The 106,070-nt window shown below is 37.3% G+C and overlaps 1 protein-coding gene across 4 annotated transcripts; it reads left to right on the top strand.

Moving 5' to 3' along the window:
• The first annotated feature begins 10,221 nt into the window (after positions 1 to 10,221).
• On the top strand, positions 10,222 to 86,371 carry Cul3 (cullin 3). 4 transcript variants are annotated; one of them, XM_021197337.2, is made up of 17 exons: positions 10,222 to 10,711; positions 28,497 to 28,694; positions 29,625 to 29,752; positions 47,139 to 47,252; positions 60,671 to 60,831; positions 61,892 to 62,006; positions 63,581 to 63,809; positions 66,923 to 67,068; positions 67,916 to 68,092; positions 68,884 to 69,054; positions 69,511 to 69,618; positions 72,468 to 72,592; positions 73,100 to 73,196; positions 74,031 to 74,165; positions 78,893 to 79,079; positions 81,608 to 81,753; positions 84,027 to 86,371. In XM_021197337.2, exons 3-17 carry the CDS (start codon positions 29,642 to 29,644, stop codon positions 84,156 to 84,158), a joined length of 2,154 nt encoding a protein of 717 aa, XP_021052996.1. In that variant the 5' UTR covers positions 10,222 to 10,711; positions 28,497 to 28,694; positions 29,625 to 29,641; the 3' UTR covers positions 84,159 to 86,371. The 4 variants fall into 4 exon arrangements, with proteins under 4 accessions (XP_021052996.1, XP_021052995.1, XP_029394211.1 ...); XM_021197336.2 differs by lacking the exon at positions 29,625 to 29,752; XM_029538351.1 differs by lacking the exon at positions 29,625 to 29,752 and having other exon boundaries at positions 10,627 to 10,711; positions 28,497 to 28,566; positions 84,027 to 84,496.
• Positions 86,372 to 106,070: the final 19,699 nt, after the last annotated feature.

Below are 106,070 nucleotides of genomic sequence, written 5' to 3'. Positions count from 1 at the left end.
GAGCTGAAGGGGGCTGCAACCCTGTAGGTGGAACAACAATATGAACTAACCAGTACCCCCTGAGCTCGTGTCTCTAGCTGCACATGTAGCAGAAGATGGCCTAATTGGCCATCATTGGGAAGAGAGGCCCCATGGTCTTGCAAACTTTATATGACCCAGCACAAGGGAAGGCCTGGGCCAAGTTGTGGGAGTGGGTGGGTAGGGGAGCAGGGGCGGGGGGAGGGGTATAGGGAACTTTCAGGATAGCATTTGAAATGTAAATAAAGAAAATAATAATAAAAAAAATATAAAATAAAAGAAAAAGAAAATAAGAAAAAAAAAAAAAAAGAAATACGTTCAGGCTTTTATCACAAAGTAAAGCCCCCATACTGTGCATGAAGGAAATGGCAAAACAAATTGCGAAATTCTAAGAATGTTTCCTGTTCTCAGATTTTATAGTTTTAATTTAAAAACAAACACATTTTTTTTCTTTAATGCTCACAATAAACCTGCTACTGACTGCGATAAAGGTTAGGCGTTTATAATTGAGGGGAATATCTTGGAAATTTGCCATTCATTTTTTAAATGTTCAATTTCCCCCTTCCTGTCTTTTTAGGGTGGTTTATATGATGTAAACCAGCCACTGTTGAAGCTAAAATCAAAGAGACGCTGTGGGCTTAGAATTCAGCTTCAAGAAAATCTCTGAGAATTACCAGAGCTATAGTGTTTTCATCCACATGACATAATATATATTTGTTTCAGAATTTTGTGTATTTGCTAGTAGAGAAATATGTATAATTTGAACACATTTCAAAGCTTGAGCTAATGTTCCACTTTCAGACACACCGTGTTTAGCATCAGGGTGGCTCTGTTTATGGTCTGGTTGATACTTGAGAAATGATATACACCAAGTTCTACCATATCAAATTATAGTGGAACTACATTGTTAATTTGTTTTGTTAAGAAATGCAAATCAATTTGGGGAGAAACAAGAATACAATTGTGTTAAATAAATGCCCTGCTGAGTGGGTGAAGTCTTAGTCGGAGACTTTTGAGGGACTCTGGGATCCTAGTCATAATGGAGAATGTGTGTGTGTGTGATTTGTAATAAGAGGTGGAGAAACTGAACTAGAGACTCTAAAGCTCTCCATTCAAATGTCCCCCTTCTACAACACAGGACCTAACAATATTAGAAGTTAAGGTTTTATTCTTGGCATGTGTTTGTTAAAAATATTTTATAACTTATTTGTGATTCTTTATTCTTCCTTTAAAGATAAATATAACAGGCAAAATTATGTATTTATTTTTGTATTTTGGAGTTAGTAATTCAAAAATATATTGGCTACAACATTTATTCGAATGACTTTAAAATACAGTGTTGGGCTGGGCAGATGGTTCAGTGGGCATCATGCTTACCACAAAACCATGAGGACCTGAATTCAGATCCCCGAAACCCACGTAAAGTCAGTCAAGGTAATATGCATCTGTAACCCTAAGGATCCTATTGGAATATAGGGAATGGAGACAGGGAACCCCAGAAGACGGCAGACCATTAAGTCTGGCATATCCAGCAGCCAACAAGACCATGACTCACACAAGGTGAAACATGAGGGCTGGTAGCCAAGGTTGTACTCAGACAAACATATGTGCACACACAACCCCTCACCGTGTGTGTGTGTGTGTGTGTGTGTGTGTGTGTGTGTGTGTGTGTGCGAGAGAGAGAGAGAGAGAGAGAGAGAGAGAGAGAGAAGGGGGACAGAGACAGAGAGGGAGAGGGAAATGAAGAGAATTCTGATGTTGAAGGGCACTCTCACAGGCCAGCTGAAGCACATCAAGATTCTTGTGTAATTTTTCCATCTGGCCACATGCAATTTGTCCAAATCCATAAAATGTGTGGTCTTGCAGTTTTCAGTAAAAAGAAGTACCATGATAGTGAAAAAAATTAGGCATATACAGCCTCCTCAGATATATCTACTTTTTCTGGCAAATTCATTTTGCTCCAAAACTTGAAAACTTACTTCCTTTCTCTAACATGCTGAGCAGAATATACTCAACAAAAGCACATCTTCTCACCTTAATTTGTACTTTTCAGTATATGGAGCATGTCATCCTGAATATTCTAAGAATGTAAGTGGGAAGTCATGCCCCCTCATTAGGTTAACTGAGCTTGTTTCTGAGCTTCTGACCATTTAAGACTTAGCCATACAGTGTACTAATGCCAACTTCAGGCTGGATCACGGATTATTTTTGCAGAGCACTGGGATGACCCATTAGAGGGGTCAGGATCTTGATGAAGGTCTTGTACACTTCCTGCTGGGCTTCCAAGCTTGCTGTGGTGGCATGAGCTTGGACAAACTGCTTTACTTTTGAGCTATGTCTATTGCTACATTTTGAACCCATCACTCAAAAGCACAACAGAGGACTCCATTAGTATCTTAGATACAGCTGCTACAGCTGTTGTCTCTACCCTGCTGCCTCTTCTTCTTCCTCCTCCTTCTCCACTTCCTTCTCTTCCTCCTCCCCTCCTTCTCCTCCTCTTCCTCCAAAGCAATATCTGTGGTATGACTTGTAGGTATAAAATGTTTGAGATAAACCCTCAGTTTTTTGATCCCCAACATTTATGCATTGTATCTCATCATCTTAGGCACTGGATCATAAACCTAAACAGACAACCTAATAAAAAACAAAAACAAAACAAAACAACAGAAAAAAACATAGTGGGAAACTTAGTCTCTAGAATCGAACATGCCTGAAATTAGCTAAAAGGGATTGAATCATTCTGTCTTGACTTACTTAAATGGAGCCCCATGTAAGACACTTAATTTCCCTCAGATAGGATAAGTTACTGAGCCTATCTGTCTGAGATGACTTTCTTACCTGTAAAATGAGGCTCACTATCAACCAGGAGGCAGACTTGGCTAAGTGCTTATTATCTGCAGGGTACTGAATAAGAGCACATCACCTTTCTTGCACCAATTTCATAACTACTATGGGAAGGACTGCTATTACCCTCCTTGATTCCTGAGCTCTCTGGGGTCTCTCAGCTAACTGAACCTGCACTCTTCTACCATGAGAATACTCAGTTGCAGCAGTGGTGAGGAAGAGACAGGCAAAGCAGTCATGGAAGAGGCATGGAGCACATGTTCAACCAGTGACAGGCCTCCCTTCCCTCAGAAAGGCCTACTAAAATAAGAGCACCAGAAACTGTGTTGTCTTCCTTATAGGAAGTGAGTTAATGTCCTCTTAAAAGATGCAACAAGTTAAGATTAGAACTGACCTAGAATACTAACACATTTCCAAAGGACAGTTTCCTGATTATAGCCACCTCTTCATATCTTTGGAAAACATAACAGTAGGGTGGCCTCAAGAATTTGAGTGGTTTGGGAGTAACTGGCACACATATGTGAATCAGTCAAGTTGAAATATTTCAGAATAGCTATTGTAACTATAAATAAGTTCATTGAGATGTATAGACTTTGGGTCTGGGCTTCTTGGTGTGGCTTTATTAACCTTGCTGCAAGGCTGTTTACTTGCTTGCTTTAGTTTATTAGTTGTTTAAAATAAATTGATTTTTAAACTGAAGAAGTAGGCAAAGAGGCCTCCTCATCTTTCAAATTACACTGTGGGCCAACCACTGTGCTTCCATTTGGCTCTGGCTATCCTAGCCCATAAGCCATATGACAAAAGGAAACAGGGAATAAGATTTTGCTATATGCCTCTGAAAGAGAAGCCCAGAGGATTTTTTACAGTTGTCTGTAAAAGCATGCGCCTCTGTCATCTCCATGTTGTTTCACCTCTGGGAAAGTCTTTGGTTGTAATGTGCTTTTCTCTATGGTTTTAGCATTTGTATGAGAGCTCTTCTTACAGTATAGTTGGGCCTGAGATCATGAATTTTCATTAGCTATTTACTCAATTTAATACACACAGACACACACAAACACACCTTCTTAGTAAATCTTCAATGCATTGATTGCCATTTATAATCTCTTCAAAGGAGATAAGTATAAATAAATCTGTGCTAACACCTGATAGTGGTCTACTTGTAGGACTTATTCTTCCCCACTGACTAGAATTAGGCAGGCATTTATTTCCCCTGCCATTTAGTGAGAGAGACTAGGCATGTAACCTAGTCTTGGCCAATGAGTTATGGCAGATTATCTCAAGATCTGTCTCTAGGAACCATTCTCTGCTCACAGCACCTGTAAGAGTAAGTCTCCCTCTTGTCCAGTGGTTCTCAATTTTCCTAAAGCTACAACACTTTAATAGGATTCCTTGTGTTTTGTTGACCCACAACCATAAAATTATTTCATTGCTAATTTATAACTGTAATTTTGCTATTGTTATGAATCCTCATGTAAATATCTGATATGCAACCTCAAAGAGTCATGATCCACAGGTTTGAGAATCACTGCTATGGCTTCAAGTAATTGAGACAATGATACATATTGTGACTATAGATGCCTTGCCACTAGCCAGTGGAGGAGGCTAGGGCTCCCAAAACTGTCACAAACTTGTGCTAGAACCTAAACATACTGTATGTGGGTTGCAAGCTGACTCTAGGCTTCTTGTAATGTAAGATAATGATCTGATTGTTCTTATAGAGTTGGGGTTTCTGTCTTGTTATATAAAGCAATTTAGCTGATTCAGATATACCATGGACAATATTCATAGTTAACAATCATCTCATTTAATGTATTTTCTATGGTTACTCATCTATTCTTGCTGTCAGATAATCAAAAAATATTTGCTAATTTTCTCTGTGTTCACAGAAACATCCGTTATTGATATACAGGACAGTTGGCTGGTTGTTTAATTTTTGAACCTTCTCTATACTACTACTCTATGTCACTACTATGGCAACATACATGAAGTGGCAGCTGTGTACATTCGTCCAAAACTTGAATAAGTTGCTCAAAAAGAAGGAAGGAAGGAAGGAAGGAAGGAAGGAAGGAAGGAAGGAAGGAAGGAAGGAAAAAAGGAAGGAAAAAGGAAGGAAGGAAGGAAGGAAGGAAGGNAAAAAGGAAGGAAAAAGGAAGGAAGGAAGGAAGGAAGGAAGGAAGGAAGGAAGGAAGGAAGGAAGGAAGGGGGGAGGGAACGAAGGAAAGAAGATAAGTTGGTTTGGGCACAATTATAAGATGAGCTATCTTCTTCATACTAGAGATGAACAATGCTTTAGGGTGCTGGAGAGGTGGCTCATTAGGTAAGAGCACTTGCTGTACAATCATGAGAACCCAGAAGCTGAGGAGCAAGTGACAGGCAAGCCAACCACCACTCAGAGCCTAGGTTATTTACTGCCACTGTCCCTGAATGTTCAAATACCCTGTGTCCTTCAGTCATACACTCAAAGGCTTTAGAGCGGATCTGCTTATCTGTATCATCTGTGCACATTCTCACACTGAAGGATCAGTCAAGCCACTTTGGCTAACATGGTTGAAAGTGACAACTGCTATCCACTAAGACCACCTTCTGTCAGAAATTCCCCTTAAAACAAAAGATTAGGAAGCTAATACGAAGCATGCTTTCTCCCCAAGAACAAACACCACTGTCTTCACTGTCATAATTTAGCCAAATGTGTAGCAACCTTAACAATTCAAGGATTTGTAGTAGCTGTTCTAAGAAACCTGAAGGTTTATGTAGGGATAGGCACTTCTCATGAGAATTCCAACCACAGAGAGGCAGCACTCCTAATACACTTACACATAAACATTCTTGTTTGGGTTTGCTCTTTTGTTTGTTTGTTTGTTTTTAGCTCAGTTAAATGTAAAGTTGTCAAATTCATTTTAACAAGCTGTCTATGTTACCACCATCTCATCCTGCCCACTTGGTGGGTGGATCCTTAAAGAATGACCGGATCCAGAATGTGGTGGCATAGAGTCAACTTCTCTCTAGGAATTATTTCATTATACCAACTGGGGGCCAGGCATGGCTCTGTTGGTTTTGATACTTTTTAGTTAGTGTTAATTCTTTCCTAGAGTGCTGCTTTAATTCACTTGCATTATGAGTTCTACCAGCTCTAGATAGAAGAATTAAGCATACAGTTTCACTCTGAACAATGAAGACAAGAGCTTACTGAAGACCTTTAAGAACAATGCTATTTTATTACCCTTGTTGGGGGCCAGCTTATACAATTACTAAATGTAGAATAAAATGTACACTATTTGCTTTTATGGCTCTCTGGCACCATGCTATATCTCAACTACAAAATTGTGTTACACAGAATGAGCTGATGAGTTATAAATCTCAACATATACTTTAGCTGTCATGAATGCAAGCAGTGAACATTCATAATTGTCCCCTGGAGGCTTCTTGCAATTTTACTGTTACAATGTTATCGGTAAGAGGAAATTATTTTCCTTAGAAATAAAATCATGAGGATGCTAGCATGATGGCCCAACAGGGTAAAAGAGCATGCGCTACAAGCCTGGTAACGTGAATTCGAACCCCAGAATCCACATGAAGGTGAGGAAAAGAACTGTCTCACCCAGTCCCACTTTGATCTTCACACACACACACACACACACACACACACACACACACACACACACACATTTCAGCTAATAAGTAAGTTTTTTTTTTAAACACATGGGTGCAATGCCAATAACTGAGAATTTATATTCTACCAAGATAATATATACATATTTTTATTCACAAAAGATTCACTTAGTGGAACAAACAGAACATTGTCTAAGTCAATGACGAAGTTTCTAGAATTGTCCACCAGGTGATATTTAGCATGAAATTTAGCATGGAGAATGGGGATGTGGAAAATGGGGATGTGTTTTTATGAAGTAATTAGGTATGTGGATTTTTCTTCAGTTCAAACTGTAACTTTGTCTGCTCATAGGCGTCATACACTTCTTATCTCAGGACATAAGAAAAGGTAGACAGTAAAGGTGTATAGTCAACTTTTAGTGGTTAGTTTGCTAATGGTCAGTCCATTCTGATTTCCCTTTGATTACATGGCATCTTACAATTTGATGTAAACATGCAGTTACCGGGCATCTGAACAACTTTTGACCTGAAATAGTTATAAGGAGACAAAGAAGTAAGAAGACCTAGCTCCATCATGCAAGGAGTTGAGGCTCTCTATTTGTCTTCTAATCTGAAAAGCATAGAACTTCCCTTCTCATGGTCTTGGTCTGTTCAAAACCATAAAGTTCTAATTGAATTGGTAGGCTATAAGCTGATTTAATAACCAGTATCTTTACAATCAAACACATGAGTCTGCAGATCACAATGGCTTGGTTTCCTGGATACCTAGAAACTCATGGTCAAGAAGAGGCTGCTATTCCCTTTCATAGGCTCTTCATACCTTATGGTGCTTTTTATAGTCTGGGACTTAGATGAGGGGCTGGCCTACGCAGCTGCCTGGCCTGGCCTGACTTGCCTGACTGCATGTCCTCCTCTGGATAATGGACCTGAGGCCACTGTTTCCCTGTGTCAGGACACTGTCAGCAAGAGTAGGGATAATAACTGTCAGGCATGCAAGATCTAGTGTGTTTCCATTGCACTGTGCTTGCTCTGCAAGGAAGGTGGCTGCTTGCACGAAAGATAATATCTGAAAGGTCATCTTCTATTGGAAGTCAGGGACCACCATGGGGTATAGAAGAATAGTCTACTGATATAAAAAAGTCTTTTCATATATATTTTTGAGGATGCTGCTTCCCTAGAAAGAAAACAAATTTCTGATTTCTGAGCTCAAGCACACAGTAAATTAACAAATTTCTGATTTCTGAGCTCAAGCACACAGTAAATTATTGCTCAGTTCAACTTGGGACTGTGGTTCCTAATTTTGAGATATAGAAAAGGACTTTTATGTTCTATGATGTTGGGTCTTAACTCATTCATTTACTCTAGTACTTCTAGTATCTATACTAGCAATTTAGTAAATATTTGAATAAACAAATGGACAAATCAGCAAATTTCTCAATGAGATTAATTTTGAAATATTTTTTTACAGTTTTTGGTGGTTAAAATCTAAAGAGTTGATAGTGATTCTTTTAAATGCATTTAATTTTGCTTAAGTAACACAAACATGGAAATCTGTGTTTGTAAAACAAATGAAAGTAGTTATATAGTTTTACAAGTGAATAGCAATAGGTCATAAGGTAGTTAATTCCTCTATTCCGGCTCTGGGTGTTTCCCCATGTTCATGTAAAAAACGAGAAGGATCCTTTTTTTTTTTTTTGGTTTTTCGAGACAGGGTTTCTCTGTGTAGCCCTGGCTGTCCTGGAACTCACTTTGTAGACCAGGCTGGCCTCAAACTCAGAAATCCGCCTGTCTCTGCCACCAAGTGCTGGGATTAAAGGCGTGCACCACCACGCCCAGCTGCACTGTTTTTCATACCTTTCAATGTAGAATAGTTTTTGTTATTTTTTTTTAAAACTTGCAAATAAAAGCATCACCTTCATAAGACTCCATGAACTTCTGAAACAGGTGGAACATGGCATTTGGAAAGGAAGCTGTGAAGCTTCACATTAAAATTTTACACTTTTACTATTAAATATATTTCATGCACTTATTCACCACCAAAAGCAACAAAACAAAATCCCCAACAGAATTATAACTAAAAATAAGATTTTTTTTCCTCCTTCATAACTTGTGTGCATTACCTGCAGTCAGTCCTTTCTGATATTCATATCCAGGGTTGCTTCTTTCTCCATACCCACATGCATATTTGACTGCATATTACAAATACTATTGGCTTTTTCTCATGAGAGAGAACATGCAGTTCTTTCTTTTGGGAAAGCTGATAAAGTGGCAAGAGCTTAGATAAATCAAATGGCCCAAGAATGTATATTTTCATAAGAAATAGAGCCATAGGACAGGACAGCCAATAGAAAAAGGTTTTATATTCTGATAATTATGGAAATGGCAATTAGCATACTAGTTATAAACAACTATGCATCCCTTACTATATATATCAGAGATCTTCCTTGTTTTACTTAACCCATTCTTGATGTTTTATTTTTAGTTTAACTCTCTAAGCTTAGTCATTACAAATAATTTAGGGTCAATTCAACCATAAATAAACAAGCTTTATCAAGTTTTCCCTTTTTTGCGGGGGGGGGGGCAGGGGGAATATTCAAGACAGGGTTTCTCTGTGTAGCCCTGGCTGTCCTGGAACTCACTCTGTAGACCAGACTGGCCTCGAACTCAGAAATCCACCTGCCTCTGCTTCCCAAGTGCTGGGATTAAAGGAGTGCGCCACCACTTTCAATTGTAGGTGCTAATCCCAACAACAGTTCATTCAAAATGGGAAGATCAGAAACTTTGGGAGAATCTGATTTCCCAGGGGCATTGGAAACAGCAATTGAGCGAGTATATAAGGTAGAAGGAGTCATAAAGAATTAGAAGCCAAAAGCAGTCGAATTGGACATTTCCACTATAGGATGATAAAAGAGTTCCCGAACAAATAGAAAAATGAGTCTCCAAACCTACAGCGAACTTAATTTCACAGTGATTTTGGTTTTAATGACCTATACTGCTCTTGGAAATGGTCCTATGTTTAACACAAATATTGTAGTCTATTAGGCATTTGTTTGATTTCAACACGAACAAAAACCGGGTTTTAACATTAGAGGGCTCTGGATCCTTCAGAAGGTATCAACTAATGAACAAACCCAGGAGCTTGCGCAGTGTAAGAAAGCCGGGTTGACTCAGTTCTGAGGTGCGGCAACACCTAGCTGTTTCGTAGTCTGCAGGTAACTCAGGCACAAACAACTGCTTTCAAGTTTCTGGCTGGGCTCAAGGACCCATCCCTAGGCCACACAGGGGCAGTTCTAGGACCTAGAACCTTCCTCCTCGCACCCCACGCCCTTTCCCAGGACTACCTGCTACGGCCAAGCTCAGCCCGGCCGGCCCACAACACAACACTCCCCTCTCTCCCCTTCCGGAACTTCCCCCGCCCACTGCCCACGTGACCCATCACCTTCGTGCTCCACCAATCAGAAGCCTCCTCGGCCTACCGGAGTCTCCGACGCTCCTCTTTTGAAAACGCGGCCTACATCTCCAGCACCGGGCTCCGCCCCTATCCCGCCCCCAGGGCGCTGGCTACGCCTATTCCTCAATCCACACCCCCTCCAGCCCTCAACTGCTCCCCGCGCCCTCCCTTCCCGGGCTTCGCCCCGCCCCGCCCCCGGCCGCGCGCCCGCCCCGATCTCGCGAGATCTGACGTGCCCGCCGCGGTCTCCCGCCTCCCCTCCCGTCCTCCCGCCCCCTCCCCCATCTCTCCACTCTCCTCCCTCCCTCCTCCCCCCTCCCCCCTCTGGGCCGGATCTCGTCTCGCTGAGGCGGAGGAGGAGAAGGAGGAGGAGGAGGACGTTCGGCCTGCGCAGTGAGATGTTTGTCCGTCGCCGCCGCCGCCGCCATCGCGGAGGAGCGCGATAAAGGGAGCCGAGCCCGGCGCGAGGGGAAGCCCGCGGAGCCGCCGCGCCAGCGCAGCCCCCGGCCGAGCCCGAGCCGCCCGAGCCCGAGCCGCCGCCCCCGCCGCCGCGGCCGCCCAGGGGCCGGCCCGCCGCCCAGCCCAGCCCGGGGGCCGCGCCGCCGCCCCCCGCCGAGCCCCGCGGCTGCCCTCCCGCCTTCAATGTGACACCGGCGCCTCGGAGTGCGAGCCGCAGCCGCCGCCGCCGCCGCCAGCGCCGCCGCCGGGGAGGGGCCGAGCACCATGTCGAATCTGAGCAAAGGCACGGGCAGCCGGAAGGACACCAAGATGCGGATCCGGGCCTTTCCGGTGAGTCGGTCCTCGGCGCCCGGGACCCGGAGCCGCGGCCGGGAGCCGCACGCGAGGCCGGGGCTGAACTCCGCCAACAGGCCGCAGCCGGCCTCCCCTCCCCCCGCGGCCGCCGGTGGCGGAGCGCGAGGCTTCCCGGCAACGGGGCGGCGCGGGGCCGGGGCGGCCACCTCCCGGGCCGTTCCCGGCGCCCCGGCCGCCCCGGGGCCTCCTGCGCGCGGGCCTCGGGGCTGCGGCCCAGAGGGGATGCGCGCCGCGGCCGCCGCACCCGTCGCGTGGGGCGTGTGTGTAACTTTTAGCGTGCGGTTTCCAGAAGGAGCCGGCTCGGCTTTTACGGTGGTGGGGAGGACTGTCCACCCCTGCCCGACTCCGTAGTCGGGGGCGGTCTTACCATCCCACTGCCCCACTCACTGACAGAGATGCTACGAAATGCCCCCTGGCAAAACACTGCGAGCACCGAGCATAGTATTTATAGCATCCTTGATCCTGCAAGCCTCCTAAGCGCTTGACCCACTCCGGTTCAGAATCGTCCCTCCACTTCTTGGAGGGCCAGGCGCAGAACGAGCGGGACTCTTGCTTTTCCATGCCTTAGCCAAAGAGGGTCCCCAAGAATAGTTGCCACTCAGACTTGTTTTACATTGTACGTTTTTAGCGACAGCAAACGTTTTCGCTTCAGAAACTTTTCCTCTTGGCGTTACGTTGAGTCATAGGCTTGCGGTGTTTAGTAGATGGAGTAGTATGTAACTTTGGATGTCATGCCTCGATCAGATAGCCAGTGGCAGGCAATTAAAATGTCCTGTTGTAACAAACTGGACGTACTTGCTCATGTCGCTACAGTGACAGGTAAATGTCAAATAGACAAACCATCAGTGGAGCAGAATTGTAAAAGTAAAACGGGGGTAAGTTGTTTTTCCCTTGTAAGGCTCATAAGCATTCTGTCGTGTGTGAGGGAAAGGGGGCCTTTGTCATCACTTTTTGAACAGGCTTTTCCTGAAGTATCCTTTGATGTGAGGAATGAAAGACCACGATAGTAAGAAACTTTGCCTTGGAGAACTTGAGGGCCTCTGAATTCCTCATACCAAAGAAGTGTACAAGCGATGCAGAATTGTGACTTTGCAAGGGACATACTGTCAGCATGTAGAAACTTGCACCTTTATGTAAATAAATGGGCTCTATGTAAACATGTAGGGTATAATCAGGAGGACGAGGTATTTTGATATTAATTGCATTATGAACGATTTTTCTAAGTAAATAAGAGATTGCATCAGAAAGTGTGAGAAATGCTAGAAACAGCGCCAATAAAGGTAACTAATATGTTTTCCTTTGTAATTGGACAGTGAGCCAGGTTTATGAGCTTGAATAATTTCCCTACTGAATCAACCACCCAAGTGGTTGTCAAATCCTCATCCTCCCTCTTTTTTTTTTTTTTTTACGCAGAGTTCAGACATAGTTGTTTTTTATGTTTTAATTTTTTAAAAATCAACTATGACACCTATTTTTCTAGGAAATGTTTACTCTTGGTTCTGTTGTTTCTCAGAGTCTTTGTTGTTTGATAAAACGTGAAAGAGCTTATATTTGACCAGTTAATATTTTTTAAAGTAGCCTGTTCTACCTTTATCTGTGTTTGCATCTCGTTGACCTCTAGATTTCTCTACTTGAACCTGTTTTCCTCTCCCCACCCTTGGTCAAGATATACTGAGTACTGTATGCAGGCACTGTTTATTCCTAGAGCTTTAGGACTTAGCAGTAGATGTGAAAAAGGAAAAGATCAGTGGTTTCTGGAGCTAGCATTAGGGATTAGAAGCAGGAAGAGAATTTTGTACCATTAGCTGAATGAAGATGGGAATGGTGTGTGATAGGCTAGTACTGAAACTGAGATTTTGTTTTGTTTTTTTGTTTTCTAGTTCATAAATAAATAACCATAGGTTGTTCCCATTGAAATAGTCGGCTATTGTTGAGGCTAAATAATGCTCCAGTGAGATTTCATTGAGTTCTGGGAAGTGAGTCCATTAGGGCTGTCAGAATTGCTTTCATTCAGATTAGATGTCTTGTATGTAAGTACAACCCACTTGGATTCTTAGAAATTAAAATACATAGTATTTCATACACAAAAAGTACCATTTATGCTTATTACATATTTGTATCCCTACAACTGGTATGTGTTACACCATGTGGATATGTAGTTAGCTATAAGGTTTTTTATAAAATGGATGTATAAAAGGAATGAAGTAAGTTTAGACTTGTTTGATTTTTTTTTTTTTCACAGTACAATAGTGGTAAGTTAACTTACAGAATATATTTCATATATAGATGACAAAAAAGTACTTTATTAAAGTTTTACCAAATAAGGTTCTCTTACATTTTTAGTGCATATTTTAAGTTTGCTTTCACATTATTAAGCAGAATAAAAGTTACACTACATTAGTTTAACACACAGTTTAAGTTTTTTCTGCCCCTCCCTCAGTTTAGGTAAACCTACAAAATTTATTTACAAGATGAAAAATTTCTGTATTTTTAACTGTTGTCAGAAAAAGTCTCTACATTTTTAGACTTCATTATGTAGAGTATAGCTTATTATACATCTTTCTGTTGGTCATTTTTTTAAAAAAGATTTTTAAATTACGCTTGTGTTCAATTGTACATATGAATGCTAAAGGTACCTGCGGAGGGTGGAGGAGTCAGCTACCCTGGAGCTGGAATATAGGCCCTTGTGAGCTACCCGTTCCAGTGCTGGGAACCAAAGTTCTGGTCTGCTGCTGGACCAAGGGACACTTTTAACCACTGCACTCTCCAGCCCCTATTGATAATATTTTGAAATAGTTCACAAACTATAAATTGGAGCTACAGAAGATTATTAAGAAGGGAGGTTGTGTATGGATTTGGGCTAAGTAATTTCCTTGGAAAAGATATTTTCCTCACTTTTTCCACATGTCTTAATTCATACATTCTCAGCTCTGTATAGTCAGTTGAGTTAATCTTTCTCTGAAAAGCCATTCCTCACTGTATTATCCAGAATTTTTGTTCCCATGGGCTTTAACAGACTTGATTGGATTTGAAGATGTGATTCTTGAATGAAAATGCTATCCTTAGATTTAGGAGACACTGAAAATCACTTCTACTTTCTGACTGTTCTCTATAAGTGTTACCATGGAGTTCTGGAAGTAATGTCAGTTCATCGTTTATACAGCTTGCTAAATCATGACAGGGACAACTCTTGATGTAATTTCCATGATTGTAGATGAATTTCACCTGTGCAACATGGTCAGCGAATGGTGCCTACAAAGTGACAGACAAAAATGTTAAGATCATTCATGACAGACATTAGAGCATGAAGAGATAAGGACTTGGGTAGAGTTGATATCTTTTTCTTTTATTTCTAACTACAAAAGTATTTGCCAGATTTAAGGGACATCTTTGATCTTCATGATAGGTTTATTTCCTGGAGAAGGTACTTGGTACAGAAAAGTATCTGGACTGTTATATATAGGAGAATAACAGTTTATTCAACCAAAGCCAGGAATTAACTGCAAACCTATTTTCATTCTCTGTTACTTTCTTACAGAGAAATTATGTAGGAAGGTGTATGAAAATGTTGCTTACACTGAGACTTATGCTTTCTGCTTTATAGTTTTGTAACAGTGTTTGTAGTTAGCAGTTAATGTTTCCTTGCTTTAGAGATTAGAAAGCAAAAGAGAAAAAGAAAATAAAAAGCATATTAATTTTCATCTTAAAAAATTTTTTTATGTATGTGAGTGTTGTTGCCTCCTTGTATGTCTCTGCATCATGTATGTGCCTGTTGCCCTTGGAGGTCAGGGGAGGGCATCAGATCCACTGGAACTGGAGTTGCAGATGGTTGCTAGCCATCATATGGGTTCTGGGAACTTCGTTCTGAGCCATCTGCAGGTGTAGGTGCTTTTCACTATTGAGCCATTTCTCCAGTATCTATCTTTGTTTCTTAGTTATGTGTGTGCTTATGCCCATAAGTATAGGTGCCTATGGAGACCAGAAGAGGGTAATGGATCGATCCCCTGAAGTTGGAGTTATGGGGAGTTGAGAACTGAGGACATGGGTGTTGGGAACCAAACTGGGATCTTCTGCAAGATCACATTGCTTAGTCAGCTCTTCTGCTCTAGTCTACTCAACAATCTCTTTTTAGATATAACAGCAGTTCAGAAGACTCTAGAAAATTAGTGCCCATGCTGAATTCTAGTATATGTGTATGTACAGATAGATGAATGTGGCAAAGAAGATGTCTGTTACTTACTTGTGTTAAGTGTGGAATATGTGTGTGATGTGGGCATGTGTGTCTGTGGGTATGTTTGAGGAGGTCAGAGCTAACTTTGGATGTCCTTGTCTGTCACTACCTTATTCCCTTGTGATATGTTCTCTCACTGAACCTGAAGATGGGCTGGCAGCCAGCAAGTCCCAGGAATCCTTCGGCCTTCCATAGAGCTGAGGTTACAGGTATCCATTCACACATCTATGCTTAGCTTTTTAAATGAGTGTTGGGATCTGAAATCAGATCTTTATGTAGCAAGCACTCATCTTCACTGAGCCACTCTCCAGCCCCATGAATTTTAAAGCCTATTTGCACAATATAGGCTATAATGTGAAAATCTGGCCTTTCACATATAGCACATTCATTACGAAGTTGAATCATTCACATAAAATAGTCATTTGTTTGAAGATCATTCATTCATTAAATGCAGCTTAGTCGAAGTAGTAAAAGCATTTGTTCAGGTCAGGAAGGGTATTGAATTATGACTGGAAAATTACCACTTTTCTTTGTATTGTAAATATGGAGAACTTAGAATGTATTTTTTTCTTTCAGGATTCTCAGAAAGGTCTTTAGCAATTAGACTTGTATGTTATTGGGTAATTTTTATTTTAAAATAAGTTAAAGTGATGGTCTTTTTTGTCTTTTTTGTAAAATGAACCCAAAAGTATTAGTACTAAGAATCATTAAGGTTAAAATATGATTTGTAATTAATAGATGTATGTTTTGACAATTGTAGAATTTTTTTTTAAATGTTTCCTATCACTATATTTATAGAGTTCAATTGGGTTTTATTTTGTATGTTGTCTTTTTGTTGTTTGATTTCTTTTTGTGGTATTGGGAGTTTGAGCCCATGGCTACACATATGCCTGGCAAGTACCAAACATTGACCTATTATATCTCCATCTCTTTATTCCTTTTTTAAAACATTAGTTTTATTTTTATTATTTTCCGTGTGTGTATTTTGCTTGCACCACATGTGTGTTTGGTGCTGGAGGAAGTGGGTAATGGGAGTTGAACCCAGATCTTTCACAACAAATGTCCTTAACCACTAAGTCTTCCTTTTTAATAGTGCCTTCTCATAGTACATATAACTATATTTTGAAAACATTTTAGTCACTGGTACTAATTCACAATTCCCACATTTGCCTAATCATTTCCCTACTGTCAGGTATTTTGATTGCCTCTAGGAAGTCCCTATTTTTCTCTGTTGTACAGAATGCAGCTTGGACTCTGCATAATCTATGATTCTAGAATTACTGAGGTCAATAGAGTTTAAATGTATTATTCCATAAAGGTTGTACAGCAAGGTAGAAATACAGCTAAACTTTGTTGAATGTTTTTCATGTGCTGAGCAGTCTAAACTTAATTCTTGAAGCTCTATATCACTTCTCATTTAGATTGTGAGTTCTGTCCAGTGCTTGTACCAGCCAGCCTTTCAAAACATGGAGTACTTAACACTTAGTGTGTATGGGTAGTGAGTGATTAAACTAGTTCTTTAAGCCAAACAATAGTAATTGATTAATTTAGTACAAATGGTGGGTTGAAGTGTTTGAGTCTGTAAGTAAAATTAATGGTCTTTGTATCATTTTTCTTAGAAGGTAATCTCCTTAGTGTCTGAAACAGAAATTACTTGAAAGTAGTGTTACCAGGGCCACCAGCATTAGATGAGATTCAACAGTAAAAGTCTTAATCTCTGGTTTCAGTGTTTTCTGTATTTTACCTGAACTTGACACCACCATACCAGGGCAACTCTGTCAGGATACATTTGCATGTCCTCTCCCTCAGCCCACTTCACTGTACATTCTGATCCACTCCTTTCACTGTAGATGAACTGTGTGCTCAGGATTGTCTTGTTTTCTTTGCTTTGCTCTGATGAGATAGGCTTACCTTAAATTAAGGGTCCTATTTTTCTTATACTCATTAAGGACCTAGAATGCTGTTTACTGCCACAGCCATCATCTTTTTTGGCTCATGCTTTTTGTTTTTGTTTTTGTTTTTGTTTGTTTGTTTTTTTTTTGTTTTTTTTTAAGACCGGTTTTCTCTGTGTAGCTCTGGCTGTCCTGGAACTCACTTTGTAGACCAGGCTGGCCTCAAACTCAGAAATCCTGCCTGCCTCTGCCTCCCAAGTGCTGGGATTAAAGGCATGCACCACCCTGCCCGGCGGCTCACTCTCTTAAGAACTACTATTTTCTTTTCTGATCATCTTGTTACTCATGCTCACTCAGACTTTGAGGAAATTAGTGTCTACTTCACATAAATTATCTGTAGTTCAAGTGTTTGTTTTTTATCCATTGCATGTTAGAATATTTATTTGTTTAATTTAAAATGCTTATGTATTCCTGGTGTGAGTGAAGGACAGAGTATTAGTGGAAAACCATCTTGGATGGTACTACCTCCTTGTGTTTTCATTGCCCGTGTTTTCTATTCTAGACTGATATACTGAAGAAATTGAAAAACAGTGGTCATTAATTTAGCCAGACATTCAGTGACTTTGTTGCCTAGTTAGTAAGATTCACTGTTCCAGCTCAACAGTTCAGAAAGTTTCTGATTTATTATTTTATTTTTGTGCATTTATGTTATGGCTGCATGTATGCATATATGAGGGTGTCAAATTCCTTGGAGCTGGAGTTAACAGACAATTGTGGTACTGGGAATTGAACCTGGATCCTCTGGAACAGCAGCCAGTGTTTATGACCATCTCTCTAGCCCCTGCTATTCTAAATTTTAATCACTGTACTTAAAACCGTTAAGAATTCTTTTACCTCTCCTCAAGAAATCTAACAATTGTTCTTACACACACACTAGGAAGAAAAATTTGTGTCAGGAGCCGAAAGCTTCAGCAATCTTTCTTTCTATTCAATTATATTCTGGAATATGTATCATTACTCAGCTCTTTTCCTCTGGTGTGAAAAGAAACTTTGTCTTCTTCATTACCAATTTCATTTTGTTTTCATAGCCAAGATTCCTGATAGAATGATCTGTCTGTCTGTTTGTGTCTATTTAGGAGTATAATTTCTATTTTAGAGGAAACATCAAGTCTTTTTGTATTGATTTTTATTAGCCTTGTTGTAATAGTACACAACACAGAGTAGACAGTATTCAGTAAACGAAGTAACAACAGTCAATATTCTTTAGTTCATTTCTTAATACTTAAAATGGCACAGCTAAGGACAGTTTTGCACAGAATAAATATAAGTAGTAAATGAGATAGTATAAAATTACTTTCTAATAAATAGTAGTGTAACTGGGAGATTTAAAGAAAGAGTTGTTGATTGTAAAGCAGAAGTGTCATTTAAAATGTTTTTGGTTTTCCTATGGGGTAGTCACACTCAGACACAGATTGCAGAAGACTGGAAGGGTTTGTAGTAGAAGGGATGTTTTCAGAATTGTCCTCAATGGCCATTTAGAGCTGCTTCCATATTGCCATTGATACAGCAATCTATAAGAGTTCACTGAGAAAGGCTAGCCATTGCCTTAATATCACTAATCACCAGCTTATTTAACAAGGCTCTATTGCCTGAGTGTTAGGAAATTGAGAACTAGCCATGTTATTCTCTTAACTAAGACATAACTTTTGCTGTTAGATAGCATTCCTTTTAGTATTTCTAAAGCTAACTGAAGGTCTGATGTAATTAAATAACACTTCTTGATAAGACTTAGAATAATAGAGAAAAGAAATGGACCTATTTTATTTTGTTCTTTTTTTTTTTTTTTTTTTTTTTTAAGACAAGGTTTCTCTGTGTAGCCCTGGCTGTCCTGGAACTCACTTTGTAGACCAGGCTGGCCTCAAACTCAGAAATCCTCCTGCCTCTGCCTCCCAAGTGCTGGGATTAAAGGCGTGCGCCACCACTCCCGGCTTTATTTTGTTCTTTAACTGGGAAATGTTACTGCTGAGCAAGAAACTAAAATGTCAAAGAATCTCCTTTCCTTGGAAAATACAAGATTTCTTGTGATCGTCTTCTAAAACTTTAACACAGTGCAAGTTATTCTCTAAAGTAGCTGTTAGTAAACCTTTAGTCTATGATACTGATGTATTCTCTCCAAGTAATAATAAATGTGGTTTTTCTCTATATGCCCAGTTACTCTCCATCTCAAAGAGAAGTTACTTCATAAGATTAATAAACTGCTAAGTGTTGAACACCTACTTTATTCTGGATTTTGTTTTCAATTTTTTGGCTGTTCTCAAATCCTAAACAATTTTAAGTTGACATTTTTTCCTCCTGTTTAAATCTAGTTGGCATTCTGATAGACCTAGAAAAGGATAGAGCCGGGATTCATATCTAAGTGTCTGACTCAAAAAGACAGTGTTTTCCATTAAACTACTAGGTCTGTCTTTTGGACCTCACTACATAGCATTGTCATCTGTAGAAGTGTTGGGTCATATTCATATCTAGCCTAGCATGCAAACATGCATGCATGCAGTACATGGGACACAGGTTGATCCTGCTTGCTATATTACATACTTACATTAAATGTTTTCTAGATTCTGGAATAGTATGCTTTTTTACTAGAAATATGTTGGGAAAGTAATTCTAAGGTTGTTTAAAATATTGGCTGGTGACAAATTCAGGAGCCCTGGAGCTTACATGCATCACAGTATAGTGTACCTTAAATATATACTTAGAAAAACTGAATTCCTTAAAGCTAAAATGTTTAAATTCTTCTAAAAACAGTTTAGAGTATACTAAAGTGGTAAACAATGAAGTGCATGCAAAGCATGAAGATTAGAGAGTTTGGTTCCTTTGGTATATATAAATGAAACATTAAATTAAATATTTTTTTATTATTAAATATATTTATTTATTTACATTGTAGCTGTCTTCAGATGTACCACAAGAGGGTGTCAGATCTCATTACGGGTGGTTTTGAGCCACCATGTGGTTGCTGGGATTTGAATTCAGGACCTTGAGAAGAGCAGACAGTACTCTTACCCATTGAACCATCTTGCCAGCCCAGAAGTGTTATTTTTAAATGAAATAAATTAGCCAAATTCAACTCTCTCCTAGTGTCTGATTGGTGTGTGTGTGTGTTTGTGTGTGTGTGCGTGCTTTCTTGTGGAATGCCCAAGTCTAAGTTGGGTCTCTTCAGTCTTCTTCTCCACTTTATTTGCTTGCTTGTTTATTACTTATTTATGAATGAGACAGTCTGTCCTGGTTAGGGTTACTATTGTGATAAAACACAATGACCAGAGTAGTTTGGGGAGGGAAGAGTTTATTTGTTTTATACTTTCATATCACTTGTCATGAAAGGAACTCAAACAGCAGAGCAGGAACCTTGAAGCTGAGGCAGAAGCCACGAAGGGGTTGCTCCTTACAGCTTACTCAACCAAAACCACTAGCCCAGGGATAGCACCATTCACAGTGGGCTGAGCATCCCTCATTAGTCACTAACCAATAAAATCCCCTACAAACCAGTCTTACAGAGGCATTTTTCTCAACTGAGCCCCCTCCTCCCTGATGACTAGCTTATGTCAAGTTGACATAAAACTAGGCAGTACACAGTCACCCTCACTCAACCTCATTGACTCAGATATATATTGACTGGCCACTGAGGTACAGGTATGCACCACCATGCACAGCCTTTTACTTGGGTGCTGGGGATCCAAACTTGTGTCCTCATGCATTTTATGTACTACGCCATCTTCCTAGTTCCTAATTTTAAAAAGCTATGTATACCATAAACTGGACAACTTAGAAAGAACAAATACATATTTTCTCATATTCCTGGGGGCTGGAAAGTCCATGATCATGGTTTTCATACCTTTCATGGTTTCATATGTTGTTGCAGGCTGTTCATTGTTCCCAAGGTGATACTTTGATGCCACATACTTCAGAAGAGAGGAATGTTCTTTCCTCCTTGGCAGAAAGCAAAAGGCCAAGGGGGTTAACTCCCTTTATCAAGTCCTTTTATAAGGTTACTTAATTCTACCCATGAGGGATCCACCCATATAACCTATATCCTCAGTTCTTATTATCAGTATATTCATAGTTAAAAATCTTTGGAGCAGACCATATCAAGGACTTTAAAGAAAATTGGTTATGAATTTAACAAATGAGGAAATTGAGGACTAGATAAGATGGTTTCACCTAGGAATTTGCATCTTATTTGAATTATGGAAGAACAACTAACATCTGGTTTTTGATTAAAAGCTTGTTTCTGTGGACTAGACTGAAGTTGAGTGTGTAGCCATACTAACTCATTGTTAATACTGACCTTTTTAAATTACAAATTTCTCAGTTTGGCGACATGAGTTGACATGATACAGTTGAAGGACACTTATAATAGTAATACAACATAAATGTTACATGAATAGTTGCTGCACTGTTTATGGACTACAAGTCAAGTTAGTCGAGGTTTAAGAAAGATGCCTTTGGTAAATAGTCTACCTATTGAAACACAAAGCGGTGCTGTTTTCTTTGCTGATGCAGAAAAGACTGAATCTCAAATAGTTGTTAGAGAAAAACACATGAAGGCATAACTTAGATCCCTATTTCCATAATCTAAAATTAGGTGTTTTAGTAACAATGACATTATCATTAAATTTCCCATTAGCTGAAATAACTAGGTTTTTTTTTTTTTTAATAAAACAGCTTTTCCAAATAAAACCTCTATAAAGTGTAAGTCATAACCAAATTGTAGCTACAATGGAGAATCAATTACACATAAACCAGAGAGAGAAAGGAAAAATAAATGCAGCAGTGTAATTTGACACTACTAGCTTGGTCTTTGAATGGACTAACTGCAATCCATTACGACAGCTCACAACCCATATACATTTATGCTACAGAATCTGTTTAGCCTTATCTAAAATGGTCAGTTCATCAACGAAGCATTCCAGAACTCAGCTAATGTCTCTACTGCTTCATTTGAGAACTCCTCCACTGTCAGTGGAATATAGTATTCCATTTTTAAGAAAAATTTAATTCTGAAAGGCTAGTCTGCTATTTGAGATAAAATGTTTCACAAATTCCAAGAGCACACAAGCATTACTTCCTAGATTTACATATAAAGAAACTACCTTTCAGTGTAATTTATTTAAGAGCTAGAATGTACCTTAGGTAAAACTCAAAGTAAAGTCTCTTCATTTTACAAAGTAGGAAACAGACTAAGTGGCTTATCAAAGACCGAAAAACTTTTTAGAGCAATGAAGGAAAGTTAAAAAATTTAACGACAATCTTACAATCAGATTGTTTACTCAATCTGAAGCTTGGATCTTTGGCTGTGTTTTTACTGGTTAACATTTATGGGATTAGTACTAAAAAAATGAGGTTATTGCTAATATCATATGTCATCTAATCCTGTCAACAAGTAAGATCCTTTATCAATATTAGCTAATGTCACCTATGTTTTGGGGCATACAGTAACAAGGGAAAAGAGACCACTTTACTAGTCCCAGGTGTTTAGAATCAGTGAGAGATGCATTAGTAATTAATGCATTAGTAATTAATGTTCCCATTGTAGCTGGTAAAAATACAGTGATTACTCAGAAAAGTATACCAAGGAAGCTTTATTGAGGCTTACATTTTTCTGAGTGTGTGTGTGTGTGTGTGTGTGTGTGTGTGTGTTAGCAGTGTAATTCTGAATTGCTTGGAGTTTCAAATTTTCACCCTTTTCTACCCACTCTGTTCCAAATTTCTGGTAGAAGATTATCTAGAAATTTGATGTGCTTTGGACATAGTGTATACAAAAGAATACAGTTTTATCTTAACTTGTTTCAGGATGTAATTCTTCTACCTAAACTTTCACTAGTTGCAGCGCAGTCAAGATGTGTATGTAATAGCCATGTTTTCAAACTCAAGCCTTTAAAGGTTATGCCATTTGAAAGTGTAGAAGAACAATTACAGTTTTTTAAAGTCAGTATTTATTTTTATTGCTATTGCCTAATGAGGGAATTGTAAATTCTAAGAATAATTATGTATCTTTCCTATAAAAACAAGCTTTTTCTGTTGAAGGAATTTACTTTCTGTATTGTGAACTTGGGGCAGGACACTGAGGGTATTTATAAGTATATAGTAGACATTAATTTGTGTGTGTGTACATATATATGTACTTTGCACCTCAAAAGCTATGGTTGTCAAAACTCCTGAGTTTATCTGTATTTATAACAAATTTAAGCAAATAAGTGTTATCAGTGGAACTGCTAAAATTCTGGTAGAATAATTTAGATTGCTACTTTAAAGGATTATTTTTTAATGTACAAAGGATAGAACCTTAAGATTTATCTTGTATAAAGTGTAGCCTAATATTCCTATGGCTAAAGTTAATGAAATGTATATTGAGTGAGAGATCAAAACTTATTGGTAAAAATTATTTTGCCAGTGTTGTGCTTAATGCCAGGACCAAATCATGGAGGAATATATACTGTGACAGCCTGTTTTGTTTGTTGTCTTGTTCTTAGACTTGTTTACTTAGGGAAAGAAAAATTATAGCTTGTTGATCCTTTCCTGAATGGCTTATTTAGTCCACTAGTTTTTCTCAGCTAACATTTAATAATGAAAATAATGATTAAGCAGATTTCTGGGGTGTTTGATAATGGGTAAGATAAATGACTAAGTATGAAAATAGATTTTGGAGCCTGTTGTGTGTCCCTTACTATTCTTTATTTATATTTGAAAAAGACAATTGCTATTTGAAAAATTAGATGCTGCAGATAAGCACGTTAAATGTTCTTCCATTATCCTTGTGCCTATTACTGGCTCGCATTTTCAAAATATATTAGTGTAATATTAGCTAAAACAGTCTTCATTTGTCAATTACTGCTTTATTACCACTGAAGTGACATTGAAGAAAAACACAAGTCCCTTAGGATTCTCATGGTTGAGTGGAAGAAGTGGAACAGAATAGTACTTACAGAGCAATATTAGATTGTTGTGTTAGACTACCTAAGTGTTAGGGAGGAGCTTTTATGTTGAATTTTGGTGTGGCCAGGGGGAAAATTTCAAGAGTATGGTACCTGAACTGGATTCAAAATCTTGTAGAGTCAGTTTAAGAAAAGGTGTGTGTGTGTGTGTGTGTGTGTGTGTGTGTGTGTAAAACAAACAAAACCAACACTGGCAAAGAGGTGGTTGGAGGAGGTTCTGTGACTGGAAATATACAGAGAATCTTAACAGAATCTTTAAGGATGTGTCCCCTTTATGGTACTCCTACTCACTTTACCCTATAGGAGGGTTGGTAGGAAGGAATGTAAGTTTATGCTTCTGATTTGTGACCTAAGGCCATGATTAAATAAAATAATAATATAGAGAACACTTTGAGCATGTGTATAGTGGTGAGTTTACTTGGATGTGCAAATGGTAGCTAGATCTGTTGCTGGAGCTGGTTGGAGATGTGCAGCAGGTAGTTGAGAATAGCAGTTTTAGACTTTGGGACAAAATCTGAGCTGACGCTCTGAATTTGGGAACCGCATAAGGCAATCATGGATCTTTATGACTTTACTAGGGTAAAAAATATTAACAATCAAGTGAGACAAAAATAAACCCAGATTGAGCATTCTGTTAAATTAGGTGCTTGCCCTCTAGAAAAGAAGTAGATACAACTTATATTTGCAAAATATTGTATACAGTTCGGGAATAGTATTGTGGATAGTAGTTGTAGCCTTAATAATGAATAAAGGTGCATAAGGGACCATTATAGAGAGTGAAAAGAGTCAGAGAGGAGTGGGGGTGAAAATTACTGAAATGATTGCTAAGACTGACAGAAGGAAGTATCGAGAAATAATGCTTTTGAAATAAAGCTACCTAACACTGATAGCCATTTTACATAGATATGCTCTTAAGGAGTTTTGTTTCAGATTTTACCTGTTTATATACAGAGAGTTTCAAAACTACTTTCTAAATTTTGTTTGAACACATAAGAAAATTCAGGAGATTCTATCAGCTAAGTCTCCTCTGTTGTTCTGAGTGTGAGGAATTATACTGTACCCAAGAATGAATCATGCTAAACTTACTGACATTCTTATTTACTCTTTATGACAGTCTCTGAGATAGATAATATTATTAAGCCTATTTTTAAAATGAGGAAATCAAGATCTAAAGGAGTTAAATGATTTAGCTAAGGTCCTGTGGCTTGATAGTGAGAAAGCCTCGATACACATTAAGACCACTTAGACCACTCTAACAACAAAACATTTTATATATATTTGTTTGTTTGAGACAGTTTCTGTGTATACCTGTGGCTGTCCTGGAACTCTCTCTGTAGACCAGGCTGGCCTCGAACTCAGAAATCCGCCTGCCTCTGCCTCCCAAGTGCTGGGATTAAAGGCAAGCGAAAACTTATATTCTTTACTATTGTAGCTTATTGTGTTTGTTGAGATAATTAGTGACTTACAATCTGTTTTACTCTACTATGTGAAATGTAAGGTGAATCCAGTGCTTTGGATTTTGTAATGTTTGGTGATTTGAGGTAAACTATGTAATTTCTTAGTGTTTATTTTTGTCTTTTTTTTTTTTTTAAACCTTAGTAATCACTAGCAGTGATGTTTGTCCTCTGGCCCTTAGATTGTAAAATGACTCTTAAATTTATAAATTTTAAAAGTAGTTTGACATAATTGTATGAGAATAATTTGGTGATATTAGAAGTCTCTTTAGTAATTTATTTGTGTAGAAATGTCTGTATTTTGTCTAGCTTATGTTGTATAGTAAGGAGCCTGAAAAGATTCCCTTACAGACATTTGTGGTATAGGTATTTCTGGAGTTAATACGTTTCTTTTTTTCTTTCATTAAAATTGTTCTTTATATGTTTATTATTTAATGTCATGAGATGTCTTTGTTACAGTATTGATAGGCATCAGGAGAGTAAAACCTCATTGTATCCAAGCTACCATTTTCTTATGAGAAAGATTTGGTGAATGGAAGGAAGTACTGTATCAACATCGCATTTTGTATGCCGGTTACCCTAAAATGGTAGAATTCTTAGACTGAGCTTGAGTCATTTGAGTAAGGATCCTTTTGATTCAGTTGAGCTGCTATTTTATAGCTAGGGTAAGTGACATGATTTTTTTCTATACTTCCTTCACACTTTTATGCGTAAACATAACTTGAAAAAAGTTCTAGACTAAGTAATTCTTACCCAGTTAGGCCAGAATTGCATTGATTGACTAGTGTTTCCCAGGTTGTAAATACTGAACTGAGTAGATTTTTGTAATACAGAAAGGGGTTTCCTGGTCAAGTATTAGCAGAAAGATCACTCAGTCAAAATCTACAGATACCTGTTATGTATCAAGTATTACTATTTTAAAAGTTCTACCTTTATGAAGCTAACTAACATTTGACTTAGAGAAGAAACATCAGAAAAAGAAAAATAATAATAGGGGCAGATAGGGGTTAGTAGTGGGTAGATGTATTTATTGTAAATAAGATGTCCCATTTAGTAGTTTATTGTCAGTCGGTAGGTTTGAGACATTCAGATATGTCTGAGAGTGAAAATGTTCCAGAGGGAGGGAAGCACGAAAACTAATGTGAGTTTATTTCCGTATTCCAAAGAATAGTTGGGATGTAGGTGTGCACAGAGTAGAGTGAACAAGTGGGAAAGATGAAGTTGAGGTGAATCAGATAAGGCTCTGTGGGAAAACCTTGTAATCATTTGACTGTAACTCTAGGGGAAATGAAAAGTCATTTGAGGCCTGTGAACAGGTAAATGACATGACTGATTTTTGTTTTCAGGAGATCACTTTCTGGAGGCAGGCCAAGAATTGTGGAGTAGCTGATTGAACTATCTGAGAGATAGTTTTACCATGAGTGTGTTAATGGAACTAGTGTGAAAGGGTTGTGTTCTGCTTGTGTTTTGAAGGTAGAGAAAAAGATTTGTATTTGGCGTTGGAATTAATGTGAAGGAATAGCCAAAGATGATTATAGGATGTTTGTCCTTAGTACCTGAAAGGAAAAAGTAAACATCTCTTCAGTTGGAAGAGATGGCATGCCAAGTAGAATGTGGGGAAAAGATTAGAACTTGTCTTAACCTTGAAGTTTGAGATGATTAATAGGTATTCAGGTAGAGTAGGCAGCTGGAACTATCATTAGTATGCAAGAGACAGGGCCAGGTAGGATATAGGAAGTTTGGGAATGACTTCAAGCTATAGAAATAAATGAAATCTCTCTCTAGAATGTGAGTTTAAGATTGAAGATAGTAGTAAGCAAACCAAGTAGGAACCAGTGAAGTGGGGGGTGGGGGTGGGGGAGAAGTGGCTATAGTGCTTGGAAGAAAGGCAAGTTCAATTTTTGTTTTAAGCAATAGAATTGGTGAGTGCTTTCAAAATACTGCTGTGTGGGTCTAGTAAAATGACATGTGGAACTTTGACCATGAGATTTATGAATGTAAAAGTTACTGGTGACTTTGTTCCAGTGACTTAAAGAGATGTGAATGTTATATTGAGGTGGATTAAAGATTGATTGGGAAATGGAACTTGGAGACAATGAATATGAAGGACTGTTTCAATCTCTTGCTATTTAATTATTTTGTTGTAATAGAAAGAAGTTAAGTTGTAATAAAAGGATTGTGAAAATACGTTTTTAAGATGCAAACCTAATAATTTGGGATGTAAGTAGGAATGATTTAGTAGAAAGGGAAAAGCAGTGATGATGAGAAAGGTGATAGTGAACAAAGTGATCCTTCAGTAGGTGACCTCACATTCTTGCTTTTCACCTAGAGTTACTGTTAAAATGCAGATTGAGGGCCGGGCATGGTGGTGTATGCCTTTAATCCCAGCACCCGGGAGGCAGAGGCAGGCGGATCTCTGAGTTCGAGCCAGCCTGGTCTACAGAGTGAGTTCCAGGACAGCCAGGGCTACACAGAGAAACCCAGTCTCGAAAAACCAAAAAGAAAAAAGAAAAAGAAATAAAAGAAAAAAATGCAGATTGATTGTGTAGGCCTGGGGTGGGGCCTGATATCCCGTGTTTCTTTGTGCTCTTTACTTCTGGCTCCTGTTCTGTACTTAGAGTAAGAACAGATTATATTGGCATATAACCAAAAATGTTGGTCGATAGGGTCAGTTTGTACAGTGTCTCCTAGTTGTTTGTATTTTTCAGTACCTTGAAAAAAAAGGGCTCTAAGTGACTAGTGGATACATAAAACAATGTTTCTTTTTTTTTAATCAAGATTTTATTTACTTATTATGTGTAATGACACTGTAGCTGTCTTCAGATACTCCAGAAGAGGGAGTCAGATCTCATTCAGGATGGTTTGAGCCACCATGTGGTTGCTGGGATTTGAACTCTGCACCTTTGGAAGAGCACTCGGGTGCTCTTACCCGCTGAGCCATCTCACCAGCCCAACAATGGGGTTTTAAAGTAGAGTGTTTTGGTATATTTAGGGATGTAGGTGATTATAAGTGATTAAGTAAGAATGTTTCTGTTAGCTCAAGCAACTTCAGATGTAGTTTACCTTATTTTATTAAGATAAAACAGTTGTTAATGTTCCTGTAAATCATTGTCATAGTCAAGATATGTATGATATGAACAAATACAAAATTAATTTCAACTTTTTCTCCCCTTTCTCTCTTGGATATTACAGATGACCATGGATGAAAAATATGTAAACAGCATTTGGGACCTTCTGAAAAATGCAATTCAAGAAATCCAGCGTAAGAATAACAGTGGTCTTAGTTTTGAGGAGCTCTATAGAAATGCATATACAATGGTTTTGCATAAACATGGAGAAAAGCTCTACACTGGACTAAGAGAAGTTGTTACTGAACATCTCATAAATAAGGTACCCAATTTATAGGACTGTTGCTAATACAATTTTGACCGTAGAGACTCCTTTTACTGTTGTATTTTGACCAGGACATTCTTTTCAAGGCTACATGAAGCCTATATTTAGCATGTGACTATATTGTAAAACCTTACTGAGAACCTATAATAGACTAAATCACAATTTAAAATAGTTGAGAAGAGATGAAGTTTGTGGTCTGTTTTGAATATATAATCATAGTTAATGAAGCAAACATTTTACAAACTCTTGAAATAGACTACTCACTTGAGCTAAGTTTGAGCTAAGTTTTGTGGTAAATAGAAAATCTTTAAAGATCAATTTAGTGGTTAACAGTGGCAAAAAAACTAATTTCAGTTATGAAATTGCTTTAAGATTGCCAGATACAGTGTGACATATCACAAATTCATTGATACTTTTCGTGATACTCATTTCTTGAATATTTGGTGGGGGAGGTAGAAATGTTTTATGAATAGTAAAATGAACTCATATTTTTAACCTATACATTTTGCTACATTATTTGCAAATCAGTCTATTGCTGTGTTTTATTTATTGTAATTGTTATTGAACAATTAGAGAATAAGGTTTACATTTCATTTACCCTAAATTATTAGCTTACATGTTTCCTATGAATAAGGAAGTTGTCTTACATAACCAAAGAGGTATGAAGAAAACTAGATAGCTTAGTATTAGTATAGTACCATGTTAGATTTCACTGGTTGTTCTATGTAGCAGTGATGCCCTCTACAGTAATTTTTTCTGATCCATGATCCAATCTAGGATCACACATGCTAAGTTCCTCAGACTTGGTCTATCTGTACATTGGCATTTTTGAAGGTTGTAGGTCAGTTGATTTATAGATTGTCCCTCAGATTTTGGCTTGTCTGATTGTTTCCTCATGACTAGTTTCAGGTTGTGCATTTTTGGCAGGAATAATACGTTAAGTGATGTTGTGTCCTCAGTGCATCACATCAGGAGGCACATGCTGTCAGTTTATCCCATTATTGGTGATGTTAACTTTGATCACTTGGTGTCCGCCAGATTTCTTCACTGTAAAGGTACCATTTTTCCCTTTGTAATTCCTAAGTAATCTGTTCAGTGATACTTTGATTGTATGAATGTCCTGTCCTGAAGAAACTTCCACACAGTGGTTTCAGTGTTCATTGATGGTTTTTTGAGTCATCACTGTAGGGTTGCAAGCAGCTTTTTCGTTCCTATCTGTCTTCTAGAATTTCTTTCTCTGGAAGGTGGAGTGGAGAGATTAAGTGAGCTAGGTAGTTTAGTATTTCATGACTTTTAGGAGGATTATATTCATCGTACAATCAAGTTTTTGTTAGATACCTGTGCTTCATTTTTAGTTAAAAAAAAATACAGTAGGTGCACAGAGGTAGTGTATACAATTCCTTCCTGGGGTTGTTTTTACTTTGATGTGAGAGATGACACACTTTGAGTAATAGTGTGAAACCCTATGCAAATATAGCGTAGGGATTATGTGAAGGTAAAATTAACCTGAGCTCTGTAAGATTTCATGAGAAAGGAAATTTAACTAAGTCTTTATATAAAGGATTAAGGGTTGCATCCAAGCACTGGGAGGCATTCTAGTATAGCAGATCATACATGGTTTTTAAAAGAACTGGTTACTTTTAGGGGGAAAAGAGGATGCTGACTGAGGAGTATAATAATTACAGAATTATATGGCAGAGAACATAGGAAAAGTTTAATAAATTTGAATGCATCACTGAGGAATTTGAATTAAAAAGTGGAAGGACTTAAGAGGTGCATGTGTGTGACAATATAAAAACATTTAGAGATTACTGATATGAGGTGAGATTTGAAATATAGAATCAAGATGGTGTTTATTAGACTCAGAAGGAACCTTGAAAAATCTGAATAAAAGGAAAGATGAGAAAAGAGTGAGTAGAAATGAGACAGGCAAAATTAGTTTGCTTGGAAAATTGTGGTATATCTAGTAGGAGTACTATGACATCAGTCTATAAAGTGACTTGGAGCAGGGTAAGTTTTGTTTTAGGTTATATTGACAATTTTTATCATTGGAAAATACCTTAGTCATTTTACATGTGAGCCCTAAGATCTTCAAATACATGTTTGTAGATAGACTTTAAAACTCAGAACTATACATGGAGACTTGGTACTTGGTCGTATGTACTGAGGAGTAAGCATTATGTTTCAGAGGATGAAATGACTAGAGTCAAGGGATGAATGTTGAGGAAACTTACAGGTAGTTGTTAGAAATAAGGAAAACTAACTTAAGAGGATAGACTTTTACAAAAAGAGGAAAGATAAAAAGAGTAGAATATTTTGCTTAAAGCTACCAAAGGGTGGTGGATTGGAATACTTAGTTCTTAGATGTGGGATTAAGAATGATGGAGAATTAAATTAAGAAAATAATGTTCATATTTGTTAGGGAATCATGATAATACTGATTATAACTTTTTTTCTTTTTGCATTTATAATGTGTTAGGCCCAGCCCTAGTTGGTAGGGCTTTCAGGTTAGTTGAATGTCAGAGTTAAATAATGCCTTTTGAAAATGAGAGAAGATACTTGACAGGATCATTTTGAAGACTATATTGACGAATCAGTGAAGGGTTTTAGTAGGAGTTGGTTAGAAGGTGTAATTGGTATTTTAAACTGCTTTGTAACTTGGACACAGACTCAGAAAAAAATCTACAGGCATGTGCTGATGAAAACTGGCTCATGTTAAAAGTAAAGAGAAAAGAGGTGAGAGTGTGAAGTCAGTGCATAAGTGAATGATTTTGGAATCTGGAATGTGATTATTATTATGTACTTAATCATAAGAATAAGTCATAAGAATAATCCTGCCATGAGAAATGCAGGCTTAATGCAGTCGCATAACTGTTGTCTCAGCTTGGGTTGCCATTACAAATTTCATACAGCCCAGATGGCTTGAACAACACCTCTTCACATCTTTAGATATTATAAACTCCAAGACTATGACAGCCATAGATTTGTTTTCTAGGGAGGGCTGTTTGTCTGCTTTGCACATAGATCCTTCACATTCCAGAGAGACATGTTTTTAAGTTAATTATTCTAAATTTTAAAGTTAAAAATTTAATATAGGTACACTAAATTCTGATTTTCTTCTTATACATAATGTATAGTATATCCCTACCATTTGAAATGTTTTATTTCTCCACATATTTAACAAGGCCTTTCTAATGAGAAAGTGTACTGACTCCTCTCATCTGTTCAGTGTTTCAAATAAATTAGGTTTGAATGTCTGCTAGAATCTGCTTTCTTTTAGTTTTGTCTATTTATATTCGTTTTTATTCTTAGGGGAGAAAAAGTAATAGCTGCAGATAGAGCGTTACTATACGAACGGGCCACTACCAAGAGAGAACTGTTATTGGATAGGAGAGGTCAGTATATAGTAGCTCAAAATGCTTGTCTCAGGATGTAGGAAGTACCAGCTGCTTCAGTGAAGACATTTTTTGGCAATGCTAAGTATGATACATAACTATATTCTGCATGGGACCCATATCACCTATACCGTATTGCATTGCATTTTCTTGTCTGTAGTTACCTCATCTATCTGAATAACATAATAAGGTAGATAAATATATTGGTAGGTAAAGGGGTAGGTAGGTAGGCAGGCAGGTAAATGGCTGGATAAACATTAGTGTCATTGTCTAACCAGGACCTGTCTTTTCAGACTTGAAAGGAAATTGAATTTTTACATTGAGTCAGGCTGTTTTTATGTTGTTTTTAGTACTTAGACTTTTTTGTGATGAAAATAATGAGCACTTTGATAATGTTTTTGTTAGAGCAGTACTGACAATGGAGGTAGGTGAAAAGATGTTGTAGATAAAACATAAAACTCCTATTATTAATTTGATTGTTAACTATATTACAATGACATAATTTATAATTACTATTTTAATTATTAAAGTAGTTGATTATTAATTTAAGAAATATTTCCAAAATAGAAAAAAGGTACAAATAATCCAAGTACTATCTCTAGTCTAGCACTGGTAGTGTATTCTATCTCTAGAATATTTCCTGCTAGGAAACTGAGCCCCAAAGAAGTTAACAGAAAGCAGAACATGGGCTATTAGTCTTTGTGCCTTCCCATAAGAAAAATACTGTATTTTAGTAAGCATGAAAATATCAGTTTCTCACAGATGTATTCTCTCCTTTCTTAAGGAATGACAGTATAGCTAAAAAATATTTCTGATGTTTTCTGTATTTAAGGAGTTTTACATACTAGTTTGTTAGTGCCTCGGAAGTATCCTTCTAGCTTTGTCATTACAGAATTCAGCATGCTGGGTATTTCTTAATTGCCAGGCTCTGAGTTGGATGTAAGGAATATATAAACAGAACATGTTTTATTTCTACCCACGGAATAAGCATGCTTAATTTTAAAAAGCAGTAAAAGCATGAGGAAAAATACTGAGAGTAACTGCATGGGTCCATTAGGGCCATTTGAAGAAGTGGTGATGTTTAAATTGGGACTTCAAGATGAGCAGTCTCCAAGGAATGGTTGAAGAATGCTAGACAAAGAGAATGACTATGTTTTTTGTAAAGAGCCAAATAGTATTTGCTTTTCTGTGCCTGTCTCTGTCACACTCCTTAGTTTTTCTTCTGAGGTACAGAGAGCAGCAGTATGCCATATGTAAGTGAATGCTTATGGTGGGATTCCAGTGAAACTTGATTCTAAATAGCAGGACATCCTTTACCAATTCATAGAATCTTCACTCTTAGGAAATCTGCTCTGAAAATTTTGTGTAAGCATTGGTAGGTGCTGGGAACAGGACAAGATGAACTTGGAGAGTTAGAAACCCATCATGCCAGACCTTGAAGCTGTGGCAGGATGTCTTGGTTCTTAACTATATGCATGTTAGAAAGCCAACAGTGGTTAAACAAGATGGTGGCATGCTGTTATAGGTTATTAAAATCCTACTTGTGCTGTTGCTTGGAGAATTAAGAGGGCTTGTGACTTGAAGAAAACTAGGAAGAAATAATCCCGAAGCTGATGATTTATGTCAGTAATGACAGTAATATACACCAGTATAGTAGTAAGAACTACAGAGCACAGAAGTTTTCAGATGCATGGGGTCTTACATGTATAATGTTACCTCCTGATGGTTGATGTATAAGTAATTCAGAAATGTTGAGGGGCTGGTGAGATGGCTCAGTGGGAAAGAGCACCCAACTGCTCTTCCAAAGGTCCAGAGTTCAAATCCCAGCAACCACATGGTGGTTCACAACCACCCGTAACAAGACCTAACGCCCTCTTCTGGAGTGTCTGAAGACAGCTACAGTGTACTTACATATGAGAGAGAGAGAGAGAGAGAGAGAGAGAGAGAGAGAGAGAGAGAGAGAGAGAGAAATGTTGAAAGGCAGCTTTGCTTTTCTAAATTTAGTGACCATTTTTCTTGTCAGTTGTAGATACAGTAAGGATGAATTTCCTTATTCCTTAGATACTTCCAATTTGGGATGCTAAATGCAACTGACAAGTCTCTAGGGTTGTCCTGTCTGTGGTAAGGAAATTATTCTTCTGCCTTCTACTGAGCATTTATTTAATAAATAACTTGGATGTAGCTGCAGTGGGGGAAAGTACTAAGTAGAAGTGAGAATTGAACCTACAAGGTTAATAGGCTAATTTTGCTTCTAGTGATCTTGAAAAACTTACTAGACTTTTCTGGGCTATATTGATTTCTAAAATGAAGCTGAAGTTAGAATGTATACTTTCTTAATCTTAAATAAGGAGTGTATGATAAATTTTTGTTGTTACTTTGCCTTGTTTCAGTGGTTTTCTTTTTAAAATTTTACCCTTTTAATATTTATGCATTTATTTATTGAGACAGAGTTTGAGTATATAACCCTGGCTAGCTTAGAGAATTCAATGTGTAGAATAGACTGGCCTCAAACCCATAGGTTACCCACTTGTTTCTTGCTCCATTTCTGCCTTTGTCTCTGCCTTCTCACTGCTGGGGTTAAAGGCATGCATCATCATGTCAGGTTGTTTCTTTGTTTTGAGATAGAATCTGCCTGTATAATCCAGGTTTACCCTCAGACTGGCTATCCTAAGCCTCATGAGTTAGGATGATGGGTGTGAGCCACCAGAGTTGGCATATTTAGGTCATTAGGACTTGGAAACATAGTTTCTGATGCTTACTACTCACAGTCTGAAGCATAAATGTGTGTAAAGTAAAACCTTTTCATAAGTCCAAGAAGAAACAACTTTGTGATGTTTTTTTTTTTTTTTTAATTTTCATGGCCTTTGTGTGCATTACAAGTTTTAGATTGACATACTTGAATCTGTGGGTTATAGTTCTGACTTTACTAGTTTACCAAAGGTGAATTGGAACCATGAACAGGCCAGAGTTTAAAATTTTAGATGACTTTCTATTTTGAATTGATTTGCAAATGCAAAGTCTTACTTGAAGAACAAATAACTTGCTTCCTTTCTTTCTTTTTTCTTTTCTTTTTTTAAGTTACCCTCTTTGGTAGAAAATTGTATCTGTAAACCAGTTTCTTGGAGTCTTGATATTTTCTTTTTCTCCCATATTTTAGGTGAGGAGAATTAATGTATTAAATGTTATATCTATACATAGATGATTTAGAGAATGTTTATGTGAGGAGGGTACTAGTTGTAGAAATGAAGTTGATAACTTAAGCTTGTAGGCCAGTTAGTTGAGAAGACTTAACTTTTATGTTAAAACTTTTTTAGTCCTCCTCTGTTCTTAGGGAAATGTAAAGCAATGTAGAGAGATAGTCTAATTTCAATAAAGATTTATCATGACAAAGACAATAGTTCCAAGATAAACACTACGTAAGAAAGAAGTCAGGTATGCATTTGCTCAGTGTGGAGGTGGCTGGAGTAGAAAAGGTTTTCAGAGGCATCTGTAGCAAAGAGGTTGGCACGTGTGTTAGACTTTGAGAAATACTGTAAGAGCTTTGGGTCTTAAGTATTCCTGGAAGGAGCCCTTATTTTAAAATTTTAAAAGAAGGTGGCTGCAAATGGACCTGACAGTGTAAAATGCTTAATGCGTGTTGCGGATAGCCCTGGGGCTAATTATATTTAAAGTTAATTCTGTTCTCCTGTGAGGGGTTGTGAACAAGGAATGAGTCAGCACTCAGGTGATTTCCTGTAAATCTTCCCACCTTAATTCATAAAATAAAGGAGAGCTGATGATTGGTCAGATAAAGGGAGCTGGAGAGGAAGATTGGGAGAGAGGAGGAGGAAATGGGAGAGAGAGGACACAGGAGGAGGAAGAGAAAGAAGAAAAGTGGAGAAACTGCAAGTTATAAGGGGTCTCATAGACGTGGAAGATGGTAATGAGGTGGTAGATCTGCCCAATCTAGGTGCACAGCTTGTATTCATATTAATTGAGTTGTGTTTTCATTGCTGGGGCATATTTGGGTTGGAGATTTATCGCAACAAATGACAACCCTATTCTGTGCTTCATTGACTTTTACTTTAAGTTCTTGTGCCATCTTATACTTTTAACTTAAAGCTTTTGGGAAAACGGCCTGCTTTGTTGAATATTAGAGTTGTTTAATGTGATAACAGGGGTCAGAGAAAAGGCTGCCGGCTAGGAAGTAAAGTCCCTTGATAGAATGTTTTGGGTCAAAGGTTTTGTGGTTGTGTTGTTGTCCCCTCGCTCCATGGGAAGTCCTATCTGGCTACAGGAGGTGGTAGCCACTTAAGTCTCCATATCCCGAGCTGCTTTGGAGTCTTAGGGTAACTGCCAAAGACAGTCATAGGAGTCTCCCCTATCAGGTCTCTAACTAGTCCCAGAAAAGCACCCCCCCCCCCATTTTGTTATCTTTCCCAGTTCTCCCTACCCCTGTTCTGCACAGCTGATACTCATTCCTGTTCCCCTCCTCACACCCTCTCCCACCCAGGTCCCTTCCTCCCCTTCTATTATCTATTTTATTTTTATTTCCTTCTGAGTGGGATTCAAGCATCCTCCCTTGGGCCCTTTGTGTTAGTTCTTTAGGTCTAAAGATTATAGCGTAGTTATCATGTACTTCCTGGCTAATATCCTCTATAAGTACATATCATGCTTGTCTTTCTTTGCAGGATCCATTTGCCTGCAAATTTCATGATGTCCTCGTTTTTTAATAACCTTGTAGTATATTACTGTGTAAATAAATGTACCACTTTTTTCTACTCTTCAGTTGAGAAACATCTTGGTTGTTCCCAGTTTCTGACTATTATGATTAAAGCTGCTATGAACATAGTTGAGTGAGTGTCTTCGTGGTGTGGTGGGGTATCTTATGAGAATATGCCCAGGAGTGATGTAGCTGGGTCTTGGGGTAGAACTGTGATCAATTTCCTGAGAAAATGCCAAATTGATTTCCAACGTAACTAACTGTACAAGTTGCACTACCATCAGCATCCTGGCCAGCATCAACTGTCACTAGATCTTTTGATTGTACCCATTCAGAGAGGTGTAAGATGGAATCTCAGCGTCATTTTTTTATTTGCTTTTATTTTTCTGATGACTAAGGTCTTCGGATATTAAAGTTCCACTTGACCATTATAGGATGATGAACATCTTTTCCCATTCTGTAGGTTGCTATTTTGTCTTATTGATGGTGTCCTTTGCCTTTCAGTTTTATGTGGTCTGAGTGCCTGACCTATGAGAGTTCTATTCACGAAGTTATCTCCTTAAAGGCTTTTCTCCACTCTCTCATCTATTTAGTATATCCGGTTTTATGTTGAGGTCTTTGATCTACTTGGACTTGAGTTTTGTACAGGGTGATCAATATGGATCTATTTGGATTCTTCTACATGTAGACATCCAGTTAACACCTTTTGTTGAAGGTGCTTTCTTGTTTTCATTGTATGGTTTTTACTTCTTTGTCAAAAATCAAGTGTCTGTAGGTGTGTGGCTTTATTTCTGGGTCTTTGAACACGATTCCATCTATCAACCTGTATGTTTTTATGCCAGTACTATGTGGTTTTTATTACTATTGCTCTTAGTACAGTTTGAAATTAGGGATAGTGATACATCCAGAAGTTCTTGTGTTGTACAAGATTGTTTTAGCAATCATAGGTTTTTGTTTTCCATGTGAAGTTGAGAATTGCTCTTTAAGGATCTGTAAAGAATTTTGCTGGAATTTTTATGGGAATTGCATTGAATTTGTAGATTGCTTTTGGTTCTATGTCCATTTTACTATGTTGATCCTTCCTATCTCCATGAGCATGGGAGATCTTTCCATCTTCTGATAGCTTCCTTAATTTCTTTCTTCAGAGACTTGAAATTCTTGTCATACAGGTCTTTCACTTGCTTGGTTATAGTTACACCAAGATATTTTTTATATTTGTGATTATTGTGAAGGGCTAATTTCTTTCTCAGCTCATTTATCACTTGTATAGAGGGCTACTGATATTTTTTTAATTTGTACCCAGCCACTTTGCTGAAAGTGTTTATCAGTTGTAGGAGTTCTCTAGTAGAATTTTTGGGGGTCACTTATGTGTACTATCATATCATCTGTGGATAGCAATACATTGGCTTCTTTCCAATTTGTATCCTTTGATCTGCTTTAGTTGTCTTATTGCTCTGGCTAGAACTTCAAGTATATAGACAGACTCATTGATCTTCTAAGGGACCTCATTTGATTCCCAGCACCCATATGGTGGCTCACAACAACAACTTCAGTCCCAGGGTATCTGACAGTCTGTTTTGGCTTCTGCATGCACTGTGATACGAACACATATATGCAGGCAAAAAAAAAACAAAAAACAAAACCTATGCATACAAAATTTGGAAAATTAAAATGGATGCTTCTTAGGCTGGACAAGAAGGCTTTTCCAGGAAAGGCACTTACTGCCAAGCCTTACAGCCGGAATCCAGTCCCTGACTGAGATCCACATGATGAAAGGAGATCTGGTTCTGGCAAGTTGTTCTCTGACCTTCCATGCACACAAAATAAATACTTATTTCTCAAAAAGAATACTTATAAAAGTGCCAAGTTATACATGCTTTTCCCTTTGCCCATATATATATATATATATATATATATATATATATATATATATATATATCTTTAATATATGAAAGTGATTTAAGGCATCTCATATCCTACTATTGCATATATGTTGCTATAGCACCTTGTTTTGCCTGATGCTATAAGTCTGTCAGTACAAGAAAGGGTATATTCTTTTGAATGGTAGGTGTTACCTGATACTATGGCTTCATTTCTTTGTAAGTTTTTAGGCATTTAAAAGAAAGACCGGTGGTGGAATATTTGATTTGATTCAGAGTTTGTCTGATCTTTGTGAACTCTTAAAGCTATATTAACAGCTATATATTAGTAAATTACTTCTAGAAAAATGGGGCATCAATCAGAAGAAAAATTTCTTGAATATAATAGTGTTTTGAGATGGTATTTTTAATCCCTACCTTTATTCTTAACAGTTAATGAAAAGTAATTAGAATGGTATGGTCAACCTAGCTAATAATGACAGACATTCAGAAAGCTCATTTATGGGTTTTTGGAAAGTTGAAAAAGCTATACAATATAAATTTTATTTTCTTAGCCTTGATAGATGTTTGGTTTGAGATACAGACTCTAAAGAATGTAAGTGAATAATGGCAACATCTATTCACCAAATTCATGTTAAAGGTAGAATTGGAGTTTTAGTGTTGTGTGTTAACTGATGCTGCTATTTCTGTTCTAGAGGGAAGGGTAGCAACACCTGTAGTATTAAGTACTGACACTATTCATAATGTATGAATATGAAATATAACTGTATGTTGTTTAATAGTATTCCTTTAAAAAATGTGTAAAGTTAACAAGGTCCCTACTTAAGCACATACAGATAATACTAGAGTCACGTTTATAAGTAGAAACAGATGGATTTTTTTGTAGGTCATGTAAATGTTCAAGAGTCATAAAGTTATTTAGCAGACATCTGGTGACTTATTTCACAATCCTAGAAAATTGCCTTTAAACACAAATAATAAAAATCGTATCTAATTAGTAAGACACTTCAGGCATGATAGGAAATCACAGATGTGATTAATCACAGTCATACTTTATGTAAGAAATGGGCTGCAGATGAGACCAAGTAGGTGACTTGGTCAGAGACCCCGTACAGAGTTGTCTGAAAATGATGATTTTGGTTATTTTGGTTTCTTAGTGATGATTAAAATACCACAGATTTCTAGGACAATATGCTCAGAGCAATGCCTTTGTTGTACTTTTTAATGTTCTTGGCACAATTAGCATGTATTCCACATAATTCACACCCCATTTTAATGACATGTTTATGTTTTCCAGTGAATGAAATAAAGAGATTTGTCTTATTTTTGGACTAAATATTGCTTTGTATTTTGAGTATTAAAGGAAGTCCTCAATTTTTACTACAATTTGTTACTAATTATATGGCTTTGTTACAGTTTTGGTAAACATTAGAATTTTATACTTTGTTTTTGGTGATTTCTGTCCTATCTAGGCATTTGATTAAAATTTGTTTTTTGGGGTTTTTAACTTTGGCCATTAAAATTTTAAAGGTGCGAGTTTTATTAGCGGCTAAATTTGTGTATTGGAGAGTGGAATGTTCTGGCAGATAATCTTCCTGTGGCCTAACATTAGCCGCCTTGTCCATCTACAGGAACTCTTGGATATAGAGATTCAAGAACAGAGAATTGGATAATTCTGTCCCCTGTCCTGTCAGGTTCCATTCTTCTGAGTGCCAGGAGCTTCATTGACTTAAGAATATATGTATTATAGCTTGAACTTAGATTTATTACTGAAAAATAAAAGATTTCCTTTTGATTCAGTAATTATACTTTAATCTTAACTCAAGTTGAAATTTTTAAAAATGTAAGAAAAAGCTGTATTCACAGAAATAAATAGTATGCAAACCTAGTTTGTTACACTATTAGTTTAATATGTTAAAGTTATGTAATCCAGGATTTTTTGACATTTAAGTTGTTTAACAATGTTTAACTGTAGTTTTTGACAAGGTCCAACTTGAGAATTTTATTACCAGGATTTTAGTGAATATATACAAATTGGCTTTTATTTTCATGTATAGTTTTTGCATGTATACAGATTGTTGCAGCTGCCACTACCTTCAATGTGGAAAAGTTCCTTTACCCCCACAAAACTGATTACTCCCTTCATAGCTATGTACTCCTTGTCTTCTGATATCTGTAACTACTGGCCAGTTCTCTTTTTACTATAATCTTATATTTGAAGGATGTTTTGTAACTGGCACCACAGTTTACTACCTTAAGTGACCAGCTTCTTTGAGCATTAATTATTTCTACCAATTCAGTTGGTTCCTTTTGTTAATGATCAGCTCATACGAGGTTGTCTCAATATTACCATTTGTTACTTGTGTTTAATGAAAGGTGATTGATTCTTGTATACAGTTTTTGAGATTGTGAATAAAGCTTATAAATATGTGTGTAAATTTTGTGTGGATAAATTTTAATTCCTCTGGGATAAATATTTAGAAATGAGATTTCTAGGCCATATGATAAAGTGTGTATGTATGTAACTTCATAAAAATGACTAGCTCATATATGGTTGTACGAATTTGCTTCCATTTGCTCCTTATCTTTGTCAGCACTTGATTACTGTCAGCTTACTTTAGAATTCTAGCATGGTTCATAGTTTCTTCTTGAAAAATTGCCTTCTGCTTTTCTTCTTTTATGAAGTGTCTGTTCAAGACGTTAAAGAGTCCTTTGACTTCTTTATTGAGTTGTATGATTTATGCATTTGGGTTTTTTTTTTTTCATAGTCTGGCTTTACTTTTCTCATTTTAACAGCATCTGTAGATGGAGTCGTTTTTTTGTTTTGTTTTGTTTTGTTTTGTTTTGTTTTTGCAATGGTTTACAAGTCAGGGTGACAGTTAAAACTTATCTCACATGACTTATTTTCATTATAATATAACCCTTTTCCATGATGCATTGCAAATACAACCAATATTATTATCAGGAGCCAGAATTGTGTAAATACTGTTACAACAATATAGTAGTGGTGTTGAAGTAGCGCAAAAGCTAGCAAGGCTAGCCTGCTTCTTAAGCCAGTGGTGGTCTTCTGCCCCTGGACCAGGGTTGCCTAGATAGCAATTTACTTTTGTGTACTGTCCGCCTTTGGATTTGGGATGGCCTCAGAATTTGTTTAAATGTCATTTGTTTTCCAGAGAAATTTTAGATTTTTAAATTGAATGGAAGGCCTAGCAATTTCTCGTGCACTGGCTCTCACTGCATCTGCTTCAACCAACATTCTTTTATAGAGTGATACATCTTTTTTGTTAACCAATACTGATGCCTCATTACCATGCAGAGCCCATAGCTAACATGAGCCTTAATGTGAGCTGAAGCTGTGGATTTAAAGGTATAAATTTGGGGATGTATGTAACAATTACAGTCTGCTGAATTCTACCTCCCCCCAATCATTACAGAATGACAACCCAATATTTTACTGATTCCTTAGTTTTGCATTTCCTAGAATATCATGTAATTGTAGTCACACAGCATGTAGCCTGCTCAGAGTGACTGCTTGACTGATGCATTTAAGTTTCTTCTTCACATCCTGGTTCCATATTTCCTTTTAGTGCTTAGTAGTAATTTCACTGTTTGCATGTATGCCATAGTCTGTTGATTTTTGTATTGAAGGGAACAAGACTTTTGTTTGTTTGCTCTCAATGAAAACTGCATACTTGCATTCCTGTCAACAGTGAATAAGAGGTTTCCTGTTATGGATTTGCCAGCGTTAGGTTTTGACTGTTTTACTTTAGCCATCAAATAGGCATGTATGATCACTGCCGTATTATCCCTTGTGGCATGCTGTTGAATATTTTTTCAATCAGTTATTTGCTGTCAGATTATCTTTAGTTAGGTACCCTTTGTTGCCCATTTTAAAAATAGAGTTATATAGTGTTTTGTTAAATTTTAAAAGTTCCTTATATGCTTTCAATTATAGTCTATCAGATAGGTCTTTGTAGTCAGTGCTGGTCTTCTCATTCACTTGATTATAATTTTTCAAAAGTTTTTAAGTGGTTTTAATTTTCTGTAGACTGATCCACTGTATTGTGAGAATAAGAATTCTTTTGCAAGGCCAAGTACCACACCCAGCCATTAGTTCTCCACTGCTTGTTTTCCTTCTCATCACAGTTGGTCCCATCTTACTCTTAACTTCTGACGTGGTTACTTCTTCGTGTTTCTTCTTGTGTTGCTCTTCAAATGTCAACTCTTCACCTGGATGAATTTAATGTAAGTTTTCTTTCAGTATTTGGTGTATAGTAGCCCCTTTATTCTAGTACTGCCTCTACAGCAGGTTCTGATCACTTGCCTTGCTGGTGGAAAAAAAGTAATGATGATATTAATAGATTAACAATAGTGTTACTACACAGGTACTTCTTGTTCTGCTATTCCCAATTTTTGTGTTAATTTTGAAAACAAGTCACTAACTTAATGTACATTTTAGTTTTTATGTCAACTTACTTTTCCTTTAAAAGGGTGTTAATTTTTATTAAGTTGGATTTTATCTTATTTTTACTTTGAATTGTGTTTAAATATCTTCACTTATTACTTAAGGGTAGAAAAATTCTGTAGGAAATTGTTAAAAAGATTTTCTTACAGTATAGTCTGGAATAAGTATAAATAGAATAGCAACTGTGTTTAAGATACTTCATTTTTGTTAGGTTTTGTATATATGCCCAGTTGTTAAAAAATGAATAATCGTGAGGCTGGGGAGAAAGGTCAGGAGTTAAGAACACTTGCTGCTCCTGCAGAAAGCTTGGGTTTGTATCCCAGCAGGCCTTTAACCAATAAAACAATCATAAAACAGCTTTTAGTCAGATATTTTCTACCCAGTAAAAGCTCACTATAACGATTGTCAGTCTCATTCCTTGAAAAATGATGCAAATAGCATAATCATTTGTGATGCCTGTGCTGGTTGATATCTTTTTAATTTTGCCCAGAGGCTGATTGTCATAGTTACTTTTCTGTTACTATAATAAAATACCATGACTGAAGCAACATATAAAGGGAAGAGTTTATTTAGGGCTTACAGTTTCAGGGGTTTAGGATTGATAATGATGGGACAGCATGGCAACGGAGGCAAGAATAACTGGGAGCTCATATCTCACACCCCAAACAGGAAGTTTTGGTAGAGCTCACTAGAATTAGCACATGACTTTTGAATTCTCCAAGTGGGTTCCAGCAGCATACTCCCTCCAGCAGGGATATACTTCCTAATCTTACAGCCATTGATAAGTGACTAAGTATTCTAATGTCCAAGAATTATGGAGGACATTTCAATCAAACCACTACACTGATATAAATTGTAAACATTATATCACATGAAGTATTTGCTGATATATTTTCAAGTGTATAAGTCAGTACATTCTAGAGAACATTTCATAATACTAACTTCTTATTAGACTGGTCAGTTTTTTATTCATTGAACAAATATGTCAGGTATATTTATGAATAATTTTCTGATTTGAATTGTATACCCAGTTAGATGGTGGCTCATGCCTTTAACCCCAGCACTCAGGAGGCAGAAGCAGGTTGGATCTCTGAGTTTGAGGTCAGGCTGGCCTGCAAAGCTAGTTCCAGGAAAACCAGAGCTATACAAAGATATTCTGTCTCAAATAAACAAAAATAAGAGAAAGAAAAGTAGGAAGGAAATGTGTTTCCAATAGAGTTTATATTAAACTTAATATAGTTGGCTAGATGTTTTCGTATTTGGAATACATGATTTTCATATGTAGATTGTCTAAGAGTTTTGGTTTGGTAGTGGTAGGGACCTTGCTATGTAATCTAAAGCTATCTTTGGAACTCAGGATCATCTGTCTCCTCTCAGTGCTTGGGTCTTTAGTAGTCCCGTGTGGTTTAAGAAGTTTGATGAAGACTGTTTCAAGATGCTGCTCTTTTGTGTGTGTGTATATGTGTGTGTTCACTATTGCATCTTGCAACCTCTATCTACTCATATAGATTATATATTTACTCATCAATACATAATTTAACAAATTTGTCCCTGTTATGTGAAAGTATTTCATTATCATAGCTCTATCAAGTAACATTTTTGTCCTCTTCTGATAACAATGTACTCATGGAGCAAATCTAGGGGCAATACTTTAAATACGGTGCTCAATCTTAAAAAACTAAAATAGGCCAATTTCTGGGTTTATGAGATAGGCTAATAGTTTTCGTACTATACATTGGGTAGGTTATATGTATGATTCCATTATTAAAATCTAATATTTACCTTTCTCCAGCATTTAAGGAAAAAAATAGGATAGCATTTCCTTTCAAGTCTGATGATCTAAGTTCAATCCCCAGGACTTAATGAGATATAGAGAACAAACTTACAGATTATTTTGTCACCTTCACATGGACAAAGTGTTACTCACATTCCCATACACACATCCATGCTTGCGCACAAACCCACTAAATAAATAAATGTTGCGGTATTTTTTCAAAAGTTAAAAAATAAATTAGACATGATTTTCCTGGTTTTAACTTAGTATGTTGTATGTTGAGGGCATTCAGTATGTTTAATCTTTGCTTCTACCCACTTAATAATTGATCTACTGTGGAATAGCATTTTATTTACATGTGCTTACAACTCAGATTTATAGATATGTATATCTGAATTCATTAATTCAAAAATGCACCATGGCTTGAGATTCTCCGTAACCTGACAAGGTTTAACATATGTTTGGTGTTAAAAACCTATTTAGGGGGGCTGGTGAGATGGCTCAGTGGGTAAGAGCACCTGACTGCTCTTCCGAAGGTCCGGAGTTCAAATCCCAGCAACCACATGGTGGCTCATAACCATCTGTAACAAGATCTTACTCCCTCTTCTGGAGTGTCTGAAGACAGCTACAGTGTTCTTACATATAATAAATAAATAAATCTTTTTAAAAAAAAAAAAAAAAACTATTTAGGCTAGACTTAATGAGAGTTGTGTTGGTCCGTGGAAGATGTTGGAATTAAACATTTATAGAGATTGGCAGCATAATACTCATTTCTTGTCCTCTTGGGTTGCTTCCTCATGCCCATAGCAACCAAACTTTGTAGTTGGTTGGCTCCGTTATTGTGACATCTGCGTGCACATATCATCCAACCCATTCTCCTCTATACTTGAACTCATTTCTAAGTTACATATAGCGAATACAGTGGAGATGTTCCAAAAGGCTTTTATGTTGTGTTTGGGGAATAATGACAAGGTTGAGAGGTGTGTACGTTTTCAGTAGAACACAGGCATTTTCTCCCAAATATTTTTGATCCATTGTTACTTGAATCTGTGGATGTGGGACACAGATATGAAGGTCCAACTGTGTAATTTCAAAGAATTATACAAACTTGGGATACAGCTATGTTACTTCTTCATTCTAAAGTTATAAGCATAGAAAAATCTGTCTTCTGCACAAATAATCTTTTCATTGAGCTGATAGCACAACAGGCAACGTTAGCTAGAGAAGTTGATAGCAAGCTTGGAGATTAAGAAAGGGAAAATTAAGTGGTCTTTTGTTATGCTTAGACAAAGAACACATTTCAGATATGAGGGAACTTCATGAAAATCTTAGCTGATAGTTGACATGATCTTCTATTTACCAAGAGCTGTATGTATTATTTGTAGAGGAAGAACACTAAAAAGTGAGGCATTCTGCTACCATGGAGGTGTTTAGATTTTAGTGGAAGAAGCAGTAAATAGATAGGTAATGTAAGGTGAAACAGAGGATAAAGAAGTAGAGAGATAGAAATAGAATGTATATATAAAGAGACTGTATAGAGAGTTAGAAATAGTATCTGTAGAGAGATTGTATTGAAATAGTATAGGTGGGAGAGAGAGGGAGGGAGAGGTTAGGGAAGACTGGAGGTGAAATTTGATTAGAAGAAAGTGAAGTAAGGCCATGTGATTTGAGTGACAGTGGCCAAGCATGGTTGTTGCTAGAGGTTTACTTTTTTTTGTCCTTGGAGAACTTAGTATATTATTCTCATTTCAATCCTTAAGGATGCTATTTTATATGTCACGAACCAAGCCTAGCATTGGCAGCGCTCAGGCAGTTTGATTCCATATCACTGATCTTGAGTTTCATACCTGGGGAAGAGTACTAGGAAATCTCATGAGCACGATAGTCTGGGACTAAGAATAAATCCGTTTTGTTGTAAGGATTTGGGATTTTATTTTACGTCAAGCCACTGGGTGTTTCGAAATGCCTCGGAGGTTGCTTTTTTTAATTGTGGATTTCAGGAGAGAAATTTGAACTAAATGAGCACATTTGGTAGTCTGCTCTGTGTAGCACATTTGGTAGTCTGCTCTGTGTAAGGTATAGATTAACCTTCTGCCTGGCCCATAACAATGTTTTGATTTAAAGCTAAGGATTCTACTTTACTACTTTATTCAACAAATATATGTGCATGTATTTGTATGAGTGCTTATGTGTATAAATAAACTAATGAACTATTCTATTAATAGGTGCGAGAAGATGTACTAAATTCATTGAATAACAACTTTCTTCAAACACTAAATCAAGCTTGGAATGATCATCAAACAGCCATGGTGATGATTAGAGACATATTAATGTATATGGTAAGTAGCGTTTTATCTTTCTTTTAAAAAGTCCAACATTTAGAAACAATGACTTTCGGTCAGTTTTAGTTGGGTGCTGGCTAGATTTTTTTTGGAGGTAGTTTTAGGTTTTGTTTCTTTTGTTTTTTTATAGGACTGCTTTATATAGAAGTGTTTTGCCTATATACTTGTATGTGTGCCATGTGCTACAATGCCTGTAGTGGTCAGAGGACATTGTATCTATTCCCAGGAACTGGAGTTCCAAGTAGTTGTGATTTACCCGAAACTCAGGTCCTCTGCAAGAGCAGCAAGTACTCTTTTCCAGTAAACAACTCTCCAGGTCCTGGTTTTTGATTTTTAAGTAAAAACACTTCCTTTGTAAAGGCTACCCTTGACCTGTGTCAATGAAGTCTTAATCATGCATGTTTAAAATGCTAAAAAGGCATGACTTAAAAATTTGTATTGTCGAGCTGGGGAGGTGTGATATCTCAGTGGTAAAATACTTGGCAAGCAAGCAAGAGGGCTGGGGGTTTGGATCCCCAGGACCCATACCAATGCTGAGTGGGTGTGGTGTCTCATCTGTCTTTCCAGCTTTGAAAGGTGGAGTTAGGGGTCCCCGAAGAAATCTGAGTTAAATATCCATATTTAAATTCTGGGATTGTTTGAGAGACATTGCCCCCAAAAGAATGTGGAGAAAAAATTGGACCGTCACAGGCTATGTACCTGCATTACCAGGTTTGAGCATGCATATGAAAAGGAGAGGAAAACAATCTTTTCTTAATATTTAGCACTGTGCTTCAAAATAAAAAGTATTTAAAAGCCTTCCTTAATACTTCTTTCCGAGGTAAAGGTAGTTTATAATACAATGACAATGAGTTGAAAGCCAAGTCTTCTAAGTTTATAAAACCTAACTATAAGTACTTTCAATGACAAATATGTCATATAATAAAGTTCTCATAGTTTTCATAGCTGCTATCCATCTCTTGTAAATACTTGCAGTGTATTACTGCAACCTCTTGCTTTAGTCTTGTTGTGCTTTATTGGTGTTGCTGATTTTCATTTTTAATCAGTCAAGAAAGCAATCTTTAGAACCTCCCTCCCTCCCTCCCTCCCTCCCTCCCTCTCCAGGACTTCTCTTTGTAGCCTGGCTGTACTCACTCTGTAGACCAGGATGGCTCAGAGATCCACCTAACTGTGCCTCCCAAGGGTCCAGGTTAAAGCTATGCACCCAGCTTGAGATTTTTATTCTCAATTTAAAAACACTTGTAAGTTTACAGAATAAATCTAAATTATTTCAGTTTATTGTGACACTACAAAATTAGTAAGTCTAATGACTTGTTATCCATGTTTTTTGTTTCTCTGCTTATGTACATGTATATCTGTCTTTTCTTTGCCTACATATGTCTGTTCACCATGTGCATGCATTGCCCATGGAAGCCAGAAAAGAGCATTGAATCCTATGGAACAGAAGTTAGAGTTGTAAACAGTGTGGGTGCTGTGAATCGAACCTAGATCCTCTGAAAAGCATCCAGTGTTCTTGACCACAGAGCTCTCTCCTGCCCTTGCTGCAGTGTTTATGTTGGAGAATTGGACATAATGATTTTAGTTTAACCCTTTAATTTACTCTCCTCAGTTTTACTTTCAGTTCTTCAGGTGCAGTATGACAAGAGAAGCTTGTCCTAGTTTACTTCACTTAATACATTAAAGCAATTTGTAAAGTATTTCCAGTGAGAACAAGCAAGTAGAGGTTTGTTTGTTCTGCTGAATGAATCAGGAAAGCCTTTACCTCCAATTTTATGAGGGCTCTTAATGGCAAAAAGGGAGAGGCCACCTTATTTTTCAGGGCTGAAATGAAAGGTCAACCAAAGTAACCACTTTCTGAGCTTTGCATTCTGTCAGGTTATGGGTTGTGTTAATATTTTAAAGATAAATGAAATAGCATATGAAAACAAATGTGTGAAGGAAGCTGGCTACTCTCGTCCTCTTCAGTTTTAATAGGAGTGAGCCTTTAAATTTAGTACCATCTGTCTTAACACAAATACACAACCACCAGGAATTGGAATTTTATTACCCACTGTCTTTTAATAAACTTTTAAATTTATGTTTACTCAATTTTAAAAGTGGTTTCATTTCTGTTTTCAAAAACAATGAAATCTCAAGGCTTGTGTACCGGCTCTAGTTCTTACATGACTATGTCAAACAGTAAGTTCATGCTACATGTTACTCATTTCTAGAGTGAAAAATTATAATTGGTACTATTGGGGTTTAGACAAACTATTTATTATAGAGCATGGCCTAGTAATAAACTCAGAACTAATGAGCTAATAGTGATTCTTGCTATCCTTTAATGCCTTTGATAATCCATACAGTAGCACAATACTGGATAAATCCAGTGACTTGCCCTACTATTTCAGATGCTCTACTGAAGGTAACCTCATGCTAGATGGTCAGTGTCAGAAATTGTCTACTATCAGAGACCTTCTGGCAGCCCTCTACCTCCTTGCCTGGCTTTTTGACTCCTTTTTTCTGGTTAGAGTGCTCTCCTGATTATTGCTTATCAGTCTTCAGCTCTGTTCCCTGGCTTCCTTCTTGAAAAAGATCTTACTACCTCCCTCCCCTCCACTCCCTCCCTCTCTCCCTCTCCTACCTGTATTAATGCTGGAAGACAACTTCTGTCATACACCAGTTTTTTTAACCTGTGTTAGGGATCAGGGATAAAGTTCAACTAGATTTTTCTGATGGACCACAATCTTCCAGGGTTGGTTTTGTTTTGTGTGTTTTGCTTGTTTGTGTGTTTTGCTTCTCGAGATAGGATTTCTGAGTGTGACTACCCAGGCTGTCCCAGACTCTGCTTTGTAGATAGGCTTGCCTCACATAAAGATCCATCTGCTTCTGCCTCCCAAGCACTACTACCACTACCCAGCTCTCCCAGGGTTCTTTTCAGGTAAATGTCTGTTTAACAAATGTTGAAATTTGCTCTCTCTGTTTTTATAATAACTCTAAACAAATCCCAGTTCAGTTTTTGTTCTATTTTGTCCTTACTGGAATCATCATGGAGAAGTTATACATCTGGATACAGAGTGCACTGCTAATCCTCCTCCCTTGTTAATTTTCAGCAGCATTTGGCACAGCTGGCTGCACTTTTCTTTTAGTATATTGGTCCCTGGTCACCGACAAAACACTGTGTGCCTCCAGCCTTCTGCTTCCTTCTCAGCTACTGCTCCTCTTCCACATCCTCCTCTTCCTCCTCTTCAGTAAATCAAGGTATCTTTGGACTTTTTGATCTTTCTTCTACTTACCCTTACAGCTTTTTGTGCTTCTTTACACAATTCTCATATTGTATATATAACTACTGTCACAGATTTGGCTGCCACTATCTGTTTGGATGATGGCACTATTTATTGTCTGGTTGTTGTCTGTAAGGCACCTCTAACTTGACATTTCCAAGTGAGCTAGTGATTGTTCCAGTTGCCTACAGCTTCCTTCCCTGCTAGAATCTGACTTCGTATGTTCCCGTTTTTTGGCCAAGATCAGAGTCTAATACCTTTTTTTTTTTTTTTTACATTAATGAAAACTGAGGCTGCTTGTGGACGTTGTACATCGTGGTGCGGAGCCTAGTGCGCACCACGATGTACAACGTCCACAAGCAGTCTGATTTACATATTTCTCCCAGAGGAATTTTTATTGTTGAGGTTTTTTTGTTTGTTTTGTTGTTTTTTCTTTTTTCTTTTGTTTTTTGTTTGTTTGTTTGTTTTTTCAAGACAGGGTTTCTCTGTATAGCCCTGGCTGTCCTGGAACTCACTTTATAGACCAGGCCGGCCTTGAACTCAGAAATCCGCCTTCCTCTGCCTCCCGGTTGCTGGGATTAAAGGCATGCGCCACCAACGCCTGGCTGTTGTTTTTTCTTACCAAAAAAGATCATACCGCTTATTTTCTGGGATTGTCATATCCTTTGTTTTGAAAGGTTTTAAAAACTGTCCTTTTTCTGATGAAACATTCTGAAATTTTTTTGTCATAGCTGGGGTGGAATTAGTGGTGATCCACGTATGATCTCTACACTTGGAAGGCAGAGTCAAGAGGATCAGGATTTTAAGGTCATCTTCAGCCACAGAGTGAGTTAGCATCCTGTCTCAAGGAAAATGGAACAGTTCTTACTAGTGTTCTGATGGGTTTTTGCCCTGTAGGTTAAAAGGGTGCTATCTTTGTACTCAGAACTGTTCTTTAGCAACATTCACGGCATCTAGTCACTTACTGAAATTTGGAGCTAATAATTAGTATGAAAATTACTTGAATAAAAGAATTTCGGTCATGTGATTTATGGGTCCGAAAACCCAGTTCTTAAGTAGAGATTGGGGGTAGGCTGGTAGCTAACTCTGGAAATTCTAGACAGAGCATTGATTCAGTTTCGTATTTCAGAGTGAGATGGTGAGGTTTCATGTTCTTACTTAAAATGCTGTATAATTTTCAACCTTTGGATTACTTCCAAAATTTTCCGTTTAATATTTGGAGTCTGTAGTGGGAAATATTTAAAAAGGCACCATCCCACAATACTTCAGGCTACTCTCTGCCCCTGTGGTCTAGGCGGTGGTCTTCCCAGCTTTGGTTGCCTGCCTCAGAGCTGCTTGTCCCTTCCCAGCAATCCACCCTCTGTGGCTAGCTGTCACAAATACCCTTAACCCAGTCAATCAAAACTCTTAAAGCTTATAATTATCAGTTTTATATATCAATAAATTATCAATTCACATCACTCACACAATAATTTCAGAGTCTATTGCTAATAATACAAGCTACCCACCTAGATTAGACAAGTTATCCCAATTATTCTATCCTTTTATGGTATTCATAGCTTCTTGTGGCTATATAACGCCATGTGGATAAGGTTCATCCTCTTCTCCATCCATCTTCTCTATCCTCTCTTCCTGTCCTATCTCTGGAACTCTTAGCTCTGCTTTCTTTTTTTCTGTCTAATCACAGGCTTCTTATTGCATCAATATTTAAATTAATTGGGGGAAAATTCTGGTACAGGAGCCACTAAAAGCAAACCTTCAAAAATGTGGGTTATTGTCCTGACTATTGTATAGCTTATCTGGTAGACTGAATTGAGGACAGGGACAATGCCTATACAACCATTTTGTGTCATATCACTAGTCCAGCTCTTTGTGCATGCTAGACACATGCAAACAGTATAGTATATGATCCTTTTGAATTGACTGCCTTTTCAAAACACTTATTAAGTCTTACTTTAAATTCAGAAAGAATTATCTTCACATCCCATAAGCAAAATTTTTTTATTTGTATATCTTTCATTTTCCTGTCTCAAACCTTTTAAATACATGTACTGTTCTGTTTTAATAAATATACCAGCAATGAAATTTTAAAACATATGTGTTGAAGTAATTTTTGAAATACTAGTATGCTTTTATATTTTATATTTTATTAATTCTTTGAGAATTTCATACAGTGTATTTTGATCATATTCAGTCCCCTTCCTCAACTCCTCCAGAATCTCTCCGACCTCCCTACTGACCCAACTTTATTGTTCTCTCTCTGTAGAAAGTACAGTTTGTGCTGACCACTACTCGTGTGAGTAGTTGTAAATACACCAGGTGTTGGTGCTGTTAATGATGAATTTTCCTCTCTAAGCAGCAGTCAAATGCTAGTAGCTCCTCAGAGATAGGATTTCATGCCTATATCCCCTCCTCTAGTCTGGGATTTTATGTGGTTTAGCTTATTTGTGTCTTACGCATAATATCACATTTGGTATGCATCTTGTTGTATCTGGAAAACAGTTTCCTTGAAGTGATTCACTACTTCTGGCTCTTAAAATTCTTCAGACTTTTGGGGAGATGTGAGATTTGCCTTACCTGTTCAGATGTTGAAGGCATTAAGAGTTTGTAACTGCTTTATTTGAATTCACTTTTTCATTTTTGCTGGGTTTTAAAAAGAGATTTATTTCTTTTTGCCTGTATGTATATATGGGTACCTGCTTGCTGACTTTGGAGGTTAGAAGGGGAGGCGGGACATCAGGTCCCTGTAACAGGAGCTAACATTTGGTTGTGATTCATCATCATGTGAATGCTGGGACCCGAACTCTGGTCTTCTTTCATGAGGAAATGCATTTAAGTACTGAGCTTTCTCTCCATCATTAGGTTTATTGTGTCCTTATGTGTAGATTTTAAGATAGTTTGGGGGAATTTTCATTTTCATTTTAGATTATCCAGAAAACTAGTAATTTGGAAAAGATTTGCAATTTTTGGAAAGAGAATCTTATATAGTCCAGATTGGCCTCAAACTTACTATGTAATAGAAGATGACCATGACCCTCCTTGCCTTCCTCCTGCGTTCTGGGATTGCATGAGTGTACCATTATGTCTGTGATAGTGAGAAGGAAACCTAAAGTTTTTATGTATGGAAGGCAGATACTTTACTAACTGAATTACAGTCTAAGCCATATTTGAGTATTTTATAGAATAATGTTGTATTTAATAGTTTCAGTTATTTCACCTGGTTTAATTTTGTCTGTATACTATAGAAACAAAGGAGAATTTTTATAAATGTTCTATAGGCTGCCTTTAGCAACATGAGTTAACATTAATTAGGAACAGAAATCCATTTCTATCTTTGGAGGGAGAGGTACCATACCACCAATGCTTGGCTAGAGCATTTTTTCTTTTAATCTTACTAACAATATGCCATCCCTATATAACATGTTTAACATGACTTCTTAAAGGTATATAAAAGCATAGGTGAGAAAGAAAAAACAACACATAAGGGATCGATCGGGAAGTAGATAAATTAATAGGAAGGTAAAAATCATACTGGTGTGCTCAGAAATCATGGCCAGTAATCCCAACCAGTATATTATGTGTTGGAAGGTGTTGATAGAATTTCCCAGATGACTTTGCCTTATCTTCCAAGGAACAGAAGGGGGATTGTCTCACATGGATCTCAGTAACCTTCCTTTACACTTTGCCTGAACCTCACTAGAGTATTCAGAACTGGCTTTTGTATACCTTTTAATTAAAAAAGAAATTCTACATATTTTGATCATATTCTTACTGCCACATCCTTTCCACCTAACTTCGTGTTCTTTTGTTTATCTCCTACTCTCTCACTTAAAAATAAAGTCTAAACAAATAAAAAATCAATAAGACAAAAAAATTTAACAAAATAAAACATGCACACAAAACTCCAGAGTACATTTTATGTTGGTTATGGGGCCTGTCCTAGAGTGTGGTTGATATACCTAGTGACACTTCATTGGAGAAGACTGATTTTCCCTTTCCCAGTAGGTACCAGTTACAAATAGTTGTGTCAGGGTGGAGCTTTGTGTCCACTACCTTCTCAGTTCAGGGCTGGGATTCTGTCTGGTTTGGCTTGTGCTTAGAGCACAACTTTCCTGATGAAGTACATGGAATAAAGCTTACTTTGGAGTGAAGTGCTGCCAGTGTATGTGGGAAGTTTGAAGCAGTGAGAAAGTGCATAATGATGATTAAGAGAGTCTTAGCTTTAGTTCCTGCTTTGTCATTATTTCACTTATTTAATGCTCTGGGTGATCCTGTTTTTCCATATCTATAAAATAGATTTACTGTATAAGAGTTCTGGTGCTTTCTGGGAGTCAAGAGAACTCAGTACATGGTTGGAATTTCTGGATCCTGTCTAGAAATGGGCATGCTTATGTTTATCATGTACCTCACAAGATTTGCTTTCATTTGTATGGCAGGGAGCATGAAGCTGTCTGTAGAATTTGTTCAGAGTTTGATGGTTAGATCATTAAAATTTCTGGCTTTGAACTATTTTAGTACTGAAAGGCAACAAACAGCAAGATACAATATGTGGGGAGTAGTGAGAAGGAAGAAAACAGGAAGCATTGGTGTTGCTATTAAGTAGATCACAGTTTAGGAACTCTTAAAGTAGATTGATAGCAGCCTGGTACAACAACACATCTCTTTGATAAATAGATAAGTAATCTACTTAATGATAGCTGACAGCATGTTCATAGTCCATGGTGTGGGCCAGGCACTATTTTAAACACTTTATCATTTAGTCTTCACAATGTATGTTTTTTCATTGTATTTAGGTAGTTATTGTATTAAAAGTAGTTAAGCAATAAAAATAAGATACTTCCCCAAGTATATGTCAGTAAATATCTCTTATTACATAGTTCTTTCTATCCACTACTTTATATACCCAGCTCACAAGCTGAATATTAAATTGTCTCTATTTTATGGATAAAGAAATTTAAGGTGTAGGAATTAAAAATTGGGGTTAGAGAGATTGATTTAGCAAGATTATTCAGTATCGTGTATATAGCTAGAATAGTGAGATGATTCCAAGTCTTTTTTCATTCCATGTCTGTGGTCTTCACCACTTTATTGTTCCACCTTGGAGTATTAATTATATTCTGGTCAATCATACAAGCCAAGCCATTGGTCTAGTAGAATTAGTGGTAAATCCAGAGTTGAATTAACAATCACTTGTGCTGTGACAAGAGATTCAATAATGAGTAACTGTTTCCAGTTCCTTCTCAATCCACAATTTTCTAATGTAGAAATCCTTTTAAACAGTTAATCCTGATTTCCCCTACCCAATTTGGCAGTGATGACTAAATCTATGAAAACATTGAAAATGTTTTTCTTGCTTTCTATGTTGAAAATAATAGTAAAAGTCTCACTCTGAAGAAGTCAGCAAATGAGCATGCATACATTCAGTTCTCAATTGTGGATGTTGTAGGACTAGCTGTTTGAAGTTACTGCCTTGACTTCCTCACAATGATGGACTGTAACTTGGATTTGCAAGCTTAAATAAATTTTAATAACTTTTCTACCTATGTTGCTTTTTAGAAGAGTATTTTATCACACCAGCAGAAATAAAATTAGAACATGTGTATTTTGATCCTCTTTTTAATGTATGTTATATGTCTCAGAATTTACTTTGAATAAAAATTTGTCGTTACATGAATTGTAATATATTGCCTTTCTTTCTAGGCTTGCTTTTTTTCTTTTTTAATGCTGTCTTTTTCTACTTTTTTTTTTTTTCCTCCAAGTTAGTGTTTCTCTATGTAGCCCTGGCTGTCCTGGAACTCACTCTGTAGTCCAGGCTGGCCTCAAACTCAGAAATCCGCCTGCCTCTGCCTCCCAAGTGCTGGGATTAAAGGCATGCACCACCACTGTCCGGCTAATGCTGTCAACCTAGAATTGTAGGTGGAGCATTGTATGGATGCTCATTTGTTGACCAGATGTCTCATGTCTTTCATATCTTTACTCCAGTTTTTGACAGTTTATTTTGCTAGTTGCTGAGAAATGATCTTTTTCCTTTTAACTTTGTAGTTTTGAGGTTTTGTTACAAAGGAAATATAAATTTAAGATTGTTTTGTTTTCTTCCTGGATTGTCTTTAACTTTTATAGAATTGCTCCTGATTTCCAGTAATAAATTTTGCTGTGTGTGTGTGTGTGTGTGTGTTTTCTGATAGTTTTCTTTCCAGCTTTCTATTTTAAAGTGTATCCTTGACGTTCTTGTGTTTTTGGTTTTTAAAAGTGAGTAAGATAAGAAGCATGAAACACTGTCTTCCTTGGCTGTGTCACCATCTCCTTGACTCCTACCTCTCACCTCCCACCCCAATATAATATTCAGACATTTGAGTCTGAGTGTTGTTTTGTGTTGACAAAGGACAATATTAATAGCTGTGGATTGACCTCTGGTATTGTGTGAAAAGCTAGAGGCAATGGATGATAACTTCTTCTAAAGAAGGTTTAATTTGTTTTAGTAGGTTAACAAATAGGAAAACATGATCTGGTGAAAACTACTTTAAGGCATTATTAAGTGTTAGTTTTTGTGTTTTCCCCCTCTATACTATAGCCTTCTACACAGTGGCTGTAGCCCCTTTTAACATCCCAGCTAAAAGCCCGAGGTATTAGCCATGCTGTTTTCCATATAGTCATACTTGACCTATTGAACTGACTGCATGACTGCCAGGTAGCATCTTAATACTGCATTTTCTTTATTCTGTTGTGTTTTGGTTTTTGTTTTATTTTATTGTTGCATTTTTTTCCATGGCTTAGTTCTGGAAATCTGACTGGGCTACGAGAGAATGCAGAAAGGACACAAACCCAGTTGTAGAAAAGCTGAAATGGGATGAGTCTGTGCTCTAAGGGAGACCCACCACCACCAGCCATCCAGAAACTCAGCACATACATTTTCTCTGAGTGGAGAAGGCAGGTTCAGCTGAATGAGGAGGCCGGTGGTTTAGCAAATCTTATCCTGGCAGGCTCTTGTGGGGGAGACAAACTTGGATGCTGTTTTCTGCCATCTCCTGCACTGCAGTACTAAGAGTTCAGCTCCTGCATTCTGTCCTGACCACGACTTACTGTTTGTTGTTTACTTGTTGCTATTGTTTTCTTCTGTTGAGTGTTATTTAGGTTATTGGGACAGTGATTCTCTGTGTAGTCTTGGCTGTTCTGGAACTTTTTATAGACCAAACTGGTCTCAAACTCAGAGGTCTGTCTGTCTGCCTCTGCCTCCTGAGTGTTGGGATTCAAGGCATGATGTGAAACCACATCTGGCTTTGCTTTTTATTTTAGTAATGGGTTTTTATTTTTAAATTTGAAGGCAGAGTGGTAGCTTTGGCATTTCTTTCTATTGTTGTTAACATTGCAAATGGATGGCATTTGAGGTAGATGCTTATAGATACTGAAACAGATATGAAGGTCATAGTTAACTAAGTGTCAGTAATAGGGCTGATTGAAAAATGTTTTATACTTTTTGAGTGTGTGTGTGTGTGCGCGCGCGCGCGTGCGCGCCCGCACACACACATGCACCTGCCTGCCTGCAAGTATGTCTGGGCTCCACATTCAAGCAGTGCCTGTCAAGGTCAGAAGAGGGCATTGGATTCCCAAGACTCGAGTTAGACCACCTTGTGGTGCTGGGCATTGCTGGATTCTCTGGAAAAGCAGCAAGTTCTTTTATCCACTGAACCATCTCTCCACCTCACTGATTTATGCCACATGTCTTCTGAACTCCCATGAGTCTGAGATTACTTTCTAATGTTATGTTTATCCTGCTTATTGATTACATTTTAGTTTTATCTTGTGTTTTGATATGCGATTCCAGAGTGAAAATTACAAGATTCTTTTCTTTCAACAACTAGAATAGTATTTTAAAATTTCACAGCCTTGATAAAGATTTTTGAGCCCACTGTACAGTGGTTGAAACTGAGCTTAAGGCATCCAGATGAGGTTTTTCAGTAATGCATCCTGTGCTTTTCTGCTCGGTTTATCAGGAGGTAGTGCTGTCTGTTTATTCACACAGTCAGTGGACAGGTTTCTGTTTTACACCTTACCTGGTGGCCTTTGTAAAAAATGCAATCAGAGTTGGATTGAGGAAATAACTAAGTTCATTTTGTAAACTATGAGTTAGACTTTTTTCTGATTCTGTAGAAAAACTTTTTTTTGTGCTTTGACTTTTTACTCTTGTTTCTGTCCTCATTGTGTTAAGCCCTTTTTAACCTATCTATTTCATGGCTTGAAAGGAATCTTGTTTGAAAACACTTCTATTACTTTTGGATATATGACCTTGTCTTGTGATTAAGACTATCAAGGCGGGTTCAAACATGTTCTGAGAGACTAGCTATGAAGAGCTTAGTGTAGTGGGCATTTTGTTGTTGTTGGGGTATGGGTGTATGCTACCACCCTCAGCACCTGTTTAATCTTGAAAGCAAACCTTGTTCAAAATAAAGAGTAGATAGGAACGGTAGAACTTAAACATTCCTCCTTTTACACACTGGTTACTTCATGAGCTTGGAGCCACGTACCATGACTTGTTTGTAGTATGACTTCATACCTTTTCTTGAGTAATGAAGCCGTGTGGTCCACTTACACAGGTATTTCTTGACTCTTTAGGTTAAATTTCTTAAAAACTACTTTGGCATAGTGTGTGTATGCACCTCGAGGCATGCTTTTGATCTGAGTTTGATCTTTTATATTCCTAGTAAACGTTTGGGTGTCTTGGTGCTTTTGAGCCGTCAGGAGGGAAAAGATAAACTTTGCTAAAATGGTTGAAGTTTTAATATCTATGGCTTTGTAGAGCCAGGTACCTTCTTAACTCTGTCTGTTGGAGATAATAGGTACTAGGCCTTAATTAGATATTAGAGGAAGGAATTTGATATGGAGAGCACCTGGTTAAGGTTATATCTAAACTGTATCTCTCTCTACTCCAATTCCTACATTGGTATTTTTAAAACAAGTAGTGCTTTTCTTGAAAATTGTTATCTAGTTTATAGCTGTTCTTAGCAAGGACTGAAAAGTTGTAAGATACCGTATTACAGATGTATTTGCAAGTTAGTTTATGAAGTGAACCATTGTAAAGTCAGTAGCAGGATCTGACTCCCTACCCAGTTCTGTGAAAGGACAGGCATGAGATGGTTCATGCTACATGCTTGGACAAGAAATGACTACTGTGAGAGAAATACAAATAAAATTAAAATGTGCTTTATTTCTATGTTGATGAGCTTTCAGATATTTTTCAGAATATTTTATAATTAAATTGTCTGAATTTGTGGTTTTAAAGGGCAAGTCAAAAATAGGCTATTTTATTTGCATTCTTTACAGTAGATAGTTACTAGTGTTGGATTTTAAACATAACTGCATTTGGTATAATCCTGTGAATACAACACTTAAAATTAGTTCTTAATGTATTTATTATCTGTCTTTGGGGGTGATTTTTTTGTTGTTGTTGTTAACCCTGGTTCCTTTTGAGAGTAGTAAAGGGTCTTTTTAAATTAACAAAGGAACATCTGCAATTTAAATGATTAGAGCTACATTATTACTGTATTATATAAAATCAACAATGTAGTTAATAAAGGGGAGATTCCAACTGCAGTAAGTTGTGAAAATGTTCTTGTCTACCTCAAGGCCGAATTCCTTCTCAGTGCTAATAAACAGAAAACAAAACGCTTGGCATTGCCACTCAGCAAATATTTCAGTGTATCTCATCTTACTGTCTACTATTTTGCTTAAAGATCTTGTTTAAAACATGCCTTTCATACATGCAGCCTTAGTCTTACTTGATGGTAACTAGCCATCAAGCATTTGCTATAAAAGATTACTAATTTTATATAGCTATACTTAAGTTTCTTGGGTGTTCTTTATACTTTCATTGGCTCTTTGCTATATTTCTTTATAATATTTGTTTAATGTTCCATAGGCTTATCATGTAGCTGACACAAAAGACTTTTTGCAATTACCAGTACTTTCCATTTTATCTATATAGTAGACAAAGTTCTTTTAAGTTTGTTTTAGTAACCATGGTAAAGATATAACTTTATATAATTTGAGAGGTACTAGAAATTTCCAAAGTGTTTAAAACCATTTTTATTGTAGGTTGTGAAGATTATTTTATATATGCAATAATTTTGCTTTACATTATTTTGTTTTTAACTGCAGGACCGTGTATATGTACAACAGAATAATGTAGAAAATGTCTACAATTTGGGATTAATAATTTTTCGAGATCAAGTTGTACGGTATGGGTGTATTAGGGATCATCTTCGGCAAACTTTATTGGATATGATTGCCAGAGAGCGGAAAGGAGAAGTTGTAGACAGGTACACCATTTATCCTTATGTTTGGTTTTGGTTTTTCATGTTCATATCATAAGAACTGGTTGATGTCACAGTTTCATTAAAATGATAAAAACGAGAATGTTCAATACTTACTGAAGTCTTCAAAGGGTTTCACTGTTTTTTTAGTTACCTAGAATTTAAGGGCACCATCTTAAACTTTATTTTAACAAATTAGTTTTCCAGTTTGGTTTTTCCTACTTTGTTTTTGCTATGTCAGTTTAGTCTTCTTTCCTCCCGCCCCCTTTAAGAGCTCTCTGAAGTTTTTGCCCCTTCTTCTTATTTTTTATGTTTTGTTGTCTTAGCCCTATTGAGAGTAGAACCTAGGATTTGTCTTATGCTAGCAAGTGTGCTGCTGATGCAAATCTGCAGTTTGCCTCATTGTATTGCAGAAGCATGGTCTCAGTATGTTTTGCAGACCAATGCTGAACTTTGGAACACAAGTGTTTCCTCACCAACTAGCCTAAACCATACTATAGGCATATACTATTGTGCCTTGGTAGACTTTTGTCTAATTTTGAGTCTCTTATTTTGTAGAAAAAAAATACTGAATGTGGCTGAAAATTCCCCAGAACTACTTCTATACTATCACTTTTCTTGACATGACAGTACCATTTTTGTGATGTTGCTGCTGTACAGTGGCTTGAAACCATGTGGATTCCTTCTCTGTTTGGTTTCAGAGGAACAGTGAACTAGTAAAGTTCTTACTGATTTAGTGTTTAATCAGGATTGCCCAAAAGCCATTTATTGAAAAGTGTTGTAATGCCTTGGTATAAGTGTAGGTTCTCATTTTTTTAAATAAATAAAAACTTTATTTACATTAAGCGTGCTTTCTTTAAATCTTTTTAAGGATAACTTGATAAATAGCTGTATAGTCAAGATAGAATTTTTGATTAAAATTATTCCATTTCCACATTTTATAAGTTTCTTACAGAAGATTAGTCATTTTGATAAAAGCTAAATGTTATAAATGTATTTCAACTTTTGCATATCTTTAATGTCTTTAAAATATTTGATTATCAAGTAATTAAACTTCTTTTGACAGAGGAGCAATAAGAAATGCTTGCCAGATGTTAATGATTTTAGGTCTTGAAGGAAGATCAGTCTATGAGGAAGATTTTGAGGCTCCGTTTTTGGAAATGTCTGCAGAATTTTTTCAGGTAATCTGTGACTGTATAGATAAATGCTTTTTAATGATCATCATAACATTATTCACTATAGTTACTTAATCTGAACATTTGACCTGTTTTGACTAGAACTCATTGGAGGGGAGATACTATTAACAAACAAACAAACAAAAAAACCCAAAACTCTTTAGAACCCCTACTTCATGTTTTGACACACCAGTGAGGGGCTTATTAATACTTGAAAATTTCTCACTTTAAAATTATATGTTAAAAAACATGAGCTTAGAAGTATCTTAGGACTTTATTGTATTTATCTAATTATTCTAAATCTCACATATCACCAATAAAATCTCTGCAGGCTTTTTAGATATCAGTTACTAATACAATAAATATTAGCAACATATATGATTCCATATGGCATATTTTCCTAACTTAAAGGTTAATAATTAGAAAATTAAAACTGACTTAAGCAAGTAAAATTGTTTTACAACATCACAGAGTCCCAAACCAATTAAATTCTAGAAGTGGGGTTATATTAGAATAAATTAATAATGAATTGTAGTAATAACACTGAGTATTTACAAATGTAAGAATGGCCAGGTATCCTTCTTTAAACATCAACTGTTTTACAGAGGAAATATAGTGGTACCCAACTACAATACTAAGTTTTTATTCTGATAATATGATTTTAAAAATAAATCAATGTCAAATTATTGTTAACTTGGAAGTTCAGTAATTCATTCATAAGAGCCATTAGATGTGTATTACAATAGAGCTTGATAATTTACTCCCAAAAAGATGGAGTTGCTGCTTTCTTCCAAACTGGTTCATAGCCAGTCATTAGAAAGATCTTTGTGACTGCACAGGAGAGACAGGGTCATGCTTTATGAGTTTATAATCTTAGAAGCAGTGCTTATACTTAAATAATGCATTAGCTGGTTGTAGTGCTAGTTTCTTTCATCTCCAAAATATGCTGTAGTTACATGCATATTATAGGTATTTATTATGAATGGAGATGGTCTTGCCAAATCTGTTCTTAGAAACTTGATTTTTTTGCTAGGTAGAGAGTGTTACTTTTTTTTTTTATATCATGCTTTATTATATAATTCTTAGATATATTGATTAATGCTGCTATCAGGTTAACATCTATTGAGATGACATTAGTAACTCTAAAACTGGTAAGGACAAAGAAGACAAGATTAATACTTATTTAAAAGTTATTTTTCTCAAAGTGTGTGTGTGTACTTTAAGCTGTGGAATGGAGTATCAGGAAAATATCAGTAATGGTGTGTCGGCAAAGGTTATGACAATGAATCTTTCCAGTTAAGTTTAAAATAATAACAAAAGAAGCTCTTCTCCTGACTTAGGTCAGATGCTTGAATTTGTAGTATATTAGCACATCTTTAAAACACTGCTTAAAGATAATGTGTTAATTTAGTTTTATGTAAATAAAAGCTTTAAAGACTAATTAGATTAAACAAATCCGTATAAGAAACTGCATGACATGTGTCTGTAACTGTTAAACTACTTGTAGGATTCATTGTAAATGATATAGAAAGCCCGTTAGAATAGAAGCACATTAAGTTTTTTAAAAATCTTAATTGCAGATGGAAAGCCAGAAATTTTTAGCAGAAAACAGTGCTTCGGTATATATAAAGAAAGTAGAAGCTAGGATTAATGAGGAAATAGAGCGGGTGATGCACTGCCTTGACAAATCCACAGAAGAGCCTATTGTGAAGGTGGTGGAGAGGGAACTCATTTCCAAGCACATGAAGACTATTGTAGAAATGGAAAATTCTGGGCTAGTACATATGCTGAAAAATGGAAAGACAGAAGGTAAGTGTTATCAATTAAAAATAATTCTATTTGAGGAATGTCAGTTTTCAAAAAGGTATGTTGTAATAACTTATCCTAGTTAGCACTGGGGTGGGGTTAAAGCTTTTCATTGTATTATTCAAGAAAATGTTCCATATGTAGTGTATTCAGTTACATTTTCTACCTGCTTTTTACATTTGCTTGCAGAAGATTAAGTTCAGTGTTTAATTGTAGGCCAGTAGGTTCCTCATGCACTTCTGTACTTTCTTAAATACAAATGAATGTGAGTGCTTTCTAGTTTCACACATTCTCACAAGGTTGGAGCATTGTGTGCTTGTGTGGATACCCTTGTGTTCCATAGAAGTGTATTTAGAAAAACTAGTAGACGAGTAGTGGAGAAAAAAAGTTAGCATTTTTTTGAGATTAATGACTACTATAGTTAAATGTATTATTTACCATGTTTATGTTTAGAAGTTATGAAATGATTGGGTGTTCTGTAAGAGATCTTGCTTGGATTTTGGTGTTTTGCTTTGAAGCTTTCATTTTATATGACAGCGATGATGTTCTTTTTAATAGCCATGATTTTTTTCCCTATTTCCTTGATGAGATCTTAGCAGTATTCTAGCTGTGTACTACTAGTAAAAGAAAACATACTACCTATTTGTATGAGCTAGATGAGGAATGTAAAAAGAGTCTTTGTTTTGTTTTGTTTTGTTTTGTTTTTAATGACAAAATATGAAGATATACAAGACACAGAAAGGCAGGTGTTAGAGAAATAAGGGGCAGGAAAGAGTTATCCTCTTAGTCTCTAATGGAATCCTTGACTTATGTACTTAATTATACTTTCAATTCAATATGTGGCAAGTTGTCAAATTTATTGTTTCTATTATTTTGAAAAAACACTTTTATAACTTTAAAATATAGTACTCTTGGATATTTGTGTCAGCTAGATATTAAATTTTTTTCAAAATTAGTTTGACTGCATTTATTTATTGTATGTGTATATATATGTATATACACACACATACACACATATGCTTGGAAGTCAAGAGAACACCTGTAGAAGTTGGTTCTCCTTCCATCATGCCATCATCTGAGTTCAGACTTAGCATCAGGTGCTTTTACCCCCCTGAACCATCTCACAGGCTCCTAGCAAGCATCTTGCCAAGGGGTAGATAACATTGATGTACTGCTCCAGTGAAAAAGTCACCACTGACAGTGATACCAAAGCTTGGCTGTTATATAAACTACACTATGGAAGTGGAACTTGGGAGCTGAGAAATGTTTGAAATTGCCGGGCATGCTTGAATGACAGTATTTTTGTAAGCTGCATGGAGGTGAATGTTGTGAATATGTTCAGCGTATCTACCCATTATGGCAAGCATTCTAAATAGCAGAAAAGCTACTTTACCATGCATGAATTTGCTCTATTTAGTTCTTATTGTTCTATTTGTTCTTAGCAGGTGGCTACCTGAGATTCTAAATTAGATTTTTTTTTTTCTAAATTAGATTTTTAAATTGCCTTTTAACTTTCCTGCCCTACCATTTGATTCTTAAATGAAGAATATGCTATTGTGGGGGCCCTTGCTCATGAGCAGTTGTTGTCAGACACAGTTTCACCGTCATTCTCATAAATCAGAAAGTGAAAGATATGAAAAGAATATAAATGTATACATTGATCATTAGATACGTACAACAGTATGATTTAGTAAGTTCAAATGGTATCTCCCATTATTGGCTTATTTTTAATTAAGTTTAGAGGAATGATACATCATTTTTCAATGCCAGATATTTTTTCATTACTTGCTCACATTTTTACTATTCCATGTATTTAACATGGGAATCAGACAATTCAGTGAGATTATATTGATTAATACATAACTTAAATGTACAAATATGTAAAACTTAAAATGTAGGAACAAAATTGACATTAGAAAAAGGTTACTTCAGGTATTTGGCATGCGAAACATTCTCTAGTTTATAAATTGCTACTGTACTTTGTAATGACTTTAATATGTAGCAAACATATGAATTACTCTGAAATGTATTAAAGATAAGAACTTATGTTGATATAACCTGTGATTAATTCACTGAAATAAATATTAGTGACCTCTTGTGTAATCTTTGCTCAGTATTTTTAGAACACACCAATGTTAAATTTAGGTACTATTTTGCTCTAATAAAGTCCAAAATAGACAACATGGTTTGTGAAATCTGGCTGATCAGCACTTTTTTTTTTTATTTAAATAGGATGAAAATAATAAGCTTTCTCTTTGAATGCTTGCTTACTGTGATGACAAAACTGATTTTATTTCTCATTAGCCTAAAATATTTATCATCTGATGTGAATAGAAAACTGCTATCCTTGACCCAGAAACTGCTGTTTTAATGCCATTTTCAAAAGTTAACGACAGTACAAATTTTTCTATCATAAAATTGACATAGTGTCCCAGTAAGCAGTTTTGTAGAGAAACACTAGGCATATGGAAGAAAATTACTTTGGTTCCACATTGTGGTGGTGTTAAAGGGTATGAAAAAAATGGGTGAAAACCAAAATCTAAATTGAAACAATGTAGTGTGGTGAACCCAGTAATTGCTGAGAATTGCTCAGGGTAAGAATATTATAGGGGGGGGTGGGTGGGGAGGAAGATATTAGGTTGTAAACATATTTAAAATTTGCTGGGAGATAAAGTGAAGTAGTAGTAATAAATCTGTTTTAATGTTTCATTTATTGTAATGCTTGACAGTTGACAGTTCAGCTATAAGATATTAATTGGCCTTAAATTTCTTGTGACTTCTAACTATACCTTTTAGTAGACATTTGTAGTATCTGTAGTTTCTATGTTAAGAGTAACAGGATACATTATGTACAAGTTCAAATAATTGTCACTTTAGAGGAATTGGTTGGTATGCTGTATGAGTTGACTCTTCTGAATAAGTTAAAATATGCTAACACACTTTATTAGTGCTTTCAACACATCTAGTCAGGCACTGTAGGTCATAAATTGTACCTTTTCAACTAACGCTAGTTTATAGTTATGTGGACAGCAAATGGTGATAATTGATAATCTTTCTTGAACAGATTGGAATTTTTACTTTAATCTTTAACCATTCTCTTTATTTTCTGATTCTAGACCTTGCTTGCATGTACAAATTATTTAGTCGTGTGCCAAATGGTTTGAAGACCATGTGTGAATGTATGAGTTCTTATTTGAGGGAACAAGGAAAAGCCCTTGTTTCTGAGGAAGGAGAAGGGAAGAATCCTGTTGACTATATCCAGGTAGGTTAACATTTTACATTCATGATAAGCATTTTACAAATATTTGATGCATTACTTTTACTAAGTTAGGTGTTATATACCTATGGTAACTGTTAGAATAGTTCAACATATCCACATATGCGTCAGGGAGCTAAAATGCAGCCTGTTTTTGGTTTTTAATAACCTATTCAAGATTTGTTTGATTTGAATAATAAATGAGCTGTATTGTGGTTTGTTAGTTTTTAAAAACAGGAAAAGCCAGGTTGTATTTTAATTGCTTAAATGTCAAAATGTTTTGTTTTAAGCAGGACCTTGACTAAATTGTATTCCAAGTTGCTGTTTTAATATGAATAATTAGTCTTTTTGTGAATTTTCTTAAACTTTATTTTTATTTATTTATTTGCTTACCTGTTTGTTTGTTTGTTTGGCTACCATATTTGATCCTGAAAAAAGGTTTAGGAGAAGCAGGGGCAAGGATTTTGTTTCTTTCATCTTAAAATGTTTGCGTTTCATTTATTTATAGAGGGTACTGGGATAGGATGAGGTACATGCACACACATGTGCCTTGTAGATGTCAGGACAGTCATTTTTTTTTCCTTCTTTGATGTGGGTCCCAGAGATCCAACAAGTACGTTTACATGCTGAGCCATCCCTTGGACCCTTTTGTATTTCTGATATATTATACATGTGAAAGTATTTTACATTCTATTACTAACATTTGAACATATATACAAACTGGAAAATAATCATCTGTAAAATTAATTCTGTGCACATAATTACCAACAATGTTAAGGTAAGGCTAGATCATAAGTACTTTACTTACAAGAGCATTTTTATAATGTTTCCTAAATTGGTTTTTATTTGGTAGGGCTTATTGGATCTGAAGAGTAGGTTTGATCGCTTCCTCCAAGAATCCTTCAATAATGACCGGCTCTTTAAACAGACTATTGCTGGGGACTTCGAGTATTTCTTAAACCTCAACTCTAGGTCTCCTGAATACCTCTCATTATTTATTGATGATAAACTGAAAAAGGGAGTCAAAGGGGTAAGTAGTAATCCATCTAAAGTGAATTAGATTTTCCTCAGTGATCTAAGGTTTGGAAATGAATTTAAGATATTTTACAGATAAAAATGTTTAAAAAGGTAGGGCTCTTTTTAAAGTCTTAGACATACTTAAAAGTTGTTTGACATTTCATATATACATCCTTATGTAATTGTCATTTTAAAAATACCCCCCAAAGAAAAAGCATAAATATCACACCTACGGGTTTTAAAATGATTGCCCTTGTAGCTGAAAATTAGTGTGAAGTATGACAGAATTGGAGAACTTGCCAGCAGTTGCAGATCGTTGCTGCTTTTACCTGGTTCTGGGTATAGAGTATCAAGCAGGGCTTTGTTTTGAGGAATGTGAAAGGTGTACTGAGTTCTGAAACTTTGAAAGTTCTACATACTGAAGCTCAATTTTTCATCTCCAGGACCTTGGGAGCTCACTTGGAACCATAGAAAAATCAAATTAAGCTATTTTGATCATGTGTGGTCTTTTAAAACCTCATCTTAGAGATTTTGAGACAAAGGAGAAAAGCAGCAGAAAGCTTGTGGGTTACAGAGGCAGTAGCCGAGTGAGAAACAAATCACTGACTACAAAGAAATCGTGTCGAGTTTACTTAGCTCAGTCCTGTAATAATGTATGTCCCACCTGAGTGGTAGCAGCCCACTCTTTAAATGCAGTAGAGAGGATAAGAGTGTGTGAAGGAGGGCACAGTTCCAGATTACATTCACTCCTTCAGCCAATTAGTGTGTTTTAAAAACTAAACTGTCTTTTGGTTAATTTTTCAGCTAACAGAACAAGAAGTAGAAACAATATTGGATAAGGCAATGGTCCTTTTTAGGTTTATGCAAGAAAAAGATGTATTTGAACGTTATTATAAACAACACCTGGCAAGAAGACTGCTCACAAATAAAAGTGTTTCTGATGACTCTGAGAAAAATATGATTTCTAAATTAAAGGTAAGCTTTATTTAAGATGAATGCAATATTCCCAACTTAGATTGATTTATGATACTAGTGTTCACCCACACAATTGTGGTGGTGATTTTGAGCAGGGCTCAGGCTTTTCTTCTATGTGTTAAAGGTGCAGAACATCAAAGTTGTCTAGCACTGTCAATGACTAGATTCTAAACTAATCTGTGCGCATAGTAACCTGAGATGTCTGGAGGTCACTTCAATATACTCTACCTTCCCTGGAGTATTTTGGCATCTGGAAGAGCATAGAAATTCTGTTTTAAACTAAAATCTTTTTAGTTATTTTTAAATATTATAAAGTTTAATAGCCAGACTTAGAGCAACTACTAGAAAGACTTTTAGAAGAATAATTAGGGACGGCAATATCATGAAAGACTTTGTTTCTATACTTTCTCATGGGAAAGTTCACTATTCTTATATATTTGTGATCTTTTTGCATAGACTGAGTGTGGATGTCAATTCACATCGAAACTGGAAGGAATGTTTAGGGATATGAGCATCTCAAACACAACTATGGATGAGTTCAGGCAACATCTACAGGCAACGGGGGTAAGAGTCTGCATTACTTTTTGAATTTTATTTATTTTTATGACCTCACTTTCACCTCCCATTCCTCTCTCATCTACTCCTCTTCCCTTTCTTTTCAGAAAAGGGGGTCCCTCTCATGGCTGTCAACCAGCTTTGGCATATTAAATTGCAATAAGACTAGGTGCATCTTCTTCTATTGAGGCTAGATAAGGCAGCTCAATAGGGGGAAAGGGTCCCAAAGGCTGGCAACAGAATCAAGGACAGGTCCTGCTTCTGCTGTTAGGAGTCCCACAGGAAAACTAAGTAAGCTACACAACTGTAACACTTGCAGAGGGCTTATGTCAGTCACTCCCATGTAGGCTCCCTCAGCGATGTCTGTGTTGAGCCTCTGTGGGCCCAGGTTAGTTGATTCTGTAGGTTTTCTTGTGTTCTTAACCCCTCTGGCTCCTACAATCCTTCCTTCCCCTCTTCCATAGGATTCCCCAAGCTCCTATTAATATCTGACTGTGGGTCCCTGCATCAATTTCCATCAGTTGCTGGATGAAGCCCCTCTGACAGTTACACTAAACTGTCTGCAAAGATTGCAGAATATTAACAATGTCAGAACTGGGCTTCTTCTTATAGCATGGGTATCAGATGCTGGACCAGTCATTGGTGGGCCACTCCTTCAATTTCTGTTCCATTTCCTCCCCCCCCCCCCCAAACATAAATTGTAGGCCAAAAGTTTTTGTGTCTGGACTGTTGCCACTGGAGATGGCTGGTTCAAGTGCTATATCCCCCATTTCTAGGAGTATTAGCTAGGATCACCCTCATAGATTCCTGAGAGTTTCCATTGCCCTGTTTCTAGCTTGTACCAGCAGTATGACCCCCATTTTAGGTGTCTAACCCCAGTACTCCTCTGTCTTTCTCCCTGCCTAATCACTCCTGTTCCCATCCCCATCCCTGTCTAGTCCTTCCCTCTGTCTACCCATGATGTTGATTCTATCAGTGAGATTCACAAGTACCCCGCTTATTACTTAGCTTCTTTGGGTCTGTGGATTGTAGTATAGTTATCCTTTACCTTCTGGCTAATACCACTTACAGGTGAGTACATGTCATGTGTGTCTTTCTGGGTCTGGGTTACCTCACTCAAGATGATCTTTTCTAGTTCCACCCATTTGCCTGCAAATTTCATGATGTCCTTGTTTTTAATAACTGAGTAGTATTCCATTTACATTGTGTAAATGTATCACATTTTCTTTATCCATTCTTTAGTTGAGGTACATCTAGGTTATTTCCACTTTCTGGCTATTATGAATAAAGCTGCAATGAATATAGTTGAGCAAGTATCCCTGTGGTATAGTGGGGCATCTTTTGCAAATATACTCAGGAGTAGTGTAGCTGGGTCTTGGGCTAGAACTATTCCCAGTTTTCTGAGAAACCACCAAATTGATTTCCAAAGTCACTGTACAAGTTCGTACCCTCACCAGCAATAGAGCAGTATTCCCCCTGCTCTATATGAGCTTTCACTTGACATTTTGTTCATAGCCATTCTGACGGATGTAAGATGCATTCTCAGAGTTGTTTTGATTTGCATTTCCCTGGTGGCTAAGGATGTTGAACATTTTTTAAGTGCTTCTTGTCCAGTAGAGATTCCTCAGTCAAAAATTCTCTTTATATTTGCACCCCATTTTTAAATTAGGTTACTTGGTTTGTTGTTGATGTCTACTTTCTTAAGTTCTTTATATATTTTTCTATCAGCCCTCTGTTGGATGTGGGATCAGTGAAGATATTTTCCTTTTCTGTAGTCTGCTGTTTTGTCCTTTGACAGGACCTGCATTAATTTCTCAAATGTTGGATCTTTGCTTTTATATTTTGAAAGTCTGTTCCTTCAGTTTTATTAGTATCTTGGGTAGTTACAGATACGTTAAGGCTACTCTTTACATGCAGTTAGAATGGTTGGAGCTTGACAGGTGACTCAGTGGTTAAGAGATTTAATTGTTACTGAGCCTATGTTACACAGCTCACAACTGCCCGTAACTCTACCTCCAAGGGCTCTGACACCTCTGTATCACTAAGGCAACCACACTTGAGTACACAAAGTCATAAAGACACACATATAAACATGGTTGAAACAAATAAATAAAAACAAAATCTTGAAAAGTAACTGTTTATGCTATAGAATTTAAACTTTAAATACTCTAAGCTTTTTCCTGTGTTGGAAACAGTTGTGTAGCAGCAGAATCAGACAAACAAATGGAGCTCCCTGAATTCTTGGAATTTTGTTAAAATGTTGTGGATGTTCAAGCTGAACATAACTCTTTCAAGGTTTTGGGCCTGTTGAAACCTAGCCAGGATAGTGGTTTTTTGATTACTTTTTAGAGTCATGTTTTTGTTTTGTTTTGTTTTGTTTTAAAAAAAAAAACTAATAATGCCCGTATGATAAGAATTAAATAATTCATTTTGTCAAGAATATAAATAATATTCATTTTGTCCTTTGGGGTTTTTTTTGTTTGTTTTTGTTTTTTTTAAGGCAGAAAGCCTAATGGTGAGAGTGATTTTAGTATGTATTTTATTGAAGTTGACATCCATCATACAGATGTTTATTGAAAAGAGATTCATAACACTGTACCTACAGCTAATGTTAGTTGTGTAATGTGGTAAAAATGTAAAAACCAGAGATGAAAAATACAGTTTTGTCTAAATGAATTATCATGTATTCATTTCAGATAATTGTAATCATTTGAAAAATATTAAACAGACCCAATCATTAAGATCATTTTCTTTATAAGATTCTAGTCATGAAGGTATCTGCTTTGATAGTTAAAATAGTGCCTATGTGTACATAATTATTCTAGTACATTGTTGGTCATCTCTTTCTGTTTGTATAGGTATCTTTAGGTGGTGTTGATCTCACAGTCCGGGTTCTCACAACGGGATATTGGCCTACTCAGTCAGCCACACCAAAGTGCAACATCCCACCAGCACCAAGACATGCTTTTGAGATATTTAGAAGGTAACATCTAAATAAGACTCTTTTTCTGAATATTAATAACCAAATATGAATTCTTATATTCCTAATTGACGATAAATATATTGCACTTTAAACCTCATCTTTTGAAGAGTTTATATTAGTAGCTTTTAGCATGTAAGAACAGATTGCATAAAACTTCAGAAGAGAGTCAGTGTTCTCTTTTCTGCATTGGCACATGTTAGTGTCGATCTCTGCCTTAGGATAGAGTATGGAGAAAATCTTAAGTTGGCTCGGCCAGAGTACATGGAGAAATGATTTACCGTGTTGGTGCTTAGTTAGCTTACATTGGTCTTAACAACAGCACCCCATACCATGCCCTCAACTTTTCTCTTCTGGTAAAAAGCAGGAACAGAACTTAATTCCTGAGGGCTTTCTTCATCTTTTAATATCTCTTATCTATATGTTTGCTAAGGTTTGTTATCTTAAAATTTACAATTTCAGATGAGTGAGTTGTATGATTTTTCTAAAACTTGGTTTGCTTTGCTATAGGTTCTACTTAGCCAAACATAGTGGTCGACAGCTCACACTCCAGCATCACATGGGTTCTGCAGATCTCAATGCCACCTTTTATGGTCCAGTTAAAAAGGTAAATATTGACACTTTTCAATATGCCAGGTAGTTTTTCGTTTGCTAACTGCATTTGAAAATATCAAGAACATGTCTCTTTAAGAATAAAATACTAAAACGATTATGTGTTGTATTTCTAAGATTAAGCCAAGAAACCCCATTGCTGAAAATAGTATAATTTGAATTGCTTTGAAGGCACACATAGCAAAGCCATGTGCCCTCTTTTAAAATTCTGTCTTTTAATTTTTACTTCTGGTAAATGAAAACCGGGAGATTGGCACTTGATACTTGTAAGACATGCAGATATTCATAGAATCGTTTTTTAAAATGTGCCCGTAATTTGTTTCTTTTTAGTAAAGTTAAATTTCAGGTTTTGAGGTATAGACTAATAATTTATTCTTATTACTTGCTTTAAGTCAAGGCAAGGTCATTTGCCTTAAAATTGAAAATCAATCAAGACTTAGCAAAAATTGTTAATCTAGATCAAAACCCAGACTTGGTTTTTATGAGTTGCATTTTTTAATGTTAACTATGTATATAAATTGTTTTTATAGGCAGTTAACATAGATGCGGAACTTTATAATTTATTTAGTTGAAAAAAATTTGGCACTATTATCTATTTAAGTATATAATCACTTTCTTAGCTACATTGAAGTATTCACTGTGTAGGGAAATGGGAACAGTTCTTTAGTAAAGAGGTATGTGCATGCGTGCGTGCTTGTGTATGTTTTAAGCATGTTTATATTGGAATGAGTTATAATTTTATTGCAGCAGAGAAGTTTATGAGATTTATTTCTGCAAATATGGCTAAAGTTGGTAGGAGATAATGTCTTTGTTTTTTAAAAATCAACAGGAAGATGGATCTGAGGTTGGCGTTGGTGGTGCACAAGTAACTGGTTCTAATACACGGAAGCACATACTGCAAGTCTCCACTTTCCAGATGACCATATTAATGCTTTTTAATAATAGAGAGAAATACACATTTGAGGTATGGGTTATAGCAATAACATGTTTGACCAATGCTATTACTTTCTCTTACTTGTTACTTGAGTCTTGATTGAGCTTAAGAGATGCCCTTTGAATACCAGTAGGGAAAACTGCATAAAATTTAGCCATTGAATTTTGTGAGCTTCATCCATTACTGGGTCATGCTTTATTTTTGTTGTTCTTCATTGACATTATTGATGTATAGCTTTAATAGTGGGGTGCCTATGTGTGTCCATTATCAAGAATACTACCTTTTTTTTTTTTTTTTTAATCTGTAGTTAGTTCCCTCTAATCTTGGTGCCAAATGTTTTATTTCTGTGTTGTTTTGCCTTTTAAAGAATTTTATGTAAAGGTAATTATGTGTGTAGTTTGTATTGAGGTTTTGCAGTTAAGTGATTCTTTGTTTGGGGTTTTTTGGTTTGTTTTGGTTTTTCTTCAGATTTATCCCTAATGTGTAGTGTCAGTAGCTGGCTCTTTTTACTGCTGAATAATATTTTACTATGTGGATTTGCTACATTTTCTCTGTTATTTCACTTGCTGATATATTTGGGTTGGACCAGACCAGATTGTTCTGTTAAGAATAGAAACATAAAACTTGAGTGATAACTCAGCCAGCAAAGTCACTACATTGCCTGAGTTTGATCACCTTAAACACCACCGTGTATTGTGGCACACACACATAATACAAGCACTGGGGAAATGAGCCATACGTCTGTGAATGACTCCACCAGGGTTGTCCTCTGACTTTTACATAGATACTCACATGTACCTAGACCTTTACATGTGCATACAAACACATGGAACTCTGTTTTACTTAAAAAAAAAAAAAACTGTCCAATCTGTACTCTAAAGCAAGAGCTCTAAATGCTCCATATCTTCTGCAGTCTAAATATTTTTGGCCAGTTTTGTAGATCTTCATATATATGTGTACATACACACACATAAACACACTCTACACCACAGTTACAGTTGTTTTGTCACATCTATTTTAATTGTAACAAAACACCATGACCAAGGCAACTTAATAAAAGAAAACATTTAATTGGACTTAACGGTTTCAGGTGGTTAGAGTCTATGATGGCATACAAAAGACACGGTGACAGGAACCACTTGAAAACTCAAAGCCCACCTCTAGTGAAACCTCTCCTTCAAGAAGGGTTTTTTAAATTACTACATTTTTATTTATTCTCTATGCACATGGATGTGGGGGGGGGGTGTGGTGTGTATATACATATTAGGATGGTGTGGGGGAAAAAGAACAACTTTTCTCTCCCGCTATGCAGGCCCTGAGGATCAAGGGTGAAATTTAGTGGCAAACTTAATTCCCAGTCATTTCTAAGCCCGGATGCATTAACTTGAACTAGTCTTTTCCTGTGTGTGTAAATGCCGCTTGAATGAATATCATAATTTTTGGAAGCAAGGTCTTAAGTGTTTTTGAAAGGCTTTAAAATTGCCTTCATATGGGCTCAGCGGTTAACAGCACTGCTCTTCCAGAGGTCTTGAGTTCAATTCCCAGCAACCACATGGTGGCTCACAACCATCTGTACTGGGATCAGATACCCTTTTCTGGTGTATCTGAAGAGAGAGACAGTGTACTCATGTACATAAATTAAGTAAGTTTAAAAGAATTGCCTTCATATATCAAAAGTAATTTTTTAGCTATCACAGGAAGAAAAAATGAGTTTGAAATTAAGAGCAAGAAGATAAAACTTTTTGGTACTCACCATGTTTGTTCTCTGGCAAACATATTAAGAAAATGTCATTTTTATATGATAAAGCTTTTAAATTTTAGATGTTTTAGTTCAGTGGCCAAGTCAAGACTTTTTTTTCTTTATGTTTAACAAATAGATTCTACCTAAGGATAATGCTAATTTTCATTAACAAATTATATGGAATTACATGGAGTCCTAACTGTTGATGAAGCAAGCATGGAGTATGTCTTAACCAAACAATATACATAAAGCTTTTCTACAGAGATGGAATTCAGTTATACTTTTTAGAAATAGGATGGGATTACAGGCATCAGTTACCACATCGTTTTAAGTGGTGCTGAGGAACAAACCCAGGTCGTCCTGCATGCTAGGCAAGTATTCTGCGAACTGAATATATATACCAGATCCAATAGGGTTTAGTTTGGTTTTTGCTTGCTTGTCTTGAGGGGCATAGTTGAGACAGGATGGCTCTTTTATGTACCTCTAGCTATCCTAGAATCCAATAGGTACTTTTAGTTGAGTTTTTTTGTGAACATTTTATGAAGAGTGTCTCGTGTCTGATAATAGCAAGGCTGATTTTTGAGAACTCTATGTATAAAGAATTAAAAAGTATAATGGGATAAGCAAGATTACAAATTTATTTTCCAAAGCTGTATTAACTTTAATGGTTGAAGGCAGCTTCCCTTTTTCAGCCAACTTGGGATACATTGATACTAATGAGCAAAGTATAGGTAGAAGTTAATTAGATTATTGCTCTAACATTGCCAATTTTAGTTGTCATACACTCTATGTACAGTTCAGTAAGGGGTGTATCAGCCACATACCAAATCCCAAAATGATGTGGCTTAAAATGTCCACTAACAATCTCTCGATTTCTAAGTTGAGTACTTATTAGCAGGACCTCACTTGGATAGCTATGGCACAAGATCCTTTTGGCTTAAGATTCTTGACAGGTTGTATTTAGTTGTGAGATTGAACTTAGAAAATCTACTGTTTGTTTGGGCTCAAGGGATGTGCTTCCAAGTTTTGCATGGTGGGCAGATTGGTGGTTGTTGGTGGTGGTGGTAAAAGTTGTCTGAAGTTTGTAGTTTCTTTCCATACAGGCCTTTCTTTCTACTTGACCTTTTGGTCTCCTTCATATCATAGTGCTTCATTTGTCCTAGAGTGAGTACTCTTAGAGCTCCATGAAGAAACTATGTTATCTTTGTGATGTTGGTACTCACGTTATTATCCTTCCCTTACTGGTTGGTCATCCAAGTTGTCTGGGCAAGTGAGATGGCACAGAGTAGAGTGCAAAAAGTGCTAGCAGGTAAATATGCTTCCCACCAGGCCTGCTGACCTGTGGGTGATCCTTGGGACCCACATGGTAGAGAACTAACATGGTTAAGAACTAACTTCTACAAGTGAATTGAGATAAATGCATTCAAACACACAGACCCAGTATATAAACAAATGTAATAAAAATATTTTAAAACATTACCAAGATTGTTATGAAGGAAGGAATGTTACAAGGAAGATGTTGTAGTGTCATATTTAATCCATAGTAATAAAGTTGTTGAGGTTGTTGTTGTTTTTTGAGGTGTTTTTGAATAGAGTTCACTGTAATACAAAATAGTTACAAGGAACATAGAATAGTAGCTTACATCATAGTTTTTATAACTAACATTTAGTTTGCAAGGAAGCATGAGTAGTAATTCCTGTATTAATACTCTATATTATGCTTTTTTAAAGGTTTTGATGAGTCTCAAGTCTAAGCTGATTTGGACTTTAATGTCAGATATAGTTGAAGTAGAAAGCCATTCATCCATCCAATGCCAGTTGTGGTGGTGCACGCCTTTAATCCCAACACGAGAGGCAGAGGCAGGCAGATTTCTTGAATTCAAGGACAGCCAGGGCTATGCAGAGAGACCCTGTTTAGAAAGGAAAGAAAAGATTTTTTTCATTTGTAATTGTTAACAATCATACACCACATAGTGTGTGTAGTAATGCATATTTAAGCTTATTCATAGAGAAATAGATGTATAATCTTAGTAATTCCCTACATATTTGTTGACTAATAAGTAAAAGGGTTCTACATTTCTACAGTTGAAACCTACATGAAGAATTCAGACTCTGTGTAATAAACACAGAATTCTTGAAATAAATCTGTATCTGACAGTGTTGCTACCTGAGAGCGTTTACAGTTCTTTGAGTATAACTAAAATGTCATATCTAGTTATCTGTAGTCTAAACTAAAACCTATTGAGCTTCCTATTCATTCATACAGTATTTATAATGTCTACAGTAGTAGTAAGCATATAATTATTTGAAACAAGGAAATATGTAAAATAGCATTTCACAGAATTCTGTCTTTTACTTAATTTCATATTTCCATAGACATATGTGAGCTAAATCATATGAGTGTGTAGCTTTTTTAATTATCCCATTGACATGATAACAGTGAGTTAAAAATCACAAGCCTTTCTCCAGGTGTTTTTACTTCATCTCTCCTGTATAACATTGTATTCATAATATAATATATACAAAAGTTATCAATTAGAGCTCAGATGTCTTAGATTTTATTTTTAATGTTAATTTCCATTAGTCAAATCTTATTTTGATCCCACCGGCATTATGTATAGTTGATCCAGGTTCTGAAGTTTGTTTTCAGTGAGAACTTGAACATAGTGTGCTGTAAGTAAACTTAAAATAGTGAATAGTCCTGAGACTGTTGTAGCAGTTTATTTTATCTGCTGTCAAGTTCCTGGTGGTGCCTGCTGATGGCATTTTTAGAGAATTTGTTGTGTACTTTTTGAACCAGAAATGCTCTTGCCTTTAAACAATTTATAGTTTGTCCAAATAATAAGATTTTAGTAGCAAGTTATAACATTCAGGAGATTCTTTATTGTAAATTAATTCCTTAATAGAATTAACCTTCCTCTAGCTACTGCTTGATTGACTTATTTACTGATTAACTAATGTACTTTTAATCTTTGTGGAGAAAATCTAATTATGTTAAACCTAATGAAATTTTCAGGAAATTCAACAGGAGACAGATATCCCTGAAAGAGAACTTGTTAGAGCCCTCCAGTCCCTCGCCTGTGGTAAACCAACCCAACGGGTCCTCACAAAAGAACCCAAGTCCAAGGAGATAGAAAGTGGCCACATATTTACAGTTAATGATCAATTCACATCCAAACTACACAGAGTCAAGATTCAAACAGGTACCTGGAATTAACTTTTCCTCTTTAAAATTATGTATATTTTACATAGGAAAGTTTTGCATCTGTTGGATTTCTTCCTCCTAAAAAGTAGTAGTTTCATTGTTAACAAAAAATATGCTTGGTCCTAAGAAGGGTAAGTTTTGGAATTGTAAAGCCAGTATTGCCTTTAAAAGCATAAGTATTACCGTTGTGAACAATTTTTAGTAAAGCCTCTCATGTTGATGTTAAAAATATTATTCAGTATATTTAATCAGTTTAAGGTTTTTTATTTTCTGTTTGTAAATGGCAGAAAGCCTTCCTGGATTTTTGGTTTGGTTTGGTTTGGTTTGGTTTGATTTTGGGGTTTTTGTTTTTTCCTTTATTGTTTAGAATTAAAGCATTCTACTACCTGGTTTCAAAGTTAATATTAGTACAGACAAACTCACCTCAGAAGGCACATCTCTTTGAAGTAAGGTGTTTTTCTACATCATTCAAGTACAGTATCACACTCAAGAAAAATAATATCTCTATTTCTATTTTCTCTAATGTCTTGATGATTTCTTTTGTATCTGAGCTTTCAGGGCTCTGATTCTTTCAGTGTTTTCATGTTGCCACTTAAATTTTATTTTAATCTAAACCCATACCTTCCCTTTTTTTTTTTTTTTTTTCATTGAACATAGATGGGAAATAATTCTTTGTGTCGATTATTTTTATTAGCTTTTACTTTTTTCCTTAGATAATACTGAATGCATTTTTTTTCCTTATGCGTGTGTTTCTGTGTGTGTCTGAGAAAGAGACATTAGGATAGATGGATGGGTGGGTGGGTGGATAGATAGACAGGTAGATATATAAGATACTGGGACTATAATCCGGGATTGAGTGCCTTTTTTTTTTTTTTTAAGATTTATTTATTTTATGTATGTGAGTACACTGTCTCTTCAGACACATCAGAAGAAGGAAGGTATTGGATCATATTACAGATGGTTGTGAGCCACCATGCGATTACTAGGAATTGAACTCAGGACCTCTGGAAGAGCAGTCAGTGCTCTTAACCGCTGAACCATTTCTTCAGCCTGAAAGCAGTATTTTTTTAAATTATTTTATTAGATATTTTCTTCATTTATATTTCAAACGCTATCCCGAATGACCCCTATATCCCCCCTCCCCCCGCTCCCCTGCCCACTCACTCCCACTTCTTGGCCCTGGCATTCCCCTGTATGGGGCATATAAAGTTTGCAAGACCAAGGGGCCTCTCTTCCCAACGATGGCTGACTAGACCATCTTCTGCTATATATGCAGCTAGAGACACGAGCTCTGAGGGTACTGATTAGTTCATATTGTTGTTTCACCTATAGGGTTGCAGACCCCTTCAGTTCCTTGGGTATTTTCTCTGGCACCTCCATTGGGGTCTCTGTGTTCTATCCTATAGATAACGGTGGGCATTCACTTCTATATTTGCCGGGCACTGGCATAGCCTTTCAAGAGATAGCTATATCGGTGTCTGAAAGCAGTATTCTTAACCAAGAAACTAAGTAGCTAAATGGTTTTGCATACCAGAATAATCTTATAAATTATAAATCTTGTATCTCATGTCTATGTCTGCATAGTCAGCCATGTTTCTTTGAGATTTTCTGCTTTGATTCAAAAAGTTTCATACCTTTCTCCTTAAAGGACCAAATAGTACAACTAATGGTTTTGTTGTTTGCTACATCACTTACAGAATAGTTGTACATTAGTTATTTATTTGTCTGTTACTGGTTACATGAAACACAATAAAAGGACTAAGTGAGACTTTACTAAAGTTTGGAATAAATTGTGAATATAATGATGAAATCATGAAAAGAATTTTGTTAGGCAATAAATTCCAAGGAGATCGGCAAGGCTACAGAGCAGTATTTCCCTTTCTGATACCTCAGTGATGCTTTTTTATTGTTTAACTGATAGGATCTTGACAACACCTGCCATCTCTTACAGTGTTTTATGAATTAGAGACAACAGATGCTTGCCTGTCTGAAATATTTTTGTTGAAATAAAACTTGGAAGCCGAGATGGAAAGTAAGATTTGATGTCTGAAAGTCCCGGACAGTTTGTAAATTGTGTACTACTAATGTTACCACTGAAGATACCCACTACCTCGTTCTTCTAGGATAGGAATTATTCTAGTCAGCCAGGCATGTATCCAGCACAATTTTAGTCCCAGAATTTAGGAGGCCAAAGCAGGTGAAACTTTTGAGTTTGAAGACATACTCGTCTAAGTAGTGGGTTCTAGGCTAACCAGAGGCATATAATGAGCCTCTTGTTTTGTTTTGTTTTGTTTTTGTTGGTTTTTATTTAAGGACTTTATTCTTCCCCTCTGAAATTTAACTTGTAATTTTGCAAAAGAATAATTCTTAATTGAGGTGAGCATGTTTGCTTATTGTGTGTTTAATTGTGTGCATACTCTAGTTGAGATGGATTTTTTCCTCTAAATAATACTAAATTATTTTACATTTTATTATAAGCCAAATTTTTAATCACTTTTATGATAAATGGTTTTATTTCTATTTTAGTTGCAGCCAAACAAGGTGAATCCGACCCAGAAAGGAAAGAAACAAGACAGAAAGTAGATGATGACAGAAAACATGAGATAGAAGCTGCTATAGTGCGAATAATGAAGTCTAGGAAGAAGATGCAGCACAATGTTTTAGTAGCAGAGGTAAGAACACTTGAAGCTTGGGTCAACATCACTGTCACACAACACTGCTCACCAAGAGCAAAATATTGTACATAAAAACCTGTATATCAATATAGCTCTATAAACAAAACACTTGTATTTCTGAACATTAGTACTTACCCTTTTTTTTTTTTGGAAAGAGAGAGGAGCTTCTTTTCATAACTTAGGGAACCAATACTCATGAGAAGTGGTTAACATAGTTAAGATTTGAGAAGTAGAGCTGGCAGTTCATTAAACAATTACGGCAATTGAGAAGGATGAGTTTAGCCTCCTGGGTTTCTGGCTTGAGTGAGTAGACAGAAGTTGAGCCCCTTAACTACAGAGTAAGAGAGAATAGTGTGCTTCTGTGGGCCATATTTTAATAATTGGACAGTTGACTTTATTGTATACTGGCATATGCACAGGCAGGAATCGATGGTGGCACTGAAAGTCAGTAAGAAATTGAGAAGGTCAGACATTGAATTGGGAACTCAACATTGTATGGAAATATAGTCAGAACTGAGTCTATATTAAATTGCTCAGGAGTACCATAGGAAATAACAAAAACAATAAGAAAGAGCCCTACAATTTCATATTTGGGAGCAATAAGAATGCTTAATGAATGACACTGAGAAGAAACCGTGAACCAGCTGTGCTAATGTCACAAGTCTTAAAAGTAAAGGTTCCTGCTGCAACCAGACTTAACTGAATCAGAAATTCTAGAGTCAGCAATCTGGCCTTTAACAGACTCTGCTTAGGTGATTATGGAATGTGTTCAAATCCAGAGTTGAAGTTGCTTTTGAGAGTTGATTGAAATTTAGACTTCGCAAGGAAGGAGAATAAATGTAAAGTCTATTCACAGTCTGTAAGATAGAGTTAAGGATTGGCAGTTTCAAGTGGGTGGTAGCACGATTTTTGTTGTTGTTACTTATTCTCTGAATAAGTAGGTTGATTAAGTGCAGTTTGAGAATGCAGAGAGGCATTGGAAAAGAACTACCTGCCAATAGCAAGGATTTTGGTTCTAGGATGGTAATTATGGAAGGATGATAGATTGTAGTTGGCATAATTGAGTGCTAAAATTTGACATTTCAAAGTATTTCCAATAATTGCATGTTGGAAAATAGCCTTGATTAACAAGAGTAAAAAAATCTGGCTCATAGGGTGGATGATAAGTCAGGGTGGATTATTGAAATGACCATGAGCTTTGAGGACAAAGGTTTAGATTCCCTCTGGTTCTGTCACTAATTATTAATACCAACTTTATTTCCTTTATAAAATAAAACAGCCTACATTGCAGTTAAAAATCCCCCCCTGTGTGTTTGTGTGTGTGTGTGTGTGTGTGTGTGTGTGTGTGTGTGTGTGTGTGTGTGTGTGTAGATGAATATTATGATTAACAGACTGGCTGCTACAGTGAACGCTTTACTGGTAGCACCATACTTAAGATCTGACTGCAGCTAGAGCAAAGAATGCTAGAAGTTGCTCTTAATACTGGGTGCCATTGCTGAAAAGGATTTTATCTGTTAACTCATCTCTGAGATCCCAGAGCTGGACTGAGATGATAAGTCCAGGCAATCTGGATCCAGGGCTTTTGCTGAAAACTCCACACAACCTGGAGTTTTCAGTCCTTGGAGCACCAGAGCTGCAGCTCTCTCCATTTCTCCCATTTTCCCTGAGACAGGGTCTTGTGCTGCCCTGCCTAGCCCTGAGCACCAGGAAGCAGAAGATGAAGCTTCTGCCTTTGGAGTGCTGGGTCCACAGGTGTGCACCAGCATGACTGATGTATCCGTGCTGGGGACAGAACCCAGGGCTTTGTGCATGCTGGGCAAGCAGGGTACCAACTGAGCTACATGCCCGGCTGTCTTAGCTATCCTGCCAGGTTCTGTAAACTGGAAAGGCAACCCAGAAGTTAATAATATCATCAACATGATTAAACTATATGCTGGTATGTATTCAGAATACTGAAATCTAACTAATCCTCTTTAGCACCTATATTTTGACACAAGGAAGTATGTTTTTAAACATCCATTAAATTTTCAAGTAAAAACTTTAAAATTTTTGTACTTTTTCTTGTCTAGTTCTTGTCTTAGTACATCCCCAAGTACTAAGATTATAGGTATTAGGCACCATGCTTGGTGCATCTAACTTTTTTTAATTCAGGTGTACATCCACTAAGTTTTTCAGCTTTAAATGGCATGTCAGCTCTAGTAAAAAGATAGGGATTTTTGTCTATGTGGAAGTGTTTTAGTTAAAAATTAGACTTTACTTTTTCTTTTTAGGTAACTCAGCAACTGAAGGCTCGATTCTTACCAAGTCCAGTTGTTATTAAGAAACGTATTGAAGGACTTATTGAGAGAGAATATTTGGCACGAACACCTGAGGATCGCAAAGTATACACATACGTAGCATAAAATGCATTCAGAAATTTGATTTATTCTTGGACTGTACTCTTCGCATGGACTGGGAAGTTCTTTTAAATCATACTATTAAGACGACCATCTCTTCTGTTAAATTGCAGTACATGTTATAGACCACTCAGATCAAGCCTCTACTCCCTCTGAGAGTTTTCAACATCAGTTGATTGAGCTTCAGGCTTTCCAACGTTATCCCTGTAGAGATCATCTTTACAGTTCCTCGGGAAAATGTGAATGTGCCGCGTTTTGTTTTCAATATTGTATGAAAACAGGAAAAAAATAAAACAAATTTAGAAAACACAGCTCATTAAAATAAAATTGTTGGATTTCATTTCCCCAGGTCTTCAGTGTTGATGTAAATGTGTTTCTGTAGTGTTGCTTATTAGCACTTTGCGCATTGTGTAAGTTGGATAGCAAGAATGGCAAAAGAGATGCAAAATTCCCAGTTATCTTGCTCTGCTTGTGACATTTCCTTAGCTGGTATTGTTTAGAGGTTTGATACATATACAAAGACCCAGGCGTACAATTGGCGCATGCTTTATCCTACCACTGCACTTACTAGTCTCACAGCCTTATGACCAAGGACCTTTGTTTGGACATCAATACATACCCTGACTTGTTTTTCTCTATTGTAATCTGAGGTTTTCCAAAATAAGTTCTAAGATGATTAGGTTTTGCTCTGAGTTATTTCTAGAGAAAGAAAATATTTTAGTATGTATAAATTGTACAATAATTTTTTTGCTGTTGTACTTACTGCTAATAGTGGATTGTATAGGGTGGTGGTTTTATTTCATTTATTGTAGACAAATGAATTTAGTATTCACATACACACTAACTCAAGTATGTCAGAGCACAAAGGTGGCAGCTGGTTCTATTTAATTCAGTTCCTTTGAAAAGCACATCCATCCATTCTACCATTTGTTTATAAATATATCCCCCACCCCACACACACAGTTTAAATATATATTTTGGTGAAGCTGTGGTACACATTGTTTCAAAATGCAATCTAAAGATGCAATAAATAGAGTACCTTGATAGTTTGAAGGAATAATTCAGTTCTTGCAGCTGTGTTTTAGAAAGTGATTAAGCAATATTTTTCAAACGTGGATATTTAGCTATCCATTGTCCTCTGAAGAGTCGTTTTCATGTTTTCAAAGATGTGCTTTGTGCTGAAGATTGTGTGTCCGTTACTCTGTGCTTCCAACTATCACTGAAGTTTTCTACCTGATTGATCTGCCAAGGATTATAGTTTTGCTTTAACTTCAGAGTATTTTTATCTTCCATTTTATTTAATTTTGTTCCTTTTTTTTCTTACAAGATAATGTTTTAGATATGTAATTGGGGAAAACCACTAGATTTCTGTCAGAAAAATGAAATGTTACTGAATTCAAGTAACCAATTCTCCATTGAATATCAATACTGTTGATATACTTATTAGAATGTATGTCTCAGAAGATGGTTTCTGTTAAATTTATGAAGTTACAATTACTGAATTCTAATATGGATTAAAAGCTCCACATAAATATTTTCCCCATGCGTCTTGGATTATAATTTTCCTCTTAGACTTGCTTTATTGCATTTAAATTTGCTTTTATATGTATTGTTGATTTTAAGTCTTATGATCTTAATCTCTACATGTTCTCCACCTTTACATGAAACAGTGAAGGTGTGGCCAGTATGGACAGGTTCTCATACACCTTGCTGTACTTGCACAGGTACGGTGGAACACTGATGAATTGCTTTCTGGTGTAAATAGAATTTTTACTAAGGAAGCTACTTTTAACAGTTTGGAAGTAAAGACAGCTCAGCTGTATAGATTGGGTCTAATGTATATGTAGGGACATAGAGGTTTGCTATTTGTTCTGGTAGGTGCTTGCTTCTGAGTTAAAGTAGATGTATTTGTTGGGCAATGCTAGCTCTGCTACCTTACAAAATTCATGTGATGCATTTGATATTTCTCAGCAATAGGTCATTGACATTTTTATCTTCTAAATGTTTTAAAAGAATAATGTGATGAGATCCTTTTTTGTGACTTGAATTTTAGGAAAGATAATTTTTCCAGCTATAAAAAATTATGTCATTAATTGTTAAGTTATTCTTTGCTGTCATTCTTTGTGGGACAGCATTTTTTATTTGTCATTTAAATATTGAAAATTTATTACAATTAGGAAACAGCTTCACAAAATAAAAAGTATGGTTGTAATTCCAAAGATTCTTTATGTCAGTGAACTACAAATGGAATTAAAGGGATGCATGTGTGGGGCATTGTGAGCACAGGGCAGGAAGGCACTGGTTCAAGATCTGGAAAATGCTAATATGCCTTTGCAGTGAGATTCTCGAGAGCAGTGAAGTAGTGGTGACGTTAGTTTCCTCAGTATGCAGGACAGACAGACAGGCTTAGGTAAGAAGCAATGCTCTACAGATAATGTGTACATTTCCAGAAACTAGCACCCTCACACCTTAATTTCTCTATTTGGGTCTAAATTTTAGTATATTAAGTCTACACAATGTCTTTTTCAGGTTAATTTTGAATATCCACTTTGAACAAATGATACAGTATCTTGTCCTTGTCTGTCTACTGCCCTTTTGAGAGTAGCCTAATTTTTCATGTTACGTGTTTTACACACCATAAGGTTCTCTCATCTTAGAAGGAAAGCCTTTGTATTATGTTTTGCACTATATGGTACTTCTTTATGCAGTAAATATTATATGTTCTATTGATAAGAATGGAAAATCTAAGTGAAACTAAATTATTTCTAGTCCTGAGAAGTCACACAGGTGTTTACTGTGTGCAGTCACTTGTGAACTCTTTCTGATGCTTATTTAGTTGTCGTGTCCTCTTACTTAACCATTATGTAAGGTAAAATGGCCAAGCCAATATTTAAACCTTGGTTTGATTCTGGAGTTTATGTCTGCGTCTTGGGTTGCAAATGGATATATATGGTTTTCCATTTAAATCTGTCATTGTGTACATCATTTGCATGAAGCAGTGGATGATGAAATGTATCTCAGTATGGAATTCTGCATGTTTTTGTTGGCCCATATTTGCTGATAACAACACTAGGCAAGAAGCAAGGATGATGGTGGCTGCTGTTTTGGAACGTGTCTATTTAAAGGATCAGATACTCTAAATTTCTTAGTGTAAGGATCACAAGGTAAGTGGTTAAGATCTACACTTAATTTTTTTTTTCCTTTTTGCATGGTTTTCCATTCCAAGTCAGTTTTCCAGTAGGTATAGGACACAAAATGACAGTGAATCGTCATAAAGCTAGCTCCTAGAAGAAATTGAGCAAAGCTTCATGTAATGTTCATAGAAATGGCGCATATAGTGAGATGGCTCAGCAGGTAAGAGCACCCGACTGCTCTTCCGAAGGTCCTGAGTTCAAATCCCAGCGACCACATGGTGGCTCACAACCATCCGTAATGTGATCTGGCGCCCTCTTCTGGAGTGTCTGAAGACAGCTACAGTGTACTTACATATAATAAATAAATAAATCTTAAAAAAAAAAAAAAGAAATGGCACATATATAAACAAGACTTAAGTAATTTCTTCCTTAATATTTGGGTCTAACTTGATCCTGAGGGGGCCGCAGTGAAATGACTTACAATATATGAGGAGCTCCAAGTTTGTGTGCTGTGTTTCTAGTTAATGAAGTAAAGTTTAAGCATTCTAATAAAGTACAGGTCTTAGAGCATAAAGTTTTAATGTGCACAGTTCTTGAATTGTGAAAAATTAAAATCCCAAGTCTCCAGATTATTTGTTATGATTGCTGAGTGACAATTAGAATCTGGTGTGGTGGATGTGATAAATTCAAGATGTGCTTTACCATGAGCAGGTAGCTACAAGTCTTAGAAACATTCAGCTTCCTAAATTAAAATCTATAATAAAACTCAGACATCATGAAACAAAAACACGTACAAGACAGTTCACCCTCAAGTGCTGGGATTAAAGGCATGCACCACCACTGCCCGGCTGTAGCATTAAAATTTAAATGCATTAAAGCAAAGGATAAATGCAAAAGCTTGCTGTTAGCTTAGATCATTGGATCTTCTAGAAACTTTACTGGTTTAAAAAACAAACAGAGCCTGAGGGGTGGGGGGAGATGTGCAAAGTCTCACTAATAGGACAGTGCTGGAATTCAGACACTCTAAAGCCTGTGGGGTTGTGTTAGGTTGTTTTTGTTTTTGTTTGTTTGGCTTTTTGAGACAGGGTTTCTCTGTATAGCCCTGGCTGTAGGGGAATTCACTCTGTAGACCAAGCTGGCCTAGAACTCAGAAATCCGCCTGCCTCAGCCTCCCAAGTGCTGGAATTAAAGGCGTGTGCTACTATTGCCCAGCAAAGCCTGTGTTTTTAATGACTGTTCATGTACCATCTCTAAGAACAGTGTTGTACAGAGTGGGCAGTGCAAATTGAATTTGGATCTTAAGATTTTTCTTGGCATATAGTTTGGTTGGTTTATGTTGGCTTATTGGTGTTCCTGATACTGGAACAGCATGGAGCAATATTATAATGTGCATATTACTATATATGATATATGCTGTTATTTGCAAAAAAATAATATCAGATATCAATCCTGTGAAGTTAATATTTTCTGTGTGTTAGCCTATAGACCTACTAGCTTGATGTAGAATTATAGATGAAACAGGGCTGCGAAATATGTATGATGTAGAGTGTTACAAAACAATTCACTCTGTTCCAATGTAGCTCTTGCAAGAGGCACAGCATGTGTGTACCACAAAGCAGGAAGACATGGAGATTAGAACATCTAAATGAAGAGGAGAGGCTGGGCAAGATCTGGACCCAGTTTCAGAAAGTCCCCTCAAGAGATTGCCCACAAACACTTTTTGCATCATTTATAAGAAAAGCATTTCTTAAGCAGAAATCCATATTCTTGTTGGAAGGCATCTATATTCATTTGACTTGACTCATTAAAGGAACAGAGTCCGTTTTCAAGGCAGTCAAGGTTCTCACCAGGCTTATAGATGAGTGCTCAAGAATAAAAAACAGTTCAAGAAAAGTAGCCAGGCCTTGCTGGTGTTTCTCCTAAGTGCACACCAGAACCTAGGGGAACCTTTTTATTTGAGGAGGGGTTCCCTTGTGAAGATTATGGCCTTATAGGTACAAGGTGAAACTGGGGGACAACTAGGGGAGCCATTGTTTTACAGTTGTGTTACACGAACTCCCAGTTTCATTAATTAGCTAAAGTTAATAAGTTGTAAGATGCTTTAGTATTTTGTATTTAAACTTCAGCTGGCTATAACTGTTTCTCAAGGCAAAGTATGTTTGTAAGAAAATGGGCTCATGGTCACAGGTCACATGCCTCATAGCCAAACTATTGTTAGTCTACCATATTGCCTCCATAGAAAAGTAGCAACCTGTGGTCTCAGATAGGCCTTGTCACTAAGAGAAAATGAACTTAGAAACCCCGCATTTGGAGTTTGGTGACTTTTCTCCTACAAGTACCAGTTTAGGCAGCAGTATTAGATGAGTCAAGAGCAAGTGCCTATTGATGTGAGTTTGGAATTGTCCCACTTTTTAGTCTTGGTTTGAATATTGTCTATGTAATCTAACATTAAGATAACTGCCTGAAGAATTCAGGATTCTTGATTCCCTAATTCCCCAGTGTAAGTTTTGGGTTTTTCAGTAGTTCATTCATAGAATTATCCAGTAAAGGGTTAAAATGTGTCTGTTCCCTCCTCACATTGGCACAAACATTGCATAATCTAAGTATATAAAACCTGCAAGCTCTGAAAACCGAATTCCAGTTTTCAAAGTTAATGAATCAGACTTCCCCCTAGCTGTTGCCCTCTCAGGATGTACCTGCCCTTTATAGACTTCCCAATAGTGACTCCTGTTCTCAGGCACAGCCTGGTGTTTACTTCTCATGACTTCTCCAAGCCTCTGGATCTGGTGGCAGTCTGGGAGCAGGTGGCACTGTAACTCTCATGGGAGGTTATTTTCCATCTGTGTCCTCTTCTAGAAGATTGAAGTTTTGGTTTACTAAGGAATAGCGTGCTCTATAGCTTTTAGGTATGGTATCTGCTAATCAGTTTTCAATAACTGACTTCTTACCCATTAAGGATAGCAATGGTCATTTATGAAACACTAAATGGGTTGGGTGCTCTCATTTGCATAAAGTGAATCTGAGCCTAAGCTGCCCACTATCCTTACCATATTATGCTCTGATCAACTGACCTTATCACCTAGAGATTATAAAACTAGATTAAGGGGGCTGGCGAGATGGTTCAGCGGGTAAGAACACTGACTGCTCTTCCAAAGGTCCTGAGTTCAAATCCCAGCAACCACATAGTGGCTCACAATTACCTGTAATGAGATCTGATGCCCTCTTCAGTAAACTTTGTATAATAATTTTATATATATATATATATATATATATATATATATATATATATATATATATATACCTTGTCTCATTTTTCCTGATCTTTATAGTCAATGTGACCAAATGTGAGGAGTTAAAATAGTTACAAAACAATGATACTGAGTCCAGTTTTGTGTCAGTGCATTTGCACACCTTGTCACCTTTGGCCTGGGTGTGCTTGCTTGTATATGCATGACTAGAGACATGATTTTAAAGGTTACTAGATAACTAACTGATGGGGAAAGGGATTTTTTTACTATGTTTTGTTACGTATATAGTTCATTATCAGACAATAATAAAATGACTTTAAGCCCTAGTTTTTTTTTAAGTTGGTTAAGAAACCATTATGAAATACCGACCAATTCTACAAAGGCAAAAAAAAAAAAAGTGCACAAACCTATAAAGCCACATACCTAGAATGTCATAGTAAATTTGTTTACTAAGAAAAGTATGCAAGTTAACCATTGTTACTTGTGTCATCAAATTTTATGGTTTGGATACCTCCTTGTGCTTAAATATATATATATACTACAAACATCTGCATCTGTATAAAAACATGTTTTATCAATTGCAGCCAAAGATTGATATGATTTATAATCCTGTCATTTCTGATACCAGTTTTAGGTAACTATAAATTATATAGTTACTAATTTGTGTAGTCTCTCTAGATTGGATTCTAATTCCTTACCTTAATATAAAGTTCAACCCAGATTTATAAGGGACTTGGAAGGAGGGAAGTAAAAAAGACCATAGAGTGCAGGTGATTCTCACCAAATTCTAGTTCGTTCTTTATATGTCCAAACACATATAGCATACAAACAGCTCTATTTTTGGAAGTTACCTCTGCTGGTGGTGTGTGGACTCCTAGACATAACTGGACTCTTGTAAAATAAACATCCCCAGTCTGTTATTTGATTTATGCATTTTATATACAGTCTAATTTTAAAGGATATGAATGTAGTGAAATATAAATTACAGTAACATCCAGTTTTTCCATAAAATTCATTTCACCCTGTCAAGTACATTCTTTCATTAGATAGAATTTTAGGTACTGGAGATTCAACAGGGAACAAAGTAGAGAAAAGGCCTTGCACAAGAAGAGCATGCTCAGAATGACAAGCATGTGCAGAATTTTGTGCTGCGATGACAAACGAAGAGCTCAAAGGGGCGAGGAGTAGCATGGTGGAAGGGGTAAGTTGTTACTTTAGATAAGATGACAGGAGTGGGTTTTAATGAAAAGGTGATGCTTTGAAATAGGCCTTGAGTAACTCCTGTCAGTATGAGAAAAGTAAGTTCTGGCCAGAGAAAGAAGACAGGAGGGCATCCCAGGTACACAATTCGAGACAGGTGGCATGGGACAGACAAGATGTGAAGCTCACAGGGAGGGCCACAGCCTTCACACCATTGCAAGGGTTATGAATGAAGTGCTGTGGAGCATTGCGGTGTGACTATGTCCTCAGTCTCCAGGTGAAGACTGAGAACTGCTGAGGTTAAGAAATGGCCATGATGAGAATGTTGACTCTGAACAACAGTACCTGGAATGTGGGAGAAAATGATGTCACGGAAAAGTTTTTGTTGTGAGAAGTTGTAAAAACGTTTACCATCTTAGGAGGAGGTGTTAAGTAGTTTTGTTGGGTTTTTGTTTTGGTTTTTTTTTTTTTTTTTTTTTTTTTTTTTTTTTTTTGTGTGGTTGGATTTTTTTTTTTTGTTTGTTTTTTTTGTACTTATTTTTAATAGNAATGATGTCACGGAAAAGTTTTTGTTGTGAGAAGTTGTAAAAACGTTTACCATCTTAGGAGGAGGTGTTAAGTAGTTTTGTTGGGTTTTTGTTTTTTTTTTTTTTTTTTTTTTTTTTTTTTTTTGGAGGTGGGAGTTGGTTTTGTTTGTTTTTTTTGTACTTATTTTTAATAGACCTTCTTTTTGGAGTAGTTTTAAATGCACAGGGAAATTGATCAATTTGAGAGAGGGGGATCAAGAGGCCCAGGTGGAACCTTGCCATTTCTGAAGCCAGAGACCACTGTGCTGTGCACCTGGGACCTGGGAAAGGGAATGGGCTACACATGCAGCTGAAAGAATCATCAGTCTTTGTGGGTGTCATTTAAAGTCCAAGTGCAGGAAGAACCTTTCTGTAGCCCTGTAAAGGCTTATTGATCTTTATTTCTGTGTCTGCACCATGTGTGTGAAGTGCCACCAGAGGCCAGGAGTCATCCCATGTAACTAGAGTTACAGGTAGTTGTTAATCACTAAGTAGTTGCTGGAAGCAAACCCAGGCAGGTCCTTGACATGCTATCTCTCCAGCCCTAGCTCTGGTTTTCTTAAGCCCTTAATGTAGGTTCAGCAGCTTATGTGATACTACCAGCCAAATTGCTACGGCTGCATCCCCTTCTAGACCTAACACATACACGCATACATGCAGGCATGGCAAGCAGCAGCTCTAGTAAAATGGCTGTGTGACTTTTGTTCCTTGCAGCTTTTGGAGCTGCCTGTGTAAGACCATTCAAGGAACCCCTCTAGGTTAGCAGGATGTAGTGTCTCTATCACCTGATGCCAGCAATGTCTGCAAAGATACCCCCACTCCTTCTGCAGGCCAAATCCCTTCTGTCAACTCACTGGCTGTTTCCACTGACCCAAAACTTTAGACTTTGTTCACCAAGCTCTTCCCAGCATAGAAAATGTGGTGATGTGAATAGATTTGAACCCCCATAGACCCATGTATTTAAATGCTTGGTCTTAGGGAGTGGCACTATTAGGAGCCTTGATGTAGGAAGTGTGTCACTGTAGGGGTGGGCTTTGAGGTCATCTATGCTCAAGCTATGCCCAGTGTGTCACAGTCTCCTGCTGCCCGCAGATTAAAATGTAGGGCTCTCAGCTTCTACTCTAGTACAATGTCTGCCTATATGCTGCCATTCTCCCTGCCATGATGATAATGGACTAACCCTCTGAAACTGTAAGCCAGCCCTGATTAAATGTCCTTTATAAGAGACTCTGTGGCCATGATGCCTCTTGATAGCAGTTAAAACCTAAGATAGTATCTGTTCAGACCTTGATCCCATTGTGTTACCTATCTCCACACCTCCCCACAGTCTGACTTCCCAGCTTCTGACAGGATTATTCCCACTTGTCTGTGAGCAGGAGTAAGCAGGTCCTCCTTGCACACCCTTTTCACACAGGTCTGAACCCCAGCATGTTTGTGGATTTGACCGTAAGAACTCTGCCTAAATTGTAGAGTACCCAGCAGAATTATTTCGTTTCATGGTTATTCTCCCATAGAAGCTTAAATACTCACGTTAAATCATCTGAATAGTAACCCTCCATGCTACACTTGCTGTGGTGAATTTACTCTTTGAATCTGTCTCTTATACCCAGACTGACAGGTATTGAGAATAGATAGAAGGGCTGGAAAGATGGTTCAGCAGTTAAGAGCACTGACGTTCAATCCAAAGGTCCTGAGTTCAAATTCCAGCAACAACATGGTGGCTCACAATGAGATCTGATGCCCTCTTCTGGGGTGTCTGAAGATAGCTACAGTGTACTTACATATAATAAATAAATCTTAGGAAAAAAGTAGAGAGAAAAGGGGTTAGGGGAAGCCTCTGAGACGCTTAATTAGTAGAAAATTAGGAAGATTAACCATCTTGCAACCCAAAAGCAATGCTACTTTCCAGGTCTCCAGGAACAAACCTCTCCTATGTGTAGGAAAAGACAAGTTTGTTTGGAATATCACTAGCTATGTGTAAACTTTAGGGCTTTGTGTGGTTTTAAAATCACACTTCAGTTATTATAAATAGAGAAAAGTAAGATATTGCGGTATCTCTTGGTGTTTATATGACTTACTATGCTACTGTTGTTCTAAGACCTGGAAAGTATAGTGAATAAAATCAGAAAGATTGTCATTACAAAGCACCCATTACGGATGGAGAAATGAGTAGTAAGCATGGAAAGAAGTACATGAAAGAGTGTGTTTTCTGAAGGGTTGTGCAAAGGACATGAAGAGTGACAGTAGACCACAGTGGCATCCGTGGTTAGGAAATGTTTGCTTTCGGAAGAGGTAGTGTATAGGCTGAGACCTAAATGTAGACAGAGGTATAAAATAAAACAAAAATAACCTCTGGGCAAAGAGCATCTCTGCTAGGCTGTATGGCAATAAAAGGAGAAGCTTTGTAGAGTCAGTTGAAAATGAAGACAACTGGAGTGTGGTGTGGTGGTTGGTAGACAAATAGAAAACAGAAGGAGGTGGAGTGATGGAGATATAAAGGGGAATTCTATTGCCCTAAACAGAAAGCTGGACCTTTATGTGGCTCATGTCTTATGACCTTCATAAACTTCCTCTCCCAACACTAACTCTCCTATAAAAACTTCCTTTCAGACATTATCTCACTGGCATTCCCTCTTATTTGCTTGTTTTACTTCTGGTTATATGTATTCATCTAGTTTCCAGCTAAGCTGAAACAGCTTAAGGGAGTGTCTTAGGGTTTCTATTCCTGCACAAACATCATGACCAAGAAGCAAGTTGGGGAGGAAAGGGTTTATTCCACTTACATTTCCACATTGCTGTTGATCACCAAAGGATTCAGGATTGGAACTCAAGCAGGTCAGGAAGCAGGAGCTAATGCAGAAGCCATGGAGGGATGTTCTTTACTGGCTTGCCTCCCCTGGCTTGCTCAGCCTGCTCTCTTATAGAATCCAAGACTACCAGCCCAGGGGTGGTCCCACCCACAAGGGGCCCTCCCCCCNTGGTCCCACCCACAAGGGGCCCTCCCCCCTTGATCACTAATTGAGGAAATGCCCCACAGCTGGATCTCATGGAGGCATTTCCCCAACTAAAGCTCCTTTCTCTGTGATAACTCCAGCTGTGTCAAGTAGACACAAAGCTAGCCAGTACAGGGAGGTAGCTTCTTTAGAGAACGTGTGTGCCCACAGGATATATCCACCCTACCAGATTTGTCTTCTCTAGAAATTCCTGTGTTGAAGCCTGATCTCCAAGGCGTTTGCATTTTTAGGGTCTTTGAAAAGGGGGTTATGAGGACAGAACCTGTAAGGACACTGCAGGCGGACATCCTATATGAAGCATCCTGTGAGTACTACCCCTGCCTGTACCTTAACATTGATCCACCTTCTAGAAGCTCAGCAATTTTCTGTTGAAGTTTTTCAGGTTTTGGCATTTTGTCATAGTAACTGGAACAAACTAAAATGTATTCTCATCATAGAGAAAAGAACTTGGGAGTCTAACGGGTACCACTTCCAAATGGAGCCTCCTGGTTCCTGTGAGGAATCTGATTCCTTAGTCACTTTAGTTCATCTACTAATTAGTGTTTCCTGCTGAAAACTCTGACATGTAAGTATTCACAAACATTTGCATTTCTCGACTTTAGCATAACTCCGTCTTCATAGCATACCAGTTATAAAAGATAAGTGTCTATATGATATTATAATTGTGTTCAGTTGATTTATTTATCCAGTAGAATGCGTTATTTCCTATGTAGAACACAGATTCCCCTGAGTTGTTGGGTGGACTAGCCCCTCACACTTTCCGTACTGTTTTTCCTAATCTTACTGTGTCACATGGTGAAAATTACTACCCCGCAGGTTGTCTTTCCCTTGTACCTGTGGAGGAGTGAGGAGAGAATTCATGCTTTTTCCTTCACTGGCTTTTCTACAGTCTCCAACCTCCACTGCCTCAGAGTAGAGCCATGTACCATCTTCACCTCTGTCCTCCTCTCTTTCTACCCCACCTCTCTGTCTGACCCTTACCCTGCCTGTGTCCTCTTTGGAGAGTGCTGAGATATTATGTCAGTCCCAACTAGGTAAATCAGGATAATCTTCCTACTCAAGATTGTTTAAATCACACCTACTGCTCTGGGGATTAGCATGTAAGCATTGTGAGGAAACCGTCATGTAGTGCATCACACCAAGTAAACTAATTATGTTTACTTTTTGTGATAAATAAACATTAAAATAAGGTTATGCTTTATTCTTTCTTTCAAATGGGAACCTGAGGGATTTACAGCTTCTGTTTTAATAACGTGATATGTGTTGATTAGCATAACATCAAGAGAGATGTAGATTTCTCTCACATTGATCAGTTTCTTTGTTCCGGTTGCTTTATAACATAGAACATGGGTCTTGGCTCAGTGGCAGTGATGCTTGCTACTGTGTCTGATGATCTGAGTTCACTTATCAGGACCTATACAGTTGAAGACTAGAAGCAGCTCCCACAAGTCCTCTGACCTTTACATATGCACCATGGCATGTGTTCACAGGTACACATAAATGCTGACATACACACAATGTAATATAAAAAACTTAAGTCTATCCTTTACTATAGTTGTACAAGTCATTTAAAATGGACTACCTAAAAAGTGATCACTAGAAAACAAATGTCAAGTTACTATCTAGAGAAGTAATCTGAGGGTCAAATGACACTTTCACAAGGGTCACATAGATATACCTTACATAGAGGTGGATCTCTGATATTAATATAGATAATATAATCTATCTGTTGCTGTCTTCAGACACACCAGAAGAGGGCATCAGATCTCATTATGGGTGGTTGTGAGCCAAGATGTGGTTGCTGGGATTTGAACTCAAGACCTTTAGAAGAGCAATTAGTGGTCTTACCCGCTTAGCCATCTCACCAGCCCCTATATTAAGATTCTTAACAGCAAAATTAAAGTTATGAAGTAGCAACACCACAAGATGAGGAAGTTTTTTAAGATTTATTTATTTTATGTATGTGAGTATACTGTAGCTGTCTTCAGACACATCAGAAGAGAGTATTAGATCCTATTACAGATGGTTGTAAGCCACCATGTGGTTGCTGGGAATTGAACTCAGGACCTCTGGAAGAACTGTCAGTGCTCCTAACCTCTGAGCCATCCCTCCAGCCCAAAGAACTAGGAATTAGGAAGGTTAAGAGTCACTGGTCTAGAGAAGAATTTTTAAAGCTTAATTATTTTCATGCTGTTGTATGTGACAAATTACCATGCTTACATTTGAAAAACCAAAAGCAATGAGATGAGCTGACATAGATTTAGATTGGTTTAGCAGTAGCTGTCAAGAATCCCCTATATCCTAATCGGCCATCATTGGGAAGAGAGGCACCTTGGTCTTGCATACTTTCTATGATCCAGCACAGGGGAATGCCAGGGCCAAGAAGTGGGAGTGGGTGGGTAGGGGAGCAGGGGCCGGGGGAGGGTATAGGGAACTTTCGGGATAGCATTTCAAATGTAAACAAAGAAAATATCTAATTTAAAAATCTAGAGAAATGAAGGGAAAAAAAATCCCCTATATACATGAAAACACTTATACAACCATCTTAACGATTATATCAGCTCTGATCCAAAACCACAAAGGAGTTTACAATGAAGGCAAAGGGAAAACTTTTAATTAAACAAAGGGGGCCAGACATGGTGGTGCACACCTTTAATTCCAATACTTGGGGGATGGAAGTAGGTGGAGCTCTGAGTTCAAAGCCAGATGTTCTACATAGTGAGACCCTGTCTGAACCTTCATCCTCTAAGAAGGCCAGTGAAATGGCTCCACAGATACAGACGTCTGTAGCCAAGCCTGGTGGTCTAAGTTCTATCTCCAGGACCCACGTGGGAGAAGGAGAGAACGAGATCTGCAGACTGAGAGATCCAGTTGTTCTACGTGAGGTAAGGAGTTTGGAGTTTTTAACAAGAAAAGAGGAACATAGTATATTCAGCTCAGCTGATTTATAGGAAAAACTGAGAAAGTCCAGCTATTTGGAAAGTTGACACTAATCAGCATAGTGATAAAATTTGAAAATGCACTTCAATGTCCAGAGAAGGACCATAACTGAACAGAGAGTTGCCTGGCAAATGTCTACAGAAACATTCGTGTGCAATTCCTTTTTTTTTTTTTTTTTTTTTTTTTTTCCAGATTTTCATGACAGTTACTCATACTAGTTTTCCATCACTGTGACAAAAAAGTGAAAAAGTGAGCCGGGCAGTGGTGGCACACACCTTTAATCACAGCACTTGGGAGGCAGAGGTAGGCAGATATCTGAGGCCAGCCTGGTCTACAGAGTGAGTTCCAGGACAGCCAGGGCTACACAGAAAAACCGTGTCTCAAAAAAACGAGAGAGAAAGAGAGAGAGAGAGAGAGAGAGAGAGAGAGAGAGAGAGAGAGAGAGTAGAAATAAATATTAATCCCATTGGCAGGTTTGCTACCTACCCCAATGGTTTAATGTCCCCGAATGAAAGACACACACAGTCTTTATATTTTAATATGCCTTAAACAGCACAATAACTGGGCCACTGCCCAGTAACTCCATGCAGTTAATTCCAAGTTATTACTAATTCTATGCTCTCCCTCCCTGCTCCTTCACATGTGCCTCTCTGTCCTGCAATGTTTTCAGAAATGTTGTCTCTCCTCCATACTCCCCTTGGTGGATCTCCCTTTCTCCTTCTCCCAGTCCCAATCTGGCCTCTTTGTCCTCCCCAGTTATTGGCTGTTGACATCTCTATTTACCAATCAGAACCAACTGGGGGCAGGTTCCCAGATGCTATGTGGAGACATTCTTTTGTAAGCAGTTTTTTGGGGAGCATAATTAGCATTTGTAATACAAACAGCTACAAAAAGGGCCCATTTTGACTCTGTTTCGGTGTTTAACCCATTTCCACTTGGACATCTGGTAAAGCAGACTACCCTGCTTTCCCAGTAATGACCAGCCAGCAAAGGACAGCAGAACAACAAAATATAGCCCGACCTTTTGAAAACTAGATCCTACTTCCCAATTATTATCTGTTTCCAATAGCCCATCAAATTATGAACCTGTGAATGGATTGATCCGTTACTTAGTTCAGAACTGTTGGGATTCCATCATGTCTCAAAAGTCCCTCCTGTTGCTCCTACTATGGGTTTTGACAAATACATACTGTCCTGTATCTACCATTACAATGTTGTAGAGAACAGCTTAACTACCCTGCAAATAAATCCCTTGTACTCTGTCTTCTACTCCTCCCCTCGTCTACCCAAAGAACTGTTTACACCTTTACTGCCTCTATGGTCATACCAGGCAGCTGGTGCTTTCTCAGACTGGCTCCTCTCAATTAGCAACATGCATTTTAAAAGTCTACATGTCTTTTCATGCGTGAATAGCTTACTCCTTTGTCATTGAATAGTGCTGTACGCCACAGCAAGGAGGGATCAGTCTTTATTCATCAATTAAGTGACACTTAAGTGGTTTTCAAGTTTGGCAGTTATGGGCAAAACTTATAGTGTTAGTGCACAGGGTTTGTGTGGGCATAGGCTTCCAGCTCATTTGGTTAAATGCCCAGGATTATATGGTAAGAATATCTTCAGCTTCAAAAGACACGGCTGAAGTGCCTTTCATGGCGACTGAAAGCATTGGGTAAGAGAGAGAGTTCACTTTGCCCAGTGTCTTGGTCTACCTTTGTTATCATCAATTCATGTTTGTTTGTTTGTTTCCTAAAAGACATGTGGAGTTTCCTAGCTACATATGACATAGGGCAGCTCTTCACATGCTCATCATTTGTATGTCTTTGATAAGTCATCTGTTCAGATATTTTGTTCATTTTAAAATTGGGATAGTACCAGAGAAATGACTAGTAAAGCATTTGCCACCATTGCCATAAAAACACAACTCTTACCTCAGAGGAGCTTAAGAGATGGTTGAGTCTAGAGCTAAACATCAGTGACCACGGCACAAGAACACAAATTTTGGTTCTAACATGGTAGCAGTTTTATGAAGTTTATTATCTTAACAAACAAAGCACTTTTCAATGGCCATAGTAGAAACCTTAGATAGTCAGCTTCTGGAAGCTGAGGGAAGTCCCAGCTATAGACCTCAGATGCTAGCAGAATACATCCTTAGCCTCTGCTTGCTGGAAACAAGAGAACTGTTGGTACATTTCAAAGGATTTACCTAATAGTCACAAATATGTTAGGGCACACACAGAGAAGGGCAATAAATGGCTATTCAGAGCACAGAAGACTCACTGAAGATAATTTGGCTCTGGATTTGCAACATTCCAAACCTCTCATAGTTTTTGAAGTCTTAATCAGTTAATCAGCCTTGCAGAAGGCTTTGTAGTGTTCTTTCCAGGAACCACAGCCTATCAACCTAAGTCCATTGCATGCCTGGGGCCCATACCAAATGGAGAAAGCCAAGTCCTGAAAGTTGTTCTGATTCACACACACACTCCACATTTGAAAATAAGATGATTTTCTTTTATTGAGTTTTAAGATTTCTTCATGTACTTTATTTTAGATAACCCGTTATCAGATGCATATGTGGCTTGTCTTTGGTTCTTTTAGCATTGTGTGGGTTTTAGATATTAACAAGGTCCAGCTCTCACTTCCTTAATGGTGTGTGGTTTTTTATTCAATTGAAAAGCTCATCACCACATCCAAGATCAGAGGGGTTTCCTTCCAAGTAATTTTCTAAAGACTTTCTGGGCTTTCGATTTAAGTGTAGGCATATAAGCCATTTGAGCTCATTTCTGTGAAAGGTCCAAGATTCTTTTTTTTTCTCTTCTTTTCTTCTGCCTGCCTGCTTGCTTGCTTCCCATGTAGATGTTTCTGCTAAAGGTCTAGTTGTTGGAAAGTCTATCAAATTTTCTATCAAATTGCCTTCTTACCTTCAATTGAGTAGATTTGACTGAGTATATTCTTTGGCTTTTTATTTTGCTCCATTGATTTGTTTGTCTGTTCTTTGTATCTTCACTATTAGAAATTTATAACAAGTTTTGAAGGCAAGGGCATAGGACTGTAACTTAAACAGGTTTTCAACAAGTGACTTATTTAGATGAAGTTTCCTATCAGTCATTTTGTAGGGCAGATCCCTTCCTGGGTGATTTCCCTCCAGCCATCATGTGTAGCCTACTGCAGACCACTGCCAGCTCAGAAGGGAGAAGACACATTTCCTTGCCTGGCATAAAATGTAATCTGGGGCTGCTGCAGTCTGAGTACCAGGGACACTACAAATCCTATGTCTCCTACAATGCAATTATGTTCTACCATCCTAAATGGGGGTGGGGACAGAAAAGGATCCCCTGAGCAGCATCAGCCATGTGAAAACAATGGCAAACTGAATAGTCAGCAACGGGCCCCAGCACAGAATTAACACACAAAAGAGAGAACAATGGAACAGTATTTCAAAACTGCTTTTCAGACTTCCTGATTCAGGGATATTGGAACAATAAACCAATATTGTCAGGGAAGAGGCTCTGACTGCAAAAATACAGACTTTGAAAATTTTTTTAAATGCCAAAATATTCTTAATTCACTGGAGACACTAAATGGAATTTATATTCCCAGAAAGGAAATAATGGTTTGAAGAAAAAAGACTCCATGAGTTCAAGATGTGTGTGTGTGTGTGTGTGTGTGTGTGTGTGTGTGAGAGAGAGAGAGAGAGAGAGAGAGAGAGAGAGAGAGAGAGAGAGAGAGATTAAGGAGGTTTGAGAGATGGAGACCTAGAGAGGAGAAAACTTAGGAGAGACCCAATGTTCCTGAAGTAGTACCATCAAGAAACAAGCAATAGATACTGAAAGAACCCCACCCCACCCCAACCCCCCATCACCAACCCTTTCCCCCCTACCCCTCCCCATTTAAGAAAGCACCTCTCAGATGCTCAGTAGGATTATTTAAAAAGTTGAAACAAATTAGAAATCACTCATGTTCTGCAAGCTAAGCAACTCATTAATACAGTGGGAAAGAGACTGTTGCAGTCCCAATGCAGAGTGGAGCAGAGTACAGCCCTGAGGAATTTCAGACATCTCAGAATTTCATACCAAAAATTCTAAGGGTCCTCATACAGTGCTCTGAGATGAATTCCTCTGAAGTCTTCCAGCCTAAAGTCAGTGCAAATCTGAATTTCAATTGGAAAAACTTGAGCATGAACTCTTGACCACAAAAAACAATGAAGGCCATGTCCCACCCAGAAGGATGAAATCAGAGTGTGACATTTTACACAGGGGAGAAGCTCTCTACTAAGTAAGCCTTGGCTTGGGGGATGGCTCAGCGGTTAACAGCACCGTCTGCCCTTCTAAGTAAGCCTTGAAGCTCTTGTAAATTTTACTCCACCCAATTTTATGCCAGTTTGGTTTGAAAGTATCATTTATCCAATATCTGGGCCTAACCTGGAATCAGGGGCATGAGTTGGCAGGCTGTGGGTTAAAACAATCTCCCTTTTTTTGCCTATCATACTATTGCAATGGGGAGTTGGATAGAATGAGATCCCCAGAGACTCATTTGGGTCTAAAAGAAATTCTTTGGCCTCAGGTTGGACTTGGGTGTCACTGACTTGTGGAAACTGGCAAACTGTGACAGTCCTCTGGTCCTCGGGCATGCTGCAGTGATCTGCTTCCGGGTTCTCGATGAGAGAAAGCCAGAGTTTGTTTTTCTAGACTCTTACCCGGTCCTGGCTGCCCCTCCCTGCTCCTCAGTTTTCACTGAGGCTCACTGGAGTTCATGCTTGACGTTATCTGCTCTTTAGTACATTGTCCTCACTGTCTTCCTCATTGTATTACGATGCTACTTGTCTTGACAACACCAGGGCCTCCCTTGTTAAATCAGGGCTGTCTAAACATCAGGCTTCTATACCCATGTGGGAAGGGAGTCCTCACCTCACCAACATTTCATCACAGGGTTCCCTCATCGGGGCAAGGCTCCAAGAGGAGGACCTACAAGGCCTCTTTGACTTTCTCCTCCTAAATCTCATGCCCCACCCCCTTGTCTTGGTCTTCAAAGGACCAGAAAAGTCAGGCAGGCCGGCTTTTTAAGTCCTACTTCTGATTAATCCTCTCTGCCCCTCTGGAGTCAAACCTTCCTGGTTAATCTCTCTTAGCAAGCAGAATAATTTTTTACGAGGTCTAGAAGAATGACTGTAACCTTCTGGGCCAGTCTCAGCATTTGATGTATTGAACAGAAGCAAAGGAATTTGGACATTTGTCTTCAACTAGCTTTCACACATATTTGTCTATTGCCTTATTGCAAAATCCCATTTAAATGTCAGAAGCTGAAAAACTCTTTGTTCGTTGTTACATTGCATTTCTACAAAGGAATCTTAATAATTCCCATTTCCTGACTTTTCTTCTGAGTGGTAGATGAACACCTTGGATTCATATGTAGGAAGACAGAAGAGAAAAGTGTGCAGATTTTTAAAAAATATTGTTTTATGCCACATAAAATTTAAAGTGAATTCGAAAATAATTTTTCTAAGGTAGTTAGGTTGAGAGAAAACAAACTTTTTAACATAAGTTTTATATAATATAAAAGTAAACATTTTAGTAAAATGCTAACAGGTCTACAGAGGGCAGTGAGCAAGGGTATATATAATTAAACAAAAAGTAACAAAAATTAATTTCACATGGAAAGATGTCATTGCTCTTCTAAAAACACAAAACCGTCAGAAAGCAGAGCTGAAGATGCACCTCTTTAGAATTCTATAGCAATAGTATTAGTAGTAGTAACTGGAATTGGCCACAGCTATCCAGTGAAGGAATTTATGGATTCAATGCTTTTATTTTTTAAAGTAGGAAACAGATTAAACTCTCAATTTAAGTCTGTAATAAAATAACCACAAAATGAACCAAAAGAAAGGAAAATTGACTAAGTCAGTCAACAGGTTCTTCAGGGCAGGAGGGAGGATTAAAAAGAAAAAAAGGCTAGGCGTGGTGACGCATGCCTTTAATCCCAGCACTGGGGAGGCAAAGGCAGGCGGATTTCTGAGTTCGAGGCCAGCCTGGTCTACAAAGTGAGTTCCAGGACAGCCAGGGATATACAGAGAAACCCTGTCTCGAAAAACCAAATAAATAAATAAATAAATAAATAAATAAATAAATAAATAAATAAGAGAGAGAGAGAGAGAGGGAGAGAGAGAGAGAGAGAATTAAACAACACTGTAGCATGACTCCAGCCAGTTCTAATGCTGAGGTGGGTTTATTTTTTTCCTAATCTGCTTTTATACCATTTTAATTACATGCAAGTAATAAGGTCAAGCAGTACAATAAACACAAACAGTCAAGGAACAAGCAAGGCAATAAACACAGTCCTGTGATCACCGTTCCTAAGGGCTTGTCAGGATGACCAAGATATCTGAGCCTACTTCCCCATCCTAGCCCAAAATCCTATTCTTGCATGAGGCCTACTTCTTTGCTCTGGCCTAAAATTAGATTCCTGCCTGAAGTACTTCCTTGTCATGGCCCAATGTCAAATTTCTGCCTGAAGCCCATTTCCTTGTCCTGGTCCAATGTCAGATTCCTGCCAAGTAGCTCCAAAAAGCTCTCCACAGAAAATGATATAACAAATATAAAGCTAAAAATTAATGGATAAAGGAATTGTGGATCAAGCTAAGGTTTCAATTTGTAGAGTGTTAAATCTCTGAAAGATGTTATTTCAGCAAAGCCTTCAGGCTCATCTAAGAACTCTGTTAATACTTGGCTGAGCAGACACATGTGACCGCAGGCAGGACATGGTATCTTTGGGTTATGCTTGCAGTAGAGAAAATCAAGCAGCAACTAGACTTATTATATAGGACCTTCCCATCTCTCTGGTACTAGACACATCGGGAACCTATGACTGTGGAAGCAAAGGTTTGGTCATGAGCCAGGGATGAGCTGGTCCTCACTTTGACAAGCATCCCAGGATCTTTTAAATGCTTCTCTCTTACCTCCAGTGGCCCCAGAATTAGTTTCAATCCTGGAATGAAGAAAACAGCCCAGAACAAGTTGAAAACAAACCATTTTGTTGGGAGGAGAGAGGGTGTAAATAGAAATTGGCACACAATGAAGCTTGCAATATGTTCCCCAACAGAGCTCCCTCCCGGAATCCAGGCAGCTAATGGACACCCTCTAGAAGGGTGAGAGGAATGGGTTTCCTTCAAAATGAGAGAGACAACTTGACACCAGAAGTACCTTAAAGCCATGGCCTGACCAGAGCTTCTCAAAACAAAGGGCATACTCAAAGTTACATTCCGAGCCTTGGATCTGCTGTCTGGTTCTTTATATATACAGGTAAGTATGAATATAAATAATGTACAGAAAAGAATTTTAAAAAATATTACCTGGGAACAGTATGGCACTGCAATTGTAACACAAGTGTCATAGACCTATGCTAGTCTTCAGAGAGACTGAAACAAGAGCAAAGTTTTAAGGTTAAAGTGAAGATTACATAAGCTATTTTGCACACAGTACTCTCTGGTGACAAGGATCAATTATAAGGGTTAGATCTGTCCACCATTAACCAGGAGATGTAGGGGAAATATTCTTTGAAAAGCTGGGTGGTGGTGGTTGTTTTGTTTTGTTGTTTGTTCTTCATTGCTGGGGATCCAACACTGAGCCTTGACCTTGATAGCCAAGTGCTCTGTGATGGAGCTCCACCCTTTTTTAGGCAGGATCTTACTGACCTGCCCATTCTGCCTTCAGACTCCCAGTTCTTCTGCCTCAGCCTCCTAAGGAGCTGGCAGCAGAGGCATGTGCCACCGCACAGCCAGAAATGTTTTTTTTTATTTTCTTTATTTACATTTCAAATGCTATCCCGG

The sequence above is a fragment of the Mus pahari genome, chromosome 5 (genome assembly GCF_900095145.1).
Source record: "Mus pahari chromosome 5, PAHARI_EIJ_v1.1, whole genome shotgun sequence".
NCBI lineage: Eukaryota > Metazoa > Chordata > Mammalia > Rodentia > Muridae > Mus > Mus pahari.
The sequence above is the reverse complement of the archived record's forward strand: the minus strand, read 5'-3'. Positions and strand labels throughout refer to the sequence as shown.

Coding starts and splice junctions, on each gene's coding strand:
- Cul3 (XM_021197336.2), top strand. CDS start 10,646: ATGTCGAATCTGAGCAAAGGCACGGGCAGCCGGAAGGACACCAAGATG. Junction 63,810..66,922: donor GAAAAATGGAAAGACAGAAG/GTAAGTGTTATC, acceptor TTCTGATTCTAG/ACCTTGCTTGCATGTACAAA. Junction 69,619..72,467: donor AACATCTACAGGCAACGGGG/GTAAGAGTCTGC, acceptor CTGTTTGTATAG/GTATCTTTAGGTGGTGTTGA.